The sequence below is a fragment of the Lepidochelys olivacea genome (assembly GCF_965140295.1).
Source record: "Lepidochelys olivacea isolate rLepOli2 genome assembly, chromosome: 7".
NCBI classification, from domain to species: Eukaryota; Metazoa; Chordata; order Testudines; family Cheloniidae; genus Lepidochelys; species Lepidochelys olivacea.
Genome location: NC_140417.1, coordinates 58,458,109 through 58,580,362, shown reverse-complemented (window position 1 = coordinate 58,580,362; position 122,254 = coordinate 58,458,109). Strand labels below are relative to the sequence as shown.

The window sequence follows — 122,254 nt, the reverse complement described above, 5'->3', positions numbered from 1 at the left end:
TGTCGCAGTCCCTTCAGCTGAGTGATCAGTTACACACCCTGCTACTAAAGCTGTGTGAAGATCTGCCTCATAAAAGACTTTCCCCAGAATCCATTTTGGAGGCGTGTGAAGTGCACCAGAAGGAATCTTCCTCTTCTCCTGCAAGTGTTTACATCCAGAGAATGGTCAAATGTGTGCTAGGAAGCATCACTGAGGTCAGTATCTCTTTTATTTCCCAGTAGTGACAATACTATAGTAGTCGTGGTTGGTTTTTTGGGGGGAAGTAGGGGGCAGGGAGTATGGACAGTAGGGTAGAATATTTTAGAGCAAGACAACCTGTAAAAAGTCAGTGATGGCTTGAAATGAACGACTCTTGTGCCATGGAAGAAGGTGCATGTACTTTCTTCAGTGCTTAGGTTGCATTTTTCTATTGGGCTTCTACATATTTTTGACACCATAGAAGCAAGGGGTGAATTTTTCCAAAAGCACCTGAAAAATCAATGGGATTTAGGCTCCTAAATCACAGAGGTAGGCAGTTTTGAAAATTATACCCAGATACTATTAAGTTTTAGGAATACAACGTATTGTCAACATTGGGATGCCATGGCCCTAATCCCAGGATTACAATATTACTACTCCTAGGATTCTCAGACATAAAAGCCCCAGCCCAGAGCATGGTGAAAACCTTGAATGCTGGATGACTTTTAAGACCAGCTAAATACCTTTAAAGCAACTGTGCTGTGGATTATGGGCTATATCCTGCTGGATTTACCCATCCAAGTAACCCCACTGTATTTCAAAGGGAATACTTGTGAGAGTAAAGGCGGGAGGATTTGGCCCAAATTTCCCAAAATCCCAGACTATGTGGCTGTCCTAGGGTTTACAAACCCCATCTGGGCATATGCAAAAGGGAGAGGAGCATCCTCCCCCCTTTCAGGCAACCAGGCTGACTACTTCCCAGCACAGCTGCCAGCACTGCCAACTATGGCAGCATGCAGCCACAGCTGGGACCAATAAGGAAAACAAGCCCTGCTATAAAGCAAGGAGAACAGAGTGAGACAGGGAAGCAGAAAGGCTTGGGGTAGCAGAGGGACAAGAGTCTCAGGCCAGGCTGACAGGGTGCTAAAGGAAGACTGCAAGCCCTGAAGTTTTAGAGCTGGTTGACTGATTTTTATGTTAGGTTGATGGATTGGGTTAATTTGAGATGAATAGAGGGAGATTAGTCAGGAGAATGCTGGGACCTCTGGGCATGTGGATGAGGCAAGGTTGCCTTCCCCCTACAATGTACCACCATGCATGGAGAGATACAAATCCAGTCTCCATGGGATCATTGCCCAGACTTCACGCTCCAGGCTAATGCCACAGTGATAGTAGCTTTTTCACAGGCTCTGAGACTCTACACTGGCCAATGGAACTGGCTTCACAAGGGAGGAGAGCAATCTGTCCCCTATATAAAGAGTTTCCACTTGCCACTCTGGTCTATGTCATTCTACAAGCTCAAAGACATCCTACCTATGTCAGGTACAATATCTGTGAGCTCCCTGCACCTCCCTTGGCATGGGGCTGGGCCATAAAGTCACAATCAAGCCTGAAAGGTGGTGGTATTAATAAATGAGCTTGATAAATTGTTTTCAAGAGTTTATGTTTTCAAGGAGCACTTTTGTTGACATTTTGACTGGCAAAAAATGGAAGAGAAAGTCAATGAGATTTTCAAATAAAATGCCCCCTGTTGTTTGATCAGCTATAATTAATAATTGTCCAGTAGTCCATTTGCAATTAGTTTATTTCCAACCCCAGTAGGAAGTATCATTTATTTAACACACACTCACATACAGTGTCACTGATGAGCCTAGACCAAGCTGAGGGCAAGAGGCACTTCCTCATGAAGGTTTGAAGTCCCCTGGTCTACTGACATTGACTTGCAGTGCAATTGGTTTGCAGGTAGAAGAGGTAGCCACTGAAGACAGCCAGCTGAACAGAAGCCATGTGATAAGGAAAAGGCTGCACGAGAAAGCATCTGACAGCTCAGCATTGCCCTCCCAGCTGAATTTTCATCAAGGTAAAGGCTTCTGGTTTACACTGCACTTCTCAGAGGGTCTCCTGGGCCAGGTGAATTGTTTCAAATTGTGTTGGGCCAACTATATGTAGAATTGAATATGTTATTTATTGCTTTACCTCTGAATGAGCGTATGATGGAGAAAAATCTGTGACAACTCGGCAAGACTTCCAGGGCTTACAAGTTCAAAGGACTGTGATCTGAAGGCTATGGAGCAATGTTAAGTGATCAGCATGCATATATTTGACTCCTTAGAATGGTCTGCATGAAAGACACTATACCAAAAAAAAGTGTTTTGGTATTCTATGTATCCAACTGAATGCTCAAAGGTGAAGAATAGTTTTCCCTGAATCCATGCTCAGGAGCATTTCAAGAGCATAATCACATCTTTCCTTCTTGAATAGCCCAGTAAAGGTCAGCATACAATTACATCTTCCTTTCAAAAAGATTTTTTTACTCCTAGAGAGGTTTTAAGAAACAAGGCCAAATTCTGCTCATCATACCCATGTAGGCAGCCATACTGTAGCCAACTAGACAACCCACCTGAGAAAGGCGAGTGGGATTCATCCTTTTGGATCCCTGGTCAGAATGTACGCAGCAATCCATCCTGACTTCATGGTTCACTTTAACTGAACTTCAAGATGTTATTGTCCCTCTAGGTAAAACTCTGCTGCAAGATAAATATTGACTTCGGCTTCATATCCTTTTGTTTCCTCTCAGGTCAATAAATCTTGATGTTCACCTCAGCAGAAGTTAATATCAGTGTATTTCTGTCTTGGTTTTGCCCCCAATTCAGCAAGGTCTTATGCACAACATATGAGTAGCCTTGTCTCTATTCAACAAATCATGTGAGCAATGCGTATGTCTCATTGACTTAGGAATTAAGCACATGCTTAAAGTTAAACACTTGCTTGAATGCTTTGCTAAATCGGTACCTTCGTTATTTTAAAGCGTGGGACATTCGGGGTGCATTTTCTATTGAGGGTGCATTTCATTGAATATTTTTCTGCTTTGAAAATTACCACCCCAAGTTGTAAGGCCTGGGAAAAGGATGGGAGTAGGATATAATAGAAGCAAAGAGTGGCTGAAACTTTGTGATGTTTTAGGTCATCATTCTTGGGGAATTGCTGCAGTTGCACTGTATGGTGGATCTGTGTCTTGGCACTCAATATGGAGCACTCCTGAAGGAGATAGCTGGGGTCTCTCAGACGTGTGACTTTGGAGGACAGAAGTAGCTAGAACTTGTTCCTTGGCTACTTGAAGCTTCCTGACACTTTTCAATTAAAATGTGACGGAAATAACGTGTACATTAGACTCATGTTGGCCGGGATTGCTGAAGGGACTGCATTCTGTCAGAGTAGGGCTCTAAAAAGTACAAGGGAGCAGAAGCAGCTCTGCCAAAGGCTGGTGAATGCCTTCCTGAGGGAAGTGAAAAGCACTCAAGACATTCAACAGCAAAGAAGACTTGATCAAAGTGAGCCAAGACCAAGCGATAGCTAAGTGGACACTCGGATACTGCTATTTTAGAATCAAAACAGAATATGGTGATTTACCAGGCTTCTGTTCTGTTTCCAAACACAGGGGCCAAGTTACTGAATTATAGTCGGTCGGCAGAGGATTACAGACAACTTTCTGTGGATTATTGTGACTCCAGCAGCATTTCGGAGAGCACATCTTTGACATTGTCAAACAGGGGCCGCAGGAGAGGTAGAGTTTTACTTTGAAATGGTTACTATGATTTATCCTTGCAGTAGGTCAACTCCAGACTGACTTCCAGCTTTCCTTCTGTGCAGAAATTGGAAAAGGTATTGAATGGTCAATGTTGTGCCAGCAAACATGCAAATACAAGTTGGCTGATCCTGAAATTTTATTGAAACCACTTTGCTGGTTCTGTTTTGTGTGTGGTGGTGTAGGGGGAGCTACGTGTGTAAAAGGCAATTGAAATAGTAGAAGTAAACTGATCCAAAACCACACTCCAGAGCACAGGGGACTAGTGTCTCGGAGAGGTCCTTCCCAGCCTGACTGATGACAAACTTCTCTGGATTGTAGTGGGTTTTTGGGGGAGGGGGTCCGGTGGCACAGCTCTCCTTTCCATGCAGCATTGCAATCAGATTTGTTAATTAGCAGTGGGCAGAGAGAGAGTGGATGAGCTGAGGCAGGCAGGTAGGAGGGGGGCGGCCCACTGAAATTTTGCCTTAGACAACAGATTGTCTTGAGTGGGGCTGGGAGTGGGAGAAGGCATCGGGGTAGCACTGAGGCCCATAGGGTAGCCCGAGGGATCTGCCCATAATTAGACAGGCCCCAGACTGTCTAACTTGGTCCAGGAGCTATTACAGCTCCCAGAGCAGCCCAGGTCTGGGAGAATATAAAGAGGTTTTAATGCCCCCTTTATCCCACTCCCACTCCTTGGGGGCTGCAAGTTCTGGGCTGCACCTGTAAGATGCACAGCACAGAAACCACCCCTTGCCTCATCACCAAGGGGGAAAAAAGATCTTTCCTTCCTATAAGAGAGGTGGATACTTAAAGCTCCAAAACTGTAGTCAATATAAACCTACAACAGACCATGGATGCTTCAGTGTGCATGCAACTCCTGCTGATTTTTGTGGGAGCCACTACTTACTGAGGTGCTTGAATGTAGATTTAGGGGCTAGCCCCTTTCTGAAAATCTTGGCCGTAATGCTCAGAACCAAGGGCTGAGTCCTGTGGGATGGCGTACAGTCAGTTCCTGTTGAGTCAGTGGCAGTTGAGGGTGCTCAGCACTTTGTAGGAGAGGGCCCTAAAAGCACAGTATATTAAGTAACACAAGTAGACTCGGAGAGTTTGCTCACCGTAGCTGTCCTTTCCCAGGATAATATATCCGAAAAAGACATTCTCCTCCCCATGGGGCTATTACAGTCCAGGAAAAGACCACCATGATCAAGGGAGATCCATATCCTCAGTGATCTTTGCTAGTATTCTAGCCTGTACTCTGGAAGCTCATTTGCATTTAAAAATTCATTGTTTCATGTGAAGCAACTTCTTCGAGAGCCACGTGCTAGTCTTAAATCAGGAATATAGGACTGGATGGGACTTCCTGGGTCACCGAGTTCAATCACAAACAACCCCATCATATAATCCCATTCATAAATTTAACTCATTTTCTGATGGCTCTTGATAAATTGTTTCTCCCCACTGCTCCTACTGGAAGGCTGTTGCAGAACAAGGAATGGGCTTGATTTCTGCTAAAAGCATGGCATCGAGGCCTGTGAATTAATCAGGTTGTCCCAATCGGATGATGAAAAGCTAAGGGTATTTGAAGTGCTTGTCAAAGAATACATTCAGGTAACTTGTCCTGGGCGAGTGGGAGAGTAGAGACTTGCAAGGCTGTCTTATCAGAAAGGAGTGTAAACATTTGCTCTCCTGAGAACCGCAGCCGGTGTACATGGACACAGCTATGTTGACTTCAATGAGCCTAAGTTAACTGATATCAGAGGAGGATCTGGCCTTGATATCAGGCATGTCTCTCAGCCTCTCATTTCTCACTGCCAGCACCGTCGCCTCCAGAGTCACCCAAAGAGCCTGACTTTGCAATACTGCCATCTGCTGTTTGAGAAAATACACTTCGATTTCTTTTAGTCTATTTATAGTTACATATTTGTTTGTTTTTGCATATGCCATTGTTGCTGTTCACCAGGCTTATGTTTAAACTATTAATTTTCTTAATATTTTAGCTCCAAATGTCCAAACATGTTTAAAACGGTATGACCTGTCTTGTGAGAGATTGGCTCAGATTTTCATTAGAAAAGCATCTTTGGGCTAATGCCTTGTGGTCTGCAATCAGTCACTTGTCACTATGGATCCTATGTCAATTACCCTACTGCACCTGGGTTTCCACAAGATTTTAATAGTTAGTATTGTGTATCAAGGGACCAGGAATCACACTGTAAGAAAAGACCCACAGCCTGCTGGCCCAGGTCAGCTACCTCCGACTCCAGGGGCTCAGACTACAGGGCTATTAAACAGTATTGTAGGCCTTCAGACTTTGGCTGGAGCCCAGGCTCTGAGACCCTGCAAGGGGGCCTGAGCCTGAAGGTCTACACTGCTATTTTTAGCCCAGCAGCCCAAGTCCCACAATGCTGAGTTAGCTGACCCAGGCTCTGAGTCTTGGTGCCAAGGGGTTTTTTATTGCAGTGTAGAGGTACCCACAGAGTTTGTGTCTGGATTCAGAGCCAAACTTCCCCAAAGTTTGTGGCTATTCAGCTTTATTTATTTAACATAAGTTAACTGTAGATTTCCTAGTTACTGCGTTTTTTTTAATGCCTTTATTGGAATCCAACACTGTATTTTTGTGTTGCCATTTAGAAAGAGGCCTCAATAATAATACTCATTTCTGGCTCTGCACCTGACTTTAGCTCCCCCATAATTGGAGGGAATTAGACCCCACTCATCTCTAGCTCATTTCCATTTGCAAATCACTCCCCAACAAACCCTGGTTTCTGTGCTTGTATTAGTTATTCAGAAGTATTCACCAAATTGTTTCTGCAAATTATTGGCCAAATATCCTGCAAACAGTTCACTTCAGCTGTTTTGTATTGCTGGGGTGTGATTGGCGACCTATGTCACATAATATTGTTTCTCTTTCTTGATCGGATGACTGGAAAACGTTTAAACAGAAGAATAAGGACTATCAGTGGAATAATAAATGCTCCTGTTTGCACACAAGATCCTAATATTCACGCAAATATAGGGATTCACACACAAACAGCCATTCCCCCAAATTCATTCATCTGAACGTCCATGAATAGTGAATAACAAGGGCTTCAGATATGGCTGAACTAGACAACCAGTCCCAATATGAAGGATTAGTCACGGACGCTCTTAATGCAGTGTTCAACCAGCTCTGTCGTGCAGTCATTTATTATGTCCCCCAAACAAGGATACAGGACAGACAGTCCAAATCTTCTCCCTGCCATATTGTCCCAGGATCTAATGCTGTGCGCACCTCAGGGGAGGCGGAACTGGGGGGCAGTTGGGGCTAGTGTCCTCGCAATGGAAATATTGGGGAGGGGGACAGATCTATCTTTCCACCATATGTGTTGTTCTGCTGCATTCTGGGAACGAATACATGCACTAGGTAGGAGGGTGATAGAAGTGAGAGCTGGACGTGGAGGGGCTGGAGCAGCCACCATAGTGCCTGTGATTGGGCCGGGGAGCAGGTGGGAACTGGGGTCACTGGACTGGAGCTGGGAGCAGCTACACCTGGTGGCTGGCAAAAGTGAGACATGAACTGCCAGGACCCCTTTCCCAGCCTGGAGCCGGCTGTCCCATCCCACTGAGTCTCAGAAGCTCCCCTCCTCGCTCCCCAGGCAGAGCACCCACCCCTACTCCCCCTCCCATCCCTCTGCCTCCCTATGTAAAGCAAGCTTTTGCCACCTTTGGTGCTGCTTCAGTGACAGTGATTGTGATATTCCCTTGATTTAACGTTAGGGAGAGCTCCGCAGGCACAGCGGGCGTGGGACCCAAACCTGAATGGGTCGAGGACACACAGTAGCTACAAGCTCTTCATTAACAGGTAATCAGTAAAGTTTTTGTCCTTAAAAGATGGACTTTTTTATGACTGCGGGAGGCACAAGGGATCTAGTGTGCCAGTGCTCTGATGTGAAACTACAGGGAGCAACTGGATCCGTTAGCCATCAGGTAGCAGACACTGTTCATCTAGAGCCAAATCCTGAAGACTTCACTGCACTCTTGCTCAGTCCTTCCTCAGAGAAAACCTCTCATTCCCTTCAGGGAGTGTTTTCCTGAATAAGGGCGAAGAGAAAATGGAGCAAAGACTTCAGGTTTGGGCCCCCAGCTTGTGCTGATGGTCTTGTATGAGAGGTCTGATTTATAAGAGACGGGCCCTGATAGGCCGAGTTTGCACTACATGGTTTTCAGAGTAATGTTTAGCTTTTCCTATAGGTTCTCAGACTGAGTCACTATTTCAACCCCCCTAGCTCACTAAAGAGTTAAAGGTAACCGACGGATGCCACCAGCAGAAAGCTATAGGGCTTGTCTCTACTTGTGGGATAGGCCTTGATTCAGCCATGGGTGACCAGCAGCCAGTTGTGACTGCTCCAGTGCAAACCCCAAGTTAAACCAGGGACGCTGTGATTTGCATCACTGGAGTGAATTCCTTTTTGAAAACAGGGTAGGCTGCACCTCTGCCTATCATGGGATGTCTAAATCAGGGGGCTAGCATGCTGCAGCTGCAGTTGGGGCTAATCCAAGTGTAGACAAGGCCTAAGAATGGTTAGCCTCTGAGCATCACAAAGACCAGAATCCCCTATTTATGTACCCCTTAATCCATGATAGGTACCCCAGTTAAGCAGAATTCTTGTCCCAGTTAAACAGGAGTTCCTGCCATCAAGCATGATTGATTTAATTCAGACCCAGGGGAAGTGTTGCATTTAGATTTCTCCATTAACCATGTCCTGAGTAAACTGATTGAACTTCCTATTAAACAGCCAACAGTTAACCACAATTACCAGGGTTGTGAACTACTCCGTGTTCCCCCATACATACAATGAGAAATCAATGCAGTGCATGCCCCAGGACAGCAATGTTTTTTGTGGGGAATTGGTATCATGTATCCACACACTTCATGTGGAGGTGATAGTCACATGTTAAATTGATCAGTGTATTTATCATGTGCTTTTTGAGCATCTCACTGGCCCTCTGCCCAATCAACCGTCCCTGTCAGGGCGGTCCAAGTCAACATGCTGACACTTTTGTTGTTAACTCTGTCTGCCAGAGAAGTGTTTTCTCCTTCTCTGCCCAAAGGTGAAATCACTTCACAAATTACTATGGTGTAAGGTCCAGGGCCAGGATGGGCAATATAGAGTCCTGGGCGCATGACGGGTTTATGATCTATTACTCTAATCCTGAAGGCCCATCGGCGTGTGTTTTAACTTTACCACATTGACTTCAGTGAGACTACTCAGCATATTCAAATGAAGCGTGCCTGCGAGTGTATGCAGAATTGGAGCCTGTACATAAAAATGTCACAGCTTTGAAGTCTGATATCTCACCCCGTGCAGGACGAGAAATGGCAGCCTTCTCCTATGGGCAAGGAGATACTCTCATCTTCCCACTGGACCCACTATGCTTGGCACTGGGCTTCAAACTCATGACATTTTTATGTCTAGAAAAGCTATTTTAGGTCATCGGTTTTAATTTTTCTCTCCCTCTGAGGCTCGACTGATGGTAAAAAAGATATTTACCAGGCAGCAAGATACAACAAATATTCTCAGGGAAACATTTAGAAACCTTCAAAACATCTCTCAAATAGATTTGCTGTAATACACGTGGTATATACAGAATATATGATAGTGTGGTGGGTACAGAAGTTTGGAATGACTGGCATAACTCACTCACCATTTGTTAATAACACAACTAACCCAAACTAATGCCAGCAAAACCTTCATACCTGCAGCTCGCCATTGTCCATTCCCTATATATAACAGTGTATATGCAGTATAGATATCTGCTAAGCATACATTTGTCTGTCAGTGTGGACGACATCAGTGTTTTAACATCAGTATGGTGTCATTATCTGAACCTTGATTCTCCACAGCACTCAATATTTGTTAATTACACCAACAATCCCCTTGATTGTCTGAAACCTCAATTATTTGATTAGATTCAATGACTCCCATCCTGAAAATAGCCTATAGAAAGTAATGAAGAATGGTATCTTTCCCCAGTTGTTTTTTAATCACCCTGTAGAATTTAATAGAAAATGTCATCCTTGCTGTAGTAGATTTCTCAAGGATAATTCAAACAACCTGCTGCCAAATCCTCTGCTGATGTAAATTGGCAATAGCTTCACTGACTTTGGTGGGGCTATGCTGATTTCCAGAAACTGAGGATCTGGCCCAGGCAGTATAGAAAGGAACACATCCTCTGTTTAAATCCTGTAGAGTTTTAGATTAATTTCTGTAGAACCTTCATAGTTTCATCCATATAACACTTTTCTGTGGGGGTCATGCCATGTAGATCATGGAGATTGTCCTTTACTGCATAAGACAGTGTCACTCAAAGACTTTTAAACTCTCTGTCTATTACTTTGGATATGCAATCCGAAATACTGTTCACTCCTTTGAAGATCAGCAAGTGCTGTGGATGAAATCCCTGCTGGGGCTCAGAAGAATAACAAGTCCAACCTTCTGAGTTTAGGCTCTACCTTCTCGGTGTCTGCCAAGGACTCGTTAGCAGCTGCTGCTTCGCTGAAGTGCTTGTTTCAAAGGAAAGAAAAGGTGACTAGTGAAAATGAGTGCACTGATTGCAAAATGTAAAGCCCGCACAGATACCTGCCCCCCAACGGTGTAGGGTCTATTGGATAGCTGACTCAGCTCATCAGAATGGCCTTCCATAATGGCCGAGCCCAGAAGGGGCACCGCAGGATCTGGGTGTGATAAAGAGCTCAGTCCGGCAGTCAGATTCCCAGAGACGTCAATGGGAGCTTTGTCTGCATAAGGACTAGGAGCTGTAGGACTGAACCCTAAAAGGTCAACTTTCCCTCTTGGGGTTCTAGTCATGCTTTCTGTGACCAGTAATGCATACTAAGGGGTGTTTCCATCAGTCACCTTAGCTGTGCCTTCAACACATCAGAGAAGGGCGGTATCCAAAGCCCATTGCAGTCAATAGGGATCAAAGAGCTTTAGAACAATCCCATGTTGCTCTTCTTTTACAATATACACCCAGGCAGAAGGCAAAGCATAGAAGTTAACACACTGATGGGATAGTGGGGTGAGCTTGGAGCTATTGGTAGTGCCAGCATTAAGATGTTGTATAACCTGTGGCTACGAATGTCCTGTCTGTAAAATGGGGGTGGTGATACTTGCTTAGCAGTCTGAGCATAGAAGCCAAGGAATAAATGATCCATCAGGATTTAATTCCCCTTTCATCCTCAGCTGTGGTTGATGGTGGTATCCTTGTGCTACGGAGAGCAGAGGAGGTCAGCCTCCAGAACTGTCAATCGCCCAGCTGCATGTACACACAGAGAGAGGAGCCTTTCGCTATTTTAATTTGGGTGGATTTGTTTGCATAACGCTGCAGCAAAAATCTGGCAAGCAGATTTCTGTGGAGCTGGGAAATATACTTCTCTTTTAGGTCTCCTTTGCAGGTCACTTTATTTCTTTCATGCCAAGCCCAGTCTTCAGTCTTCCTCTAAGCGACTCAAGCTTGTGGCTGCTTGCGTCGCCCCTTGGGCTGCTGCTGTGGTCCTCTTTCTTCTGTCTTTCAAATCAGTGCTGCTGCTCCCAGAGAATTCAAATTCCCTCCTGTCTTGGGCCTGAGCAGTGGCAGGGCTTTGAAGATCAAGAGCCACCCGTGTCAGCACTTGGAGCTTGTTAGAGAGAGAAAAATAATTGTTCTTCAGGGGAATTTAGATTTTAATAGTGTTACCTTTTTTGTGTGTGGTCAGATTCGTAATTGGAATCCAATAATCGCACAATAAAACACTTTGCAAGAGAAAAGCAAGCTATTATTTATCTACTGTTTATATTACAGTAGCACCTCAGAGCCCCCAGTCATGAACCGGCCCCCAGTGCACTGGGTGCTGTCCATACGCAGCACAAAAAGATCGTCTCTGCCCCAAACAGCTGACAGTATAAGTATAAAACAATAGTGAAGGAAAGATAGAAAATCTATTGTGCTTCTCTGGATAGTTCTATAGAGTCAGAGGGATTGTTTGATAATCCCAATCCTGGAATTGTTTAACAATACCCAGTACACTCAAACAGGTCACTCCTAAGCCCCTGCACCGCTCTAGCATGACTCTCTGCCAGGGAATGCCCAGGAGTGGGGGACTCAGGGCTGCCTAAGCTGGTCCCACCCCTTTTGGCCGCTGGAGAAGTGTAAAGGGTAGGGCTCAGCAGGGCTTTCCCAGCCTACAAACAATTTTGAGAATTCAAAAACTTTCCATTTCTGCAGCAGGTTGAAACTGGAGCTTTTTTGTGCAAAATGAGGGAGCAAGCTGCTCCCTGCTATAGCCAATAGCCTGGAGGTCAGGGACTTACCTGCAATGTAGAAAAGCCAGGTTCATATCCCTGCTTTGCTGGGTGTATGTAGAGAGAGAGCTGGGATCTTCATAATATGAATGAATCATTTTATTAACTTTCTAAATTGCTTCTTCCCAGTTTTCAGGGCCAGAATTTATCATTCTGTCCAGTGAACCACCAGTGACCTTACAACTGCCTGGATCCATCATGGTAAATATAATGTTTGGAATTTTGGCCTGATCTGGTGACTCTTAAATTAAATCTCCATGCTAACCTGTAAGACCTGCCTTTAATTCCCAGGCCAGTATTCCCTGTGATGAGAGTCCTATAGAGATAGCATAATGAGACCCTAAAGACAGGTGAGCACCTCACATTGCTACGTCCTGTGGTTAGAGTGAAACTGATGGAGCATCCATCAAGCCTCAGTTAGGGAAAGCCATTCTGATGCAAAACTTTGGGGAGGTGGATAGATGTCCTCTGAGATTACCCAGCACATCATGTACACTATGCTGCCTATGCTAAAGCAGTGAACACCTGTAGTGTACTTCCCAGACAAAAAACTTCATTAAGCTGGAGCTAAAGCTGAGAGTGCATAGCAGGGATGTTGTGGTAAAAATCCTGACAGGAATATCAGTGTTATGAAATAAACAAGTACTGGAAACCCAGGTCCAACTTGAAAGAACCCCAGACGCTGTCTGGAAATGGTTGGTTGTGTGCCTGGGGACTCCATACATTTTCGAAAAGTTTACAATGCTTGTGACATGACTAGGCAGCAGCAGGCCTTGCAGCTGATTCCTGTCGGCTGGCCATGGGACCAGGAGACCCAGAGACCAGGAATCTGGCAGGTGTTTCTGCATGAACACGGCACTCATTCTCAACTCTCTGGTTTGTGTTTTCAGACTAAAAAAGGGAAATCCTATTTGTCTCAAAGGGACCTCAATGTGATTCTGCTCAGCGGGCAGTGCCTCGAGGTGAAATGTGACATCAAATCGAAGGTGAGAGATGTCTTCAATACAGCCATGGCCTACGCGAACCTGGTGGAACATTTCTACTTCGGCTTAGCTTACCTGAAAGGTACATGGCCATGTCTAGTGGCTGCACAGTGGCTCATGACTATAGGAGTCATGCTAATCTGTACTGATGAGTGTGAGTGGAACCTTTTGAGATCCTCAGGTGGAAGGCATTTTAGAAGTTCAGTTTCAAACAGGATTAAGCCCCTCTGGTGTAAACCGTGTCCACTGCAGGAGTGTGCACCAGTGGAGCTATGCGATCTCAGTGTAGATAAGGCCTTAGACCCAGACTTATCCTGAGGTAGGGCAGAGCCATGTTGCCTCATCAGGAGTTCCAGGAAGCTCTGTGCTTCAGGCAGGCCACATGCCTCCAAAAGCTTCCTCTTCTGGTGGGGAAGTGCAGTCTCAGCTACTCCCCTTAAAAGGCCCTTTGGAGTGGCTAGCACCCACGAAGAGCTGGTGGGGAGCAGTCCTTGTACTCAGAGCATGAGGATTGTGTGAAGTGTCAGGGTCTCTTTATGCCCTCCCCACTTCTTGAGTGTCAACATAGGGCCTAGTCAAACATCTGGCTAGCTGTACAGAGAGTTATCCTGGGTATTTCCAGGGTAGAATAAGCCATGAATAACCATCATGGAGGGCAGGGTGGTCTGTGACTCTCTGAGCCCTTCCTGGCAATCTGCTGAAGGGGTGGATGAAAATCAGTGGAATTCTGCTCTATCAGATGGTCTCCTTCTGCTTCGCTCATCACGGAACCTCAAATTCTCATTTCAGGTAAAGAGTTTTTCTTTTTGGACGATGAGACTAAACTCTACAAAGTAGCCCCAGAAGGTTGGAACGACCAACCCAAGAAGAAAACCTTCATCATTAACTTCACGCTCTTTCTGAGGATAAAATTCTTCGTCAACCACTTTAACACCATCCAGTAAGTGCCAGGGTTCTGTCGGCAGCCAAAGAGGAAGGTGGCATTTAATTTTGGGGTTCGAAGCTCTTGTGACAGTCCCAGTCTCTCTTGTTTTTCAGACATGGTCTGACAAGGCATCAGTTTTACCTGCAGCTTCGTAAAGATATTCTGGAGGAGCGGCTGTACTGCAATGACGAGACCTCCCTGCAGTTAGGTGCTTTAGCCTTGCAGGCAGAACTTGGAAATTATGCTCCCGAGGTATGGTAAATAATACACCTCTTCTCAGAGGTGTCCGCCATCAGCCTGTGTGGTTTTCCCCATCACTTACAGTTAAGATGCAAGTTAAATGGCACCTTGACTTCAGTTCTGCTGGCATTTCTCAATAGAGTGAGTGAACCCCAAAGGATTCACATTTCAAGTTCAGATTAGTTGTCCCTAAAGTTTGCCTGACTATGCAGCACTCATGAATCTGCCAAGCTTGGCTGGAAATCTTGGAGACTGGTCCTTCTTGGGAGATTCCTGGTACTTCCTGCTTGCATGGTAAGGCCAGAAATCCCAGAATATCTCCAGAGTAATTCCAGCCATGGATACAACTCAGAAGCGCAGAAGGGGTTTGCAGAGATGAAAAAATAAGGAAGAGGTGGAAATTGAACATTTGAGCCCCTTCTAAATGTTGCCATTTGGGCTGGGTTGTAGGAATAGGCAAAGGTACAGGGATGTCAGTGAAGATATTTCTGAACCAGTTGTCCAATCCCTGGGTGTAATAATTGATGTTTTTTTCATATCAAAAGAGCAGATGTTTAAGTCCAGGGCCAGATCTCCAACTGGTGTGGCTCCATCACCTGAAGTGAAATTACATTGATTCATGCCATCTGAGGATCTGGCTCTCAGTCTCTGTTGTTGTTTTCCTTAATCTAATATAAAAGTCAAGAAAGAACAGAAATAAAGTACCCATGATAGGGATCTCACTGGGAGTGTTGTCCTCCTCTCTAACAGCTGCAGCAAGTCAGAGAACAGAATGGCTGCTGTCTCTGGCCACAGGCAATTTTAGAATTTAAAGATGCAGTACACAGGGAACAGAGGCACTACACGTTGCTATGTACACTGGACAATATAGATAGAGTTTCCAGACTACAGTGTAGGCTATATTCTGCATTGTCTTGTGCAGTTGTCTTGGGGAAGGAAAGGGAGAAGAAGGGCAGGGGACATCTCTTCCTCCCTCTCCCAAGAACACCTGCACAGGAGCCAGACAGAATGGGGCTAGTTTCCTGAAAGCATGTTGGGGGCCAGCTGACACAGAACTAATCGTGCTCCAAGAGCAATGGAAGCCAGAGCCTCTCGCCTCATGAACCAGTTAGTACCCAGAGGCAGGCATGCGGGAGAGAGATGCTACACACTTGTGCAGTGGATGTGAGAAGCCGTGCTCCTCACACTCCCCTGAGGCAGTCTCCTTGCGTCTGCCCGCTATGGCTCTGCATGCCGTCCCTCCTGGCACGCCTCCAGCAGCAAAAGCCAGAATGGGGCCCCACGCCATGTGTGATGTTGCACGCTGGAGATCGCTGCACCTTCCCTTCGACAGCTCTTCCGCTTTTGCATGAACTGCATTTTCAGCCCTATCTACAGTGCCTTGGGAACTAACCTTTCCCCCTCTCGTTTCTCTGTTTCCCTCCTGAAGATGCATGGGAAGAACTATTTTCGCGTTGAAGACTACGTTCCCATGAGCCGGATAGAGAAAATGACCCTGGAGTCCATACAGCGAGAACTCGCCAAGCTGCACCGCATGAACCACTCCCTCTTTGAAGATGAAGCCGAGCTGGAATTTTTAAGGGTATCCTCCAATGCATCCAACTTTATTTATTTATTTTGCAGAAGGGCCCTGTCTCTTTCTCCTTGGGCTGTCGTTTCCCTGTCGCCAGTCTGATACAACATCAGAAAGGTGGCAGAACATCTGTGCAAGCTGAGAGTACGTATCGGCAGGTTAGGGATAGAAATCCTTTCAAAGACATTGGAGTTAGCAAAGCAACCATGGAAAAATCAGGACATTCAGAGTTATGGATAAACTGACAAGACACCTAAAGGCTGATTGCGGTTACTCTATTGCTATGCACTCCAACTTTTCTCCTGCCTTAAGTGCGAGTGACGTGGCACGGAACAGGGGGCGGAGAGGAGTGAGCAGCGGATGGGGCCTCAGGGATAGAGGCTGAATGGGGATGGGGCCTCAGGTGGAGCATGGGCGGGGCCTTAGAAGGGAGCAAAGACTGGGTGGGGCCTCAGGGGGAGGGGTGGAGTGGGGGTGGGACTACGGTCCAGGTCTGGTGGCCCCCACACTTCTAGGGAGCTTCTGGTGCTTCTGCCTGGCAACCATAATGGGCCCCTTCCGAGTGTGGGCCATTGGTGCCATTGTAAACCCAGTACTGCCTCAGAACCTCCTTTTTCAATGTATCTGGTACAACTAGATCCATCTTGTACCTGTATCCATCATATGCTAGTTTCTCCTATCTCCTATACAATATTTCATCTCCAAGCTTTCCCATTGTGGCCAGAAAGCTTTCACTGTGGTAGTGTGAGGGAATGCTACTCTCCAGGGTTACTGCATTTGCCAGCTGATTTTCCAATCACAGACTCTCCTGATAGCAGGATCCTCTCTTTGGGAAAATTTTAGTTGCTCTGGGGTCCATTCCTGCAACCTCCTCCCCATTGTTGCAGTGAATGAACTCTCTGTTCGACCTTGTATTTAGCTGTGACACTCTGTGACACCTGGAGGAGAGCCCCTGTGTAGCTCGAAAGCTTGTCTCTCTCATCAACAGAAGTTGGTCCAATAAAAGATATTACCTGACCCACCTGGTCTCTCTGATATCCTGGGACCAACATGGCTACAACACCACTGTTTGTCTAGGTGTGAGTTATCTGTGTGTGTGTGTGTGTGTGTGATTTTTAACTTGTCTTCTCCCTCCCCTTACCTCTGAAATATCTGAGATCAGAGCTTCTCTGAACATTAGCCATTTTCCTGCAGTGACACATGCCTTTATTTATATAATCAGTTCAGCTGAATTGCTACTTAATTGTGTTAGTTTATTGTCTAACACTGTCACTGGAATTGATTAGATGGGCTGATTTCGCTCTCTCTCTTCTGCCACTCCATTCCATGTGGAGCGTAGGGCCTTCCATCTTTGCAGGTCTCCTACAGCCGTCTTAGCATCTTCTCATGTCATTTTGATAGGTTTCAGTTCTGCTTCTACTGTGTCTTTCCATATTATCCTTGGTCTACCTCGTTCCCTCTTGCCCTGAGAGTTCCAGTCCAACACGTCTCGTTATGTTATTCGGTCTTTCCTCCCTGTGTGTCCAAGCCATCTCAATTTTCGTTCCATAATTTCCTGTCTGATTGGCTTCTGTTTCGTCGTCCTTCAGAGTTCTTCATTTGTGATTTTTTTCATCTGATACTGAGGATTTATCTGAGGCAGCTGTTTATGAGAACTTGGAGTATAGATAGCAAGGTCTTAATAAGTCTCCAAGTTTCTGCACAATATCATAAGACCGATTTTAAAATGGTGTTAAATCTTCAAAGTTTAGTTTGGAGGCAAGATTTCTGTTTCTCTAGGTCAGCTTTAGAGTTACAAAGGCATGTCTGGCTTTCACTGTTTTGGCTTTATGTCTTCATCTGTTCCACCTGTTGTACTTACAGTGCTGCCAAGATACATGAACTACCAGACCTCTTCTCCATTAGCTGCAGAAAGTATTCCGGGTGTTTCATGTTGTTTGTTGATTCTCATAGTATTAGTTTTCTTGGTGATATTTAATGGCCATCCCATCATGCATAGCAAACCCAATGAAAAAAAGTAGCTCTGTTAGTTTGTGTTTCAATGACTACATCTGTATAAAGTGTCACCAACATGCCATACACATGGTGAGAAAGTTAGTGCATAAAGCGAGGACATGCAAATTCTTCCTCCAAATATGAAACGGGATTTAAAGACTAAGGCCAAGATTTGGCTATTGGTTTTGAAGGCCTCAGATTTTGGGTGCCCAGCTCAACCCACTGTAAAGGGTCCTGATTCTCAGAGGACAGACGCTGAGCACAATCTGAAAACCAGGCCCCTTTAAAGTGACTCATTTTTGGTCTCCCAAAATCTTTTGAGAAGCTTGGGCTAAGAGGCTGGATTGGCCTGCCGGAGAGTGAACTAGATCACAAGTTCTCAGCGTTGCTTTGGCCTGCAACTCACAAAATGGATGAAAAAATCACCCTGTGGCTTTCCATATCCCACCAGCCCTTTGGAAGGGATTGTGGGATTTGGGTCACAGAATGATTATTCAACATGTTGTGGCAGGGTGAGGAGGTGTAGAGATGTTGGGGGAGGGCTTGTAGAATAAGAGGACAATTGGGTGCTTCTCCTACTCTACTCCAGCCTGCATACCTAGCTCCAGGGCAGGGACAGTGCTGGTCCCCCCGGCTGCAGTGCTGGCTCCTTGAAGCACTGCTCCCATTCCCCTGGAGCTGAGCCTTGTGCAGGAAGGGCATGGATCTGAACAACTGCTCTGGAATTTGGTGGCGTCCTGGTGGGAACCAAATTTCTCTTTCCAAAGCTGCTGTCAGGCTTGGCCTGCACTTTAATTACAATTTAGCGAGCCCCAGAGCTGAAGCTTCCTGGTGAGTCAGTAGCTTGTAATGTATATTTTTTTTAAAAAAGAAAGAAGAACTGTGGGGCAGTAGCTCCGAGTGAGATTATGGAAGGCAGAGAACTGTTTTTTCCTTGATGCTAAGATTTCCAGAGATTCTTTACGATGCATAAAACAAATCCCACAAGCACATAGTGCCCGGGCAGCCTTGACTCCTGATACCCATCTCTTAGCAGTTTTAGCACTATCAGTGTGTTTGCTGCATTTTGTATCTTAGTTTGATCAGGGGAACAAAGACCTGGAGAAGAAGGTGGGAAGGAACAAAACTGAATGTTTGTGGAGCGGCATTAACCCCCAAGCAGACTTCTGCTCAGGAATCTGCACTGTGTCTAAATAGCAGTGATACTGAGCACATGCATCCATTGTAATTGTCAGAGCACTGTACAGACAAGTAACGAGTCCTCACAGCCTCCCCTGTGAGGCAGGAGGGGAAGGGTTATGGTCATTTTACAGATAAGAAACTGAGGCAGGGAGAGGTGACATGACATCCCCTAGATCAGATGGTGAGTCAGTGGGAGAGCTGGGACAAGAATTTTGAATGGGTTTCCAAGACTTAAAGAGCGTGGGAGTACACAGGGGAGTCACTGCTCCCTATCTCCCCTGCTCATCATCTGCCTTGGTTCCCCTTGGATTTGCTGCTTTCTGCTCACATCCTTGGATCACAGCACTGGGCTCTGTGTGATATTTAGCATGGATTGCACATAACGCTGAGTAAGTGCACCCCTCTTCCTCTCTGAAAAGGTGACTCAGCAACTCCCGGAGTATGGGGTGCTGTTCCATCGGGTGTCCCAAGAGAAGAAGGCAGCTGGAGGGGACACTGTCCTGGGAATCTGTGCCAAGGGCATCATTGTGTACGAGATGAAAAACCACACCAGAATTGCCAGTTTAAGATTTCAATGGAGGGAAATGGAGAGGATTTCAGCTCATGTGAGTGTGATCCCAATGAACCCTTACCCGTCCACACTGGGTTACTCCCCTCGGTCTGTTCCTTTGGTAAATACAGACATCTACTTCAGAGCCATGCTCAGAATCATTAGGCACAAGACATGCCCATTTTTGACCCAGTTCAAAAAACATTGGATCCAGCTGTGGGGTTCTGAGCATCCCAATGCTCAGTGATGGTTGGATCTTGAGGTCTAACCCACTTCTAGGAGCTGATGTTCACCCCCTGTAGGACTGCATAACCTAGACCTGAGGAACATTATTTGTGTAAAACCTTTTTTGGACAAAAATGCAAATTGAAGTCAACCAAAACAGTTCACAAATTTGAGCCGATTTCAGTTGGGGGAGGGAGGAAAGGTTTTTTTGGTGGGGAAATGTCAGAATTTTTTGTTTTGGAATTTCCCCCAGTTTTCATAGATTCCAAGGCCAGATCTTGGAGAAAAATATCCTCTAAAACCATGTGAAAATGTGTTAACACCCCCCACCAACCCCAGAAATGAAACAAAATATTTCATTTGACCCCAAATTAATTTTTTTAATTTTTTTAATTCACTTTTTACTTTTTTGATTCAGCCACCAAACTGAACAATCAGCTAGTCACATGGCTCCAACATAGCCCTCAGTGTGGGCCATAGCAGAGGGATTCTATCAGACAGCTGGTAGCCTGCTGCTCTAACCCATGTCCATTTCTCCCTCCCCTCTCCTCTCCTCCCTCTCTGCCTTTCTCTTTTTTTGATCCCTCTGCTACTGTATTGGGTCACTGTGGCAATTGTCCCTTCCTCTCCCAGATCCCTCTTTGTCCCCCTGCCTCTCTATACACTGATGTGCTATGAACAGTGTTATGGGACTGCAATACCACACCCCACCCTGCCATGGCATTCTGACATTAGAAGTGTATCAGCCAATCACCACACAGCCATCTACTCCCTTCCCACCACTAGCCTGCTTGCCCCTTTAATGCATTTGCAGTCTGCAGTCCGACTGGCTAAAATGTCATCATTCTTAGGTCCAAGTTTTCTGATGGCTACTGATCCTGCTGCCACTGAAGTCCATGTCAGAAACCCCACTGATTTCAGTGGATGTGAGGATAGGACCCAAATGCAAATGAGTGACACCCCACTCACCCATATCAGAGTTGTGGAAGGAGTTCATTGCATTTTCAGAGCATAGACCCAGGGCAGATATATGCCTGAACAAACTAATATGATTCTATCGGCAAGCCTTGCATTCCTCTGGGAAATGTCCTGGGTGGAATATAAAGTGAAAGGTGCATTTTTATTTCCTTTAGAGAAAAAAGTTCACGATTGAAAGCAACTTCAGTGGCAAAAAACACACGTTCGTCACCGACACGGCAAAGACTTGCAAATATATACTGGACCTCTGCTCTGCCCAGCACAAATTTAATGCCCAGATGTATTCCAGGCAGCTTCAGCAAGCTTCCTCCGGTGAGTGCCATAGATACTGTCCGTCACACGGGGAATAGGTGAGGGAGGTTTGGTAAGGAATGGAGGAAGCTCAAGGAGAGGAGAGATGCTGGTTGGGTAAGGCACTGAGCTGGGAATCAGATCTGGGTTTGCCATTTGGCTCCACCAGAAACTTCCCATGGGCCTTGTGCAATCAGTTCATCTCACTCTGACTCAACTGTCCCTCTGTAATGTTTCCTGACCTCACAGGGGTTGGGAGTCTGTGAGGCTGAATTAACACTGGGAGGTGCTCTGGTGACGTGTGCCACAAAACTTGGTTGGTATGAAATAAGCTTTATTATACTTAGCTGCAGGAACTGTGCTGGGAATTTTGAGGACAACAGATCAGATCTAGCCCTGGTGCAAGCAGAGACATGTTCCATTGCAGTAAATGGCTGTTGTGCCTACTTGTGTAAGGGCTGAATTTAGTCCATTAGGAGTTTTTGCCTGAGTGAGGACCAAAAGTGAGGTTTACTTGGTCCTGTCTCAGCGCAGGGGGCTGGACTTGATGACTTCTCAGGTCCCTTCCTGCCTGACATTTCTATGATGTTATGATTATTAGGGTTATTAGCCCTCTGCATCCACAGCTCTCAAAGTATTCTGCAGAGGTGGGTAAATGTAATATATATGGGGAAACTGAGGCAGAGTTGAGAGGGAAATAACTTGGCCAAAGTTTCACATACCTCTGTTGATTTCAATGGAGCTACACTGATTCACACCAACTGAGGATCTGGCCCACTGACTTCAATGAAGTTATGCTAATTTCTGCCAGCTGCAGATTTGGCCCTGTGAGTCAGTGGCAGAGCTAGGAACCCTGACTCTCATACAAGTGTGCTAGCCATTAGGTCAGACTGCCCCTCTTTCAAGTGGAAGTGTTGCATGCCGGGCAATGAGGTTATATCACGGGCACAGAATGGTTAATATTTCCAAAATTCTTTCATAGGAGACAAAGTTCTTGTACAATTTAATTAACAGGAAATCACTCTGCAGAGGTGTCAGAAAGTAGCAGAAAGGAGGCTTATGTCTAGGTCCCTACAAAATTCATGGCCATGAAAAACACGTCACAGACTGTGAAATCTGGTCGTCCCCGTGTAATTTGGTCTTTTGTGTGCTTTTACCCTATACTATGCAGATTTCATGGGGGGAGGGGGAGAGGAGACCAGTGTTTCTCAAATTGGGGGTCCTGACTCAAAAAGGAGTTGCGGGGTGTGTGTGTGTGTCACAGGGTTTTTTTAGGGGTGTTATGGTATTGCCATCCTTATTTCTGTGCAGCCTTCAGAGCTGGGTGGCTGGAGAGCGGCAGCTGTTGGCCAGGCACCCAGCTCTGCAAGCAGCGCCTCGCCAGCAGCAGCACAGAAGTAAGGGTAGCAGCACTGCAACCCCCCCAACAATATCCTTCTGACCCCCCCACAACTCCTTTTTGCATCAGGACCCCTACAATTACAACACTGTGAAATTTCAGATCTAGACAGCTGAAATCATGACATTTACTATTTTTTAAATCCTATGGCTGTGAAATTGACCAAAATGGACCATGAATTTGGTAGGGCCCTACTTATGTCCATGGAACCCCCTGTGTTGTTGGGGTTCCTTTTACTTCTGATTTAACACCAGAGAGCTGTGATCAGTCTACAAATGAGACCTGAAATTGCACCATCAGGCTTGCTGAGCAACAATATTCTGTAATGAAAATGATTACATTCAAGATATGAGGGAGCAAAATTAATTAGGAGGCAGAAAAATTATAATGCAAGCCCTGATTACAAGCATTTAAAATCACAGACTGTTCAGTCTTGTGCAAGCCATTAGCCTGATGGGCTGGGGCAGCAGATCCTGAGTGCAGAGTTAGCTCGTCCTTGTGGGTCCTCCTGGATGGGATTGGTTCCTTGAAGGTAGGTGGCAGTGACCCTTGTTCAGAATTAGACTCTCTTTGCAACCCAGTGCAGGTCTTTCCCCAGCAAGGCAGAATCCCTTCCACGCGAGTGGCTAGGAGAGCTCCCCTTTTACTGTTGCCTGGCTCAGATGCATCTGCCACATTTTCTGCAGATCTTAATGCAGCTCCCCACTCAGCTATCACTATGGCAACTCTCAGACTTTGCTGAGAAGATGGACAGTTAACCCTTTCAACGCCTCTTAACAAATGCCTCTGATCAAACCCACTGAGGAAACGGGCAGCCTAGGTGTAATGAAACTAAAAAGCAACATTCCAGAGGGCTAAAAAAATGTCTAGTAGGGAGAGGCACTGGAGATCAGGGTCAAATGGGAGGAAGTGGGGAATGTACAGCCATATTGATTTCCAGCCCTCCGACTTGCAACCCGCATTGTCATGGCAGCAGGGATTCTGTTGTACTTCTAGGTATGTCCTTAACTATCAGCTGCCCCCAAGTCCCCTTTAAGGGGTATTCCAGCCCACTGAGAGAGAACCTGAATAAATTAATATTGACTCGTCAGCTTTAACTTTCATTGGGCCTGGAGGCAGGGATGTAAATAGATTAATAGAATTCCCAGGGCAGAGGCACCACCGAGACCATCTAGTCTGACCTCCTGCCTAACACGGGCCAAAGAACTGCCCCATAATAATTCCTAGCTCAGAGCTTTTAGGAAAAAACATCCAGTCTTGATTTAATAATTGCCAGTGATGGAGAATCCACTGCAATCCTTGATAACTTGTTCCAATGGTTAATGAACCTCACTGTTAAAAATTGACACCTGATTTCCAGTCTGAATTTGTGTAACTTCAGCTTCCAGCCATTGGAGTGTGTCAGACCTTTCTCTGTTAAATTGGAGAGCTCATTATCCAATGGTTGTTCGCCATGTAGATACTTAGACCGTGATCATCTCTTTATTAAGTCTATCACTATAATAAGGAATGTTTTCTAATCTTTCAGTCATTCTTATGACTCTTCTCCGACCCCTTTATTGCTGCCCCCAAATCTGGCTATCAACAAGGAATTGGTGGTTTCTCTTAGAGGTGTGAAGTTAGATGTCGTTCACTGCCACCAAAATAGTCCCTTCTTCACCAGTACAGAGTGTGCAGGTGCTGAGGACCCACTCCCTGATCCCTCTCTGATGTCGTGGGAGCATGTCTCCTCAGATACACATGTGTTGTGTTGGGCTGGTGGCCCATGACACAGGTGAGCATCAGCTGATCACAGCTGCTCCAGACCTCTGCAGACAGAACCTTCCAGTTCCATTGACAGATTTGTTAAATGTACATTTCAGAAATGCATTCAGGTTTAATGGGGCTGCACACTGCATCTTCCTTGGTGGAGACTGAATTTGCAGAAAAGTTCACATGAATGAAAGCCAAATCCAAATGAAAAACACAATATCTCCTATGATATAATAGAAAATGCTTGAAAACCCTTTCTCACACTCCAGCTTCTTGATAGTTTTAGGAATATCAGAACAACTATAGATAATGTCAGGCTTTTTGTAAGGCTGGCATGTTGAAAAGGCTAGACAGAAAGCAGTTCTGAACATAAAAGGCTGGAAGAAAGTCAGTGGATTTATCTTTTTCTCATTCGCCCTTCTCCCTCAGAGGACAACAAGTTTATGGAAATAGTCAAATCAAATTCTGCTTATGCAACTCAGCACGAACATCTTGCCCTGATTCAGAGACTGTCCTGCTCAGAAAATGTCCTGTACGGGGCCAACCTGGAGCACATGTCTGCTGGGATGATGAGCAAGTCTTGCGATAACCTCAGTGTGGAAACCAACAATGGGATCGGGGACAAAAGCAATCTAGGCAGGTGAGTTTAAATTGGCTTTTTCCTCTGAATGGGACTAAAAAGCAGATGTTGGCTCAACAACTGGGCGTGTATTTATTACCTAAAACCTTTGTCTGACAGGGTCAGATTCTAGAACCCTGCATGGAGGTGCAGTGTTACTTTTGCTGATTTACTCTGATGTCAGACCAGGAGGGTCCTATTAGCTCCAATCCTGGAGCATATAAAGGTTTGAAAATCTCTGAGCCAGAGGGGACTAGCAGCAGACACAGAAGAGGTCCTGTAGTGAGAAACCCTAGAAAGCAGCCAAATTTAGGAGAAAACTTAGGTTGAGGTTTATATTTTATTGTTAAGTTAATAAAGGCAAAGAGAGAGGTCTCATGTGTGCGTATTCTATATAGAGTACGGTGGGAACTCTGCCAGTATGATAGCCTGGACTTGTGTGGTTAAAGTTACTTGGCCTTTTCTGTAGTGTCATACAACCCCATTTCACAATATGCTTCCACCAAAGTGCATCCTCTCCCTTCAGATGTTAACTTGTGAGGCATTCCACCTAAAGTGATGACCCACTGCCTTGCTCCTGTGCTGTCCTCTTCTCTACCAGCTTGTGCCCTGGGCAGGGGACTTATTTGTTTAGCACCAGTTTCCTGCTCTACATCACATGGTCTAGTCATAATAACAGTGTCCCTAGGCTTTGCTGCCATTTGGGCTGAAATTAACTATTTTGTTTCAGGTCACTGCAGACTTCTTTCAGGCCCCTTATTTCAGAGCTAGCCTGTGCCCTTTGTTAATATTTGTATTGTGTTCACGCCCAAAGGCCACACCCATCAGGATGGGTTCTCTATTGGGTTAGGTGCTGTACATACACAGAGGAAGACAAAGAGAGAACAATCTAACAAGTAAGAACTTGAGTCAGAACTGGTGTCATGTTTGTTTCCAGACACAAAAAGCAACCCATTTACTTTCAGACTGAATGCCTTTCATTTTGGATTAAGGGAAACAATGAAAAAAAGAGAGAACAAAAGTGAAGTCTTCATGAGAAAGCACAGTGTGTGTGTGTCTCCTCTGTGACAGGTAGCATTTGGCCTGAATGAACAAGGGTAGTGTGTTTAGTCTGGAGATGAGAAGGCGGAGTGAGGACATAACAGTCTTCAAATACATAAAATGTTGTTATAAAGAGGAGCGTAAATTGTTATTTAAATTGTTCTCCTGATCCACTGAGGACAGGACAAGAAGCAATGGGCTTAAATTGCAAGGGAGGTTTAGTTCGGACCTCAGGAGAAACTTCTTAACTGTCAAGTAGTTAAGCTCTGAAATAAAATACCTAGGGAGGTTGTGGAATCTCTGTCATTAGAGGTTTTTAAGAACAGGTCAGAGAAATACCTGTCAGGGATGGTCAAGATAATACTTAGTCCTGCCTCAGTGCTGGGGACTCAGTCCCTTCCCGTCCTTCTATGATTCTATGTTTAAAGGTGCAGTACATAGAAAACAGAATGAGAACTTCTCCTTTCATTGACATTACTACATGCACCAGTGTGTGGGTGGTTGCTGTAGCTGCACAAGGCTCCTGAGGCCTTTAAGAGATTTGAATGCCATTTGAAGTGCTATGAAGTAGAACAAAGCCTAGAAGAGAGAGGATCACTATAGAGCCCCCCATTCCAGGGTAACAGAGTCCCACCAGACAAACTGTCTGTATGCTGTTTCAGGCAGTCTTCCATTCTGACTTGAGGTTTGGTATCATTTTCCCAGTGGCTGGTAAGGGAACCCAGGCCTGCTTGCTACTAAGGGTTCCAGCCCAGGGACCATATATGTAGCAATCCAGATCTCAGACCCTGTTGCTGTTTCCCCAGACCCCTTCTACCCCAACTGTCTATCTCCTTGCCTATCTCTGGGAGCTTCCTCTGCTTCCCTTCTTGGCCTTTCGCAGGACCCCCCAGTCCAGGGCAGGACCCCAGGGTGTACTCTCCCATGGATCTTCTTCTTGTCCCTGGCCAGTTCCCTTTCCATCTAGGGAGTGACTGCAGATCTCCTTTCTGCTCTCACTTCCTGGCTTTACACTCCTAGCCCAGCTCCTCCCCGGGCTGGGCTTTACCTGCCATTCAAGCTTAGCAATTCCTGGTTCCCCTCCAGGTGCAGCATCCAAGATTAACTGGCTGCTTCGGGCCAACATTAACCCGCTCAGGGCTTGTGTGGGGTGGACACCCCATAGCAGTCCTTTAATGAACGGTTGAGTAGTGGATATCAATTGAAAGCTAATGCCAGCCAGACTAAGCCCAGCCTTCTCTGATAAGGAGATCTAGTGGCCTGAGCATATGTCCGGAGCCAGGAATTTCTCTGTTCTCATCTTGGCTCTGACCTGCTTTGGAAAGTTTTTTGAAGATGGAGAGTGCTGCTGTCTATTTGTTACATTAATGTCAGTCTTCTTTGTTGCTTCTAGCTCTTACTCTGGATTGTCCCAGTCAGAAGTACACATTAGTTTGAATGAAAAACAACGGAGCTATGACTATCTCTCTATCCATTCAACTCCGAATACAGCCCGCAGTGAGTATGCTAGATTGTGATGCACTCGGAGTTCTGCAGTGATCTGAAAAGGAAACATAACAACTGGCACCATGGGGCTCAAGGTTCATCGCATCTCAATGATAGCAGATCAGATGTACTCACTTTACAATGTAAAAGATCGTTGTTCTCACGTCCAGGCCTGCAAATTAACCCTGGGCTCAGCGACTCAAGCTGGGTTCTTTATTTCCCCTTCATTGACACTAGTAATAAGGGCCCGGCAGACCAAGCTATTCTTCCAGTGATGCCCCATTGTCTTCAGTGAGGTTGCTTAGCTGTATCTAAAGGCCTGACATGAGGTGGCACAGGTGTTAGTGAGAGCGGAATTTGGCCTTCCAATGGAAATATAACAACATTTCTGTAGTTGATGCACGAGATCGCAGAGAACGCAGCTCCCCCTTCTATGCCTGTGCTGGCACTGCAGGAGTAAAAAGCCATAGAAACCGATGTTAGACACTGAAATCAGCAGCTCTGACTCTCACACATGCCAGGGCAGATCTGATGAAGACGAAGCTGTCATTTTTACACAGCCCCTTTTCAGAGCAGAGCCACATTTTCAATGTCCACATTGCAGTAAGTGACGTGGTACGACGGATGACTCCAACCAAAAAGCCATTGCCACAACTGGTGCTGTTTGGATCCCATGACAGCACCGGCCAGCAGGAAGGGCATGGAGATGAAGGCCCCGATTTGAGAAAGCGCTTTGGCGTTTCTGCACTCGGCATGGCAATGCCTAACTAATTTAGAAGCCGACATCTCATTTTCAACAGGGATGGCAGCCAAAATCCCATTGACAATCGATGGGACTTCGGCTGCTAAATCTGCTAGGTGTTGCAATGCTGAGTGTAGAAAAACCTAAATGACAGGTTTAGAGTAGCAGCCGTGTTAGTCTGTATCTGCAAAAAGAACAGGAGTACTTGTGGCACCTTAGAGACTAACAAATTTATTAGAGCATAAGCTTTCGTGGGCTACGGCCCACTTCATCGGATGCATAGAATGGAACATATAGTAAGAAGATATATATATATATACACATATACATACAGAGAAGGTGGAAGTTGCCATACAAACTGTAAGAGGCTAATTAATTAAGATGAGCTATTATCAGCAGGAGAAAAAAACTTTTGTAGTGATAATCAGCCATCTTGATTATCAGTACAAAAGTTTTTTTCTCCTGCTGATAACAGCTCATCTTAATTAATTAGCCTCCTACAGTTTGTATGGCAACTTCTACCTTCTCTGTATGTATATGTGTGTATATATATATATCTTCTTATTATATGTTCCATTCTATGCATCCGATGAAGTGGGCCGTAGCCCACGAAAGCTTATGCTCTAATAAATTTGTTAGTCTCTAAGGTGCAACAAGTATTCCTGTTCTTTTTGCAAAACCTAAATGTCTTTTATGACCCCAGGCCTTAGGCGTAGTGGGATTTGGATACTTAATTCCCATAAACTCCTGTAAAGATCCCTGCCTGGCCCAGCCCCCTTACTGCTATTTATTCTTTGTATTATCATAGCACCAGTCATGGACCAGGCCCCCACTGTGCCAGGCACTGTACATTTTTAGGTGTATTTCAGTAGCGCCTAGGAGCCCCAGTCATGGACTGGGACATCTTGTGCTGTACAAACCCAGAACAAAAGGTGGTCCCTGACTGTCTAAATAGAAGTGGTCCCTCCAAGTGAGGGGAAATATGCATAGGTGGGACATTGTCGGGGAAGCTTGCACTGTAGTGCTTACCCGTTCTGTAGATACATACAGGATGCCAGTCTCCAGGGCTCTCCATCTAGCACCTCTCATCTGCAGCATATTAATGTAAAAAAGGGAATAATGATGTTGAAATTAAGCATCTTAACTTCTAAACACCCGAATGGTCAAAGAATGTCATGTCCTCCCCTTGTCTGCACTTGTCTGTTTATTCCAGCTGTTTTGTTTCTGCAGTCCCAGGTTCCCCAATCAGTCAAAGAGAGAATATGCTGGCTGGATTAGAAAGAGAAATCATTTGTGTCACTTTAAAACGAGATCCTAAAAATGGCTTTGGTGAGTAAGGGGTATGAATGGTATGTTTGTTACCAGGACTGTCCGAGCATGTATATAGGCCTTTAGATTCTTTCTTTCTTTCTTTCTTTCTTTCTTTCTTTCTTTCTTTCTTTCTTTCTTTCTTTCTTTCTTTCTTTCTTTCTTTCTTTCTTTCTTTCTTTCTTTCTTTCTTTCAATACAGTTTTTAGACAACTATTTAGAAAAATAAATCTGGTGAACAAGATAAGCTGTTTCCAGGTTGGGTATCAGCAGTTACAGAAACGTTGCAATTTGTCTCTATCCAAAGATATTTGCTATGTGAAATTGGGCAAGTTGGTAGCTTCCTTGATCTTGCTGATTCCATGTGACTGCCAACTTTTGCATAGCACTTTGAGGTCTACAGGTTAAAAATGGCAAAGCATCATTATTTAGCCACTGTTTTTCAGCAGGTGTAACCAACACACAGAAGTTTGTGGTGGACTAATGGGGTAGGCATTGGGTGTAGAACCAAAAGTGCTAGGTTCTGGACAGACATCTGTCACCTAGGAAATGTGATTTTTTTTTTTGTTTAGCACTTAATACCAACATGTGACACGAATGCATGCATTGTGCAGTTATATATGTAGCTTACTTAGCTGCATAGTGACTATGCAACCTTAACGTGGGTATTATCTGACTTTTAAATGCCTGACTGTACAACGTTAATATTATATTATGTAACACACTGGCAAACTGTGTGCTGCATCCACTATTAGTTATTGTCCCACTAGAGGATAGCAGCCTACTACTGCAGACAGCTAACACAGTTACTCTTTGAAGTCTTAAGTGACAGAGATCTGTACTGAAAGTTCTGGGTTCAAAACCAGCTGACAACCCATGTGGGGAGTTCTTAGAGTATGTACAGAATTATTATTTAGAGCTAAGCCCAAAACTAAACCCTGGATCCAAACAAACTTGAATCTTGTGAAAGGTCTGGTCTGGATCCAGACAGCACAGCTGTGTGGTCTAGTGGTTAGAGCACTGGCCTGGGACTCAGGAGATCTGGGTTTTATTCCCAGCTGTACCAAGGGGCTGCAATCGCTACCTGGCTGCTTGCTGGCTCTGGCCACTTCTTCTGTGGCTCTGCTCCCGCTCCCCATGCTGCTGCCCAAAGGAAGTGAGAGCTAGGTCCAGGAGGCAGCAGTAGCGCTGAGGAAATGGATGGAGCCAGTGGGCCAGCAGTCAGGAATCTGTCCCCATCCTGCGCATGTCCTGGAGGTGCTTCCTCTGCCATTGCCCGGATCCCATTCCCCATGCTGCTGCTTGCAGTGAGAGCATGGCGGAAGGATGAGCACCTCCAGGGAGGCACAACCCACCTAGACTTTTCCTGCAACCCACTGATGGGTTTGGGAAACACTGGCTTCTATGACTTGGGAGCATGGCTCTTCATGGCCCTGATTCAGGAAAGCACCCCTATTCAGGAAGGGCACCTAAGCACTTGCCGCTAAAGTCAGTGGGTCATAAGTTTGATTGATAAAGGTAATAGAGTTGATGTAATATACATAGATTTCTGTAAGGCAAGATTGATTTGGTACTGCCTGACATTTTGATGAAAAAAACTAGAATGATATCAAATTAACATAGCAGATATTAAATGGATTAAACACTGGGTAACTGATAGGTCTCAAAATGTAACTGTAAATGGTGAATCATCATTGAATGGATCTGTTTCCAGTGGGGTCCCCCAGGGATTGGTCCAGTAGGGAACAAATATTTAATAATCAGCTCTTCAGTCTTTAACAGAGAAAGGTCTAACACGAGTCAACAGCTAGAAATTGAAGCTAGACAAATTCAGACTGGAAATAAGGTGTAAATTTTTAACAGTGAGAGTAATTCACCATTGGAGCAATCTCCACCACTGACAAATTTTAAATGGAGATTGGGTGTTTTTCTAAAAGATCTGTTCTAGGAATGAATTTGGGGCAGTTCTCTGGCCTGTGTTATACAGGTGATCAGACCGGATGATCACAGTGGTTCCTTCTAGCCTTAGAATATATGAATCTATGGGGAAAAAAAGTGCATACTTAAAGTTAAATGTAAACTGAAGTGCTTCCCGAACCAGGGCTTCGATGAGGCAAAATCAAAGAGCTCCATTCCCCAGAGTATGCAGATAACTTATGGCAATGGAAAAGATGCTTTTGTTCTCCTAAGGTTCATTTTTCTAATAATACCAGCTTTTCCAACTTCTCATGCTATCTCATTTTTGCAGGTTTCGTAATTATTGGAGGAGAAAATGTGGGGAAATTAGACCTCGGAATATTTATCGCATCAATTATCCCTGGGGGACCTGCAGACAGAGCTGGGCATATCAAACCAGGTCACTGTCCCCAGTTTTTAATTAGAATTCAAATGCTTTCATGGTTTAAAATGAACTGATCTGGCCTTATTTCCCCCCCCCCCTTCCCCCCCGATATGTTTTGTTTTAATCCTGTTCTTAGGGGGACGACTCATCTCCGTGAATAATGTTAGCCTCGAAGGTGCTTCTTTTAATACAGCGGTTAAAATTATACAGAATTCTCCTGATGATGTGGAACTGATCATCTCTCAACCCAAAGGTACAATAGGGCTTGGGAGGTGAATGGTTTTATGGGCCATGGGAGTGGTTGGCTCAGGGCACTGGTAATGGGATACCTTTGGAGGCTTTTGCCTCTAAACTGCAGGTTATAATTCAGCCCAGGTCGGTAGTGAGTGCACGTGACCAAAAGTAGATACCCTGTCCAGCTGTCACTGTGAAATGAGCTGATGCTCGAAGGACCTGAGCCTGGGAACTTGTCCATTGACTTCTATGGACTCAGCATTGATCCCACTGTCCAGTTCTTAGTCAGCAGGTGTCCATCTCGCAAACCACCCGTCTCAAGTGGCCAAGAAATGAATGTGCTATAGAGATGGTTACAAGCAGCAGATTAAAACTAATGAGGGCCCAGATGCACCATACTTTGCATTCCCAGAAAACATCAGGTCCCCCCCCCCATAGATACCTTAAACTACATCCTCCAGGTCTCTGACTCATCCTCTTTGGCTCTCCTCCATCTAATGGATCTTTCCCTCTCAGCATTCCCATAAGGTCTTGATGTCTCATAGAGTAACTGCATCAGGCATGGATCCCAGCGTCCAGGTACTCAGGAGCTCATATACCAAGGTGAAGGGCACAGTATAAGAGCCTGAATAGAGGAGAGTAGAAAGTTCCTCTCTTAATCCACTCTTGGTGCTCCCTCTAGGGCAGTGTTGAGGCACACTGGAAGGGCCCTGTTGTAAAGCTTACACGGTTGCTACCGGCTGTGTGCTTTACCTGTTCTGTGGCTATAAGGAGATGGAGACCCTGATGCTGTCAGACCAGCAATCAGTTCACTCAAAAGTGGAAAAAACCCAACAACAACAAAATTTTGGACATGTGAAATCATAAAATCCTAAAGATGTTCTGATATCTGCATTGGTTAAGAAAAGGTGCTTACCTTCAGCAACTACAGTATTTAATAAATTGTGATTGTATCAAAAAAGATGATAGGGATAAGAAATGTTTATAGCTTGTTAAAGCAGTTGCATTATCAATCAAAATAATTAAGACTGAAATGTGATTTCCCTCAGAAACCCCATCCACTCTTGCCCCTTTCAGGAGCTAATACATTTCTTAAAAATTCTTTTTGTGCTAAAAGTTTCCATGCTCCATCTTAGTGCAAGGACAAGGCTTATTCTATCTAAAGTTTCAGCAAAATAGTCTCTGAAATTTTTGAGTCCTGCAAGGGTGAAATGAATACATGTGCCCCACATTTTCTAAGCAGAAATGCTTATCTCCACAATGGCTGTATCAATATTACTCAAACTTAGCTTGTTTTGTAGATCTTGTTGAGATTTCAGGACCTAGCCACTTTTGAAGTTAACTATTCCTCCTGTGCCAATACATAATAATATATTTCTCTCCAGATTTTTGCAGCTGGCAATGTTTGTTTTTGTTCTGTTTTCATAGACATATCTGAAGAAGGACTGAATGAGGAGAAGAATTTGTCAAGAAAAAACAGCACTAGTGGGTCTGAGATCTCTTGTGCAGACAGTGGAAGAAAAAGGATTCAAGACTGTCATGCAGCACCTTCCAAAGAACAAGTCATAAATACGGATGAACTCAAGAAGGTTCTTTCTTGGAATTTAGCACCAAAATTGGGTCCCAAGATTCCTGTTCTTTCAGTTGACAGCTTGGATATGGAGGTAACCACAGTTTTGCTACTGCTCAGCTGTGACACTACGTCAAATAAAGAATCATAGAAATGTTAGTGGAAGGATCCATCCCCTTGCACAAAGGCAGGATTAAGTAAACCTAGATCATCTCTGACAGGTGTTTTTCTAACCTGTTCTTAATAACCTCCAATGATAGCGATTCCACAACTTCCTCAGGTGACCTGTGCCAGTGCTTAGCAAGCGTTATAGTTAGGAAGTTTTTCCTAACACCTAACCTACATTTTTCTTCCTGCAAACTAAGCTGATTCCTTCTTATCCTACTGTGATGCTTCCCAGGAGTACCCAGAGTTGTGAGGCACCTCGCTACCACTTGCCCTTAGCATGAGGAAGCCCTGGCTGTGCCTGCCATGAATCAGATCCCTGACTTCAGCGGCCACGGGCAACACAAGCACTCCACTCTAGGCCTCATAGGCCCTGCTGTCACTCTACAGGTTCGCGATACGCACACTCCAACACTTGAGCCTGCCGAGCATCTCCCTGAAGTGTCCAACCCTAGGTCCACTGGACACTCACAATATTTGCGGATTTGCTGCTTCCAAAGGAACAATACACCCCACCATACCAGTTCCACCTCAGATCACCGCTCCACTTAACACATAGCACTTAGTGAAATCAAGTATAAGTTTCTTTAACAAAGCATGGAGATTCAAGTAATAGCAAGTAGACGTATTAGAAATAAATGGTTACATATAAACCAAAATCATAACACACGTTCTAGAACCTAGATTTAATTAACAAGATATTCTCATGTCTGTAGAGTATTGTTCACCCAAAATCCTTGCAGCATTTTAGATCCAGGTTTGGCTGTGACCCTCCTTTCGTGAGACAGACATGCTGTCAGCTTGCCTCCTAGGTGAAGGACTCAGTGTGTTTCCTTACACTCCAAGATATACGAGAACAATCCTTTGTCTTTATTCATAAACAGGACACCCGCTGCTGTTTGTGTCGTCTTGTCAATTTCACAATCTCTCATTTCTTCACTTGCTCAGTATGCAAATAGGCATACATTATGAGACATACAATACACAAGTGGATAGGCAGGGAGACAGGTGTCTGTTACCTCCTGCCTGAAAGGAACATTTCCAAGGTACATCACCTCCTGGTGACCTGCCTTAACTCAAAGACCTTGAGAACATATTTTCGTTATCGATACATAATTCCTTAAATATTATCCACACATACATTTTGCAACGATTACGATGACCAGTAGGCTACTGGCTCTCGGTAGACACTTCACATGCCACCCCTCAGTGCACTCTTGTGCATATATCTGACCCAGGGGATCCCTGTAAAACCTATGCACCCCTTGTGCTTTCTGCCCGTTGGCCCTGGGTCAAAAAATGAGGGGGAAATATCAAGGGAAAATTTTGCTTAAAAATCTTCTGATTTTGTTTATTAAAGTTTTGAATTAGGGAAATATTGGCCAAGTCTAAAGCTGGTCAAAAATCGGGGAGGGGGAGGGAAGGTTGCACAAAAATGTTGTTGGGTTTTTTTTTCTATTTTTTCTGTGAAAATGTCAAGATTTTGATTCACATTTTTCAGAAAATTTCAACCAGCTCTAGAAAACCAGGCAGAAAATCTGACGGTTCTAGCCTTGAATGACCTCCCCATCTGTCCGTAGCTTACATGTTTTGAGCCACCTTTTTCTGTGAGTGACGCTGGTGTAAATTTGGAGGAATGCTGTGGATATAAGTGGTGTTACTCTGGATTTACGCTGGCGTAAATGAGAGCATGATTGAGCCTTTCACTTCTGCTGGAATATTTTTCGTGATCTCCCGTGTAACAGTCTCATTCGTGTTTCTATTTTGAGACAGGAAGCCAACTCCTCCCACTTTCCATCGTCTGCCGAAAGCAATTCAGATGAAATCTATTCTGTGGAGTTGGTTAAAGAAGGCGGGACTCTTGGAATCAGTGTGACTGCAAGTACAATTGTTGATCGTACAATGCACCCTTAACACTGTGGCATTACCCAGTCCACATGGCATAGTGCAGCTCTAGAGGAAGATGGTACTGATAGCGATACCCAGCACATGAATTTCAGCCTGAGATCCCAGTGCTTGATGAAGTGATTATAAACCATGGGTTCTAGTCATCCCGATTCTCGCCATCAGAACACGGGCTGAGGGGCTGCAGTGTCAGAAAGTCAGCCTGGATAAAGGTCACAGCAGCATAAGCGCTCTGAAACCCTAATGCAGCTGAAGGCTTGAAAGTGTCAGGGTATGCCAGGGAGGGGCCTGGCCAATACATCTGGGAAATGCACCAATTCAGAGTATTCCCTAGACAGTGTCTGCTAGTGGGGCTACCATGGGGTCTCTGTGGGAATGTAATGTTTCCTTCCCTAGTTCAGAAGCTCCAGGGTGGGCAGAAATGGCCATGCTGCATGTTACTTCACTGGGAGATAATACCCCCTACTGCATCAGGGGAATTAATCGATCGTCCACATAGATCCAAGGATCACTTCACCTGCCACTGAAATGCAGCTGCCACTGGGGTGGAAAACAACAGCCATTTAACAGTGTGTCATAGATTTCATAGAGTTTAAGGCCAGAAGGGACCACTGTGATACAGAAGCAGATTAGGGGTTTGTAGGGCCCTGAGCCAGAGCAAGTGGAGACCCTTCCCCACCACTTCTGCCTGCAGTCCGCTCCCCTCCTCCCAGCACTCCTGATGGGTTGGGGTTTGGCCCACCCTCTGCCTGGCACTCCTGCCAGGGAGTGGAGTTGGGGCACGGGGGCTTACCCTGCTCCCCAGCAGGAGCGCCAGGTGGGCAGAGCGGGTCGGGTTGTGGGGGCGCCCCAATTGACATGGACCCGGTTGACCTAGTGGCTAATCTGCCTCTGCTACGATCATCTAGTCTGACCTATGTATAACACAGGCCAGAGAATCCCATCCTGTGGCCTCTATACTTAGTGAGCCCAATAACTTGTGGCTAAAGTATATCTTCCAGAAAGGCATCTAGTCTTGTCCACTTGAAATTGCCTGGGGATGTGGTTTGGCAGAATGGAATTAAGCGAGTTTGGAATTTCCCCGGGGACTAACATCTCTATTCTTGTGGAAAGTGCCATAGGATTGTGAATGGCTCCAAGTGGTCAGGAGTCACAACCTTGTTTTTATGTTTCCTCTGAAACATTAATAGCTACTGTGTGCATTGCACAGATTTAAGGAGTTGGGGCTGTTAGCAGGCTTTGAGATGTAACCACATTCCCAGTGGCATGGGGAGTGTTTATGAATGAATATGATTAAACAATTGTGTGTAGCCTTATCGATCTTCACAGTGCTTTACAGAGAGAATAAGATATGACTGTTGCTTTGAGGAGCATGTTACAAACTAGGCACAAAGTGGGAGAGTAGTATCTGTTTCCAGTCCCCCCTCCCAATTTTAAAAATATGTAATTTCTGAAGCCATTGTTGATTTCTGAAAAACTCTGTTTAGAATTTGCTTGGCAACATATCAAAATATGGCTTTGATTTTATCAAGGGAGGAGAAAACCATGCTCAGGCACTAAAGTAAATGATGGGCGAATATTTTGCAGGGTGGGATCAACACTAGCGTGCGTGATGGTGGAATATACGTGAAGTCAGTTATCCCCAGAGGACCAGCTGATAAGGATGGACAAATAAAAAAAGGTAGGGCATTTGACAGTATGATTCTGTGCTGCAGAACTAAATGTTTGGCTCTGCGTTCTCTCTAGGGATCTTTGAAATGTGTTAACCGTTACTGGTTGGAGGGGCAGACAGCTATGAACTTCCAGCTGTCTGGAATTCAGAATATGCAGTTCCTGTAGCTCACACTGGAAATACCTGGTGTCTTTTTGCAGATCAGGGAGCTCTACGTAACCACACATCTGACCAGTGGTTCTCAAATATATGTTCAGTGACTCCGCTCGTGAACATCTTTCAGTGTTGCTTTTGGTAACTAGGTTACATCAGTGCATAATTTGAAGGGTCTCTCAACACAAGGGCTATCTAGGAAGTACGGCAAACAGCAGTAACAGTACGCAGTTGTAAAGCCTAACTCACCAAGGTCAGTCACAACTGGCAAAGTGCTAGTAGCTCATTCCTGTTCGATTAAAATGCCAAAGCGACTTGCCCCGATTGTTGTCTGCCTCAGGTGATCGGCTGCTGGAGGTGGACGGGATCAGCCTCTGTGGCATCACACACAAGCAGGCTGTGGAATGCCTGAAGAAATCTGGCCAGGTTTGTAGAAGGGGAGATCTCAATGATAGAGCAAGGGGCTACTTCATGTGAGTCTGGGTGGCAGATCTGGGCCCAGGAACATTTATTTTCTGCTCTGTTGGTTGGAGAGAAATGAAAAGCCGATGCTGACTATGCAGAGTGTCAGGGGAACTTGTCCATCATCTTGCTAGGTTGTCAGGCTGCTTCTAGAAAGGGGATGTCACAAATCTGCAGAGCCGTGTCCAGCTGCTAAAGACAGAACGGACAAGAAATCTGTGATCGTTTCCTGGGCAATGCCCTTGTCAGCCGGTCCCAATGGCTACTCCTTTGCAACAGATGGTGAGTGATGATAAAGGCACCCGGGGTGTCTTCCTCCCACTTACTCATTCCCTTCTGTAAGAAGTGAATGGAAGATCATGTGAGATTTGCACTGGTCACAAAAAGATATGCCAGAATATTTCCTGCCGATTATACAGTGTAAATTACATACTGAATAAATAGAAGCATAACAGGTGATGCTAGTCTGTGACTTAAAATAAATTTGTTATTTCTGAAGCATTTTGGGTACAACTTAGATACACCAGCTAATTTACACCAGTGTAATCCTACTGAGGTTTGTAGAGTGACTCCTGGTGTAAGCAAGAGCAAAATCAGGCCTAGCAGGTATTGTGAGTGGCACTTTTTGCTTTATCCCCTGGCTGAAGCACTACATGTGCACAGTTAATTGATCAAGGAACAATAACGGTTCCCTGTGAAGGGGTGCACCGGTCAGGATGGGGCAAACAGCCCCTTTCTCCTCCACTGCATCCTCATGCCAGGGGCAGCCAGTTGCTGCTTTGAACACGAGGACAGAGTGGCCATTGCCAGAGGAGGAGTGCCTGGGGTGGGGGTGTGGCCTATGATGCACTTACCCTGCCAGGAAACCAGAGGTGAGGAGAGCTGTTACTGCCCTTCTTTGATGGTCTAACAAGGGGTGGGCAAACTTTTTGGCCTGAGGGCCACATTGGGCAATAGAAATTGTATGGCGGGCCATGAATGCTCAAAAAATTGGGGTTGGGGTGTGGGAAGCAGTGAGGGCTCTGGTTGGGGATGTGGGTTCTGGGGTGGGGCTGGGGATGAGGAGTTTGGGGTGTTAGGAGGGTGTGCCATTCTGGGATCAAGGGGTTTGGAGAGTGGGAGGGGGATCAGGGCTGGGGCAGGGGGTTGGGGTGGGGGAGAGACTCAGGGGTGCAGGCTGCGAGCGGTGCTTACCTCAAGCGGCTCCCGGAAGCAGTGACATGTCCCTTCTCCAGCTCCTAGGTGTGGAGCAGCCACTGACCCTCAGAGTGGGGTCATGCCATGGCTTCAAGGAGCCACGTGGTGTGGCCCTGACCTGGCGCCCTGACTGGAGCACTGAAGAGGGGCCAAGCCGCGTGGTGCGGCCCCAATCTGCTGCCCCAGCAGAAGCCCGTGGGCCGTAGTTAACCCTCCTCTGGTCTAGCAGGTCCCTCTCTCTGTTCCCCCAGAAGCACTCAGTCCGCAGGGTGTCCCCACCCTCCGGCTCCTTCACCTCCTTCCCAGCATCCCTCTTGATGCAAAAGCCAGGATTTAGCCCTATATGTCTTGGGAGGAGGACATGTCCCTCTGTCTAGCCTGGAAGAAAACAACAGGTCTGATTCTGCTCTCCACGGCCCTAGATGTACTCTAGTGCCCCCGCCGCCCCTTACTCCTGACTGATACTGGTGCAAGTGACATCTGATTTAGTCTCAGTAAATATACTATAAATCACTACTGGGGTCTGCGAAGTATTTACAGGGAGCCCAGACCAGGTGCAGATTCTGTCCTCATCTGCCCCAATGCACCGCTACAGACTAGGGGCCGAATGGCTAGGCAGCAGTTCTGCGGAAAAGGACCTAGGGGTGACAGTGGACGAGAAGCTGGATATGAGTCAGCAGTGTGCCCTTGTTGCCAAGAAGGCCAATGGCATTTTGGGATGTATAAGTAGGGGCATAGCGAGCAGATCGAGGGACGTGATCGTTCCCCTCTATTCGACATTGGTGAGGCCTCATCTGGAGTACTGTGTCCAGTTTTGGGCCCCACACTTCAAGAAGGATGTGGATAAATTGGAGAGAGTCCAGCGAAGGGCAACACAAATTATTAGGGGTCTAGAACACATGACTTATGAGGAGAGGCTGAGGGAGCTGGGATTGTTTAGTCTGCAGAAGAGAAGAATGAGGGGGGATTTGATAGCTGCTTTCAACTACCTGAAAGGGGGTTCCAAAGAGGATGGCTCTAGACTGTTCTCAATGGTAGCAGATGACAGAACGAGGAGTAATGGTCTCAAGTTGCAGTGGGGGAGGTTTAGATTGGCTATTAGGAAAAACTTTTTCACTAGGAGGGTGGTGAAACACTGGAATGCGTTACCTAGGGAGGTGGTAGAATCTCCTTCCTGAGAGGTTTTTAAGGTCAGGCTTGACAAAGCCCTGGCTGGGATGATTTAACTGGGAATTGGTCCTGCTTCGAGCAGGGGGTTGGACTAGATGACCTTCTGGGGTCCCTTCCAACCCTGATATTCTATGATTCTATGAATGTTCCTCTCAATCAGTGGCATACACAGGTTTGGCTTTACTATACCTGGGGATGCACATGGTGGAACAGAATGCAGCTCTGACCCTCTGAACTGAGTCAACACTGCAGGGCTCACAGAGTTGAAAGGAATAAAAATATTATTTTGGTCATTACCGACAGCAGGCTGCCTCTGCTGCAAACCAGGTGCGGATCTGCTGAGGCAGAGGGCGTCGTATTTATATAGGCACTTTTCAGAGCTGAACGGCACTTTATGGGATGTTTCAGAGTAACAGCTGTGTTAGTCTGTATTCGCAAAAAGAAAAGGAGTACTTGTGGCACCTTAGAGACTAACCAATTTATTTGAGCATAAGCTTTCGTGAGCTACAGCTCACTTCATCGGATGCATACTGTGGAAAGTGTAAAAGATCTTATTATATACACAGAAAGCATGAAAAAATACCTCCTCCCACCCCACTCTCCTGCTGGTAATAGCTTATCTAAAGTGATCACTCTCCTTACAATGTGTATGATAATCAAGTTGGGCCATTTCCTGCACAAATCCAGGTTTTCTCACCCCCCCCCCCCCCAAACACACAAACTCATTCTCCTGCTGGTAATAGCTTATCTAAAGTGACCACTCTCCTTACAATGTGTATGATAATCAAGGTGGGCCATTTCCAACACAAATCCAGGTTTTCTCACCCCCTGCCCCCCGCACAAACTATTAAAAAAAAAAGCTATTACCAGCAGAAGAGTGAGTTTGTGTGTGGGGGAGGGCAGGGGGTGAGAAAACCTGGATTTGTGTTGGAAATGGCCCACCTTGATTATCATGCACATTGTAAGGAGAGTGGTCACTTTAGATAAGCTATTACCAGCAGGAGAGTGGGGTGGGAGGAGGTATTTTTTCATGCTTTCTGTGTATATAATAAGATCTTCTACACTTTCCACAGTATGCATCCGATGAAGTGAGCTATAGCTCACGAAAGCTTATGTTCAAATAAATTGGTTAGCCTCTAAGGTGCCACAAGCACTCCTTTTCTTTTTATGGGATGTGTGTGCCGTGGAGCACTCTCAGGTTCCTGTCCCTTGTTTGAACAGATAACATGTTTGAAGTCAAGCTGACGAAGAACTCCGGAGGCCTCGGCTTCAGTTTTCTGCAGATGGAAAGAGAGGCTTGTGAACACCTCGGAGGAGAGATTGTGAGGATCAAAAAACTGTTTCCAGGGCAGCCAGCTGAAGAGAATGGAGAGATTGAAGTCGGAGACGTCATTTTAGCTGTTAATGAGAAACCTATTCAAGGACTCTCGTATCAGGTACCAAGCAGGGCTCTGAATGGGCCTCCCTCTGTGTAACATATTAATTAAGTGTAAATGAAGTTTCACCCCACTATTTTATGCTTGCCCAAAGGGTTCAATACAATACTGAGTTTGGATAAAATCGTTATGCAGAATTTCCTTCACTATTTAATTTCCTTGCTCTCCACTATTAACATACAAAATCTGTTGGCAAACACACACCAGTTACTTACTGCAGTCTGTGTTGCTTTTAGATATGAGTTGACACGCTTTCCCCTTGGGTTCACGTGTGTTTTATAATGTCATGCTAAATACCAAGTGGCAGATTCTGGTCTCAGGTTGTAATGGTATAAAGTTGGAGTAACTCCTTTGTCTTGAATGGGCATTACTCCAGATTTACCCCAATAGGTTTAGATTTGGATCTCAGTTCTATCTTTATTGTTTATTTTTCAAAATATAATATTTTCTTTCCTTGTGAAATCACCTGATAGACCTACATGAATAAAACCATGGTTAATGAGGATGCCTATTGCTGAACAGGGTTGATGAGTAATGTTATGTAACTCTCTTATTGAAAGCATAGCGGTGTGGTTAAATAGTTAGAGCAAGGGACAGGGAGTTAGAAGATTTGCATTCGAAACGCAGTTCTGCCATTGATGCTTTATGTGACCATTAGCAAGTCACTTAAATTTTCCATGCAGTGGTTTCCCCATTTGTAAAATGAAGATAATAATATTTACATACTTCGAGCTTCTCTGATGGAGCGGGCTATATAACTGTATATTATTGTTTTACTCGTATGCTATGTTAAAAAATGACCTTGTATAAATGACACCATAGAGTTCCGTATTCACCATGTTGCATTGGTTTCAAGTTCAGATTGGGTAAGGTGACATTTAAAAGTATGGTTTGAACAGCCAGCTGTGCAAACGCTACCTGGGATTTGAGAGTCCAACTGGGTCCCCTCCACTTTTGCATCATTGCCATAAGAAAGGGTTTGCAGGCCAAATTAGTCTTCCAGTGACACTTGAGGAAGCCCCAATTTCTTCAGATTATGTCCTCAGAAATAACTGTGTAGCCCAAGTGGGCTAACACTGGCGTCACTGAGGGCATAAACTGAAGGTAGTGAATGTAATCTGGCATACCCAATCTTCCCTGCCACTACTGATGGCCAAGACGGAGAGAGCCCACCTTGACTCTCAGATCCCAGGCTGAGTTTGCACAGCTGGCTGTAGGAAAAAACATAGTTTGACTAGCAAACGGGGATGCTCTGACCCGGAAATCAGTGAGAAACATGGAATATGGAACCCCAGCTGCCATATTCCATGGTAGAATCACACTTTAAAGCCTCTTCCATGGCTCTTCCAGTCCTCATCCCTCTGAGAGTGAAGCATTCTGGGAGGGGCAGCAAAGTGCTGACAGCCTGAGGGATCTTGAGGCATTCTGCCTTGTGTATGGAAGGGGGACTTTCTGGCAGTATGCTCTGTAGTTCCCCTTATTGCTGCCCCCAAAGTGCACATCCTGCCTGCTGCTGCTGACATCATGAGTATGTGAGGCTGCATTCCTGGCGGTCTGTCCGAGGCCCTCACAGTGCTCAGACAGGCCCCTCTTGCCAGTGCAAATATTCCCCTACATAACTAGAGAATAAGTTTGAAGGGGGAAAGTAGCGTTTTTCTCCTTTCTGCATTTCCAGTTTTTAGCCAGGGCAGGAAGTGGGAATGGCTTGAGGGAGAGGCTGTTCCCGCAACATCCTCAGTTTGGTTAGAAGCAGGCCGTACTAGAAATCCCCCAGGGGAAGCCTGCTCAGCTGAGCTTCAAAGATCATCCTAGCGTCTGGGGGGTTTGCCAATCCTTCTTGTATGATGATGTAACCTGTATTGTAGCATTAGAGCAAGCCTTCAATGGGCAGGAAAAGTGCTCCTGGGTCTTCACGCTATGTTTGTGGAGAAGGGTTTCTGGCAGTGCCCGCTGTGCAGTGGGCAAGGCTGGGGCTAAGATGTTCTGCGCTGGTTCCGGTGTTCTGTCCGCGTGCTGAATTCACATCCCCTCTGGTCAGTGGCCTCCCCATATCTGGCTAGATATCCTCTCCATACGCTGCTAGGGACAGATCGTCCCAGGCATGGGAAGGGCACAGGCAGAGGCAAACCCAGCAGATTCAGCACAGTTCCTCTGTGCGTGGAGAGGCAGAGTACAGAGAGCCCAGGCAGTGGGATTTCCCCCTATCTCCATGTACCAATCAGCACCACTCTGCAGAGGCCTCCACAGCAGGTCTGCAGAGGAAAAAAATGGTCTCATGGCCCACGGGCCTGAGAATACATAGGTCCAAAACCCACATGCAGCAGCTGTGGTAGCCGACTGTGGAGGGCTGCAGATGGATGTCATGCCTTGCCCCCGGCTTGAGGAAAAGTGTTCCCTCCCCTCTAGCTCCCTGTGTAATGTCCCTGTGCACAGCCCCTTTATTCAGTCTGAGCACAGAAATCAGGGTTTGGCCTTTTAGGTCGTTGTTCCTGTTGTTAGCACGGTGAAGAATTGCTGCAGCTTCTCAGTGCTGCTGTTGTTGGAACTCTGATGTCAGCTGTACGAGCAGAGAGTGCAGCTGGCCAATTCAGCAGAACCTCGATGTTGTTCATAAAGAAACGCCACAGGCTCGGTTCGGTGGCCAAGGCACCCGGCCAGGTTTATTGCCGATGAAGCACAGTGCTCGCCCACTGGCTCCGGGGTTACAGATACAATGGCACCCGCTCGTCAGAGCACCAGGACGCTGTCCCCTGGTGAGTGCAAAGGTGCCCCTCCTATGACTTCTCCTTTTATACGCTGATACAAACAAGTTATGCATTACATTCCCAATGTGGTTAGTTACCACCCTTCTGCTTGTACCTGCTAGTTTGAACAAAACATCCTCAACCATGACCCTGTCATCCCATCCTTATCTTACGAGGGGCCAGTGTGTTCCTGTACCATCCCTTGGGAACTTGTTTCCATAGTTACTTGAGAACTCTTGGTGTCCTTGCACCATCCTCTGTGGTCAGGAATGTGCTTACTCGGTTAGCCAATACCTGGTGTGTTGTTATTTTGCCAAGGCCAGGCCTACTCTGGTTCATAGCCTTTGGTTTACACTGTTAGTTATGCCGAGGGCTCCAACAAGGCCTGCAGTTCCTACAGAAGGTACCAAATCAGGAGAAACCTTGTGGGTGGGGGCGGTGTTTGTGCCCAAGGGGTTTGTATTTTCAACTGAGTTATAGGTTACATGGTATATACCCCTTGGATGTAACTTACACCCATCACTGCAACTGAAAGCAAAGAGCCATTGAATCCAGGTGGCCATTGGAAGGCCAAATCTTGAGCTAGTGTAAAAGGGCTAATTCTGCCTCCAGATGCATGTCCTAGAGCAGATTGTGGGCATTGAAGTGCTGCTGACTAGCGGCACAATTAACCTTGCTCCTTTAATCGTGAGCAGAGAAGGATTGGGCTGCAGCTTGGGGGCTGTGTATTACCTTACCAGGCTAACAATATTTCCCCTCTGCATAGGATGTCCTGCACTTGCTGAGAGGAGCTCCTCGACAAGTCACGCTTCTTCTCTGCAGACCTCCGAAAGGTCTTCTTCCAGAAATAGACCAGAGTGCACTGGTAAGACAAGCCTTCTTAGTACTGCACTTGCATCCGTAGGCCTGGAAACGCTCACTGCAGCACTTGCTAGTGAGTCTCAAACAAGAAGGACATGGATTATTCCCCCCTCCATCAGGCAGCTCTGTTCTTTTCCCTTCCTTTCTGTCCTGGGGTGGTCCCCTGAGAGAACTTTCCAGCCTCAGCCACTGACCAAAACCACCAGGTTTTCTTAACCACTGCTGTGCTTTAGAATATATTATATTTACAATCAATAGCCAGTTTCCCTGCTTGCTTCTGGGGAAGGGATGTAGCAGAAGCCCATCCTACCTACTTCTGCCTTCCTCCAGGCCCTCCACTCTCTGTGCAGCACTTCCTTCCTGTGTGCTTATATAGTGCTAGGTGCTGGGGATACTTCCATCCAGTGAGCCCCTCAGCTGTCTCTCCACTCAGATAACTGGCCTGCTTTTTCAACTGCTCACCTTCAAAGCTCAGTTAATATAAACAAGTGGGGATTGGAGTGGCAGGGTGCTGACTCAGCCTGCCCTGGTACGCTCTCCCAACAACAAACCCTGCTCCCACAACTGAGCAGCGACTTTCTCAGTAGCCATAGTAATAAGAGGGGAGCAGATCTGCTCCGCTGGTGTTTCTAGTCTAATCTTCTTGTGGCACTGCAGCACTGAGCCAGCGGGATGCCAAAGGGTGATGGCAGAGTTCTGGAGGGCTCTGGGGCAGAACTGTGGCATTCTAGCCGAGCCCAAACATTGCAAATGTTCTAAGCAGCAGTTTTCTGGGTGCTAATCCGGAGCTTTGAGTAGACTGGACCGTTATTGAGACTGGACATGAGATATTGAACCTTTGACCTCTAGGCTGCTAGTTAGTGAACTTCACGAAATGCCACCAGTGATCTCGGTCCAATTTTCTGTGTGCAGATGTCCACCTCTCAGAAACCACTGTCATGACTGGTACTGATTAACAGGGACAGCAGAAAGGCCAAAGTGTGAATGGGCTGAGGAACCTGAACCTAATTTCCCTCCTGTGGTCTTGTCTACACTAGAGAAATTTGGTGCACCAGCCAAACTCCTCCTGCGCTGTACCACATCTCATGTCTACACACAAGCACTCCATTGGTGCACAGGCTTTTGGGTTAGACTTGATTCAGGCCAGGCTGACCACCTTGTGGTCCACCATCATGCCAGTCTTCACTGCCGCAGGGCCTGGGTGGATGGAGATCCCTGTTAGAATAGTCCCCATGGGATAAACAGACCCCGACACCACTGTCCTTCAGGGGCCTGTCTGCTCTTTTTTCTTGCACAGGCGTCAAATTGGCGGGAAGCCGTTTACTGCTAACTGGAGATTGTCCACACACCAGAGGGCAGTGAAAGGGGGAGGAGAGTGGGGCCTGAAAATGTATCCTGCTGCTGCTCATACTGCATCTATTTGATGACAAGAACTTGCAGGCTAGTCTCCAGAGTGGGGAATCGGGTACCTCCCACTAACAATACTTTCACTGGGGAAAATATTTTCCATATCTCTCCTTCCCTGGAGATTCAGTGTTTTATAGTGTCTCAGAGCTATGCTTCCACCATGCCACCAGCACTGTGGTGTCCTGCATGGAGTGCCGGTTGATATTGGCTCTGCTGTGTTCCTCTTGGCCTGTAATAGAGGAAGATTGTCAAGGAGTGATGGGCAAGGGAGGCGAAGCTAGTTTAATCCCTCTCTCTGTCGTTTTGATAGACCCCAGTGCCTTCTCCGGTTAAGGAGTTTGGGACCGTGACACCAGCTACCCCAGAGCTCAGCCGTGGTGCTCATGTTGCTAGCGAGAGGGATAGTACTTCTCCAGAACTGGAAGACCATATGGATTCTGAAGCAGTGGCCTCTTGCGGTGACCCTCCTGAGGAGCAGGGCATGGAACCTTCCCAAGAGAAGCCATGTGACAGGCCTGGAGCCCACAGTGAGCACTCCTACAAGCACCTCTGGAAATGGCATCAGGAAGCCATTGCCTCTGAGACGTTCCTCTCTCTGGAGGAAGAGGTGATGCGGAACTGCTACTCGCCATGTGAGAGCAGAAGGGCTGAAAGGTAAGAAGGGCGGAGCTCCCCCCTGTGCTGCTTCCACTGGCCCTTAGAATTTTGCATCCAAGTGAAGTGCTGGGGGTTAAACACAAGGTTCTGTGCTTTTAACTGCTGTGTTAATTAACCAACATTTCCCCTTACCAGCTGTTCATGCCTGTCCCAGCCTGCTGTCTCCACCTTCTCCGGCCTCCTTCCTGGAACTGTGCAATAAGCTGTATTGTGAGAGAGTTGAATGAATAATGCATTATGGAAATAAACTGCATTGTCTAGCCAGGACCTCATGCAGCTTCCATTAAACTCAATGGAAGGACCCCTATTGACCTAACTGAGAATTAAAGTAATTGAGATCTAGTTTAAGGTCCCTGTGTACTACCAGAGTGGTATAAAAGGGCTGCAGAGTAAATGAGAATCAGGCCCATGGTCTTTTCCCAGCCGAAGCTTACCAATATTAAAAGCATAAAGTGTTCATAATTTTTAAAGAAAGGAAAGGCTGTTAAAAGAACAGAGGAAAGAATACCAAGTTCATTCAGGTACCATTCTGCAATGTGAAATTCTCCAGCCCTCTTCCCCATCTCAAAAGAAATGGGAGAGGAGACACCGTGAAATGAGTGCTCTGCTGCGGATGGCAGGGGAGCTCTGGGACTGTAGCGTAGGAGTTAGAGCTCTTCCAGAGGGTCATCTTCTGCAGATTTATGAGATATTTGCTTTAGGACAGAGGTGGGCAAACTTTTGGCCTGAGGTCCACATCAGGTTTCTGAAATTGTATGGAGGGCCGGTTAGGGGAGACTGTGCCACCCCAAACAGCCAGGCGTGGCCTGGCCCCCGCCCCCTATCCACCGCCCCCTGCTTCTAGCCCACTGTCGGCCCCTCCGGGACTCCTGCCCCATCCAACCCCCTGTTCCCTGTCCCCTAACGGCCCCCCAGGGACTCCTACCCCATCCACCCCCCCGCTCCCTGTCCCCTGACCGCCTCTGGACCCCCCGTCCTTGACTGCCTCTCACTGCCCCATCCAACCCCCCTCTCCTTCCTGACTGCCCCCCGGAACCCCTGCTCCCATTTAACCCCCCTGTTCCCCACCCTCTGACTGCCCTGACCCCTATCCACACCCCCACCCCTGACCGCCACCCCGAACTCCCCTGCCCTCTATCCAACCCTCCTGCCCGCTCCCTGCCCCCATACCGCGCTGCCTGGAGCACCGGTGGCTGGCGGTGCTACAGCCACACCACCCAGAGCACCAGGACAGGCAGCCGTGCCGCCGGGCCGGAGCCAGCCACACCACCGCACAGCAAGAGCCCTGCCACCCCGAGCATTGCGCCAGCAGCGCAGTGGGTTGAGGCTATGGGGGAGGGGAAAAAGTGAGAGAGAGGCTGGGGGCTAGCCTCCCAGGCCAGGAGCTCAGGAGCTGGGCAGGAGGTTCCCGCGGGCCGGATATGGCCCGCGGGCTGTAGTTTGCCCACCTCTGCTTTAGGAGGTGCTTGTGCCTATTCTCACATACAGCCAGTTGAGATCCTGGTGTGGCTGTCCAGAATCCCTTAACAGCAGCGACCACACCAGAAATTCAGGGATTCCAGTACCCTTGCCCAGGGTCAATTCAGAGGGTGGCTACAACACCACACTATCTTTAGCTCACCCATTCCTCAAAAAGCTCTTGTGCATTTATGCACTCGAGCATTTTTAGTGTGAAAACTCAAGCCAATCGGCATTTATTGTGTTGGAAGTTTTCCTGGCGGAAAATAGTTTGATCAAAAATGGAAGATTTTGTAGGAAAATGGCAATTCAAATGATGATTTTTTATTTTTTCCTGTGAAAAATGTCTAATAGAAATTTGAGTTTGGTATCAACTTAAAAAGTCAGTTTGTTTCAGCTTCTGGGTTTAAATAAACCTAAACACAATTGACACTTTATGTCAAAATGTCCATTCAAAAAGGCGATTTTCATTTCATTTCAACTTCAGATAGTCTTTTGTTTAAAAAAGCCACGTGGCTTTTAGCTTATGTAGTAGAGGCTCATGCATTAAGCTTCAGATACCCCAGGTTCGATTCTGCCCGCCAATGAGCAGGGTTTGTGGGTATTACATCTACACTTCAAACTGGGTGTAAATTCCAACTTGAGGAGACGTACCTGTGCTAGCTCTGATCAAGCTGCCATGCTAGAAACAGAAGTGGAGCCACAGTGGCATGAGTTGCCCCAAGTACACTTCCATCTGAAACCCTAGATACATATTATGGGCAGCTGGCCCCTCACGCTGCTACCCTCTATTTTTAGCATGCTAGCTCACTGGGAGCTAAAGTGGGTATGTATCCTTGAGCTGGGAATTATACTTTCCAGCTCCAGTGTAGACATGCCCAGAATTACCAAGGAAACTGCAGCTGTAGTGCTCATTATACACAGGCTATGCAGAATCCAGTCCATAGATTTAGGTAGAATTCCTGATTTATGCTGTTGTAAGAGAGACCAGGGTCAGGATCTCAGTGTTTTCCCTGCCCGGAGAGATGGGCTAGAAGCAGCCCTTGCTTGCAGTGGTATGAGCCATTACTTGGCTGATTGCCAAGAGCATTTGTAGGTCTGCCAAGTACGTTCCAGACCTAGTGCTTCACTATCATGTAACACAGCCTCTGCCATATGCTTAATGGTTGAGATCTCTGTTAAACTTGTGACCTCCTCCTTCTCCCCAGGCCTGTGTGCTGCCCTTCTTAAATATTTCATTAAATTATCGAGGTGCTCTTCCAGCACATCATAAATATCTGTCACCCTATCGAAGCACCTGCAGTGACACGTTTCATTCCCCCCGCGTGGCGGTGTTATCTGAGATGGCCGGCTCCTCTCCCTTTCAACTCTCTATAGCAACGAGCTAATAAAGCACTATCGCTCTCTTCATTGAGCTGCATACACACCCCGCTCCTCCAAACTCTTCCTCGTTCACATCAGCCACTCTTACTCTTACCAGGAAACCCACCGGAGCCAACAGGAATGGGTCTTCATTCCACAGGGGCATTCCACATAACAGCTGTCGGTACCATCTGATGGCTCAGTGGGACTGATCACATGAGCTAAGAAGGGTTCTCTGTGTTTTTCAGTTTTCTGGCCAACCACAGATGGCAGCTGGAACAAAACTTAGCTCTTAGGCCCTCGGGCTTAAAATAGGAAAGGATAGAGTAACTTACACTCCTTTTAATTGCATTTATTCACTTGCTTTTGAATGCCAGGCAACAGTGCAATCTGTAATCAAAGAGATGGGGAGAATGTAAAAAGATATTATTATTAATAAAATGTCTATCCTCTGTGAAACAGGGTTCTTTGTAAATGACACATATCAAAGACCATTTTGAGATTGTTTTAAATGTTGTTTGCGTATTTTTTTACATCAAAAAAGCACAATGGGGTCAAAAGCGGGCTTGTAGTGGAAAGTTATTTACCACCTTAACTATAGAGAGATGACTGCCTCATCATAATGTACTTGTTGGTCCCATGAACCATGGTTGCCATGCTCGGAATTGTATGTGTTAGGCATTGCCTTTCAAATAAGGAGAAGGTGGAGATGAAAACTGACAAGACATTGCAATACAAATTCTTACTATGTGTTGGACAAGTTACTTGCTCATTCTTTTTCTCTTAATGGCAGATGAATGAATTTATAACGCTAGCAGGGTAACTGAAAATGTGGCCTCAGGGACAGAGTACTGGACTGCAACTCAGGGGAGCTAGGTGCTGTTCCCAGTTCTGCCAGTGGCCTGCTGGGTGACCTTGGGCAAGTCATGTCACTTCCCTGTGCCTCAGTTTTCCCATATTTAAAATAGGGATAATGAAACTGCTCTCCTTGGTGAAGCACTTGCATATCGAGGGAGGAAAAGTGCTAGATAAGAGCTAAGTTTTATTATTGACTCTTTCTTCCCAATTTAATAAAAAAACCCCTAGAACTAGTCACAAAATGAGGAAAATTTGGGGGTAAATGCTTTGTGAAAAATGTGTCTGTGTTTTACAGACAGATTTTGAACCCTGAAATGATTTGGGTAAGTGTACAAAATGCAGTACTTGTTCTCATGACTGATTACTTGTATTGCGTAGCCGTATACTTCCCAGAGGCCATGGAGAGCAGTTTAGTATCATAAGTGTTTAGATAAGACAAAAGGGAGATGATTTACCTACAGCAGAGGTTTCAGTGTCCTTCTGGTGAAGTTTCTGGGAGGCAAGTCCCTCCTGCCCTGCAATCAAACGGGTTTTTCTTTCTTTCCCAGCCCTGCCTTTGAGAGGAGTGATGATAACCTCGCCAGCACCTATTGCGTCCCTGACAGTCTCTCCCCCACTCCTATCGATGAGGAATATCTCACACTGAGCTCCACGTCTCTGACCTCGCTCTCATGTGGCGGGAGCTCGGACATGGCCTCCACCACTATCGCCACCCCGCAGCCACGTGGCCCTTTCTCGGCCCCCTTGCCTGCTAGAGAACTGGGCAATAGTGACAATGAGTGGGAGGACATGGAGGAACTAGAGGGAGAGGAGAAGGAAGAGGAATATATCAGGGTAAGTGATAACTATTGTAATAGCCCCATCCTAGACTGTGACCCTTATTTTTATTACAGCCCAAAAATACAGGGTCTGATCTGGCCAGGTCCCAAACACTGAATCGGTGTATTCCTTGGTGCATTAAAGACCTGCAGCCAGGTTCCCACATGCTGTGAATTGGCATAGCTACAACTGATGCTGATTTATCCCAGCTGAAGATCTGTCCCCTAATTTGTATCTAAAACATGAAGGAAGAAGGCAATAGAAAGGAAGGTGTTAAAACACGTTGTGTGCTGCATTTGACAGGAAACGGAGGTGCTTGTCACTGTGACAAGGTCGGAGAACAATTGTTATGGATTCACAGTGGTTCCTAACAAACTGGACAACTGCCTGTATGTGGAGGAAATCCTGTCTGAGCCTGCCCTGTCTGATGGAAGGCTGAAGAGAGGGGACAGACTCATTATGGTACAGAAATCCTTTGAATTAAAAAGGAGGAACAGACATTAGTAGACCAGTGTCCTCTTGCTTTGTAGCAGGAGTAAGACACCAGAAATGTTAATTCATTCACTATATTAAATGTAACAAGCTGCATTAACAGAATAGTTTGCTTCCTTTGATGTATAAACAAAGCCTAGTTTTTCAAAGGTTTTTCCTCAGCTTGTTGGGTTAAGCCTCGTCTTCCTTGTTGTTGCTAGAGAACTCCTTCAATGAGTAGAGAAGTGGAGCAGGAGGTTTTTCGGTCCTCAAACTGATGGGTATTGGGAATGTTTGAATCTTTAATAAAGGCAGCTTTCCCTGCAAGTGTATGTCAGATGTTTGAGTTAAATACGTTAACAAAAAACAAAGAAAAAAAATAACCCCAAAGAGTTTTAGACAGTCTGATTAGATTCTCCCTCCCCTCTGAATTTCTGGGGTTTCCATACCTAGTTTCTTGATGTCATCCTGCTAGTTCTCCCATCTTCCATAAAGGCCTCCAACAAAAATAAGATAGACAAGAGCTGATATTTCTAATATATATAAAAAGAGAGGAAGACATTAAAAATGTCTTTCACGCCTTCTTTGTACATCATGAAGAAACACACCAGGGCAAAATACATGGAAAGTCTATTTGAAAAGAGAATTTTATAACAGTGAATGCTATAACAAGTCAATCAGACCAGAGTGGAAACTGCCTGAAGCCCATATACCGAGCTTTGTAAAAGGAAGAAACGTGTGGTCAGTTAATAAAAGACCTGGGACATGGTTGTAGCTTCTCTCTGTTTCTTAGGTGAACGGAGTTGATGTCACAGCATTCTCCTTTGATGAAACCCTGGCGTTGCTGCACAGCTCTCCTCCCGATCTGAGCCTGGTAGTTGGCCGGGTTAACGAGGACCCCTATGCCTCTGTTAGACCAGATGAGATTCCTGAAATCACCCTCACAAAAGGCGACAATGGACAACTGGGTATGTGGTGTGGAGACTGAAATTTGTCCCTTCCTTAGGCCAGGACGATGCTAGTGGTAAGCTGCATGAGAACTGGCACAGTCCTAGATTTGTGCAGTGGTGGGTTAGCTTGCCAGTTTCCCAATGCCATTCTTCAAGCTGGCCCAGGTCTGTAGATCTTTGTTGATCACGCAGGGAGCTGAACGCTGCTGTTCCTGAAGTCAGGGCAAAACATCCATTGTGGCAGTAAGATCTGGCTTTAGATATATTTTCTGGGGCATCTCTGTAATATCAGATTTTGGGATGTCAGGGGCTTAGGCCAGATGCCTAGATGTTGGCGTCTACCATCAGCTGAGATACATGAAGCAACATTAGACCAAAAAAACACAAGTGTGTGTTTGAGAAGAAGGGTGGTCTGGCGGTTAGGGTGCTAGGCTGGGTCTTTGGTTTAATTCTCTGCTCTGCCACAGATTTCCTGTGTGACTGTGGGTGAGTCACTTCATCTCTCTGTGCCTCAATTTCCTCGTCTGTGCAGTGGGGATAATAGTCCTGCTTCACAAAAGTGTGGAGGTTAAATCAATTCAAGAATGGTGCTGATATAATGAGAGCTGTATAAATACCTGGGCTAGTCTGATTTCACTGACTATCCAATAACAACTCCAGTAGTTGGGTGCAGGTAGGCTCTTCATTGTTTTGTTCTTACCTTTCTCTCAGTAACATGTCCCTGTGCTTCACTGTCCCAGCCCATACTCTAACATCTAGTCCAGCTGGTGCAGGTTATTATCCAGTGCTTTGTCCAGCCTAATGTCAGTGGAGCTGAGTCTCCTGTGGGAGACTGTTCCACTGTCCTAGTCTCACGCTAAGGAACGTTCAGAAACCACTGTGACATGATAGAGTTATCTGTATCCTTCCAGGCTTGAAGTTAACAGGAGGAGCCGGGAGCAAATTGCAGGGTATCTATGTGCTTGAGATCGTGCCAGGCTCTCCTGCCAGTATAGAAGGCAGTCTGCAGCCACAGGATCAGATTGTCTACATCTGCGGGCTATGGACAGAGGGCCTCAGCCTGGACGATGCAGTGCGAGTGTGTGAGGCTGCTAGCCACAATGTCTGCATCAGGGCAACAAGGTAAATCTGACTCTGTGATGCTTTAATGAGGTGCTTTAACTTCCGCAGGTTAGTGCAGGGTGAAGTGCCCCATCTCCCTCTCTTCTCTCTTCCTCCTAGTCTGTTGCTGCTCCTCTCTCCCCTTTTCTGCTGCTCTGTGAACAGTGCAGCTCCTCGGTGGCTGGTGGGATTATGACATCAGAGGTAATTAGTTGATTTAGTGGGCAGTCATGGTGGAACACAGATAGACATGGCTTTTGGACATTGGATCAGATTCTGGCCCCTGCTTTAGCCCTTTAGGGCTGGCATGGGACCCAGAATCCCCTGGAATGGGGAAATCCTCAGTTTGCTAAAAGATGGCATAGCTGGCTTTGTGCCACCCACTCCCAATCCTGATAGCATACGGGGCATGATGGAGCAATTGCTAGCTGGTGGAATGACCCTCTAGGAGGATGTTGCAAGTCAGTAGAATTTAGAGTAACCCTGAGACTGTTCTAAATTATGCGTGGGGCTGAGCCAGCCTTTACTGGAACGGAAGTCCCGGGAGTGCAGAGATATGTTAAAGCAGAACGCGGGTGCTGCTGGTCTAACTCATTGTGCTGAACTCAGTTAATCTTTATTCTTTCATGCTGCGTTATCTAAAGCACTTTAGAGAAATGAATTAGGGCTGTATAACTCACCTTAAAACACCCCTTTATGACTGACTTTCTACAAAGCATTTGGTGGTTCCTGTATGCAAGATGATGTATACAATTAAATTATATTTTAAATCATAGGCACGCAAATATTCAGTTCACACTGGGTGAAATTCCCTCCAATGGTTTTGCCAAGACGTGCATTTTACCCACAAAGAACTGCACGTAGTCAATGAAAAACTTCCTGTTGCTAAGATCTAGCTTTCAGGCCTGCTCAAACACCAGCTTGAAGGAAAAAGTATGACAGCAAGTTGAAGTCTAGAGATAAATTCATTCTGCACCATTTGATTGTAGATCTAGATCTGAACTGTACCCAAGAGTTCGGAAGGAACTAAAATATTCAATTGCAGAACTAACTGTGGTGTGTAAACTATTGCTTCAATCAGTCTCTGTACTAGATGATTGGAGGATAGCTGACATGATGCTGATTTTTTTAAAAGGCTCCAAAGTTGATCCTGGCAATTACAGGCCAGTACTGCTAACTTCAGTACCAGGCAAATTGGTTGAATCTATAGCAAAGAACACGATGATCAGACACATAGCTGGTATTTTGGGAAGAGTCAACATGGCTTTTGTAAAAGGAAATCACCAATCTACTACAATTCTTTGAGGATGTAAACAAGCATGTGGACAAGGGTGATCCAGTGGATTTAGTGTACTTGGACTTTCAGAAACCCTTTGACAAGCTCCCTCACCAAAGGCTCTTTAGCAAAGTGAACTGTCATGGGATAAGAGGGAAGTTCCCCTCATGGATCGGTAACTGGTTAAAAGATAGGAAACAAAGGATAGGAATAAGTGGTCAGTTTTCAGAATGGAGAGATGTAAATAGTGGTGTCTCCCAGGGGTCTGTACTGCGACCAGTCCTATTTCAACATATTCATAAATGATCTGGAAAAAGGGGAAAACAGTGAGGTGGCAAAGTTTGCAGATACAAAATTACTCAAGAGAGTTTTGTTCAAAGCAGTCTGTGAAGAGTTACAGAGTCACCCAATCACTAAACTGGGTGACTGGGCAACAAAATGGCAGATGAAATTTGATGTTGATAAATGCAAAGTAATGCACATTGGAAAATATAATCCCAACTAAACATACAAAATAATGGGGTCTAAATTAGCTGTTACCACTCAAAAAATCGATCTTGGAGTCATTATGGACAGTTCTCTGAAAACATCTGCTCAGTGTGCATCAGCAGTCAAAAAAGCTAACAGAATGATAGGAACCATTAGTAAAGGGATAGATAATAAGACAGAAAATATCATAATGCCACTATATAAATCCATGGTATGCCGACACCTGGAATGTTGTGTGCAATTCTGGTCGCCCCATCTCAAAAAAGATATATTAGAATTGGAAAAGGTATAGAGAAGGGCAACAAAAATTATTAGGGGATGGAACGGCTGCCATACAAGGAGAGATTAAAAAGACTGGGACTGTTCAGTTTAGAAAAGAGATGCCTAAGGGGGGGCATAATGCAAGTCTATCAAATCATGAATCGTGTGGAGAAAGTGAATAGAGAAGTGTTATTTACCCCTTCACAAAGTACCATGGGTTACCCAATGAAATTAATAGGCTGCAGGTTTAAAACAAATAAGGAAGTACTTCACACAATACAACTTGTTGCCTGGGGATGTTGTGAAGGCCAGAATTATAACTGGGTTCAAAAAGGAAGTAGAGAAGTTCATGGAGGATAGGTCCATCAATGGCTATTAGCCAAGATGGTCAGAGATACAACCCCATGCTTTGGGTGTCCCTAAGCCTCTAACTGCCAGAAGCTGGGACTGGATGACAGGGGATGGATCACTTGAGGGTTGCCCTATTTTGTTCTTTCCCTCTGGGGCATCCAGTGCCAGCCACTGTTGGAGAACAGGATGTTGGGCTAGATGGATCATTGGTCTGATGCAGTATGACTGTGTTGTGTTCTTATGTGCAAATTTGTCATGTGTACCCATCAGAGATACAAAGCTGCATACTTTGGATCCAAAGCTAAACTCTCCCAAAGTCTGTCAGTTTTAGGAACTTTCAAGGTGTGAACATCTTCTGTGAGAAATCCTATAAAATAAGGCTCTTTGCAAGATCTCCACATTAAATCTTGTGAGATTTCTCTTCCTTGAGAAATCCCTTTGCAATGAAGGCTCCAAAGCATGTGATCTGTTGGAACAGGGGTAAAAAGGTGGGCCACACTGATTTCACATGAGCATGGCCCGTGAAATGATTGTGTCTGCAGTTGGCATGCAGGCATTTACACATACAGATTTACTACCGTGTTGGTGTGAGTGGGAGAGGTCAGTCTTGCTCTTAGTAGCAAGTCATATTGCTGTGTTGGCATCTGTTATGTTCATGACATACACACAGAGAAGTTAGAGTGTTTTGGTTTTTTGCTTTCTGGAAGTAAGAAATGTAACACTACTTTATATTTTAGAATCCAGCACCCTAACACACAACAACCAAAACCAGAGTGAAACAAAGCAGGCTGCTCCCTGAGGCAGGCAGGCACAACTCAATCCACCTTACTCTAGGCTGGCTTTTTGCAGACTTCCCAAAGAGAATCCAGATCACACAACTTCCCTCAGAGCCCCTAACCTGCAAGCAGGACCCTTACAATGTAAAGTAACAGCATGTAATTTTAACACAGTTTTTCCAACACATGGCAGCATCTGAAAAAGAGAATCTTGTAATCTCAATCTGCAAAGCTTCATCTCAGTCCTTTGCCATTACAGACCACATTCATGGCTGGAATCATAGAGGGTGAATTGAGAGGAAGGAGTTGGTTACAAAATGTAGGACCTGACTTGGGCTGCTCAAATGTGCCTCGGGTCAGTCTTTCAGAACATGGAGGGTCTGCACAATGTAGGCCTTAGCTCAGGCTCCTGAGGGAGGGGGAATCTCCAATTTAGATGTCATTGTTTTTCAAGTAATTTCACGGAGCTAGTTATTACTAGAGGGCCAAGTTCTGAAGACAGTGGGGTTGCAGGAGGATATAAGGGAGGGTTTGATTCTAAATTACTTTAAATATTAAAATAATTGCTGGTGAATCATTTACTGAGGAAAACATTTCTAGTCCAGGTGGCAGAATTCATTCTAGACTATGATTAGTGCAGAGAGACCCTCATTTTCAGAGTCCTTCCTCCAAGGGGTTAAGAAATATTATGACTGGTGGAAGCACCTCACTCACCCCAGCCTGTTGCCCCATATTTGATTAATAAGTACCAATGTGAACTCTCAGGTTGTAGGTGGATCATCCCAGGTGACTTGAGTTCAAATTCCTCCCAGCCACCTGGCTGGCCATCCAATTATTCCTTGGTTGTAACCTTCAGGCCAATTATCTTAGTACAAACTTCTCCTTAGTACTTTAAATGTACTTTGGGAAATGTAGCAAGCTGCATGAAACTTAGAGGGAGGAGCACAGCTTGCAGGAGGGAAAGATCTGGAGGAGGTATAGGGACTGGGGCATCGGCGGTCAGGCCTAATGGTTAGAATCAGGAGCCTGGAACCAGATCCAGGTGCCAAGTCAGGGGTCAAAGCCAGAGTCAGTGTAGGGCATAGGAACAGGGACCTAGATCAAGGCAGGAAAGCAGGAACTGGGAACTGTCGGGGTCTGGGATAAGGAGGACAGGAACAGGCAGGAAGGCAAGTAGGCAGGGTCCGTAGTAGCAGCCAGCCAAGGAGCCCTCTAGTTGCTCAGACAACTTCCTTTGCCTCTTTCTGGTTTAAGTAGAGCTTTCCAGCCAATCAGTGAAGCTGGACAACTCCCCCAATCAGGAGCTTCATGCAAGCTACAGCCTCACTGGCCCCCTTCTCCAGTTGTTCAGGTGAGCTGATGGATGGCAGCTGTGGTCTGAGCACTTCCTGTGGGCCTGGATTCGAGGCCCATGATTGCTTACAGGAGGCACCAGGAAGCCAAACTGTGTGCACATGGCTGGCATGCCTGCTGCCATTGCAGCACCTCTGTAAATAGTTCTCATAATAAAGAGCCAGTTTAGTATTAGAAACATGGAGTCCTTGCTTATTATTACCCAGCAGGCAGCGCATGAAACAGGAAACACCCATACCACCTAACATAGATGGCTGTGATGTGAGGAAGGTAGTGGTGAAGGTAACAAGGAGACATGGACAAACCAGTCTTCTCCTAGGTGGAGCAGATAGCCATCACTTCATTTTCAGCCCGCACCCATTGCCAAGCCATTGTTTTCTAATGCAACTTAAAAGGTGTAGATGAGAATGTCAGCTTGTCCTGTGGAGCAGTGCTGTCATTACACTGAATGCATGGCAGAACAATTTGTTGGCAAATATTTATAGTAGCTATGGATCCAACCAGCAAAGTTTCATCTGGATTTGGATCGAAGTTTTCCCAGTGTTCCAGTTAAGATCTGTCTGACAGATCTGGCCCCAGTCATCAAGTTCAGACTCAGACCCAAACTCCCCAAATGACTGGGAATGTTTGTTGTTTCAGTTTGGGTCTGTTTCTTATCAGGAGAAGTGGTAATTTTTTCTGATCCAGTAGCTGATTAACTGTAATTTGTAGTTAATGTTTCACTCCTGGGTTACCCATCTATTAGGAGGCAGTAACTTAGTTATCTCTCAGCAAAAGATTACTACAGAGATTGGTATGGGAGAGATTATGCCTGGCGGGGGGGGGGGGGGGGGGGAAAGTGGGTTAGGAGCTGGATGGGTTATTCCAGTGATACTCAGACTGAGGCTCGGGAGCCGCAAGTGGCTCTTTAATATGTCTTTTGCGGCTCTTTGCAGCACATGATATTAAAACATGGTGTGATTTCCTTGTTAACTAATCAGGATGCTTTTTCTATATCACTTGTTTCCTTGCTCATGAAGAGCTGTTGAATTTATAGTAGTATAGTAAAAGAACCAATAAATTCACATGACTGTGGCTCTTTTGGATAATGTTGATTGCTAATCTGGCTCCGGAACCACTGAGGTTTGAGTATCACTGGCCTGTTTCCATCTGTTCAATCAACAGAATAAAATGATGGTGTGTAGGATGCACCCTCTTCCTTGGTGTTGCTCTTAGCATCATTGTTGGACTCTGAAGCATCTTACAGATGCAGCAATGGGACCGAGAGGAATTTCTCCTCTGCTCCTGCTCTTAGCAGGTGCAAACCAAACTCAGGGATCCCAACCATCTATAATTACTGCCTTCTTTTCTTAAAGGTGAAGTGAAATGCTTAAAAACAAAGAAAATAGTACAAGATCTCAAATAGAAACCAATTCTGTAGAGACTCAACAATTGGGATCAGGGTCTAACTATCCTCAGAGTCGTGGGTTGTTCAGGCAGTAATTAAAAAGCATTTACTCCTTTGTATACTTGCCAAGACCTGACTTTACAGCTCTGTGGTTTCCCAGGCTGCAGCTGGCCTAGGGAAGTAACAAGGGCATGGCGAGAAGGGAAGCTGCCCTCGGGTGCAAAGCTGCAAGGGCAGAAAAATGGGGTGCTGGGGGGGGAGCATGTGGGGTCATGTGCCCTCCCAGATTTCTGCCTTTTATTTAGCACTGAAGTTTTCAAACTGCACATGCGCCTCTAGCGTCTCTCATCAGGTCTTGAGTCTTTTTGAATTTATTTTGGTCCCTGATTCAATGAAGTGTGTCTGCATAGGCTATAGCATGATACCCCAAAACGGCTCCTACAGATCTCAGCAGGGCCTGCCCACAACATTTTGGCACCTGAGGCGGGGAGCTCAAGTGATGCCCCCATGCCCCCTCGCTTGGGCCAAAACTTTGAAAGGTCTCAATTCTGCCTTCTTCCTGTTCTACTCCTCTCATGGTACTGCTCTGCTACCTACCCCAATAAAGGAGAGCTAACAACTTAAAATGCCTTGTTCAAAAATTTTAAGAAACACTTAACTTTCAAACACCTAAACAGCAAATGTAACTTTTCTTGTCTGCATAGGAAACACTGGCATTTTTACCTGTTTGAATAATCAAAGTGTTTTCTGTGCCTTCTTGGTTGCAAAGATTTGAACTGCTTCCTGAAGGTCCACAGTCTGGGTCAGCTCATGCTCTATTGAGATGGTTGCAAGGCCGACCAGCCTCTCCTGCATCATTGTGGAGCATAGATGTGTCTTTATTAACTTCAGCTTGGAGAAGCTGCGTTCTCCACTGGCAACTGTTACAGGCAGTGTTAGAAGTATGCACAGAGCAACAAAAGCATTTGGAAAGAGGGTGGTCATCTTATTTGTGCACATATATTCCAGAATAGCCTTTGGAGTTGATCCTGCTGAAATGTATCTTGAAAGGGCTTTCAGTTCATCACCTAAATCACTTGCATCAATATTGTGCATGTCAGCATGTGTCAACACTGTCTCTAGTGCCCTGCATTGCTGATGTAGGTCTTCTTCAGGTATAGTGAGGAGTTTTGGAATATTATACAACATCCCAAATATACTGCTGTGTTCCTTGAGCTCCAAGAAACATTCTTCAACTGACTGTATTGCACAATCTAGCACTGGTTAAAGAATTCAACTTTGAATTTTGTTGTTTGGGGTCTCTTATGAGATCATCCCATGCCTTGTAATCAAAATGTCTTCTTCTTTGGTGACTCTTGTATTCTTGAATGGGTGGGAAAATAGCTTCAGTGTGAAGTTCCTCTGCCAACTTCTGTGCACTCTTCAGAACGTTTTGGAATCCCTCATCTGACCGGTAAGACTGTAGGTATGACTTTGATTTGTCCAGTTGTTCCATTGCTCCAGCTATATCAAGGTCAACACCTTGGTGTCTTTTGCGTACAACATTTATTTCAAACAGTATGTCATGCCACAACACTAAGCCACACAGAAATTTGAAGTTATGCATGTTTCTGGTGATTCCATTTTCCTCCACCACTGTTCTCCCACAAACAGTTCGTGTCATAGCATTATCCTCCATAATGGCAACTATGGCATCAACTATCTTCTCAATTTGGTGTTTGATAGGCTTTATCGCCATCACTCGACTTTCCCATCATGTGACACTCAGTGGTTTCAGTGTCAGCTATCACAATTCATGTATCTTCCAGTTTTTTAAGAAGCACATTTGTCATACCAGCTCCTGTAGTATCATCAATGACAATAAATTCTCGAAAATGCTCTTTGACAGTCACCATTGCAGGGACATTTTCACTAGGTTCTGTTGTTGTTACAAAACACACCATTAAAGTCATTTGTTCCATATGGCCGATGTCAGGAGTGCAGTCCAGAATAACAGAGTAATATCTTGCTGACTTCAGATCTGCCACAATCTTCTGTTTGACTTTTGTTGCCAGTAACTGTATGATCTCATTTTGAATTGTTTTTCCAAGGTAGTGGGGTGTGTACATTTCTTGGGTGGTGACTCTTCTTAGATGCTCCTGGAGTACAGCATCCAACTCAGCCATCAGCTCCATAATTTTCAGGAAGTTTCCATTGTTTGGCACATACAGCTGATCTGAAGTGCCATGCAGTGCTAGGTTTTGGGTAGCAAGCATTCTCACAGTGGCAACGAGCCTTTTCAGAACATTTTGCCAGTAAAGAGACTCTGATGCAATCTTCTCTTGATGCTGATCATCTATGGTGGCCTTTAACCTTAGTCTCATCTCAAGCTCTTTCCACCTATGGAATGCTCTCTGGTGATTTGCTGCCTTCTCATGGCATGCCAGATTTCTAGCCAGATTTTTCCAATCCTTTGTTCCTGTAGAACCCAGGGTGGCTGGAACATTAGACTGGAAGAGTTTGCAACAAAAACAGTATGCAGCATTCTGGGGTTTTGAGTACATAAGCCACGGCCTCTCCACTTTGTCACCATTGGGGATTTCACACCAGTAATGTGTTGGATGGAAACTTCTATTTTCATTGTCTTTGGGGAACATGACGTTTTTCACTTGCTGTGGCCCATGCAGTACAAGGAAGTCCCTCAGGCTACTGCTCAAGTGGGTCCATGGTCCTGGATCATCTAGACGTAAGGAACTAAACTCAGCAGCAGCTGTTTCTTGCGCCTCCACCACACTCTTCTCTGATCTACACTTTTCTTCAGGAATGTGCATGGTTACATCCATTTGACATGGAGATATGGATGCTGCAGTAGCTGCCAGGTCACCTGCACTCTAACTAATTGGAAGATCAGGCATCTCCTCACCAGGGCCAGAAGGCTCACCATGAACATTTGTGTCTATGTATCTCAGGAGAGCTCCTTCCTGCTTAGATAGAAAAGCTTCCTTTGCTTTCTTCCTTTTTCTGACTGCTGCCCCAGAGGGGTGTTTTTTTCTTTCACTCATGACTGCTGTTCTGTGCCAGCTATAGGGGCTCTCAACACTCAGTTGAAGGGAACAAATAAGCAGCCTGGTAGCAGGGCCTGAGTGAGGGAAGATATCAGCGTCTTAAGGTCCTAACTGGCTCCTACTACTGCAGTTGACTGCCTGTTCTCCTCAAGTGGGTTCAGGGAAGCAGCAGGAAACAGGAAGCTCCCTGAGAAGCTGGTGTTAATCAGTCCAGGCTCCTGGGGGTGCTAGAGAGGTACATAAAAGGCTCCTCCTCCTCTCTCTCCCTGCAGTTCCTGCCGCTTTCTGATATTCCCTCTCACCTTTTCTCCTGCCTGCCTGTTATGTCTCTTGTGCCCTCCTTCCTCCAGCACAGCACTCCACCCTCTCTGCGCATCTAGAGCAGAGAGAATACATATGCACCACCAGCAGACACAATTTTCTACACTCTGGGTCCTAGTGGTGCCCCCCCCACCCCACAGTCTGGCACCTTAGGTGGCCGCCTCAGTTCGCCTCATGGTGAGGCCAGCCCTGGATCTCAGGTGGAAAATCAAATAATATAAACAGACCAAAAAGAGTTACCTTACTTAAAGAGCTGACTAGTGAGTCTGTTGCAGTATGCTCAATAGGATTCCCATGAAGCTTGAATAGTTTATCATTATTCACTATTTGTATTATAGTAGCAGTTAAAGGCCCCAACTGAGATGCACATGCACATAGGTAGAGACACCCACTGTTCTTAAGAGCCTTCAATGTAAATGGGCAAGCCAAACAAATGGTAAATGAAATGAAGGTTATTATTGACATGTTACAGATGGGGAACTGAGGTTGGATTCAACCAAATGTACTGTGGATGAGTCCTACATTGAGACAGACAATATATAACAGGTGCTTTCTTTCTCAAACATATAATTAAGGAGTATTGCTGTTGGGTAAATATGGAATAAGAATCTATACATTCATTATAGGTAAGTTCTTTATAAAAACATGACTTTAAAAATAACATAATAATAGACGTACACTTGTAAAAATATTTCTAAACTATATGCATTTTAAACATATAGTAGTCATACTTGCATTACCAAGTCTGGAATTCTTAGCATTCAGAACATTTCCTTTTTTTGGCAGAAATGGCAATCCAGTGGTTCCCACAGAGCAGCAGAATAGTAAGTAATGCTAATTATATTTTTATTTATGGGTTCACAATACAGGTCTGAATGTGGGAATCATAGACTCATAGAAATGAAGGGCTGGAGGGGACTTCAAGAGATTATTAAGTCCAGTTTCTGGACTGAGGCAGGACGAAGTACACCAAGAACCTAGACCATCCCTGACAGGTGTTTGTTCAACCTGTTCTTAGAAACCTCCAGTGATGGGGATCCACAATCTCCCTTGAAAGCCTGTTCCAGGGCTTAGCTGCCCTTAGAGTTAGAAAGTTTTTCCTAATATATAATCTAAAACTGCCTTGCTGAAGATTAAGCCCATTACTTCTTGTCCTAACTTTAGTGGACATGGAGAACAATTGATCACCATCCTCTTTGGAATAGCCGTTAACATATTTGAAGACTGTTACCAAGTCCCCCCTCAGTCATCTTTTCTCAAGACTAAACATGCCCAGTTTTTTAACCTTTCCAAGTAAATCAGGTTTTCTGAACCTTTTATTATCTTTGTTGCTTCTCTCTGGAGTCTCTCCAGTTTGTCCACATCTTTCCTCAAATGAGGCACCCAGAACTGGACACAGTGCTCCAGCTGAGGCCTCACAAGTGCCAAGTAGAGTGGGACAGTTAACTCCCTTGTCTTACATAGAACACTCGTGTTAATAAACCCCTGAATTATATCAGCCCTTTTTGCAGCTGAATCACACTGTTGATTCATATTCAGTTTGTGATCCACTATATCCCTCAGATCCTTTTCAGCAGTACTGCCACCTAGCTGGTTATTCCCCATTTTGTAACTGTGCATTTGATTTTTCCTTCCTAAGTTCAGGACTTTGCGCTTGTCTTTATTGATTTGCATCTTGTTGATTTCAGACCAATTCTCCAATTTCTGAAGGTGGTTTTAAATTCTAATCCTGTCTTGCAAAGTGTATGCAGCCACTCCCAGCTTGGTGTCACCTGCGGACTTTATGAGCAGACTCTCCACTCCGTTATCCAAGTCATTAATGAAACGATTGAAAACTACCGGACACAAAACAGACCCCTGTAGGACCCCTCTATATACGCACTCCTAGTTTGACAGCAAACCATTGATAATTATTTTTTGATTATGGTCTTTTAGTCAGTTTTGCACCCACCTTATAGTAATTTCTTCTAGACCACATTTCCCTAGTTTGCTTATGAGACTGTCATGAGGGACTCTGTCAAAAGCCTTACTAAAATCAAGATATAGCATCTCTATAGCTTCCCCCCATCCACTAGGCCTGTAACCCTGTCAAAGAAAGAAATTAGGTTCATTTGGCATGATTTGTTCTTGACAAATCCATGCTGGCTATTTCTTCTAATCCTATTAACTTCTAGGTGCTTACAAATTGATTATTTAATAATTTGTTTCAAAAAGAAAAGGAGTACTTGTGGCACCTTAGAGACAAACAAATTTATTTGAGCATAAGCTTTTGTGAGCTACAGCTCACTTCATCGGATGCATTTGTTTCAGTATCTTTCCAGGTATTGAAGTTAGGCTGACTGGTCTATAACTCCCTGGGTCCTCTCTGTTCCTGTTTTTAAAGATAGGTACTATGTTTGCCCTTCTCCAGTCTTCTGGCACCTCACCCATCCTCCATGAGTTCTCAAAGATAATTGCTAATGGTTCTGAGATTGCTTCAGCTGGTTCCTTATATACCCTAGGATGAATTTCATCAGGCCCTGCCGACTTGAATACATTTAACTTATCTAAATATTCTTTAAATTGTTCTTTCCCTATTTGGCTTGCATTCTTTCCCCCTCATTGTTAAATTAATTGTGTTGAGTGTCTGATCGCCATTAATCTTTTTAGTGAAGACTGATGCAAAATCAGCATTAAAAACCTTGATGGCATCAGTTATTACCTCTCCTTCCCCACTAAGTAGAGGACCTACAATTTCCTTCATCTTCTCTTGCTTCTAATGTATTTAAGGAACCTCTTCTAATTACCTTTTATATCCCTAGTTAGGTGTGACTCTTTTTGTGCCGTTGCCTTTCTGTATTTATCCCTACATGCTTGTGCTATTCTTTTATTCCCCTCCTTAGCATTTTGTACATGTTTCTGCATTTTGTAGGATTCCTTTTTGATTTTGCATGTGATTAAACAGCTCCTGATGGAGCCATATTGGTCTCTTATTGTTCTTCCTATCTTTAGTTTGCACAGGGATAGTTTGCAGTTTGTCTTTAATATTGTCTCCTTGAGAAACTGCCAGCTCTCCTTTATCCTTTCTTCCCCTGAAACCTTACCTACCAGTTCTTTGAGTTTTATTAAAGTCTACTTTTTGGAGTCTGTTCTTAGTCTGCTGCCTTTGCTCCTTCTTTTCCTTAGAATCAATTTCACCCAAATTGCCTTCCACCTTCAGATTTGCAACCAATTCCACTGTTGCTCTGAAACAGGTCTAAAATGGCTGTCCCCCTGGCTACGTCCTCCACTTTCTGAATCAAAAAATTGTCCCTAATAGCTTCCAAGAACTTACTGGAAAATTTGTATTTTGCTGTATAACTTTTCCAACCAATGTCTGGGGAGCTACCAGGTCTTCTGCTTTGGATATTGCGGTTGTTTTAGAAATGCCTCATCCACCTCCTCTTCCTGATTTGATGGTCTATAGGAGACTCCTACCATGACGTGTCACCGCTTTTTTTCCCCTTTTATCTTTACCCTGAGACTTTCAACTGCTCTGCCTCTCCCCTTCTGCTGGACCTCAGAACAAGTGTTAATATATTCTTGGTGTACATTGCAACACCTCCTTGCTTTTTCCCTGCCTGTCCTTCCTGAACAAGCTATACCCCTCTATCCTAATATTCATGTCATGAGATTTGTCCCCAAGTCTTTGTGATGCCAAATAAGTTCATAATTTAGCTTGTGTACTAATACTTCCAGTTCTTCCTGTGTATTCCACATGCTCCTTGCTTTTGTGTATAGACATCTAAGATGTTGAGCAGATTCCCCCAATGATTTCCTTGTTATTGCTCCCATGACCCCTATTGTAAATTTTTTTTTCTGCTCCCACTCCCAACATCTAACCCTTTGTTAAAGTCGCCTTTTTATGCTTCTCTATGGGCTTATCTGCCCCCCTTTGAACTTAATTTAAAGCCTTCCTCACAAGATTGGCAAGTTGGTGTCCAAAGATGCTCTTCCCCTTCTTAGTCAGGCAGACCACATCTCTTCCCAGCATCACATGGTCAAGGAAGCCAAAGCCTACCTGTTGACACCATCTGCACAGCCATGCATTCATCTTCAGGATGTGTGCTCCTGCCTGGGCCCTTACCCTCAACCGAGAGGATGGATAAGAACATAGCCTCACTCCCCAACTCCTTCAGTCTCACCTTCAGAGCCTGGTAGTCACTGCTGATCTGCTCCGGGTCGTACCCAGCAGTTTCATTAGTGCCCATGTGGATAAGCAGCATGGGGCACTGGTTAGAGGGATAATCTTTCCAGGATCAGTGGATCAGAGTCTCAATAATCTTTCCGTAATATCTTGTACATGGGCTCCAGGCAGGCAGCAGACCTCCTGGGACTTCATGTCAGGTCAGCAGATGGATGTCTCCAGCCCCCTCAGAAGGGAGTCACAGACCACCAGCACCCTATGCCTCCTCCTCTTGGGTCTGGTGGCCATGACCCTCCCAGCTTTGGGGGCAGGTGGCACCTTCTCCTCAGCCATTGGGGTCTGCCCCTCACTGCCTGTTGCCAGTACAGCATACTGGTTCTTGACTGCGAAGGATGGGGAACTTGGATGGGGGTGGTACACTGTCTACTGCCTGAGGCGGCCGGCAGCCAGTCTCCTTCCAGCAGAGGTGCCTTTCTTCTCTGGTGCTCTGTAGCAATCTGTAGCCAGCTAACATTCTCCATCCTGGACATCTCCATGTGCATCCTCATAATCCTCATGCTCCTGGATGCTATACGGATGTACCAGCTCCCCCTGCAGCTCTCTTACCTGCTTCCTGAGGGACTCCATCAACAGACACCTCTCACACCAGGTGGTTCCCCATGCCTGGCTTTCATTGGCAGGGACATGCAGGCCGCATTCCCAGCAAGTCAAGATAAGGACCTGGATAGAAGCTTTTAGGGTCAGGAGGACACCTGTTTGGCCAGGGCCCCCCTGCAGACAAAGGAAGAGCTAGCAGTGGTGTTAGCGGCACACCATTTTCCTCCTATTGTGACTTCTTCCTTGTAGAGTACCTGTAAATTAAGGGAACGAAAACAACAACCTTAGTTCTCTGCATTCCTTTGCTGGTGAACTCCCTTAATCTCCCAGCTGCCTTCGTCTCACCAACCACATGTCTATGTTGATATGTTGCATTTTAAAATATGCAGTGGATAAATTGCCACTCTTAATTTATTATTTCCACTAAAATCACACCCACAGTGAGAATAGAACTACACAGCACTTTACCAAAAGAGAGAAAATATAGAGCTTGGTGAACTATTGGCCAAGAATAATTTGTTCAGGGCATTTAACCCATGTTTGAATTCTCCATGCTCAGATTCTGAGTTCGGTGAATTTTTTCATTGTTCAGACAGATTGGATGGAAGTTTTCTGCAAACATATTTTAGTCTCTGGGTTGATTTCAAACAATTACTATTTTGACTATTTTCTATCCATACTTCACTGTTGCACAATGTGATTGGTCATCTAGGACCTCATCTACACTGCACCAGTGTAACCACACTGATAGAAAAACAGAAACAAACGGTGCTGTTATAAATCCCTTCTTAGCACTATAATTGCATTTGCACTAGGGGGTTGCATGAATGTAACTAAATCTGGTTTTCAACTGTTTTAGTTAAATTGGTGCAAAACCTGAATGTAGGTGAGGCCTAAGTCAAGTGATGATGTTTCTGATGCCTGATGGCTAACTGAAATCTTTATCCACATGAGGAAGGCCTGAAAAAGTCACTTCTGGACCAAAATGTCTCACCAGTCCATATTTGCATTCATCTTAGTGAGACTTTAGCTTTCCACGAATATTCCCAGGATGCTTTCAAAACCAGTTATCATCTTTCCATAGATGTATTATTGTGATGATAAGCAACACAAAGGCGCAATAAATTTCATCTCCTTGATTACATATTCTTTTTATAATCCCAAATGATTCCTTTAAGCAAAGCCCTTTTAAAAATAATAATAATTTGCTTCTCAGTGCATTGACTGCGTTGACAAGGTAACAACTTCCTTATATGCAACACCATGGCCAAAAGAGCTAATACAATCCTGGGACGTATGAACAGGGGCATCTTGAGTAGAAGTAGAGAGGTTTTATTACCTCTGTATTTGGCCCTGGTGCGACCAAGGATGACCAGATAGCAAGTGTGAAAAATCAGGACAGGGTGGGGGTAATAGGCGTCTATATAAGAAAAAGCCCCCAAAATTAGGACTGTCCCTGTAAAATCTGGACATCTGGTCACCCTAGTGCGACCACTGGTGTCCAGTTCCGTTGCCCACAATGCAAGAAGGATATTGGTAAATTGCATAAGGTTGAGAAAAGAGCCATGAGAATGATTAAAGGATTGGGGCGGGGGGAACCCATGCCTTATAGTGATAGCCTTCAGGAGCTCAATCTCTTTAGGTTAACAAAGAGAAGGTTCAGGGGTGAGTTGGTCACAGTCTATAAGTTCGTACATGAACAACAGAAAGTTGATAATAAAAGGCTCTTCAATCGAGCAGCCAGACATATAAAAAAATCCAATGACTGGAAGTTAAAGCTAGAAAAATTCAGACTAGAAATAATATGCAAATTTTTAACAGTGTGGACAATTGGAACTCCTGGAACAATTTACCTCGGAATGTGGTGGATTCTCTATCACAGAAAAATTTTAAATCAAGATTGTATGTTTTTCTAAAAGATCTGCTGTATTTCAAATAGGAATTTGTGCAGGGAAGTCCTATAGCCTGTGTTATAAGGGCGTCAGTTAGATTAGCAGAGTGGTCCCTTCTGGCATATGAATGTACTAATTATATGCATTATTTGAGTTCCATAGTAACACAATAGAACATTTATTGCTTATCTAATTCAAACATAAAAAAAAAACCACGTAGTGAAGCCAGTGAAAGTTGCCAAGGGATAATAATGCAAAACTCAAAACCAGAAAGAAACAGGAAATATAGTTTTCAGAGTGGTAGCCGTGTTAGTCTGTATCAGCAAAAACAATGAGGAGTCCTTGTGGCACCTTAGAGACTAACAAATTTATTTGGGCATAAGCTTTCGTGGGCTAAAACCCACTTCATCAGATGCAGGGAGTGGAAAATAAAGTAGGCAGGTATAAATACACAGCACATGAAAAGATGGGAGTTGCCTTACCAAGTGGAGGGTCAGTGCTAACGAGCCAATTCAATTAAGGTGGAAGTGGCCTATTCTCAACAGTTGACAAGAAGAGATGAATACCAAGGAAATTAGTTTTTGCAGTGACCCATCCATGCCAAGTCTTTATTCAGGCCTAATTTGATGGTGTTCAGTTTGCAATTTAATTCCAGTTCTGCAGTTCCTCGTTGGAGTCTGTTTTTGAAGTTTTTTTGTTGAAGAATTGCCACTTTTAAGTCTGGTTTCAGAGTAGCAGCAGTGTTAGTCTGTATCTGCAAAAAGAACAGGAGTACTGGTGGCACCTTAGAGACTAACAAATTTATTAGAGCATAAGCTTTCATGAGCTACAGCTCACTTCATCGGATGCATAGAATGGAACATATATTGCTGCCATGTGCCAGCAATGCCCCTCTGCCATGTACATTGGCCAAACCGGACAGTCTCTACGCAAAAGAATAAATGGACACAAATCTGACATCAGGAATCATAACATTCAAAAACCGGTAGGAGAACACTTCAACCTCTCTGGCCACTCAGATTTAAAAGATTTAAGGGTGGCAATTTTGCAACAGAAAAGCTTCAAAAACAGACTCCAGGGAGAAACTTCTGAGCTTGAATTAATATGCAAACTGGATACCATTAACTTGGGTTTTAATAGAGACTGGGAATGGCTGGGTCATTACACATATTGAATCTATTTCCTTAAGCTAAGTATCCTCACACCTTCTTGTCAACTGTCTAAATGGGCCATCTTGATTATCACTACAAAAGGTTTTTTTTCTCCTGCTGATAATAGCTCATCTTAACTAATTAGCCTCTCACAGTTTGTATGGTAACTTCCAACTTATCTGTATGTGTGTGTGTGTATATATATATGTTCCATTCTATACATCCGATGAAGTGAGCTGTAGCTCACGAAAGCGTATGCTCTACTAAATTTGTTAGTCTTTAAGGTGCCACAAGTACTCCTCACTTTTAAGTCTGTTATTAAGTGTCCAGAGAGATTGAAGTGTTCTCCTACTGGTTTTTGAATGTTATAATTTTTGACATCTGTTTGTCTTCATTTATTCTTTTGCATAGAGACTGTCCGGTCTGGCCAATGTACATGGCAGAGGGGCATTGCTTGCACATGATGGCATATATCACATTGGTAGATGTGCAGGTGAACGATCTCCTGATAGCGTGGCTGATGTGGTTAGGTCTTATTATGGTGTCCCTTGAATAGATATGCGGACAGAGTTGGCAATGGGGTTTGTTGCAGGGACTGGTTCCTGGGTTAATGTTTTTGTTGTGTGGTGTGTAGTTGCTGGTGAGTATTTGCTTCAGGCTGGGGGGCTGTCTGTAAGCGAGGACTGGCCTGTGTATTTATACCTGCCTACTGAAGTCTGTTTTAGCCCATGAAAGCTTATGCCCAAATAAATTTTTTAGTCTCTAAGGTGCCACAAGTTCTCCTCGTTTGTTTTTTTTAGGAAATATAGTGTACTGTAAAGCTATATATCTACATACATTGACTTTTCACATATACACTCACAAACACATACTATTCATTCCCTTAGCAAATTGATCCGACTTGACCACATGAACCAAAGATAATGTTAACTCTGCCCTGTGCTTGTTGTCAGCATTTTAAAAACATTAATTATGGTGATTAAACTGCATGACATACTCATGAGTTATGCAAGTATTAATTATACCATTGTGAAAATGAGGAAACTTAAGCACAGGACAGGGACTCTATGTCTACACAGCAACTAGACACCCCTGGCTGGAGCCGGAGTTGTGGGACCCTCCCACCTCGCAGGGTCCTAGAGCCCAGGCTCCAGACTGAGACTGGAAGTCTATACTGCAGTGAAACAGCCCTGCAGCCCAAGTCCCGTGCAAGCCCGAGTTGGTTGGAACAGGCCAGCCACGGGTTTTTCATTGCATTAATAGACATACCCCAAGTGTCTCATCCAGGGTCATACAGTGAGTCAGTACTGGAGCTGCGATTAGAATCCAGGAGTCCTGGCACCTAGTTGGCTAATCTAAATCCTAGTTCGCAGTCTCTCACATACATTAAATTTAGCAGGGTGCCTATCAGCTATAGCAAATCTACACGCTTGTTTTTTAGAGCCACCTGCTGAGCCAGAGGAAGTCAAAGTGTATCTCTCAAATGAAAACGTGAGTCTCCAAGAGCAACATCTACCCCATCAACATAGTAAGGAAATTACTTTGCATTTCTCAGTCTGGCTTTGTAATGTTTCATGCCATCTCTTTCAAAGAAAAAGAAAATCTGCAGGTGCTTCTGACTGTGAATGGAAAAGATTAATTATTAGTAAGCAAAACGGCCTCCCCTGGAGTATCACAGAACATTTTTGTACATTATCAGTTGTCCAGCTGATGTTTCCGACCCTGTGAGGTGCAGCTTTAAGGGTTGCTTGGGAAACTGCTATGTGGGAGGTAAAAGGACAGTAGAGGACAGGCACAGGGTTCAGTTAACAGCTCAAGAAGTGGGACTGAACAAGCAAACCGTGTAAGTGCAGAGTGAGTTTTTGGTGGTGGTCTTTTGCTTGTGACAACAAAAATAACTTGCATTATGTCTAATAGTAGTGTGATGTCCAGTGTTACACTGTAAAACCTACAACTAATGCAGCTTTGTAAGAACTCATCCTGCTTTCTCACAGCAAAGCACTCGGAGGAAGAAAGTGGTGGGGTTGAGCAAAGCGCATCTGACTCAGCAGATTATGAGGTAAGTCATTGTTTTATCAAGTGCAAGGCAGCCTGCCGAGCAGAAGGATCTCGATACAGATTTCGGTAGTGGGATTTTCTACAGCGACACTGAATGTATTTGCTTTATCTTCTGTCCCATTGCAAGTGTAAGCATATTCCTCAAGGGCCATACTTTGTGAGGTGCAGAGCGATCACTGGCTTGAAGGTGCTGAGCAGCTCACAGGACTGGGTCCCTCTACTGCTATTTTTCTATGTGTAATATCACTATATTACTAGCTCTGTAGTATAAAAAACCCTGATCATACACAGTGCCCTCTTGGGAGCACTCACAAGGAGTTTAGCGTTTCCAGCTCCTCACAGGATCGAGCCTGAACAGAGAAGGAAAATGGCACAGGCGCTAGAGATCTAACGGTACAGCTGGGGATTCTGCGGAAATGAATGTAACTAGGGCTGTGAAACACGTTTCCAGTGTGAGAGTCCCCAGAACTCCTTGGAACGTGAGATTTTTGCATGTCAATGTGAGATTGTTGAACTGGGCCAGTGTGTGATAAACCTGTGGAATTTTACAAATATTTTTGGTCCAAAATGGCTTTACCTTAAAAATATAGTCTGACTTGCCAGCAGAAGAGGTGACGTATTTGAAAGTTTGAATTTCCAGATTAGAAATGTGTAATTGCAGGAAAATCAGTCTTCCCACTGAAATGGACAACATTTCCCATGTCTCACTGCAGATACTCATTTCTGCAAAAATATCAGGGCTGCAAAGTGGCTTGGAATTAAAATTGCCCATTTTGGGGGTAGAATTTTTCTGACGATATATTTGTTAGTGTCATGCAGCTGGTGGTTTGCTGGAGGGGGCCTCTTGTTAAAATTCAACCACCAAACTCAAGGGGAAATTGGAATGACTTCCCTGCTTCTGATGAAGCTACCCTCCTCCCCCACCCCAATCACTGGATTCTCCTACATCATCTCAATCTCATCTCCTGCATCATCATCATCTGCTATCTGGGTAGCTCATTAAAATATTTCTGAAGAGCAATTCTTTGACTTTTGGAGTGGAACAGATTGCCACAAGTGTTAGAGAATGTGCCTCATAATCAATGTACTCTGCATATTTTTTCAGGAACAAAATTTAAACATTTCCAGGGCATTGCACTCGATATACGTTTGTCTGACAAAACCTTAACTCTGACCTCAAACTTCTGCCTGTGAAAGTAACTCATCATACTATTTACCGGTGCACAAATGCCTAACAGACATGAATAGTGGTGTTGCTGAGGCTAAGGTTTTGCATTATAGGCCAGTGGAGAGGCTGTGTATTGTGTTACTATACATGTTGGAGGTATATGTGACTTACCCATCAGTGAAATTTGTCCTGTTAAAGGAGGACACCTGAACTAGACATTTTCTTGCTTTTTAGGGTTTATGTGGATGGGCTTTCCCTTCAAGACACTTTAATTGTTTTTAATACGTTTATTTTTGATGGAAATATCTATTATACCATCTCTTTGGTACATGTGTGCAGCTGCCATTTAAGTCCCTTTGCGTGTCTACGCAAAAGAAGAATTTTCCCTATAATTTATACCATCAATGAGTGAAGATTGTAAAGCACATTGGTATCCTGTAGGGTGAAGGGAACATTAGGAATCTCCAGTCATGATCACTGTCAGTTCATTTGGCTCCTGACTTAGCTTCATTTTGAACAGGGCCCTTCTGTATTGCAGGACTGCATCATTAAGATTGAGTTGGAGAAAACAGCCAACGGGAGCCTGGGATTTGCGCTGGTAGGTGGCAGAAATGGCCGGGCTATCCTAATTAAAGCCATCAGCCCAGGAAGTATTGCTGATCTCGATGGGAGGCTTCAAGTGGGTGACATTTTATTAAAGGTAACGTTTGACTTCGCTGCTTTGGTCTAGATTTGCCCTGGAAGTTTAGGGAGAGTTTGTGTTACGCTGTGCAGTCATAACCAAACACTGAACATGATCACTGTAATCAGATCATAATTAGGAGTTCCCATGACTTGCCACCTGCCTGGGCAAATGTCAAAAATTGGGGTGGGTGGTGGGGTGCTAGCCCGGCTGCAGCTGAGCTTCCTAATCTACAAAACCCTGCAGATCCCGACTCCTGGGCATAGTGCTTCTCATAAGGGCAGGCACCATTTACTGCAGAGGGGGCGTATCTGTGCTACTGCCTACGTTAGGCCGCTAGTTTCTAGAAAAGGGTTGGCCTGCTTCTGACATGACTCAGATCAGCTGGCCTCTCTGTAGTGGCTTGTGTTAATGAGTTAGCTTGAGATAGCAAAACCCCAGACCGAAATGTTGAGCAATTCTCTGCAGAGACTGCACATGCCAGCCGTTGTAATGTTAATGGCTAATTAAACAGCCAGGCTGACAGAGACCCAGATACCAGAGTGATGGGCAAGGGCAGGATTGTGGGGGAGGGGGGAATACATTGCCCTCCACAACTTCCAACCTAGGAGGCAGCAGTGGTATCTGTGACCTCTCTAACTTCTGGCTGGCTGTGCGGGAAGGGAGGCAGGCAGTGGAGGGAGGCGAAGAGGAAAGTCTGAAGCTGCTCTGTGGAGCATCATGTCCCTGGGCTCAGGTAGGTGGGAGTAAGCTGCAGTACAGTCTGCTGCCTGTAGGAGTCACTCTGTCCCATGCTGGGGCTCCTCTCTGCAGAGCTCAACTCCCTGCCTGTCTTGGCTTCTTCCCCTCTCCCCCCACACCCCAAGCTTGGCTGAGTGACTGCAGAGCAGGAGTCTGGCCAAGCCAGGAGGGGCAGCACTGGCAGGAGCTACGGTTTCTCCTCCTCCCCCAACTCCCCACCCCCAGTTAGTGCCAGGTCGGGGTGGGGGGGCGCTGGGGATAGCAAGTGTGGGGAGGAGGGAGGAGACGGTGGGGATTCCACAGAGGGAGCAATCTGCAGGACAGAGGAGTCAAGGATGAGGGGGACTACTGTGTGGGCTGGGGCCAGCTGCCAGGAAGGTTGGGAGGGGTGGAGGAGGGCACCCTAGGGAGCGCAGGGGGTGGGTAGCTGAAGAGCTGGTCACACATTTCCAGCAGAAAATGGCCTCTTGCTCCAGACTTAAGGTTTGTAGATTTTGTTTTTCTTCCCCAAATTTTTCCCTTTTTTTAACAAAAAACTGAAAAAACCCCAAATCCCCAAATTTGTTCTTGTTCATGTTTCATCCCCACAGCTCCCTTTCTCTCTTCTTTCCACTGGATAGAGGGGCAAAACATGGAAAACTGAAAATGTGTCAGTTCGTGGAGGGTGGTGGCTGTCTGGTGGTACTGCTCTGTACAAAGGTTTACCTAGGAGAGAGGTTCTACTGAGTTATTAACAGTGAAGGGGATGCAGACAATCAGAGCCTTTTTAAGCTGTGGGGGAGGTGTGCACACGTGCTCCGTGCCAGTGTGCGATATGAAACCCTTCTGCTCCAGGGCTGTTAAGGCATTTGTCTTTGTGTGCTTTCCAGGTGAATGGAGATTTAGTGTCTGGTTTAACGCGCAATACGGTGATTGACCTCTTACGCAAGGCTCAAGGCACTGTTCAGCTCACTGTCTGCCGAAGCGCGGCATTGCATTGGGCTTATTCAGGCAGCCAGTGCGATACCTCTTCCCTCCAGAGCACAACAGCCCAGTCTGGTAAGCACTAGCGCAGTCCACTCCTTGCATGTTCAAAGTGGGCAGGTGGTGTGCTTTGGCTTGACTCTCCCCTCTGCGACACCAGTATAGCTCCATTGACTTCAAAGGAGTCGCTCCTTCTTTACACCACTGTAAGTGAGAGTAAAATTGGGCCCACTGCCCGATTCTCCTCTCTGACCAAGCAGTGCTTGGCACAGGACCCCAGGGAACAGGCAAAGGTGGCTTTAAGCTTCATTCTGAGGATGGCTGGGGGCAAAGTTATAGCAACTTCAGGGATGCACCAACTTAGCTCTGGTTTCTTCTGTTCCCAGGGGGCTATTCCCAGAGTTGGGAATAGCTGGAGTACGGAGACATTCCCTGTGCCAGAGGCTACCAGCGGGGCTGGGGTACAGCCATAGTGTCTGTTCTCCACCACCCAAAATCCTCCTTGCCCCAGAGAATGCCAGGCAGCTGATTAAGCCAGCCAGCATAGTGGTGCAGAGAGGTGTAACGGGGGTAAGAATCAGGCCCTGAATGTCAGATTGGTCTGTATTCTTGCTTATATATATATACACAAACGTTTTGCTGCACTAGAGAGCATGGCTTGTAGAATTTGCACACACTGATTGCACTGATCGTATACAAAGTTGTGGTAATTTACATATATAGCTGGCCATTTAACATCTAACTGGCATTGCTGAGTCAGTGGTTCTCAATTTTGTTGGTTTCCGATCCAATAAACGGTCAGAAAATCGCCCTAGATATCCCATAATCCTTTTGAGGTCCAAGAATTTGTGGGATATGAGTTATGGATTGATTTTTGGGGCCATTTTTTGGCTTGCTCATCAAAGAAGGTAGGAGTGGATGACTTCAGGGGTCAAGGGACTGGTGCTTTTAGGTTGAGCTAGTGTGCTGTGGGGATAGGGACTTCTTAGTGCTGCAGTTTTCTAGAAAGTCTTGCAAGCATTTCCCAGTCCCTGGAACTAGATTCAGTTTTATCTTGCTACGCAGAAGGAGGGAGACAGTTTTCCTTTTCTTCACTGCTATCATTATCCACATGGGCCTTTATTCCCTCGCTCATTACCCTTATGTTAACCATATCTATGCTCAGTCTGCTCATTCTGACATCTCCACATTCCATTGGCTCTGAATGGCCATTAATTCTTTGAGTCTATCTGCGACTTCCGTCACCATGGTATCTGAGCACCTTCAGTGTATTTATCCTCTCAGCACCACGCTCAGGTAGGGCAGTGTGGGGAACTGAGGCACAGTGAGACAAAGTGATGGGACCAAGGTCACATAGCAAGGCTGAGGCAGAGCAAGGAATCCAACTTGGGTCTCCTGAGAGCCTTGCTTGCACTCTTAAGCGCTGGCCCATCCTTTCCCTAACGCTGCCCAGACTGTACTGCCGGTGTGCCGTGTAGGGAGAGGTTTCTCACCCAGGCTGGGTGCTGGGGGGTGCCAGCCAGCGATGTCACAGAGACCGTGGGAGAAGGTTCTACTGGAGGGTGTGACAGTTGGCGGCAGTTGAGGAATGAGGCGGGTCGGATGGGGATGGGGGTCCATCAGGCTAGGTTGCTCATGAGGGACATGGCCCCCAGGTGACCCCTGTGAATTGGAGTCAGATATAGGGAGCAGGTTTATGTTTCCCCCCCTCTTTTCCAGTCCTTCTGAGCGTCAGGCTGAGGGTGCAAGCCCGTCCCACAAGTCACATTAAAAGTCTCTTCTCCACAGGACTTGGAAGCTGCGTTAGGTGCTGGCCTGGAAGGAAGAGGTGACCTGTTCCCCTCTCGTCTCCAGTGCGGGAGTAGGGATAAGTGGGGCAGGTGGGGAAGAGCTGCCAGATACACAGCCTGGGGGAAATTCTGCTCCCACAAAGTCCCTGGCAAAACTCCCATTGACTTCAGTGCGGGTAGGACTGCACCCTATATGTGCTAGTTGGAGGAGCCAGAAGCTCAGTGTCCAGAGCCTGGGGGGGTTTACAGCTAGTGTCTGCTTCTGTAGCTCTCTGCTGATGGGCTTTCCACGCTGCCAGTGTCACACTGCACAGAAGAGGAGGAGCTTGCCTCTCAGATTCTAAAGACCTTTTTCTTTGCTCTCACTCTCTTGCGTTCAGATGAACAAGGTAGCGAGGGAAGCCTAGAAGCCGAGCACACATTCACTTTCAGAGGAGTGGAAGAGGAATCCAGCCAGATGTGCAGCAAGGTGAAGCCTGAGTGGAATTTCTAGACGTTACCTGGTGACCTGTTTACATGTGTCTCAGTGGCATGGGTTTGGGGAAATGAAGAGAAATCAGTTAATGGGCCACCCCTTTGTGGAGGATCATATTCTAATAAAGTAATAAACCAGGAGTTCTCAAACTGGGGGTTGGGACCCCTCAGGGGGTCTCGATGATATTACATGCGGGGTTGCGAGCTGTCAGCCTCCACCCCAAACCCCGCTTTGCCTCCAGCATTTATAATGGCGTTAAATATATTAAAAAGTGTTTTTAATTTATAAGGGGGGGTCGCACTCAGAAGCTTGCTATGTGAAAGAGGTCACCAGTACAAAAGTTTGAGAACCACTGCAATAAACCATGCTGAAGGGACTGGGCTATTATAAGCAGAGCTGGTAGCTCCGGATTGAGGCAGGGGTCATATGGAAAAAACATAGTATGTGATCCTGTAATTAAAGACTGTCTCATAACACAGACACACAAGGGGGCTGAATTCAGATTGCACAGACAATCTTTATTCTGGCATTTCCTAACTTCTGAATGTTTGACTTCGCAACTTTTACATTTTTAATGCCATTTTTTTTAATGAGATACCTATTAAAAAGTTGCACCTTACTGACCACCAACTGCAGCCTTTGAAACGACAAAACTTATCTTCCTCAAACTTAGTTTGGTATCTAAGCCTCAGCAAGGTCTACCAAATATGCCAAGTTTTGTAGCTTCGGCCATTTTTTAGTTATACAGCTGTAAAGTTGCTGATAAAAAAATATGGCCAAAATGTAACTCTTTCCATGCTCAAACGATAAAAAAAAAAAAGGCTCAACCAATTTCACACATATTTAAAACAAAACAAAAATGGCATCTTTGAGTTGAGTTGAGCTGAGAAAATTTCAGGGTGGGAGGAATTTGTTTGACAAAGTTTTGAGCGAGGGATTAGACTGGATCTTAACTGTCCAAGATCACTAAAATACAGAATCACACCTATGCTGTGCACATGATCTAGCAAATCAGTTTGCCCCCAAAATAAAATAAAATCCTCAATTAGCAATATATTAAAGCTCTTGTTTAATTTTAAGCACATGGTTAAGTCCCTCCCTTTTCAGCAAAGCACATGCTTAGCATTCAACCCACGTTTAAGGTATTTGCTGAATGGGAGCCTCAAACTCATGTCTTATTCTTGGTTATTTTCAGCATGTCTTGAGCCCAATCTCCTTCAAGCAGGTAGTGTATATGCTTTACTTTCAAAACCACTGCTGCCATTTGCTCCCAACGGGTAGCTTTTAAAACTGACAAAGTACTGAGAAAAATGGATGAATAAAGGAGCAAAGAAAAATATCTTCTCTCTGCTAAGAGACCAACAAAAATCCCCATGGTTTTCTCCACTCAATTTGGTCTTACGTGTAGAAATTGGATTACTGAATTCATGCTTCTTTTGCATTTCTGATGGGGGAAAATAAGCCTGAATATATGGCAATAAGACAGAAATGGTGACTTTTGTAGAGGTACTTTTGGGGATTCAACAGTTTACACTTCGTAATATGCAAAGATGGTTTTCTGATTGCATCTGAAATACAAATTAGGGAAAGAATGAGAGTAAATCCATCCTGAACTGAAATCTAGATAAATATCTCTCAAACGTTACAACTGAGAAGGAGCAACTTGCATATGATAAAGGCAGATGTTCTGTATCATAATCTAAATGCAGAATCCAATTATCACTCTGGAACTATACAATCAGCCACCGATCTGCACACTGTCTCCTCCATCTGGAGGACAATCAAGTGTCTGCTTTCTCCGCCAGTCAAGTGTTCCTTCCATAGACCAGCTGCACTGTGCCACTTGCAGCTGGCATTGTTGTGCCTGGGATAAAAAGCAAGTTATTGCCAGTAGTTCATGCTCATCCAGTGGTGCTTCCTGCTGCCAGTTAATACGGTATGTGGGAGACAGAGAGCATGGCGTGGATCGTAAATCCTGTAAGTGATTGTACTCTCATTGTGAGAGCAGAGGAATAATTAATATGGATCCCTCCAGATCTCAGTGATGCATGCTAGGATGTGCACTTGTACAGAGATGTCTGGATTGTTGTGGAGCTTGCAAATACAGCTGAAGAGACTTTTTACGCTGAGTAGGTCCTGCGATGCTGAATTGAGATTTGTGCATGTATCTTTGACTGGGAAACTTTCCATTTCCCTTTCCGGGCTTTAACAAGGGACATGTTTTTGTCAGATGAGAAGTAAATTTATCAGTGAAATTAACGGTATTCTTGATGCTTCCTCCCGTTGATTTTTCATTATGGTTTTATTTTGTTTCCACAGGAATCAGAAAGTAAATGCGGTTCACCCCTGCAAAGTCAATCAACTGAACTGGAGTATGAGGCAAATGCAGACAGGTCAGTCTTTCTAGCACATAAAAATTCATGACAATGTACAGCATGGCCAGTTTGTTCTTCTATTTCTTTGAGCAATCCTAATATCATAGATTTATACAGCACCATCCATCCCATAGTGAGTCCCAAGCTACATTTATTCAGCACTGTTGAAATGCAGCTACTTCTGCAATGGGGATTCCAACAAGCCCCCACACAGCAGTGACAGGAGGGGGAATTTTAGACAAGGACATCAAGGCATATTGTACTCTTACAAAAAACGTCTTAAGATTTATATTGTCTGTGCAGCACCAGGTGGTCTGATTTTCGTGCTCAGCACGAAATGGCCTCAGCTGCCATTGACATTGCTGGGTGTCCCTGGTTCTGCTTGGCTCTACCTTGGAAGTCATTGAATCTGTGATCAGAAACAGTCCCCCATGATAGAGATCAGCCATCTCACAGCATGAATAATGAATTAATTCATCTGAGCAGCCCACTGACTGAAATACATTTATATAAGTCATTCATCAAATGACAAACAAAACCATAAAAATCAAAGTCTATTTGGGGATAATTCACAAACAGAAAAAGGAGTTCAAATGGTTGAATAAATACTTGGCTCCGCTTTCCAGCAGACACATATGGACATGAACTGGAAAAGAAGATGTTAATCAGCCATTTTCATAACCTTCAGAAGTATGTAGCTGCAATTTTGTTAGAAAGTTTGGTGGGTTGTGTTTTCCACAAGATCAGTAGGGAACAGGTACAGAGAAGGGCTACTAGGATGATCCGAGGAATGGAAAACCTGTCTTATGAAAGGAGACTCAAGGAGCTTGGCTTGTTTAGCCTAACTAAAAAAAGGTTGAAGGGAGATATGATTGCTCTCTATAAATATATCAGAGGGATAAATACTGGAGAGAGAGAGGAATTATTTAAGCTCAGTACCATTGTGGACACAAGAACAAATGGATATAAACTGGTCATTGGGAAGTTTAGACTTGAAATTAGATGAAGGTTTCTAACCATCAGAGGAGTGAATAGCCTTCCAAGGGAAGCAGTGGGGGCAAAAGACCTATCTGGCTTTAAGATTAAACTTGATAAGTTTATGGAGGAGATGGTATGATGGGATAACATGATTTTGGTAATTAAATATTCATGGTAAATAGGCCCAATGGCCTGTGATGGGATGCTAGATGGGGTGGGATCTGAGTTACTACAGAAAATTCTTTCCTGGGTATCTGGCTGGTGAATCTTGCCCATGTGCTCAGGGTTTAGCTGATCGCCATATTTGGGGTTGGGAAGGAATTTTCCTCCAGGGCAGATTTGAAGAGGCCCTGGAGGTTTTTCGCCTTCCTCTGTAGCATGGGGCACGGGTCACTTGCTGGAGGATTCTCTGCTCCTTGAAGTCTTTAAACCATGATTTGAGGACTTCAGTAGCTCAGACATAGGTGAGAGGTTTTTCGCAGGAGTGGGTGGGTGAGATTCTGTGGCCTGTGTTGAGCAGGAGGTCAGACTAGATGATCATAACGATCCCTTCTGACCTTAATATCTATGAATCCCTCATACAAGCGGAGAAAGAAATTGTGTGTGATTTTCTTGGACTTAAAGGCACAGGAATTGTTTTTTTTTCTGTGTGAAATTAACAACTATGATAAAAAAGACAAATATTTGTATCTGGCATTGGTCGTTGTGTAGTCATTGCAGGCCATAGACCCTCTTATGCTCCTGAAATAGACCCATAACCTTTGGCTGGGTTACTGAAGTCCTCACAGCATGATTGAAATATTTCAACTTATAGAGAATACACCATTTACACTGGAAATGGGTCCCAGCTAAAAGTGTGGATCTGGATCCAAACTTTCCCAAAGTTTAGTGTGATTTAGATCTGGGGTTTTGGTTTGGCCCATTGAATCGTTAAAAGTAGCCTCAAAGTTTGGATTCAGATCCAGACTTTCCAAAGTGAAGTGGTGTTTGGATTGGGACTTTCGATTCAGGGCTATCTCTTTTCCATGCTGTAAAACACTCTGGGGGGATATTTATTTTAGGAGGCCCTACCAGCTCTCCCTATTAGCTAAGGTAGGTTAGCACTTCTTCTATTATAAGACCCTATTTTCAGTTGCTCATAACTTTACCACGCTTAAACTGTTGTTAAAGAGTTGTTTGGATTTACATATAAGGTCTCCTCAACCTTTTAAAATTAAGCTCCTAAAAGTTAGCAGCGGATACCATTAGCTGCTGTATTTACAGACACTGCTACAGACAAAGGGAACGTTTGCTGTGGGGGACTTCTGTCATCCAGAACCCATGCCAGTGTCTGAAAATAGAAAGTTCATGAAAGTGCTGAGTGGTTTAAAACAGAGCTTAGAACTCAAACGCTTATGCAGCCTTCATTGTAATGGTGGCTCCCACTCCCAACTAGAATGTTAACTGAGCATTGCTTTACAGATCACAGAAATACTACACGTGTGAAAGCAGCTTTAGAACAGACAGTCAGGAGTCTGAGACTGACAGCTGGATAAGTGAGGAAGATGATGTGGCCCGGAGGATTTCTGTTCTATCCAGGGGTAAATGTGTGAAAGGCTCTCTCTTTTCTTTAACATACTGGCCCAGATCCCCAGTGTAGTTTTAATGAGCTCAACAGAATTAGGCCCATTCTGGGATTGTCTGTTCTGTGTTTGTACAGCACCTAACACTATTGGTCTGTAAGTAGGGCTTCTAGGTGCTACACTGATATAAATAGTAATAGGACACCAGCTGAGGCTCTTTCTGTCTATCCCACCTGTGGCTTCTTGGAACACAACTTTCATCATTATGCTGCATGCTGTGGCCATTGGAACTTCATGGCAACGGCAGGAATAGAGCTTAGATTGTCCTGCTCCAGCATTACAGGCCCTTGTAACTTGAGCTAACGAGGAATCTCCATTTGCTGTTAGCACTACAGAGTAACTCAAACCAGCATCTCTGGTTCCAGTGTCACCAGCGGTCTGAACATAGACTTACTGTATTGTCCCACGAGAATTCAGATAGACCAAATGTGAGTCTTCAGATTCCGTTGACCTAGCAGTGTTTCATGTATGAATATTTGACATTTATGCAGGTTTCTTAACCATTTACCCATGTGCTCAGTAGACCACAGTTTCAAATTGGGACACCTACCTCAGGTAGGGCTACAACCAATAAAAATTAATCTTCGCTTTGGTGCAGCCAACATGCTGAAAAATTGTAAGTCCTGGGCTGGAATGGGAGGAAGAGGTAAAAACAGAACATGATATATTTCCTGACTTGGGGGGAAAGTTAACGTACAGTAATTATTCTTAGCACCAGGAAAGTGACCGCACTAATTTGTAGGAAGTGGAGGATCTACAGTGAAGATGTGGGTGGAGTCTTTTGCACCAGTGTAAGCAGGCATTGAAGTATACAGTTCTGCAGTAACATTGTGTTTAGTCTAGGCTGTGTTTAGCAAATGCACATGGCCATGAGCTTCAGTGTTTGGCTCAGAATCCATCTTCCATGAAATTTGGGGGTGTTTAGATCCAGGGTTTTGACTTATGCTTGTGTCAGCTGGAAACATAAACGAGGTTGAGAAACTGTTTCTGGATTCTGCTTCCAAAAAGTAGGTGGCAAAAGAAACTGAAGATTAGCAATCCCCTCCTTTTCAAAGCCAGCAGTGTGTGCGCATTGCACTACAAAGATTAAACTCATCCTCTCTTTGTTGTCAACGCGTAGGCAGAAAACTTGTTTCTGAAGACGAGCTGACTCAGCTGACTCACATTATGCCATCACTGACTGGGGAAGATCTGAGGTCTCGTCTCAGAGTTCTGATCCAGAGCCTTCGGAGGCAGATTGAAGAACAAGAGATCCTGAAAGAGTTTGTGGTGAGATGTGTTGCTTTGCTTTTGTAGGCCTAAGTGTTTGGCACTACTGGGAAAGTGAGTTATGTGTGAAAAAAACCGAATCTCTCAAAGATTAGCATGTCCCCCGGCCAGTATGTCCCGCGGCCCGCGCCACTTCCAGCGGCTCCCATTGGCCTGGAGCAGCGAACTGTGGACACTGGGAGTCGCGATCGGCCGAACCTGCGGACGCGGCAGGCAAACAAACGGGCCCCGCCTGCCAGGGGCTTTCCCTGCACAAGCGGCAGAACAAGTTTGGGAACCACTGGTCTAAATAATACTTAGTCCTGCCATGAGTGCAGGGGACTGGACTAGATGACCTCTCAGGGTCCCTTCCAGTTCTATGATTCTGTGAATTCAAAAGAGGATTAGACACTTCTATGGATAATGAGAACATGTGAAGTTACAATAGCTGGGATAAAAATGGTAAAAGTTATAAACTCTTCTGCTTCAGAGCATAAGCCAACCATTGACTGATGGGGGCTAGCCTTAAACTTCCCTTAAGGACAAGTTATTCTATAATTGTCTGTTACAAGGTTGGACCTTCCTCTGAAGAATCTGGTAATTGTCCCTGGTCTCCATGGTAATTCCTATTTTATATTTTCCTTTGTTCCTTTTACCTCCTGTCCAGCTCTTGCCGTCCGGTAACAAAATCCCCCCAACACAACGGTGTTTGACAGAAGTGTGTAGTGTTTGCTAACCATCCCACAAGCCTAACAGCCTCTAAAGTTCCTATCTATCAGTGACTCAGGCAGGAGGGTGCCCTAGGTCACTCTTGGCTACGTTGTCCTACAGCAGCTATCAGCTGAGTCCTGTGGGTCTGGTCACACAAGATGTAGTCCCTTTTTAAGGCCATTCTTTGTACCTGATCCGTCATTCAAAACCAGTTTGCACTTTCTCTGAATGAGGTCTGGGCCCATGGTACCCTTACTAGTCCAGAGCTCCTTTCACACTGAGGAATTGCCAAGTGCTTTACAGATCGTGGGCCAAATTCAAAAGTATGTAGCACAGTGGTTCTCAAACTGTGGGTCAGGACCCGAAAGTGAGTTGTGACCCCGTTATAATGGGGTTGCCAGGGCTGGCGTTAGACTTGCTGGGGCACGGGTCTGAAGCTAAAGCCCAAGGGCTTCAGCCATAGGCAGCAGGGCTCAGACTTTGACTTTGGCTCTGGGTGGCAAGGCTCAGGTTACAGGCCCCCTGCCCAGGGCTGAATCTCTTGGGCTTTAGCCCCCAACCCAGGGCGGCGGGGCTCAGGCAGGCTCAAACTTCAGTCTCCTCTCCTGGGGTCATGTAATAATTTTTATTGTCAGAAGGGGGTTGCGGTGCAAAGAAATTTGATAACCCCTAGTGTAGCATATACGTCGATAATAGGGTGGAAGTAGGTATTGGAGAGTGTAAGTTGGTGTAACTCACCCCAGGGTGATAAAAACGAGGAACAGGAAAAGCAACTTACAAGAAAGTGCAAAAAGGTGTCAATGAAACTACTTTAACTGACACCTTCCTGTTCTTTGATGTGTTTGTTATATCAAGTTAAACCTTATACCTATGTACAAACACTTATGATCACGTAACTTACACTACCTACCTTTGAATTGTGCCCTATACATATCACTTCCCCCAATCACTGAAATGCAGCCTCCACTGGGGTGGAAATGTGACATCTGCTCTGTGCTAGCAATTACAAGTGTTTTTTAGGGCAGCAGCTTGTTCATTACCCATGCTGGAATGTGGCCAAGACACCAGAATGAACACGCCCTTCACTAACGAATATGCCATGGGATCTTCAATGATGTGCTCAGACCTTGGTTTGAAATCTCGTGGGAAATCCCTGGAAATACTCACTCATGGGGGCTGAAGAATGTCACTGGTCTCTCAAAGTATTTAGAAGATGGGAAATGAAAGTGCCTTGCTTTTGGGCCTCTGTGTTACCTGAAAATATAGAGTAGAGCGTATTGAGTGTATTCCAAACGAAACTCGGTTTCCTAGTCATAGGTCACATACATTGATGGCGAGTCCTAATGCTAACCCTGCAGCTTCTCTTTGGAGGCAGGAAATGAAGTGTCTTGACTATCTACCTTTGATCTAGGCTTTAGAACACATGAAACCGCTCGATGGCTGCCAAGTTGGGAAAGCGCCAGAAAACCGGGAGAAAAACAGATACCGAGATATCCTTCCATGTAAGCAAGTACACTAAAGGGGCTTAAAAACACTTGAGGAATACATGGGAGCCAAGGAAAACAGCTGGTAGGCTGAGTTATAGCAGGCAAATCTAGTCCCTCCTCTTGTCGTCGGGGGCTCCAGAAACAGTGGAATCTGGTACATGGGCAGTGGGTAGAATTGGTGGGGTTCATGCAGGAGATTTTGACCCCTTCAGTGATACAGAGCCCAGCTCCACGAGGGGTTCCTGCTCTTCCCCTCTACAGTGGGTTTCTGGGAGTAGGGCAAGGGTAAGGCTAATGAATTTGCTGCTGTCTAGATTCCCCAGACATTGTCCCCAGGGGTGCAGGAGAGGTGGGAGGTGAAATGGGGGGTTTAGTCCCTTCTCTGTCTCCATAGAACCTCTTCCTAAATTTTGCACAGGAAGATTTAACCCTAACTGTAATGGCTGTGCTTTAAAGCCAGTCAAATGACTGTGATACAGTGGAATTCTGTCCCAGCATGATTGAGGCCCCCGAAAAGGGGTAAAATTTTTTCCTATGTTCCAAAGCATCTGAGAACATAAATATTTTCTGATCCAACCCGCAGACCCCAAATCCCCATTGATCAATTCAAGCAAGGCACAAAAGTTTCACTACCAATCGGAGCTGGCTTCTGGAATTAAGATTTGATTGCCACAGCAGAACGTTCACTATTTACAGAGAGAGCAGTATGCCATTTTCATTTACACACAGACCTCTTTGTAATCTGCAACAACGGGAGCATTACAGTGTTGTGTAATATTGGAGAAATATTACAAGTTTTTAAAGTTCCCTGTGTTACAGAAACTTTACAGTATCATATGGTACTGGTTCAGGTAACAGTAGGGTGAACTGCAGTGTTTTGGACTATTACCTTAGTACCCTGTTATAAGGCCTGTCAGATTGTGACAGAAGTGCCTTAAAGAAACAATATAGTTCTTAGCAGGAAGAGATGAATCATATAATATGATTGTAGAAATTGCCTGTTAGCAGGGATATTAATGTTGCTTGGCCAGCCAAATGCACCATGAATATCACTGAGACAGCACTCAACTGCCTGATGTTCAAGCTCCCCTTAGAGCCTAGACAGAGACATGAATTTGGATCTTCAGCTGAAATAGCAAAACTTCAGAGGACTTTTTCTTTCTGTCCAGATGATGCAACACGGGTTCCTCTTGGAGCAACCAAGGGCTATATTAATGCAAGTTACATCCGAGCGCATATTGGAGAAAAGGAACATTTCTATATTTCAGCACAGGGGCCTCTGCCTTGCACTGTGGCTGATTTCTGGCAAATGATTTGGGAGAATGAGTCAGATGTGATTGCCATGATGACGAAAGAAGTGGAGCTTGGAAAAATCAAGTGTCACAGATACTGGCCTGAACCTCCACAGGACTCTCTAGACCTCAGTGAATTCCATCTGAGGCTGGACAACTACCAGATCTTGGAATATTTTATCATCCGAATAATAGAAATAATTAACAAGCAGGTAAATTAAATATATTTTATTGTATGCCTGAAGAGGGGGACTTCGACACTATGTATTGTATCTCTCTGGCAGTATTTAGAGCAGTGTTGAGTAAGTTTCTTCTGTAGGATTTTCTGATTATTTTTCACCTTTATGAAAACCTGAATTATAGGAGTGCACATAGAGTGGGTGATTTTTCCTTAGCTCCGTGCAGAAACGTGGATCTGGCCCTGCAGTTTTCAGGACAGGAACTGAAGGCCTTTAACTGCAGTGGGTGTTGAGGGCACTTGCAGGATGTGCTCAGATTAGGACCTTTATAAATCTCTGTCCTCAGTAAGGATGACTGTGTGGGGGTGGGGGGTTCTTTGGCTGCACTGATGGGCAATCCGCACTCAGTTCAGAGAAGCAGCCACATGTGATGTCTAAGGCCCTACCAAATTCATGGCCATGAAAAACGGGTCACAGACCATGAAATCTGGTCTCTTGCCATGAAATCTGGTCTTTTGTGTGCTTTTACCCTATACTATACAGATTTCACAGAGGAGACCAGCGTTTCTCAAATTGGGGGTCTTGAGCCAAAAGGGAGCTGCAGGGGGGTTGCAAGGTTATTTTAAGGGGGTTGCAATATTTCCACCCATACTTCTACACTGCCTTCAGCACAGGGTGGCCTGACAGTGGCAGTTGCTGACTGAGGGCCCAGCTCTGAAGGCAACCCCCACCAGCAGCAGAGCAGAAGTAAGGTTGGCAATACCATACCAGGCCATCCTTACTTCTGTGCTGCTGCTGGTGGGGGCTCTGCCTTCACAGCTGGGCTTCCGGCATGCAGCCGCCACTCTCCAGCTGCCCAGCTCTGAAGGCAGCACCACCATCAGGAGCAGCACAGAGGTAAAGGTAGCAGTACTGCAAACCCCCCACAATAACTTTGCAATCCCCCACAACTCCTTTTTGAGTTGAGACCGCTACAATTACAACACTGTGAGATTTCAGATTTCAATCATGAAATTTATGATTTTTAAAATTCTATGACCATGAAATTGACCAAAATGGACCCTGAATTTGGTAAACTAGTGATGTCCAAACGTTCGGAGATTCCTGAATCTGCTGGATGAGAACAGGCTCTTGGGCAAGATGTCCAGTCCTTCCTGCTTCCAGTTCGCATAGACATACAGTTAGGCTGGTCTTTCCAGTTGTTAAAGTTCCTTCCCCACTCTGAACTCTAGGGTACAGATGTGGGGACCTTCATGAAAACCCCCCTAAGCTTATTTTTACCAGCTTAGGTTAAAACTTCCCCAAGGTACAAACTATTTTACCTTTTGTCCCTGGACTTTATTGCTGCCACCACCAAGCGTCTAACAAATATAACAGGGAAAGAGCCCGCTTGGAAATGTCTTTCCCCCCAAAATCCCCCCAAGCCCTACCCCCCCTTTCCTGGGGAAGGCTTGGTAAAAATCCTCACCAATCTGCACAGGTGAACACAGACCCAAACCCTTGGATCTTAAGAACAAGGAAAAAGCAATCAGGTTCTTAAAAGAAGAATTTTAATTGAAGAAAAAATAAAAGAATCACCTCTGTAAAATCAGGATGGTAAATACCTTACAGGGTGATCGGATTCAAAACATAGAGAATCCCTCGAGGCAAAACCTTAAGTTACAAAAAGACACAAAACCCGGAATATACATTCCATTCAGCACAACTTATTTTATCAGCCATTTAAACAAAACAGAATCTAACACATATCTAACTAGATTGCTTATTAACCCTTTACAGGAGTTCTGACCTGCATTCCTGCTCTGGTCCCGGCAAAAGAAGAAACACACAGACAGAGAGAACCCTTTGTTTCCCTCCCCCCTCCAGCTTTGAAAGTATCTTGTCTCCTCATTGGTCATTTTGGTCAGGTACCAGCGAGGTTATCTTTAGCTTCTTAACCCTTTACAGGTGAAAGGGTTTTTTCCTCTGGCCAGGAGGGATTTAAAGGTGGTTAGCCTTCCCTTTATATTTATGACACCAGTACATTTCACTGTCAGCCCTAACCAGAACTATGAGATGCAGGGATCCCATGGGATAGACAAAAGTTAATGGAAAAGTTTTGAGCTCAAAAGGTTCATTTTGAGTTTTGGGTGAAGGTTCTGGTGAAGGTCTTTTGTCTAAAGCAGTATCCCCATCATCCACTCCTTCAGTATCCCAAGATGCCCATTATGGCTGCTAACAGTGATAGGCACTATGGAAAACACTGCAGTAGAGATCCCTACCTGGCAGTTGTTTGTACGCTTTGGGAACATGTTCAGCTCAGTACCTGTGAACTGTGGGCCAGATTTACAAAGTCAGTGCAGATGCCCAATGCTCAAACCAGGAAGAGAAGTAGATTGTGCCAAAGAGGCTGATCTCATTTACACTGGTATAAAGAAGATCAGACACTGACCCATGGAAGCCTATTTATTCTTCTTTAATGCCTGTGTGAAACCTCCAAGAGCCCAAGGGTACTTATACAGGTGAAACAATGAATTACTGCTGAGGAAATCAAAGTCCACATCAGATGTTAAATGCCTGTTGTGCAGGAAGAAAAATTATTAAAAACATGAGAACATAAGTCCTTACAAAGCTTCAGGATATGGCTTGTTATAACTAGTAACACTTTCATAGTCCTTTCTATCTGAGGATCTCAGAGCACTTAAAAATATTAAAGTGCCACAATGTCTCTGTGAATGTTTAGAATGGTTAGTCCTAATCCCTCACTATCTGTCTTGAAAGCAGGGTCTCTCTTTATTGCTTATTCCATGTGAGTAGCCACAGTCCTTAGTTTTCTGGTTGACTTTACAAGAGTAACTCCTCCAATGAAATTCACATTGGTGATCGCTCTCTTCCAGACAGGAGAGAAACGCTTCGTAAAACACCTGCAGTTTACCACTTGGCCAGATCATGGTACTCCCAGACTGATAGAGCATCTCGTAAAATTCATTCGCTACATGAGAAAAGTTCACCAGACGGGCCCCATAACCGCCCACTGCAGCGCTGGGATTGGAAGGAGCGGGGTTCTGCTTTGTATTGATATTTTGCTGAGCTGCATTGAAAAAGGTCTATGTGTGAGTATATCTAAACCAAATCATTATAAATATTACCCTGGGCTTACTTGGGGAGGGACACCAATTCGCCCTGGTGTAAATCAACTCAAGTCAGTTTTCAAAAGGAAATGGTAGTAAGTTCTGATTTCTGTTGAGTGTCGGGACAATAATTAATAGTAAAGCAGCGAAGGAACAATCTTACATTTCCCCATCAAGCATGTTCTTTTTAATAACTTGGCCTGCAATGAAATAACACCATTCTCTCCTGACAGTTCAATATCAAGCAGATAGTGAGAGAGCTGAGGCTTCAGCGATTTGGCATGATTCAAACCAAGGTAAGGTCTCCACCTTGAGACCAGGCTAACTTTGTCTAATGTCCCTGATTCAGCAAGGCATAGGCTTCGCTTCCATTGAAGTTCAAGAGACTTAAATATGTACTCAAGTGCTCTGCTGAATCGGGGCCATAAGTGGTGCTTAATTTGTGCCAGGGCTTGTGAGGGCTGAGCCCCGACACCTCTGGGCCTGGCAGCTCAGAGCCCCGACACCTCTGGGCCTGGCAGCTCAGAGCCCCGACACCTCTGGGCCTGGCAGCTCAGAGCCCTGACACCTCTGGGCTTGGCAGCTCAGAGCCCCGGTCCCTCTGGGCCTGGCAGCTCAGAGCCCCGGCCCCTCTGGGCCTGGCAGCTCAGAGCCCCGGCCCCTCTGGGCTTGCTGCATTAGTTATGAATGTAAAAAAATTGCTTGAGCCCTAGTACCTCTTTCCTTAGAAATTAAGCACTGGCCTTAAGGCTAGGGAGGACAGAAAACAAGAGAGTGGGTGGTGGAGGGGAAGGAGAATCTCCCCAAGTTTCCTGCAGCCCTAGATTATATTCACGTTACAGACGTGCTCCCAAGTCAGGCCGTCCTATGTATGTGTCTATGGAATGTCACTGGGTGACTCCATGCTGGTTTCTTCACATGTCCAGGACCAGTACCTGTTCTGCTACGAAGTAGTGCTGCAGGTGCTGCAGAACATTGAAGCCATGGAATCCCGTCTCCTCCAATAAGAACCTCTGCTATTGCCACTCATCTTGGAGAGCCCCCGGCTACTGGAGACTTATTCTAACGGGCAGCCAGACCAGCACGGACAGGCGCTGTACTGCATGCACTATCTTGCTTGTCACGCTGTGTTAGGAAATGCTGATTTCTAAATCAGCATAAAGTAGGTTGGTAAATTATTGATACGCTGGCTCACTGACTTAAGAATTGATCAGCATCACTGGCAATATCAGCTGTTTAGATATCATTGGCTCCTTTTATTCTGTGCCCATGTCAAAGGGAAAGCATTACTAAACCAGCTCTGTGAGTCTGGGTATATATAATTGTCACAGTAAACATGCAATTCTTCCCTTCCCATTGATTTACTACCTAATAGTCCCTTATTGAGGGCCTGATCCAGCTCCAATTCAAGTCGATGGAAAGCTCCATTGATTTCGGGGGCAGGAGGGTTGAATTTGGTCCTTAAGCAACATTAAATAACTCTGTTGTACTATAATCTTTTTTGTGAAAGCTGGTTGAATTTCTGAGAGTTCCAGTTTGAGTAAATCTCTCCTGTTCTCCCCTTTCCTCCCCTCCAGTTCATCCCATGAGACTGAAATCTGCATTAAACTGGAAAACTCTCTGGGATATCTTACCTACCTCACAGCCTGGGGCATTGTGGGGGTTCATTTGTTCATGTTTGTAAATTGCAAACTACTGCTATGATATTATTGTAACTCCTTTGCCTAGAGGGTTATATTTATGGAAGTAGAATTATTAGCTATGCAACAGAAGATTACCTTCAGTTAAAAATAGGCAACACAGTGGTGAAATACATTAACAGCAATATGTGTATAAAAACTGCTTCCTTGATTTCAAGACAGTAGTAATATTAAGAGGTATTTGCATACAAAGCCACTCTGCAAGCTACAAGATAATAATAAATACTCTTGTTTCATTTTATTATGGATCAGAGTGATAGATTTATGGCGGAAGAGGAATATGGCATTAAATACAACTTAAAAGCCTGACTTTCAGAAAAATGCATCCTTATAAAGTTATTCTAAGATTCCAGGTCAATTTCTGCTTTCTGCCCCCAGCTACACTGGGCTAAACCAAGAGTAACTGGGAATAGAATTTACAGTGTAAGCCAGATGCTGATTCAGTCACAGTGATAGAAATCCAGAACTCCTCTTAAGTCATTGGAGCAACTCCAGATTTACACGGCTGTAAACCTGGTGTTCTATCTTGAATTAGCTGAGTTTTAAGCCTTCTAGAAAGCATTATGAATTTGTTTTACTCTCTGCATGCTGCATCTAGAGTAGCCGTTATTTGCACAGATTTGTCAAGCATCATTAGCCAAATGTTCATAAATCTGTTACCTCTATTGAGTTTTGGCCTTTCACTTTGGTTTTATTTACTGCACTGTACATGTTATTGCTTTGTAAGATAAAATTGCACAACCTAATGCACAATTCACTTTTTGTACTAAACTGATTTAAACCAGTTTTGCAATGGAAACATTCTGGACTTTGTACAAAGATGGCGGTGAACAAACCTATTGGATTTGTAAAGACAATCCTGGTGGTACCCTGTGTTGCTCCACTTTTTACATGTGCATCATCTTTGCAGCTGTTTGAACATATAAATGTTTCCTGTTTTACAGGGATATTAAAGTAAGAGATGTTTGACAAAACTGGCTTGCGTTTCATTTCAGTCTCTTGCTATGAAATAGATATAATAATAGTAGAGTTTAAACTAACAACAAGAGGTTGAGAGTGATATAAGCCCTCATGCCTTGGGGCATAAAACAACTTCTATATCCTGGGGGTTAGAAGGAAACATTCTAGCTCTGAGGATAGTCAAGCAGTGGAACAGGTGACCTATGGAGGTTGTGGAATCCCCACTATTGGAAGTTTTTAAGAACAGGTTGGAAAAACACCTGTCAGGGATGGGCCCAGGGATACCTAATCCTGCCTTAGCGTGGGGGATGGACTAATGACCTCTTGATGTCTCTTTGAGCCCTACATTTCTGTGATTCCCTGGGGGCATACTGTCCCACCTCTGCCCACTATGGCATTTCTTGTACCTTCCTCAGAAGCAACTGCTACTGGCCACAGTCTGAGACAGGATGCTGGACTAGATGGATGTGGGTCTAATCTATTCTGGCAATCACCATGTTCCTACATTGTCAAAGATTGATTCCTCAACGTCTTAACCTCTGCGACAAGTGCTGTAGTAATGGGTCCAAACCTGCCATCCGTACTCAGGCAAAACATACTTTAGTGTTAGGGCTACACTGTTCTACAGAGTCAGACTTCCTATCCTCTGGGATGGTTAGCATGGACAGCATGGTGGGAGAGAGCTATCCCTCCAGAAAGTGCAGTCTGAGGTACAACAAATGGTCATCAGAACTAGAATGGAAAATAGAGCCTTGTTCATCAAGAGATCTAAAGCCACTTCAGTTAATACTGTTGTCAGGGTTCCCTCCCCACTCTGAATGCTAGGGTACAGATGTGGGGACCCACATGAAAGACCCCCTAAGCTTATTTCTACCAGCTTAGGTTAAAAACTTCCCCAAGGCACAAATTCTTCTTTGTCCTTGGATGGTATCGCTACCACCACCAAGTGAGTTAGACAAAGATTCAGGAAAAGGACCACTTGGAGTTTCTGTTTCCCCAAAAATATTCCCCCAAGCCCCTTCACCCCCTTTCCTGGGGAGGCTTGAGAATCATATACCAACCAAATAGGTAAACAAGGTGAGCACAGACCAGACCTTTGGGTTTTTAGGACACTAAAAACCAATCAGATTCTTAAAAACAGAACTTTATTATAAAAAAAAGTAAAAGAATCACCTCTGTAAAATCAGGATGGAAGGTAATGTTACAGGGTAATAAGATTTAAAACACAGAGGATTCCCCTCTAGGCAAAACCTTAAAGTTACAAAAAACAGGAATAAACCTCCCTCTTAGCATAGGGAAAATTCACAAGCTAAAACAAAAGATAACCTAACACATTTCCTTGCTATTACTTACAATTTGTAATATTAGATGCTTATTTCAGATATGGCGTTAGGAGATGTATTTTTCCTGCCCTGGTCTGTCTCTGTCCGGAGAGAACACAAAGAGAGCACACAAAAAAAACCCCTTCCCCCACAGATTGGAAAGTCTCTTCTTCCCTTATTGATCCTTTTGGTCGGGTGCCAACCAGGTTATTTGAGCTTCTTAACCCTTTACAGGTAAAGGAGGGATTTTATGTTATCCTTAGCTGTATGTTTATGACAACTGTGCACAGCTGGCCCAGGGCCTGGACTGCACCTCCATTTGATGGGACATCAGCAGAGGTGTTGGCACAGGGTTGATGCTGCAGAGTGGGCACCTGCCAGGGAGCAAGAAAGGGATCATGTGGGCACATGCTGAGCAAGGTGCCAATGGCCAGGAACAGGTTGTGCGTGCAATCAGCTGGAGGCAGAGAATGCAAAGGAACAGGCGCAACCTGTTCACGTTTGCTGCTCATGGTGTTCAGAGAGCGGAGGACTCCAGTGCTCACAGCAGCCCCCGACACCCGCTAGGTGCCAGAGAGGGGAGGCCTGAGGAGGAGTAGCCCTGGCGGTTGGAGGAGTACACATTGCACCCTCGTAAAGGGTGTAGCAGAGGCTGCTGTTGCGTACTTTCCCCCATGCTCCTAAGTGCATTGACGCACAGCCTCTCCTCAGCTTCCTCCTTCAACATGGCTAAAAGCCAAGCTCAAGAGAGGATGGATGGTCCAGTGATTCAGTGACTAGCCACTGGGCTCAGATGGCCTAGATTCAATTCCCTGCTTTGCCACAGCTGTCCTGTGAGACCTTGTGTCACACACCCTAGTGAGCGCCCCCTTCCAGCTATGCACGAGGACTCCTGGGAGGGGAATATGTGCTCTGTGTCCCCTGGGACGTTTCAAGCTCCTGGAGCCTCAGTAGACTGAAGCACTGGTTCCTCTCTGGCGCATTTCTTGGGCTCTGACTCTGTGTGTTACCCCCTCCTCAGAAACAGGGTGCCTCAGCTCACCTGCACCAGTGATCGCCTACTTAACCCCAGCCCTCTCCCAGAGCTCCCCCCAAGGTGGGAAGCGTATGGCTTATTGTTTAACTCTCACAAGGTAGCTATGACTCAGTCAACGTACGCACGCTTTGCACAGTCTACCATCTTTCTGCTCTTTATCCTTAGTCCTGTAAAGCTCATCAGAGTACAGCTCATACAAAATAATACACATCTGAAACCACAGTGGCCCTCTGTTGCAGCTCACCCTTCCCCTGTGAGTCCTGGGGGGAACATTCACTGCCCTTTCATAGCTCGCTGAGAGAGGTACTCATGGCTGTAAGAAGGGACTTGAGTCTCCAGTGTACATCATATTCTAAATGGGAATTTTCAGCTGGCCTGTGAGAAATGCTCTTGGATGCATAGCCTTGGTGGTAGTTCTGTGCAAATTGCCCTTTCAAAAATGCTGCTCAGCAGTGCAAAGCAGAGAAATGATTACTTTGGTGTTCCGCTGTGTTTATCAGAAAGAAATACAACAGCTCATGCTTCCACCCCCTGCTAATTCAGTAGTCAATATTTCTTTGCAATAAGAAACAACGCACTGATTTTAGTTCTAATAATCCTTGAGAAGAGTCCCTAAATGAGAGCTGTAATTTACAACCAGCCTGTCATTCTCCACCTACTTTGGGGTGAAATATGCTGGCTGTATTCCCGCTTTGTAGTTTCCCTGTTTTCTAAATCAATCGCATTCCTGCTCTGTTAGTTTTGTAACTAGGCTCCTCATTTGCCATGTGAATCTTCTGGCTCAGAGCTGAGTTACCATGACCCTTACACCACACACAGCCATGCTAGCCAAGAACCTCATAGATTGCACTCTATTCCCAAGGCTGAACTTAATCAAACACACATGATGGGTCCAGTCCTGCAGTCTTTGCTTAGGCAAAACACCCATTGACTTAATGTTATTTATATTCCAGTAGCATCGAGAAGCCCCAGCAGAGATCAAGGCCCCATCATGCTCGGTGCTGCACTTACATGTAGCAAGGGACAGTCCCGGCCCTTAAGTGCTCACAGCCTAAGGAGTCAAGACAGTAGCACATGGGAAGGAAGATTTATTACACGTGGGGAACTGAGGCACTGAGAGGTTAGATGACTTGCCTGCAGTCATACAGAGAGTCTGTGGCAGAACCGAGAAATGATCTCCAGCCTTCCTGTTCAATACCTTAACCTTAAGTCCAGACTTCCTCTGTCATCACGGTAGGCATAGGCCTGCCACTTGGCTAGAGGCAGAAGGGAGCCAGTGTCCCCCATAATCATGTGAGAGCAAGGCACCTGCAGGACCATCTTTCTCCTTATGTCCCACGAGGCAACTGAGCTCAGCTGGGGTGTCCTCGCTTGCTCTCCTGAGACTCAGTCTGTGGTCAGCGGTAAGGTAGTGGTTTGTGGCACTGCTTCCCTGAGACCATTCAGGACCATCCGGTCCCTCTGTGACTGCTCACAGCGCTCCCCGGGTGGGTCGGTATATCCATGACCATTTAGCACCCCCATTTTGCACCCCCTTCTACCTATAGCGATATGTGGGGGAACAGGGCTAGGTTTAGTGGATGGGAAGCGGGGAAGTCTCGCTGCTGGACCTGCTGTTAGAGTGTATTATTGTTCATGCAATACAGTGCCTTGGGGGGTATTTTAGGTGTTTTAGGGTATTTAAATAAACATGCCTGTGGCAGGCACTGAAAATGGAAGGACCTGGCCAGAGCGATGAACTGATGGCTGCTCACAGGCTGTTGGAAGCTCCTGGTGCTGCAGCTGGTGCAGTAAGAGGGAACCAGTGCTGGGCGGGCACCTGTGGCCCAGCCCGAGCATCTGCCATGGACAAACTGATCTGGGGCCTTGAGTTAGGGAATAGCAAGTGTCTGACTGTGAATGGTAGTGGCCAGACAGAGGAGCATATGTTCTGTACCCAGGCCATTCCCAGTAACACAGATGGCTGGTTGGTACATGGATGGTGAGATGTATAGAGCCATGAATAGTGATGGTTGCCATAATGCAGCTCTGGCTAAGGAGTCCTGCTCCTCTAGGGATTGCTGTGCTGTTGTTCTTTAGCCCTGAATGCACACCCTGCCCATCCCCAAACTGGGGGAGGGGGAGAGGAGAAGGTTCCTACTGCATTCAGCTTTGGGGTTTATGTCAATAGAGTTGCAGGCAAAACAGAGGTGGACATGAATGCACAAGTCTTTCCTCTTAACTTTTGATTTTCCCGATTTTAATGTTTGGGAGCAAGGGCCATGTCCTGGACCACCGTAACTGCCATTAAACAGAGTTGTTGTCTGCTTAATTCTTCTCCAGCTTTGGTGACCCCAGAGTCAGGGAGAAGGGGGTGGGCTGCTCCTGCCTGGGAATAAGAGGGAGAAGCTATGCTGCTGAAGCTGCTTCTGGCTGTGCCGACCCTCCTGAAGGTGTGAGAAGCTGTGACAGGCCTCAGTCAATTCTTGGTGGCTGTAACGTCTGATCCCTGCTTACAAGTTACTGAAAGTAAGCACAGCCAGAGCAGCCCTCTGTGGTAAGCCGTGGCAGCATCTCTGTCAGCTGGTGGGAACAAGTGTGAAGGAGCCTGGGTCATTGCTCAGGCCCAGTTCCACAGAGGTATGTTGCCACCTTACGTCTAGGTGAATCAATGGGTGTTAGGTGTCTTTCTACCTTTGAGGATCTGGGGCTCACTTCCTAAAACTTTCCACAGCCTCTCGTGGCCTTCTGGAAGTTGGATACTGCCAGGAGCCAGCCACCCAGCAAGTCTGCCCACTGCACGCCCCAATCCCAGCCAGTCTGAGGGATACCGCATCATTAAGGTTACATTTTAGTCATGGGTATTTTTAGTAAAAGTCATGGACAGGTCATGCGTAGTAAACAAAAATTCACAGCCCCTGACCAGTCCATGACTTTTACTATATATGTCTAGCTAAAACTTGGGCTGGGGGGCTGTAGGTGCTCTGGGGGGCGGTCCAGGGGCACCGGGGTGCTGGGGGGCAAGCAGGGACCCCCGCTGGTGCTGTGGGGTGGGGCAGGTGGCAGGGTTTGGTGGGGATGACAGGATCCCTACCCGGCTCCGACCGGCATGTCCCTGCAGCTCCTAGTGGGAGGGGCAGCCAGGGGGGCTCCAGGTGCTGCTCTTGCCACAAGCGCTGGCTCCACAGCTCCCATTGGCTGGGAACCGCACAGAGCCCCTTGGTCCCTCCGTCTAGGAGCTGCAGGGACATGCCGGTGGGGGCCGAGGAGCCTCCCAGAGGTAAGCGCCACCCTACACCTCAACCTGCAGCCCTGAGCCCCCTCCCACACACCCAAACTGCTGCTGCTGGCCCAGGGACTGCCCAGCTCGGGCATTGCAGAAGTCATGGAGGTCATGGAAGGTCATGGAATCCATGACTTCCGTGACAGACATGCAGCCTTACTCATCACTATGTACAAACCCACCAGTGTGGGACACCTAAAAAGATGGTGGCTGGCTGCTCTCTTAGCCAACACTATGGGCTGGGCAATGACCTCCAGAACTAGGAGTCTTTACAATTTGTGCTGAAGGGCCAGGTCCTCAAACTCAGAGCTGTCATGGCCTCACATCCTCTATAGATTAGGCAGAGAGGGGAACATATAACACACACAGTGACCAGCGGGGTTACGCTAGCTTAAACCCTGTGGCTGGAAGCTGGGAAGAGTCATGAGCTTGCTACTGACACCTGTTGGTGAATAGGGAGAGGAGCAGCTCAGAGCTGCTTGAGAACACCAAGGGGACAAGTTTCCTAAGGAAGGGAGTTCTCTGCTTCCATCAATTGGTGAGCAAGAGGAAATGACTGAGTTGGTCAGGCCCCATTTGCATTTCCATTATGTGACAGTTTGGGGGCGTTTTTGTCAAAATTCAGGTAAGTTTTACATCTGGGGTAATACACCCTTATTATGCCTATCAGGAAACTAAAGGAACACTTGACTGCACCAAATGTGAGTGAGGTGAGTGGTCACTCTAACCAAAGGGACAATCTGTTATGGTTGGGTGACAGAGTCTGGACAAAGCCAACAAAGACAGGAAAGTTTTTGTTACTCTCTGGTGTAAGTGTATTCCTAAGGGTAAGGATTTTATCAGAGTCTTATATGCCACTGAACTCTTCTGAAGACTTAAAAAAAAAAAAGAGAGAGAGAGAGAGATGTTGTAGAAGTAGCTTAATCGCATAAAGACAGCTTCCTGCGTAGGAAGGGGCTTTGCAGATAGCTTCAAGGCAGTTTCAAGGTGAGTGATGGTGGTTTGGGCTGACCTGGCAGAGAGCAGCTGCCGGTTTGAGGGACTCTAGCGTGCGCCTCCATACCTAGCATCAAAACTGCAATTGCTACAGCTGGCATAGATGATCGAGTGCCTGGAGGTGGACCTGCCTGAGTTTTGGACTCTGGATAACACATGATAAGTGGAGGAAGGGAGTGCCTACTGGTAGAAAGCATTGCCTCGGTAGTTGTCACAATCAGCAGAGGAGGACTGAGGCTAAGGCTATTGCCTGGACACACTGGGTGGTAGGAGTCTGACCTCGTAGATATTGCTGACTTATTAATTGCTGGCTTTCCCAAGTTTATTCTGTGTCCCCCTTTCTACCTTCTCCCCCAGTAAAGTCCTCTTTGTTTGAAATCTCTAAGCTCAGTGTTTGCAAGGGGAAAGCATGGCTTATCAAGGGTGCTCAGGGAGGTAATTTAATTTCCCCAGGTTTCTGCAGGGGAGCTCAAGCCAGCGGTGTTTACATTTTCAGCAGGAACTTTTAGCTCATTGAAACCTAGCTGTTTTTGTTCACAAAAACGCCTCACAGCAGGGTTACACTAGCATCATACAACAAATGCTGGAAGTGCAAAACACGCAGGTTTGGGGGACTTACACCTTGATGTACTGCTGGTCAGAGTAACCTGATGTGAAGAGATCTTGCTATGTGTATCCATGCAACAATGCCATCCCGCACAGAGAGCACCGCAGGAGAGCTGGCTGTATTTTAAAGAATCCTTATTGAGGCTGCAGGAACAAACCATCCCGATGTGTAGAAAGAAGGGTAAATATGGCAGGCAACCACCTTTGCTTAACAGTGAAATCCTTGCTGATCTTAAACACAAAAAAGAAGCTTACAAGAAGTGGAAGATTGGACAAATGACCAGGGAGGAGTATAAAAATATTGCTCAGGCATGTAGGAGTGAAATCAGGAAGGCCAAATCACACGTGGAGTTGCAGCTAGCAAGAGATGTTAAGAGTAACGAGAAGGGTTTCTTCAGGTATGTTAGCAACAAGAAGAAAGTCAAGGAAAGTGTGGGCCCCTTACTGAATGAGGGAGGCAACCTAGTGACAGAGGATGTGGAAAAAGCTACTTTACTCAATGCTTTTTTTGCCTCTCTCTTCACGAACAAGGTCAGCTCCCAGACTGCTGCACTGGGCAGCACAGCATGGGGAGGAGGTCACCAACCCTCTGTGGAGAAAGAAGTGATTCAGGACTATTTAGAAAAGCTGGATGAGCACAAGTCCATGGACCCAGATGTGCTGCATCCGAGGGAGCAAAAGGATCTGGCAGATGTGATTGCAGAGCCATTGGCCATTATCTTTGAAAACTCATGGTGATCGGGGAAGGTCCTGGATGACTGGAAAAAGGCTAATGTAGTGCCCATCTTTCAAAAAGGGAAGGAGGAGGATTGGGGGAACTACAGGCCAGTCAGCCTCACCTCAGTCCCTGGAAAAATCATGGAGCAGGTCCTCAAGGAATCAATTCTGAAGCACTTAGAGGAGAAGAAAGTGATCAGGAACAGTCAGCATGGATTCACCAAGGGCAAGTCATGCCTGACTAATCTAATTGCCTTCTATGACGAGATAACAGGCTCTATAGATGAGAGGAAAGCAGTGGACGTGTTATTCATTGACTTTAGCAAAGCTTTTGATACGGTCTCCCAGAGTATTCTTGCCAGCAAGTTAAAGAAGTATGGGCTGGATGAGTGGACTATAAGGTGGATAGAAAGCTGGCGAGATTGTCGGGCTCAACAGGTAGTGATCAATGGCTCCATGTCTAGTTGGCAGCCGGTATCAAGCGGAGTGCCCCAAAGGTCAGTCCTGGGGCCAGTTTTGTTCAATATCTTCATTAATAATCTGGAGGATGGTGTGGATTGCACCCTCAGCAAGTTTGACACTAAACTGGGAGGAGAGGTAGATATGCTGGAGGGTAGGGATAGGATACAGAGGGACCTAGACAAATTAGAGGATTGGGCCAAAAGAAATCTGATGAGGTTCAACAAGGACAAGTGCAGAGTCCTGCACTTAGGACAAAAGAATCCCATGCACTGCTACAAACTAGGAACTGAATGGCTCGGCAGCAGTTCTGCAGAAAAGGACCTAGGGGTTACAGCGGACGAGAGGCTGGATATGAGTCAACAGTGTACCCTTGTTGCCAAGAAGACCAATGGCATTTTGGGTTGTATAAGTAGGGGCATTGCCAACAGATCGAGGGATATGATCGTTCCCCTCTATTCGACATTGTTGAGGCCTCATCTGGAGTACTGTGTCCAGTTTTAGGCCCCACACTACAAGAAGAATGTGGAAAAATTGGAAAGAGTCCAGCGGAGAGCAACAAAAATAGTGAGGGGGCTGGAGCACATGACTTACGAGGAGGGGCTGAGGGAGCTGGGATTGTTTAGTCTGCGGAAGAGAAGAATGAGGGGGGATTTGATAGCTGCTTTCAACTACCTGAAAGGGGGTTCAAAGAGGATGGATCTAGACTGTTCTCAGTGGTAGCAGATGACAGAACAAGGAGTAATGGTCTCAAGTTGCAGTGGGGGAGGTTTAGGTTGGATATTAGGAAAAACTTTTTCACTAGGAGGGTGGTGAAACATTGGAATGCGTTACCTAGGGAGGTGGTGGAATCTCCTTCCTTAGAAGTTTTTAAGGTCCTGCTTGACAAAGCCCTGACTGGGATGATTTAGTTGGGGATTGGTCCTGCTTTGAGCAGGGAGTTGGACTAGATGACGCCCTGAGGTCCCTTCCAACCTTGATATTGTATGATTCGAGCCCATTGATTTTCAGAGCCCTAACTTTGACCATACTGTTTAAGCTACAGGAGTAATTACTGACCCTACTGTAGCCCAGCTACTGGACACATTTTCCCAGTGGGTTACCCAACTATTCACCAAGCACCAGTAGAATACTGGTGTTCAGCAACCCTGGATTTTATCTCTGCCTCTGAGAGAAGGTGGCAATTTTATCCTCTTGAGAAAGGATAACCCAGACTGGCTTAGTCCCCCTAAAAGATAGTGTGTGCAGTGGGTAATATTGGGTTTGGCATGTTAGACACCTGGGCCACCTGCAGTGACACCTTGAATAAGCTACCTGAGAACTTATGTAAAAACCCAGGGGGCAATGTTCAGCCCCTTTTCCCTAAGTGTCTTCTAGCTTGGGGGCGTGGCCTGAGTTAATGATGATTGTCTCCCATGGCAGAACAATTAGTAAATAAATGTAAATACTACCAGTGTTGCCAGATTATAACAGCTAGTAAACACTGCCACCTATTGGCCCATAACAAACACTACACCATTAACTGTGGTCATATTCAGTACCTAGACACTGAGCATTGGCAGCTTTTGGAATTGAGAGGATTTTTCCCTCGCTTCAGTCTTGTTTAGAAATGATCAGACATTACAAATGGAAAATTCCTATTGGGCGTTTCACAGGCTGGTTTTATGAAGCTCTCTTTTATTTCCTCCTGATGGGTGTTTTTAGCTGAACCATTCACAAGCCTGATGCTAAAGCTCTGCCTTGGGCTGAGGCATTTTTAGTGCAAGCTCTCAAACATGTAAACTGGCATTTAGACACCCCTGCTAAGGTCTCTTCACTAGAAACATCTACAGTATGTCTACATTGCAGGCACAGGGTGTGACTGCAGCTCACGTAGATGGAGAAAGCTGTAATTGAGCTAGCTCAGATCGCAGAGCAGGGAAGCCTTGGCAGCATGTGCCTCAGTGCGAACTAGCCCCATTAGTAATTACCCAGAGTTTCTGGCAAGCTTGTACAGCCCGTGCTGAAGCCAGCTCCAGTACACGAGCGAGCTAGATTAAAAACTAGATCAGCTACGTCTACATGAGCTGCAATCACACCCTAGGATTGCAGTGTAGATATACCCATCATTAGCGCTCGCACTTGAAACAGACAAAGCACAGGACTGGGAATCAGTTACTAATTTGTTCTTTTAATTGCCTAGAGGCTTTTGTGATTGGCAAGTGCCTTATAAATGCACTTGTAATAAGGGCTGGTTTATGCACAACTTTTGCACCAATTGAATTAGGTAGGTTTGGGAACTGATCTAGTTATCAGAGTAACAGCCGTGTTAGTCTGTATTCGCAAAAAGAAAAGGAGTACTTGTGGCACCTTAGAGACTAACCAATTTATTAGAGCATAAGCTTTCGTGAGCTACAGCTCACTTCCTCAGATGCATATCGTGGAAACTGCAGCAGGCTTTATATATACACAGAGAATATGAAACAATACCTACTCCCACCCCACTGTCCTGCTGGTAATAGCTTATCTAAAGTGATCATCAGGGTGGGCCATTTCCAGCACAAATCCAGGTTTTCTCACCCTCCACCCCCCCACACAAATTCACTCTCCTGCTGGTGATAGCCCATCCAAAGTGACAACTCTTTACACAATGTGCATGACAATCAAGTTGGGCTATTTCCTGCACAAATCCAGGTTTTCTCACATCCCCCCCACCCCCATACACACACAAACTCACTCTCCTGATGGTAATAGCTCATCCAAACTGACCACTCTTCAAGTTTAAATCCAAGTTAAACCAGAACATCTGGGGGGGGGGGGTAGGAAAAAACAAGAGGAAACAGGCTACCTTGCATAATGACTTAGCCACTCCCAGTCTCTATTTAAGCCTAAATTAATAGTATCCAATTTGCAAATAAATTCCAATTCAGCAGTTTCTCGCTGGAGTCTGGATTTGAAGTTTTTTTGTTTTAAGATAGCGACCTTCATGTCTGTGATTGCGTGACCAGAGAGATTGAAGTGTTCTCCGACTGGTTTATGAATGTTATAATTCTTGACATCTGATTTGTGTCCATTTATTCTTTTACGTAGAGACTGTCCAGTTTGACCAATGTATATGGCAGAGGGGCATTGCTGGCACATGATGGCATATATCACATTGGTGGATGTGCAGGTGAACGAGCCTCTGATAGTGTGGCTGATGTTATTAGGCCCTGTGATGGTGTCCCCTGAATAGATATGTGGGCACAATTGGCAACGGGCTTTGTTGCAAGGATAAGTTCCTGGGTTAGTGGTTCTGTTGTGTGGTATGTGGTTGTTGGTGAGTATTTGCTTCAGGTTGCGGGGCTGTCTGTAGGCAAGGACTGGCCTGTCTCCCAAGATTTGTGAGAGTGTTGGGTCATCCTTTAGGATAGGTTGTAGATCCTTAATAATGCGTTGGAGGGGTTTTAGTTGGGGGCTGAAGGTGACGGCTAGCGGCGTTCTGTTATTTTCTTTGTTAGGCCTGTCCTGTAGTAGGTAACTTCTGGGAACTCTTCTGGCTCTATCAATCTGTTTTTTTACTTCTGCAGGTGGGTTTGTAGTTGTAAGAAAGCTTGACAGAGATCTTGTAGGTGTTTGTCTCTGTCTGAGGGGTTGGAGCAAATGCGGTTGTATCACAGAGCTTGGCTGTAGACGATGGATCGTGTGGTGTGGTCAGGGTGAAAGCTGGAGGCATGCAGGTAGGAATAGCGGTCAGTAGGTTTCCGGTATAGGGTGGTGTTTATGTGACCATTGTTTATTAGCACTGTAGTGTCCAGGAAGTGGATCTCTTGTGTGGATTGGACCAGGCTGAGGTTGGTGGTGGGATGGAAATTGTTGAAATCATGGTGGAATTCCTCAAGGGCTTCTTTTCCATGGGTCCAGATGATGAAGATGTCATCAATATAGCGCAAGTAGAGTAGGGGCTTTAGGGGACGAGAGCTGAGGAAGCGTTGTTCTAAATCAGCCATAAAAATGTTGGCATACTGTGGGGCCATGCGGGTACCCATAGCAGTGCCGCTGATCTGAAGGTATACATTGTCCCCAAATGTGAAGTAGTTATGGGTAAGGACAAAGTCACAAAGTTCAGCTACCAGGTTAGCCGTGACAGTATCGGGGATAGTGTTCTTGACGGCTTGTAGTCCATCTTTGTGTGGAATGTTGGTGTAGAGGGCTTCTACATCCATAGTGGCCAGGATGGTGTTATCAGGAAGATCACCGATGGATTGAAGTTTCCTCAGGAAGTCAGTGGTGTCTCGAAGGTAGCTGGGAGTGCTGGTAGCGTAGGGCCTGAGGAGGGAGTCTACATAGCCAGACAATCCTGCTGTCAGGGTGCCAATGCCTGAGATGATGGGGCGCCCAGGATTTCCAGGTTTATGGATCTTGGGTAGTAGATAGAATATCCCAGGTCGGGGTTCCAGGGGTGTGTCTGTGCGGATTTGATCTTGTGCTTTTTCAGGAAGTTTCTTGAGCAAATGCTGTAGTTGCTTTTGGTAACTCTCAGTGGGATCAGAGGGTAATGGCTTGTAGAAACTCGTGTTGGAGAGCTGCCGAGCAGCCTCTTGTTCATATTCCGACCTATTCATGATGACAACAGCACCTCCTTTATCAGCCTTTTTGATTATGATGTCAGAGTTGTTTCTGAGGCTGTGGATGGCATTGCGTTCCGCATGGCTGAGGTTATGGGGCAAGTGATGCTGCTTTTCCACAATTTCAGCCCGTGCACGTCGGCGGAAGCACTCTATGTAGAAGTCCAGTCTGCTGTTTCGACCTTCAGGAGGAGTCCACCTAGAATCCCTCTTTCTGTAGTGTTGGTAGGGAGAACTCTGTGGATTAGTATGCTGTTCAGAGGTATTTTGGAAATATTCCTTGAGTCGGAGACGTCGAAAATAGGATTCTAGGTCACCACAGAACTGTATCATGTTCGTGGGGGTGGAGGGGCAGAAGGAGAGGCCCCGAGATAGAACAGCTGCTTCTGCTGGGCTGAGAGTATAGTTGGATAGTTATATTAGTTATATTAGTTATATATCTAGTTATATTAGCGTTGCCCCTAGGGCAGAAGTAGAGCTATAAAAATGTTTATATAGCTTATTCCGATCAATTGCGGAGTCCACATTAGGGTTGTGTGTAGTGTTGGCGCTGATGTGTGGAGACTGAATCAAAGGCAGAGATTGATTCACTTCAATTCAATGGGACGAGATGGTCTGACAAGGGTTGGCAGAGGTTACAAAAGTGGCAGGCTCCCGAGGTGCATCTCAGAGGTGTGAGAGACCTGCTCATGTCCAGGCTGCGTGTTGCCTGTGGTTGGATCTCATGTCTCATTCCTGTCCCAGCAGTACAAGCGGTACCCTGCACTTTCAGAGGAGGTAGGTGGCCAGCACAGAACTTGCTGCTCTGTGTGTCATGCACCAAACCAGTCAATGCAGCTTGGGGCCTGGGAGCTCTTTGAGATCCTGCTTTGAATATTGCAGCTACTTAGCTTGCTAATTAAACCATCTGATGTAAAATAAGACAAAGATACCCCAGGGCCGTATAGCCCTGACCCAGCGACAGGCACAATGGGAACTATACACTTCCTGTCCAGGGCCCCTAGCTCATTAGCACAAACCAGCATTGCCCAGGGTCCCTCCTTGTTTCAGTTGCTCGCTCCGTGGTTCCTCCTTCTCCTCCTAGTTCAGCCCCCTTGGAAATGAGCCCTTTGATTTGGAGCATCCCCTTTCCCATTCAGCAGGCCCCTAGTCATCCCCTTCTCCTCCTCCTTCCTAGCTGGGGCAGATTTCCTCCTGGCCAAACTCCAACAGCAGTGAGCTCTTCACTGCCCATCTAGTCCCTCTATCAGTAGTTGCTGTAATTAGTTGCTGTAAGCTTGGGTGGTGCCAATGTCCTCGGATGAGCACCATCTGTCAGACACCAAGAATCAGGGAACAATTCATGCTGGAAACACGCCGCTGTAAGGGAGGCGGCTGCTGTTCTATGGAAAGCATTGATCAAGGCAGGAAACAAGGTCCATAGCTTGACAACTGAGTGGGCCTGGCTGGCGTTCGTGCACCACCCAGAACACCTGCGCAATGCACCCCAAAGGCTGCTCCACCTTGGTGCAGGCCCTTCTTTTCTGGGAGTCATTTTTTATTAATAGTCATAAAGAAACAATAAGAAATACAACAAGGTAAACTGACCGACAGCTTCCGTATTTACCAGGGGCTGCACATTCCACAGTGTCACCGATTAAATTGCGCAATTATGCTACTAGCCAAAGCTGTAAGACCAGACAATGCAAAACCAGCAATACTGGATATAGATAGAACGTGGTAAGGTGGGAAGAAAAAACAAAAAATTACACAAATCAGCGCCAAAAAAAAAAAAAAAAAGTGAAGGAGGGAATGGAGGGGTGGCTGGAAGAGGGAGGGCAAAAGCAGAGAGGTCAGGTGGAATGGAAGTCTGGTATTATTTGCACTATCTCAGGATTCTTTTTCCAAATGTATCAAGAAACAGGGTCCAAATTTCTTTGAATTCCTATAATTGCCCTTCACACCTATATTTACTTTAACTCTTCTTTCTTTCGCTGCTAACTCAAACAGGGGCAGGCATTTCTGATTGGCTAGGAGCTGGGTCCAAAACTGCAAAATGTTTGCAATGAGATTTTAAAGCACGCTCACCAGGCCTTGGATTTCATCACCAACTCAGCCTGGGGTGAGCAGAGGAACCTGTTACTATTAATAATCACATGACAGGGCATGGAAGGGTTCTACTGTGCCAGGCGCCATACAAACACCCAGCAAGACACAGCCCTTCCCTTAAGGGCTCCCAAACTAGAGAGGCAGAGGAGGTATTACCTGTTCTGTTCATTCCCTCTGGGGAACCAAGCATTGGCCACGGTCGGAAGACAGGACACTGGGCTATATGGACCTTTGGACTGACCCAGTATGGTCATTCTTAGGTTCTTATGTATCAGCATCATTCCCAGTCTATAAATGGGGCATTAACAGAACAACAGACTTGCCTTTGGTCATACAGGGAGTTCACAGCAGAGCCAGGAACCAAACCCAACTCTCGCCAATGCTTAACTACCAGCCCAAGCTGCATCCTTTTGGTCATGGAAACTTGCACCTGTGCATTTTACAAGGAGCTAGGGGAAGCTCAGTGGTTTTAACTGACTTTTGGTTTTGGCTCTTTGGTTGGTTTGAACCCAAAACTCAGGGTGAGCGCTGGGAAATGTGTATCCCCCTTGGAGCAAAGGGGAAGAAACTGTGTCACTAAATGACACCGCTTAGTGTTACACATCTCTGTCCAGGACTCCTGGGTTCTCTCCCTCACTGCGCTCAGAACTCCTCGGTTCGAAAGCCAGAAGGGACCTTGTTGATCATAACACAGGCCAGGGACTCCGCTGACTTAATTCCTGTTTGAATTAGAGCAGATCTTTTCCAAAAGCATCCAGTCTTGATTTGAAAATTGCTTTGTGATAGAGAATCCAACTTGCTGGGATGTGAGCCCTTTACCTCACTGTGCCTCAGTTTCCCCATCTGTCAAATGGGGATAATGCTCGCTCACCTCACAGGGGCATTCGAGGCTTAGTAAATGTTTGCAACATGCTGAAAGAGCCTTAGAGAAAGATACTATTAAAAATATCCTGCTCATTAGCACTTCCTAGTTACTTTTACTGCTATAGCTATACCTGTGTAATGTGCATCCACCCGGCCGCTGTGGTGCTATAACTCTGCCAGCAGGGGGCTTGTGCTGCTCCAAAAAGGGGATTAGCTATTTCACAACAGCTGCTGGTTATATCAGCAGGTGAGTACAGACCCACCTCTGTCTGCATTGGGAAAAGCAGGATTCTGCCACTGCAGTGTGTGTGTGTGGAGCAGGACTAAGCCGTACAGCCTAGACTCCCCCTGGGGTTTAACTCAACCTGGTTAGCATGGGCTAAAGTATCATTAGTTTTGCTTTTATTACAGTTTTAGACCAAGCCAGGTGACACCATCTAGCACTGGCCCTTTGACCTTAGGCCAGACAAAGCCAGTGGTAGGGGGAGCACAACGACACCAAGGGTGGTGAGGCCCTTGTCACCAGCCGATGGAGATGCTCAGACACCGATCTGTGTACGCGCCTAACTCCCTTTGAGGTTCTGGGCCCCAATCTCTGCAGAGCGATGCTGTTCTTGCCAACAGGTCTAATCGGGCATAGAAGCTTCTCATTGCAGAGTGTTCCACGCCAGCACAGGCCAGAGAACTGCCCCACAATAATTCCTAGGGCAGATTTTTTAGAAACATATTCAGTCTTGTTTTAGAAACTGTCAGTGATGGAGAATTCACCATGACCCTTGGTAAATTGTTCCAATGGTTAATTACTCTTATTGTTTGTTTCCAGTCTGAATTTGTCTAGCTTCAACTTCCAGCCATTGGATCATGTTAGACCTTTCTCTGCTAGGCTGAAAAGCCCATTGTTAAATATTTGTTCCCTATGTAGGTACTTATAGACTGTGATCAAGTCACCTCTTAACCTTCTTTGTTAAGCTAAATAGCTTGAGCTCCTTAAGTCTATCTCTATAAAGCAGCTTTTCTAATCCTTTGATCATTCTCATGGCTCTTTTCTGACCCCTCTCCAATTTGTCAACATCCTTCCTGAATTGGAGGCACCAGAACTGGACACTGGGCACCAGTGTGACCACTGCTGGAATCAAGATACAGAGGTAAAACAACCTCTCTGCTCCTACTCGAGATTCCCCTGTTTATGCATCCCAGGATCACATTGGCTACTTTGGCTAGAGTGTCACGCTGGGAGCTCGTGTTAAGCTGATTATCCACCATGACCCCCAAATCTTTATCAGCATCTCTGCTTCCCAGGATAGGGCCCCCAACCTTTACATAAGGCCTAAATCCTTTGATCCCAGATGTCTACATTTACTTTTAGCCATATTAAAAACATAGTTTGCTTGTGCCCAGCTCACCCAGTGACGCAGATCGCTCTGAGTCAGTGACTGTCCTCTTCAATTTTTACCACTCCTCTAATTTTTGTGTCATCTGCAAACTTTATCAGTGATGGCCCCTGGTAACAGGACCTGTCAGAGGGGACCTTGCCACATGCAGGATGTGTGTTTTGGGCCCACTGGAATGAATGAGAGCACCTCGCACTAACAATAGGGCCATGGTGGCACATAACAGTGGCAGGCCAAGCCTACCCTGGGAAGGTGGGCAGCTGGGCTACACGGGCGGGGCTGGCACTGGTGTTAAGGTTAACAGCAATGGTGTTCCTTGTCGCGGCACTAGTGCAGATTGGGGCTGGAGCGCAGAGAGACAGACCCCTGTGGGACAGGGAACCTTCAGCCTGGGTGAAATCCGATTACCTTGTAGGGGCTGGGAGTTAGCTGGCCCTTAGCAGGTTGCTTGATTGGCTGCACTGTCTGATTGGAGGGAAGAGTCCACAGAGCAGCTCTTAAACCCAACAGCTATTCAAAGCATTTGCCCAGGACTGTGATAGCTTCTATACCTGCCTTGTTCCCAACCTTGGGCCTGCCCCGCTCCTGCCTCACCTCACTCCAGCTAACCAAGCTCTGACCCTGGGCTCCAACTCCTGACTCTGGCTGGGACGTTCGGCTCTGGCACCTGACTCTGGTTCTGACCCTTGGTGCCAACCCTTGCTCTCACCACTAGGCCTAATGCTTGCTCTACCCATTAGGCCCGATTGCCTCCGTCTCAGTCACTAAGTTTCACCCTGAACCCCTGCTTTTGCCCTTGCCTCCAGCCCTTCCTTGCTGAAATACAAAATAGTGAGTGGACCAAAACAACGGCCAATTACTTTCAAAAGGGACTAGTGATGGGGGGAGGGGTGATGGGACGTGAGACTCCTGAAAGGGGCCTAATTTTCAGAAAGTGCTGAGCACCCCCCTTTGGAAATCGGGCCTTGCAGAGGGACGCTGGCTCAGCCCTGACAATCCCCTTTGAAAAGCTCAGCCAATCATTTTGTTAGTTTCCTCTATTTTTTTCGCCCGCCCCTTATTTCTCCTCCTATTAGGGACCCTAGCAGACATTGGTAAAGAAGAGGATGATGATGGTCGATAATATTTCTGACTATTCTGCCTTTCATGCCAGGGTCTCAAAGCCCTTAGGGAAGACAAGGAGGCCTTTTGTTTTATTTGTGGGCACTGCTGCAGAGTGAGCTGGCCCTTTAAGGAGGATGGGTCTCCGTGCTGCGCTTGGGTCAGGCCTCTCCAGGGGAAGAAAGGGTCACAGGATGGGGAGCACGTACCCCAAACCTAGGCCTGATGGGACAGAAGAGCAGCCTGTGATCAGAGAGGAGGAGGGCAGGGGAAGATGTCAGGGAGAGCAGACCTGCGGGAGGCCAGTCAGGGAGAAGCTGCTGGAGACTGAGGCATGCATTGGCCCAGGGAATGGCCTTTCTTGATGTTAATTGTGAGCGTTGTGTCTGGCCAATCAGTTGTCCCTGGAGGTACGGACCGGGTATCGACTTGGCTGGGGAACTGGTTCCTTTTGGGCTGGTGAAGCAGCCTCCAGCCTGCTGCCGCCTGACAGACACTGGGTGCGTTGTCTTTATTAAAGACTCATCTGTCCCTTCCATGACACTGTGAGAAGGTGCTATAAAGCGAAGGGCAGTGGTGAGTCCTCAGCGTTCTAGGCATAAAGGGAAAAAAAGGCGGGAATGGGAAAACTCTTACATCCTCCTTCCTGTATCAAAGGGCACAAACCCAGCTGGATCACTCACCTTTAACACCGAGGGACACAGCAGCACTTCCCCGCTCCTCCCCCCCAGACTGGCATAAACCCAAGGCGAGGTTCCGCGCGCTTCTCTAGTGCTCACCGTCTTTTCAGGATCATTTTCAGGTGCATCTCTGAGCTAAATGTTGGAGTCACGCATCCAAAAGTGATTTCGAATGAGTGGGCTGCTGGGTTCCCCACCAGTGTCTGCTTCCAGATCAATTTCAGAGGCAGCTGCTGCTTGTGCGGGGGTTGAATACACAGTATCATGTCGGCCTGCCTCCCCTGGGCACTTCTACTGGCATTCTGACCAGGTTGACCCAGCATGTAACTTGTTTGGAGAAGACACTGCTGAATGGGACTGTGAGGGCTGAGCTTTCATTGCATTTCGCCTGTGGAGTTACCCCAGTGTAAGGACACTGTCGGCCCCTTACTGAAACTCAGTGGGGTTTTTTTTGGTTGGCTAGCTCCCAGTACCAAAAGAAAGGGGATGCATCGATGGGAAACCAGGACCCTGAGACTGACAGTCCCCAGAGACAATGGGGAGAGGCCAATGCTCCAGGTCCACCTGATTGACAGGGCGGGCAGGCTAATGACGGAGTCAGGAGGCCGGGAGCGGGCGGGGAGGTGTTCTGTCCTCCCTGTGAGCTGGAATTGCCTGGGCCAGACAGAGTGGGGCTGAGCTAAGGAGAGAGCAGGGGCTGGAGCTAGGGAGCAGAGCCGTGCCAGCCAGAGAGAACCACAGAGCAGACGTGTGCTGGGAGCAGAGCTGCAGCAACGAGAGCCAGAGGGGCCAGAGAAGCAGCCCAGGGAGCTGGAGGCAGAGCAGCAGCAGTTGTGCTGAGGCTTAGTGGAGCTGGAGCCAGAGCAGTCTGGAGCCAGGTGCGGTGAGCAGCTGGGGAGAGCGAGGGGGACCCTGGGCAGCGGGCCCAGTGCAGGGAGACGCCCCCAGCCAAGAGGCCTTGCAGGCCAGACTTGGAGGGGGACCGTAACCCCGAGGGGGGGGGGGGGGGTTAAAACTGGAATGAAAAGTCCTGCCACTTAGAGCCTGAAGGCATGTGGCCACCTCCAGAGAAAGTATCTGATCCGCAGCATCCCTGCAGCACAGCCAAGGCCTGAGAAGGGGCCTGGGACTTGGGAGGAACAGTCTGAACTTCCCTGACATTCCAGAGACACTGTTTGTGATGTTCCCTGCCACAGAGCGGGGTGATGTGTTTTCCTTTAACCTTTCCCATTTTTTCCTTATTTTTTAAAAAATGGATTGCTGTTTAAATAAATTGAATTTGTTTTGAACCGTATGTAATGATCAATGGGTCAGGGAAGCACCCAGTGCAGAGAGAGCAGCCCAGAGTGGGGACACCTTTGCCCCTGACCTAAGTGACCACAGCAAAGTTGGGGGTCGAGCCCCCCAGGAATCCTGGGCGCAGCCTTGTTGGGGTTACGAGGACTCTGCCACACAGGAGAGTGAAAGGGGAGCCCTCCAGGTCAGGCAGGCCTCTGGGTAAAGGAAGTGGGAGCGAGGACTCAGATCCTTTCGCTAGCCCATTTCACTGGGGTAGTGTATAAGCCAGAAAAATTTTCCACAATAGCAGGACCATTCCCCCACTTACACCAGCATAAAATCAATGTAACACAGTGGAGAATGAGGCCCATTGGCTCAATCTCATTGGAGAAGGGACGGACGTGAATTGATCTTATGTCTGACTGGATGATACGTACGGTGGCTGCCATTATGAAGTTAGCATTTGCCAACAGTTAGCACAGTTGTTTCCTTTTCTAAGTATGGGAGGAAACTGTGGGAACTCGTATTCCCCCTTCCCCTTCCTTGCTGTGAATCTGCAGTGACTCCACTGAACTCTACAGAGCTATGCTGCTGTAAAGCCAGAAACAGAGCTGGGCACTATATTAGATCCAATTGCCTTTCTGATGTAAGGCTGACACTCCTTCGAATCATAGGACTGGAAGGGACCTCAAGCGGTCTTCTAGTCCAGTCCCCTGCACTCAAGGCAGGACTAAGTACAAGTGGCAAGATCCAGGGGACATATGCCAGCCTGATACTGTGTACCTTGTGCTTCAAATCTCAGCTGTGTTATGTGCAACTACAATGATAAGTCCTTTGCCACTTACGACAGCGCCCTTTATACACAGTGTTAACCCCACTAATTTCAATAGGAATTGTATGCCCCTATTGAGGGCGTGATCTGGTCTTCTGATGATTTGATCCAGAGCTCAGTGATTTCAATGGAAACTCTCGCATAGATATGACTTTGTGTGTGTGTGTGTGTGTGGCAGGGAGGTGGGGGGACAAAAAATTCTTTTTATTTTTAATTTCAATTTCAAGGCAAACCAAAATAAGAAAACCCAAACAAAATTTTTCTGCTTTTGAAACCTCCCCGCCCCTTTTTTTTTTGGTAAAAAAAAAACAACATATATCCAGTCTAAGGAAAGTAAACAAATTTTTAACCAAAAGTCTTTCAGGTTTTGATTTTTCCATTGAATCAGAAAATGTCCAAGGAATTTTTTCACAAATTTTTCATCAAAACCTTTTTTTAAAAAAAGGATCTTCAACAGAAATCAATTTTAGTGATCAGCATCTCTTGGCTGAGGATACTTCCATCAGCCCCTTGTTGCTTACCCCCAGGAGGCATAGATAATGGGGGGAAGGTGAGAGGGAGAAGAAAAAGTTTGAGATTCCAGCATTGTCCACTAGATGTCAGCATTCACTTCCATATGAGTCAGGAGAGACATGGATTCAGTGAGCTTACTTCATCAGTGACAGGTATGTGCAACACATACAGAGTGAACCAGCTAGCTGGAGGGGCTGGCAAATCAGCCCTTCGCTTCTAGGTTAATAATGGCCAGATGACACAAAGCTAGGTGGGGTTGCCAATACTTTGGAGGATAGAACTAAGATTCAAAAGGATCTTGATAAATTAGAGAACTGGGCTATAAACAGCAAAATGAAATTCAACAAAGACAAATGTTAGGCGCTACACTTAGGTGCTACAGAGTGAGTATGATGCTATTTTCATGTCAGGAGGAGATAACTTCCCCCCCCCCCTCCATCTCTGGGAGGCAGCAGGCTGAATTGAAGGTTGGCCTGGAAGAAAGGAAGTGAAAGATTAACGCTATCGGAGGGAACTTGAGACGGCTTTTCTCTTAAGCCCCTGGCAGGGTATTTTCTTAATGGCTCATAGGGTGAAACCCGGCCCTGCAGAAGTCGATGGCAAAACTCCCATTGACTTCAGTAGGGCCAGGATTAGTGGTTAGGGTCCTGCAGTCCTTGTTGGTGTAAAACAGCCCAGCAAAAGATGTCAAGGGAGGGAGAATGTTACCCCTGACCCTTGGGGATCCAGTGGTTGATCTATTAGAAGTGCAGGTCTTACTTCCAGTTGAAATCTGTTGGCTTCAACTTACAATGGCTCGATGCATTACCTCCATCCCAAAGTTTATTTTGTTATGCCTTTGTAATTACAATCAAAACACTCTCTCCCGGTACCCTACTGTCCAGCCCCAGCAATACATAGTAGAAATCCTGTTTGATCTCCTATGTATTCACAAGTGGAGGCAGAAGAACAAAGCCTGAACTTGTCCAACAAATTTGTTGACTCTGATTCACTCAGCTCGGCTCGCGCACGAAAAGGCTATGTCCAATCTGTGTTTGGAAATCATGGGTCGGATACTCAGCTCAAAATATCATGACATTGCAGGGTGGATAAAAATCAATGATATAAAAAAATCAGATTTTTTTTTAAATTTAAATTAGGTTTTTTTCCTCAAAAAGCATTTTATTAAAAAAAATCCATCTAAAGATAGATACATTATAGCTCAAAGATATCTCATCATGGAATAGGGATTATAAATTCTAATTCTATGGTATGAGACAATATATTCATGTAATGTTTAAGAAAAGTTTTGTAAACGAGTTCCAAAAGTTCATGGATTAGGGACCCAATCTTATGGGGTTCCAGGGGCTTCTGTATAGATCAGGGGTGGGCCAACTACAGCACGCAGGCCGGATCCGGTCCCTCAGGGCTTTGGATCCGGCCTGGGGGATGCCACTCTTGTGGCACCGTGGGCCCCGCATCGCTCCGGGAAGCGACCGGCACCACGTCCCTCCAGCCCTTAGGGGAGGGGGCGCAGAGGGCTCCACGCACTGCTCTTGCCTGCCATTGGCCGGGAATGGGGAACCACTCCAAGGAAGCGGCGCTGGGCCGGAGCCCGCACCCCGAACCCCTCCAGCACCCAACTCCCTGCCCTGAGCCCCCTGCCTGCACCCCAAGCCCCTGCCCTCAGCACCCTCCTACACTCCGCACCCTTCCCTGAACCACTGCCCTGAGCCCCCTGCCACACTGTGCACCCCCTCCTGCACCCCAACCCCCTGCATTCATGGCCCTGCATGCAATTTCCCCACCCAGATGTGGCCCTCGGGCCACAAAGTTTGCCCCTAGTATAGATTATTTAGGTTAATCTTTCTATCTACCCAATGGGACTCAGTGCTCAGTCTAGGAGATACCATCAGAGAGGCTTAGTTTTGCAGTTCTCAGACTGTGGATTTGTGTCTCCAGAGATAACACGCTTGTTAACAGCAAAAATGTTTTTAAATAAATAAATAAATAAATAATATAGAGAGGTAAGAAATAACAGACCTCAACCCTATTGTCCCTCTGTAAATTTGTGTACACAGAGCCAATCCCTTACCTCTCTCTAAAAGTGCAAAGTTTCAAAAAGTTCAATGAATAGAAGATAGTTGGGGGCGGAACAGATCCGGACAAGGAGGAGAAGTCTGGAGATACAGTAAACATGAGAAGGGAGGGACAGGCAGTAGCAACAAAAGTGAAACTGTTTGAGCAGTATATTCCAGAATGCACTTTTATGTAGAAATCCATGATTAAATTGAGTCTTCCTGACTAGTGATATAAATCAAATCCACCCTGTGACATTGGCTTAAAAAGTATGAGATTTCTAAAAGGAGACATTTGGGGTGTTTTTTCTTTGTCTTCTCTTGTTGGTGTCAATAGGGCTTGTGATTTCAAACTTTTCTCTACAACCCCAGGGCTAGAAACTTTTATTTTTATTTTTTAAAGTTGAGATCCCCCCCTCCCCCCGCACCACATAATCACAGGAAACCAGGGGCTGGAGCTCCAAATAAAAGAAACCCAGCAACTATTGTGAGCCTCATGATAAAATTGTGAGAGTTGGGGACAATGGTGGATTAGCCACTGGGCCTAGGGGGCCTGTGCCTAGGGTCCCTGCCCAACTTCGTGGGGGGGGGGGAAGCCCCTGGCTGCCAGGCACATGGGGCAGGGAAAGCCCCTGCTCCCTGACCCCGCTTCCCGGTAGCAGTGCTGGGCAAGTGGGTGCAGTGGGGGAAGCCCCTGTGCCCTGACCCTGCTCTCCAGCAGCAGCGCCGGGTGGGCATGGCAGGGGGGAAGCCCCCGCTCCTGCTCCTCAGCAGAAGCTGGGGGACGGTGGAAGCCCCAGTACCTCCGAAGCCCGGCAGAAGCTTGGGGGAAGCAGGGGAAGCCCCCAGTGCCCTGACCCTGGTCTCCTGCAGACTGGCGGGGAAAGGCCCAGCATCGGGACTCCCACTGTAGCCCCAGGATTAGAGGAGCTTTCACTCCCCGCTGCAGCCTGCAGCAGTGGCAGGGGGAGAGAACTTCTGGTGTTGAGGCCGCAAAATTGGGGGTGGGCCAGAAAGTAGCAAAAGGGTTGTGGGGCTGCAGTGGGAGGGCAGAATGGGGGGATCCTGGGTGGAACAGGACAGAGCCCCAGGGAAGGGGCAGAAAGAGGTGAGGCTGTGGGCAGGGCCGCAGGCTGAGGGGGCAGAACTGAGCAGGACTGTAGGTGGAAGAGATGGGGAGGGGCCCCCCACTTGCTCTAGTCCAGGGCCCCAGGAAACCTTAATCCATCTCTGGTTGGGGATACTGAAAGTCACTGGAGCCCCCGGACTCTGACTGAGCCAGACACATTGTGGTGTTTGGCAAAACTCACTTCAGAGGAAGCTGCAAAAATGTTAACCTGAGCTTGTGAAAAATCCCAGTTAAGTGCAGAGAGGCAATTTCTAAGGGAAGAAGGGAGTTCTGATCCACCCAACCAGGCTCACCCCGGCCTACCCTGAGGTCCAGCAGAGGAACAGATCAGCTCTGGATTCTCAGTGTCCTTAATTGCTACTTAAAAGTCCCCCACCCTGTATAATTAAAAGTATTCTGTGTCCTTGCGCCTCCCCCACGATCATGTCTTCTCCTGAGGCCCCCTCCTCCTCCAGGCCCGCTCCTTGGACTGTCATGGCTGTGCAAGCATCTTGGCCTGTCGAAACGCATTAGAGAATGATCATTGTCTCCTCAGATGTCTCTTTGATCATTACTTCCCCTCTCGGATCCCTTCCCGGGTCTCAAGGTTAGTGTCCGATGGCCACAAGAAAGCAGCAAAGAAGCAAGAGGTTTGTTTTATGGGCTGTTTCCTTGGAGGATCTCAGAAATCACCTTGTGAGGCCACTTCCCTCTCATGTTTCCATGGTGAGAAGAGGCACTAGCCTGTGGCTGCGTCTGTCCGTCAGGATTGTCAGAGGGGCAGTTAGATTGTGATAGTGATTGCCTCACAAAGAGTGAGAGCTGAGTGTGAATGTAAGAATGGCCAGATTGGGTCAGAGCAATGGTCCATCTAGCCCTGTATCCTGTCTGCCAACAGTGGCCAATGCCAGGTGCTTCAGAGGGAATGAACAGAACAGAGTAATTTTGAGTGATCCATCTTCTGTCATCCAGTCTCAGCTTCTGGCAGTCAGAGGCTTAGGGATACCCAGAGCATGTGGGTGCGTCCCTGACTATCCTGGCTCATAGCGATTGATGGACCTATTCTCCATGAACTTATCTAATTCTTTTTTGAACCCTGTTATACTTTTGGCCTTCACAACATCCCCGGCAATAAGTTCCACAGGTTGACTGTGTTGTGTGAAGAACTTTCTTTTGTTCATTTAAAACCTGCTGCCTATTCATTTCAGCAGGGGAGCTATGGTTCTGGTGTAGGGGTAAATAACCCTTCCCCATTCACTTTCTCCACACCATTCCTGATTTTACAAATCTCTATCATATCTCTCCTCAGCTGTCTCTTTTCTAAGCTGAACAGTCCGTCTTTTTAATCTCTCCTCAGATGGAAACTAATAATTTGTGTTGCCATTCGCTGTACCATTTCTAATTCTAATATATTTTTAGAGAATTGAGACTTCTAGCATCACAGTGGCAGACACAATTATTGTTCATATAATTGACTGGAAACTTACAGACCCGTTTGCTTCAGTAATAACCTGTGGCAGTGAGTTCTGCAGTTTAACGTGCTATGACATGGGAAAAATACCTCTCCATTACTCTTTCTTCACTTTCATCGTGCTCCCTCAAGGAGACAAAGTGGGCGAATGGATTTCCCATTTTGTTTGAGTCTGAAATTGTTTGTTTGCAAAGATTTTAAGATTGGAAGGGACCATTTTGACTATCCAGGCCGACTTCCTGCATAGCACAGGCCAGAGAATGTCACCCAGTGATTCTTGCATCCAGCCCATATCTTGTGGCTGAGCTAGTACACATGTTTTAGGAAGACACTGTGCTCTGCTCCCAGGTTAACCTCTACTCCTGGATGCTGGGGTGTTCAAAAGGCAGATGCTGCCACAAATCCTCTTGCTTGACTTTCTCTCTGGATGTCAACTTGGCTTCCCCCTCCAGCACCGAAAGTGTGCTGAGCTGTGAGATTCCTGTGGCACCCCAACATCATCCCAGAGGAAAATTTAGAGCCGCCAGCAAAGAGTTAGGGGGAAACAAGGCAGGGCTGAGAAATTAAGTCGTTCTGTTCCTCGGCACAGCTGGCTGCTTCCACATTCCCCAAGGAGGGAGAGAAGTTGCTTGTTGTAAACTGTCCTTATTAACTAGACATTTCATTTAAATTGTACTTAGCACCTGCCTCCAATTACCCAACTTCAAGGCCCAGGCAGGAGAGACGCTGCGGCTCAGATTAAATCCATGCTTGGTGTCAGTGAGCCATTAAAACAAGGGAAGGTGCGGTGCTCCTTTGAAGGCGATCATTTGTCTTCATCAAACGTGGCCATCCTTGAGCGCCCTGACAGGAGCCTCTCGTGGCGAGATAATCAGGGCTGTTATCATGGAGAGATAAAATAATGGACTGCGGTCCCCGGCTTGAACCTGGGGAGTGAT

At 45.9% G+C, this 122,254-nt stretch overlaps 1 protein-coding gene across 1 annotated transcript; it reads left to right on the top strand.

The window, feature by feature from the left end:
- Positions 1 to 726: 726 nt before the first annotated feature.
- Positions 727 to 94,943, top strand: FRMPD2 (FERM and PDZ domain containing 2; the record flags this gene model as incomplete). Its single annotated transcript, XM_084633008.1, has 43 exons — positions 727 to 759; positions 1,921 to 2,044; positions 3,617 to 3,742; positions 7,502 to 7,586; positions 10,161 to 10,311; positions 12,196 to 12,267; positions 12,957 to 13,131; positions 13,839 to 13,989; positions 14,088 to 14,226; positions 15,644 to 15,796; positions 19,384 to 19,569; positions 20,873 to 21,029; positions 24,589 to 24,799; positions 27,213 to 27,316; positions 29,277 to 29,375; positions 31,603 to 31,710; positions 31,832 to 31,948; positions 33,358 to 33,593; positions 35,438 to 35,536; positions 37,157 to 37,250; positions 37,735 to 37,820; positions 37,991 to 38,138; positions 41,445 to 41,659; positions 45,170 to 45,268; positions 46,982 to 47,325; positions 51,555 to 51,840; positions 52,129 to 52,287; positions 53,090 to 53,264; positions 54,158 to 54,368; positions 64,392 to 64,429; positions 72,852 to 72,938; positions 73,405 to 73,469; positions 75,175 to 75,336; positions 76,929 to 77,097; positions 79,193 to 79,281; positions 81,607 to 81,680; positions 84,102 to 84,220; positions 85,383 to 85,531; positions 87,633 to 87,723; positions 88,878 to 89,212; positions 92,056 to 92,271; positions 92,523 to 92,585; positions 93,216 to 94,943. 43 exons carry the CDS (start codon positions 727 to 729, stop codon positions 93,294 to 93,296), a joined length of 6,081 nt encoding a protein of 2,026 aa, XP_084489134.1. The 3' UTR covers positions 93,297 to 94,943.
- Positions 94,944 to 122,254: the final 27,311 nt, after the last annotated feature.